Source organism: Chelmon rostratus, chromosome 22 (genome assembly GCF_017976325.1).
Source record: "Chelmon rostratus isolate fCheRos1 chromosome 22, fCheRos1.pri, whole genome shotgun sequence".
NCBI classification, from domain to species: Eukaryota; Metazoa; Chordata; class Actinopteri; order Chaetodontiformes; family Chaetodontidae; genus Chelmon; species Chelmon rostratus.
Window position 1 is genome coordinate 11,601,026 of NC_055679.1, and position 142,645 is coordinate 11,743,670.

Sequence of the window (142,645 nt, forward strand, 5' to 3'; positions counted from 1 at the left end):
TGTGGGTTGAGAAAATTCAACTGCTTCTTGAGATCAATACATTTTAAACCCCCTCTAGGATTAGCTGGAAAATAAATCGTCACAAAGCTGAAAACAGGCTGTTTTTCTGAGCTCCTGAAAAGTTGACTTGTTAGAACTACAGGACAGCGACACTGCAAACATATAATGATCTTACAGAATATGATGCATTGCTGTAGATTAAACTGTCAAACAGTAAATAAAGTAGCTAAAACGTTTAAGTAAATACAAGTTTTAATATTACACAAAAAAAATAAAGCACCAAATTGTTCCTGCTGTTGCTCGTGGTCCACGGGGTCTGTCAGGAGGCCCTGAATTACAAAGAAGAAGGTGTGTCTCACCTGTGAAGACGTGAGAACACAACGTCAACACACCCGCTGTTTCCACGCCCAGTCGGAGCCGCTCGCGCTGCGCCGCTGGCTGCAGCTGCGCCTCCTCACAGGACCTGCGCGCGTCGGCTCGAGTGAAACCAGTAGCTGTCGGGTCGGTAGTTTCGCTCTCTGAGCTTCTTTCATTCGCGCAGGTGGAAGCTCGCTTGCGCAAACTTGGGACAACTTGGATCCCCGTCGCCATGGGAGGAAGACGCAGAGGCGCGCCTGGGTCTGACGAGGACTACAGCTTTGTCAGCCCGGTCGTCAAGTATCTGCTGTTCATATTTAACTTAATATTTTGGGTAAGTGATGTTAAGCTCAAGAGATCACAAACATCTCGCCTTTATTTGCCTTTGAGTGCAGGTTGATCATTCTGTTTTTTGGCCAATCAGATCTCAGAGCTCTGTCAGGGTCCAGCTCTGTCAGACTTACTGTTTAAGCTAAAACATGTGGATTCTGTCTGCTGACAGCCCACTGCTTTATTTGAGTTAGTTGTCCATTAACTTGTGTGTTTTACAAAAAGTGAACCAGTATCCAGGAGCAGTGGGGGAAGGCAACACAAACACACACACACACACACACACACACACACACACACACACACACACACGCACACACAGTATTGCACAAGTTGTATTCTCAGTGTGCAGATCAGGAATGCATGATCAGATTTTGTTCCAGGGGGTTTTAGCGCACGATACTGTTGTGACTGCTTTAAACACCTTCACTGAGTCAACAAACCTGCTGTGGTTTGATTTCAGGCCCGTCCCTCTCATCGCACGCTCAGCTGCCAAGAAACTTTCATTGATTCACACGCTGATGAGGTCGTGCACATTTCTACACAAATCTCAGATTTCACACTAGATGAGATGTTTGGTTTTCCTGGTTCAGAGAGGCTCGGGTGGACACAGCAGGTGATCGCATTGATTAGCTCTGCACCGGCTGACTGGTGTTTTGTCTCCCATGATTGGGTGTTAATAATTGTACTGCTTTCGGCTTTGAAGTGAAGGATACAGTTAACAAGCCAAAGTTCATATCTGCAGGTTTCAGTGTCAGGTGCTCGGGGCCTGGAACGTAAGGAGATTTCTGACTTACAGCATTTTAAAGCAGATCTGTTGTTGCAGATTAAGCTTGCTGTGGTTTAGAGCCGTGTGAGCAGACTTTCTTGCTTCTGGTCGAGCAAAAAAGTTGAAATCTATTAAGGAGAGACAGAGTTTTCAGCAGCGCTTCAGCAGTCTCTTTTAAAACAAGCCTGCATGAGCGTGTCAGCGGTGAACACAACTTCTGGCCGTGTACGAACAGGATGAGGTCGTGCAAAAACTTGAAGCTCTTCGGCGTGGAATGTGTTGTTGTCCTTTCTGTTGCCTCTGGCCACAGTGTGCTCTGCATGAGGCACCAGATATTACTGCAAACCCATTGGTTCTGTCATAGTCTGGGTTGTGTGTAATCTTCAGTGTGATTTATTGCATTTCCTGATTCATCAAGGACACACTCTGCTTCAGGTGTCATGTCTGGGTTAGTCACTGTGAAATCAAGCCTTTACTAAAGGGCGCAGACAAATCGAGCTTCACCCTCCCACCTAAAGAAGGTGCTGGGTCTGTGGTAACTGGATCCATTTCATTCAGGCTGGGAAGAGTGTTTCTGCGAGCTCCCTATTATTCTATTGAGGCTGAGAGAGGACTGCGAGTGAAAGGCTCTTTATGTTTTTAGGGAAAGGTGCAGATTGCTGCCAGGTCGATTTCATCAAATGGAAGCAGAGTGGATGGCAGAATCTCCTTATCTGCATTTCTAATGACACTGTTGTGCCCCCTTGTTAAACACTGCATAAAAAAAGCATAGATTTTCCTAGAGTTTGTTATTTTTGAAAAATATCTTTTATTCTATCAGGAAAGCCTCATCTATGACTCATATGTACTTGATTAAGTGTTTAGGTGAATGGTGCCACTCCCTGAACAAGCATGAGCATACGTAGTGGTTCCTCACACACTGTGATGCGTGGTTTTTCTAATATTTTGTAGCGCACGAATGATAAAGAATTTCTTGGGAAATCTTTTCTTCTTCTCCTCAGATAATCTCCCTGGTGATGGTGTCAATTGGCGTGTACGCCCGCATGATGAAACATGCAGGTAAAGGGCCTTTTCTCTGATGGAGCGTACAGTCTTTCCTCATGCTTTCACCAAGCAAATTTCCTGTTACTGTTTGCAAGGAATAATTTGTCATCTGGAAAAAGCCTTTGAACCCCTCTTCTCTTCTTCCTCTCAGAGGCAGCTCTGGCCTGTCTGTCAGTGGACCCCGCTGTAATGCTGATGGTGGTGGGGGTCCTCATGTTCATCATCACCTTCTGTGGCTGTGTGGGCTCCCTGAGAGAAAACATCTGCCTCCTGCAGACAGTAAGCCGGCCTTTAATGGATTCTGCACAGATGATTTCTGGGACGAGAACTTTATAGATGCGTGTATAAATGCATGCTGGTGTCAGATTTAAGTTCAGTCAACAACAAAGAAAAAACTGTTTTATTTTGAAAAAACTCAAAACTGTGCTGGAGCAGTCTCATTAAACTAAGGAACCTGACTGGATTTTTACTCTTTCTTTCTTTTGTAGAGCCTCGATCTTAGTTTTCTTGCATTTTTCTGCACATTTTCTCCAAGTCGAGGAGGTAACAAGTAACAGCTGAGAAGGAGGAGCTCACAGAATCTGTCCTCTGAAGAATTAACCCCAAACAAATCATTTTTGCTCTGTTGTAACCATCATTCTCTCTCTTCCTCCTCCCTCTCCTCCTCCTCCTCCTCACAGTTCTGTATCTGTTTGACAGTGATCTTCCTGCTCCAGCTGGTGGCTGGGATCCTGGGCTTCATCTTCGCTGATAAGGTAATGAAACAATATGGAGGATCAATCAGAAAAACATGAGTATAAATGAATTTGAAAAAAAGACACTTATGTCAAACTTCAAAAGCAAAATGTGGACACAAATGGTATCTTAATTTATTTATACTGTGATTATTCCAGTGACTGTAGCTGCAAATGCTTCATTTTCTATTTCTATTTCTATATATATATATATATATATATATATATAAAATAATTATATATATATATATATATATATATATATATATATATATATATATATATATATATATATATATATAAAATAATTATATTATATATATATATATATATATATATATATATATATATATATATATATATATATATATATATATATATATATATATATATATATATATTATCATTATATTATATATAAAATAATGATAATACTAATGCTTCATTTGTTTAGTGACTGTTCCTTCCTTCAGGTAAACTTTGCTTTATGCGTCCTTTTGTGGTTGTGAAGAACCTTGAAACGCTGCCCTCTTCTGGGCTTTGTGTGCAACTGCTGCAAACTTCAATTTTTTTTTTTTTATAGATCTTGAGAAGAAGTTATGTTTCTGATGTCAAGCAGCAATTAGAGACCAGACAGTAGAAAGAGTCTCTTGAGGTCATATTTGTCATAGCTTCCAAAAAACTTACCTCACATAAATTGTTTAATGCATCTATCTTGTGATTTCCACTGATGTGAAAACTTACAATTTATGAACCAACATATAACCTGTGTAATCATTTTAAATTGAGTCTTCTTCTGTACTCTGCCAAGGCTCGGAATAAAGTGACTGAGATTATCAATAATGCCATCGTCCACTACCGAGAAGATATTGATCTTCAAAACATCATTGACTTTGGTCAGAAAGAGGTAAGACTTTATGCCATGCACGCTGTACTATCGGTCATCCTCATTTTGTCACTATAAATAGCAGCTTCTGCAGCTACATGCACAGATAACTAACATATCTTCTATTGTACGTGTCCTCAGTTTGGCTGCTGTGGTGGTGTGACGTACACCGACTGGTCCCAGAACATGTACTTTAACTGCAAGAAGGACAACCCCAGCAGAGAACGCTGCTCCGTCCCCTTCTCCTGCTGCATCATGGCCAAAGACGAGGTCGCCGTCCTTCACCTCAAGACTCTGCTGACACCTCTTTGTGTTGTTTGGTGGCCGGTATTTATTTAACTGACTTTTAACTGTCTGTGCACTTGAGCAGATGGTCATCAACACCATGTGTGGACAGGGCATGCAGGAATTAGAGTACATTGAAGCTGGAAACTACATCCACGCCAATGGCTGCATAGACAAACTGGTGAACTGGATCCACAGTAACCTGTTCCTGCTGGGAGGCATCGCCCTGGGACTGGCCATACCACAGGTGAGATACACACACACACACCAACACACACAAAAACACACACTTTGTGCTCAGGCCTTTTAAGATTAGAGACTAACTGTTACAGCCAGCCGGTGAGCCCTCTGTTTTCTCCTCTGCAGCTGGTTGGCATCCTCCTGTCTCAGATTTTGATCAACCAGATCAAAGACCAGATCGAGCTTCAGAAGTACAACCTCAAGCACCGCTTCGACCCGTGGAGCTGACTTAGGCCGGATCAGACCAGAATCTGATGAACGGCACCACAAATGTGGCGGCAACAGCAGGCAGCTCTCTGAAGAAACATCAGTCAACACTGCCTGGGTTGAGCATTGCTCTTGGACTTAAAAGCTCAAGACTCGTGAACAAACCTTTAATGTGCTTCGAAGCACTTGGCGTGGAGGTGGAAGTCAGGACATGCAAGAAAACAGAAGGAGAGCTAGGACTCTGTCGCCACCTACTGGACATGACCATGCTTGAACTTACAAAGCTTTTACAGCGGTTAGGAACTCCCACAGCAGGAGCAGGGGAGGGTATTTTGTTGCTTGGGGTCACACTGACGGGATCATTGACTTTTACTGTAGGACTGCAATGAGCATAATCTGCAAGTCATTTTTTATCCTTCCTTTTTCATCAAAGATGCCAAACAGGAGCGGGAGTTACTGCGTATCTATGGATTTTTAATACCAGCTGTGTTTATGGTGTTGCACATGTAAACTAACTGAAAAGGGAATTGCATTTTTGAACATGCTTGGGTTTTGTACAAATAATAAAAAAAAACAAATAAACAAGAGGGTGTTTGCATGCTCTCCGATGTTGCTTATGGCTGCCAGCAGCTGACATGTATTACAGCTGACATGCTTTAGCAATTTGTACCCTAAAATGTGCCTGTTTTCAGTTTGTAGTTCAAATAGCTCTGTCCACTAGAAAGGTCAGCCTACTTCATACATTCCTGAGGAAGAAGCATGACACACATTATGCCACTGGGTATGTCATTTTGTATACAAGCCTATGTGTTAAAAAAGCATTCACCTCTACGCCTTAGAAATGCCATTTACCTCTGTGATAAAAAAAAATAGTATAATAGCATAATTTAGTGTTTCATTTGATGATTAGCTGTAAAGATAATGTGTGCACCCATGCTCTGACTCTCCATCCTAACATGGCCATGTTGGGCGGCCTGGTTGTCCTCCCAAGACCTCACACTGCACATGATGTCATTTCCTCCTCCCATTTTAGCTGACTGCCTGCATGGCTGCGGAGCTGCTGGGTTTTTGTGTACACGTCAATGTTTGCCAAACCACACAGGCTCTGTGCGCATATTCTGCACATATGTTGCATTTGAATCTCACCTCCTTTTTTTTTTTTTTTTTTTTTTTTTTGCAACGATGTTCATCTCAAATGCAAAAGGAGAGGGGAATTCCCTATTTACCACAGAAGAAAACAGTGTGAATGCCTGAGGTGCTGCTGTGTTGTTTTGTTTATGGGCCGTTTGTATTTTGTGACCAGTCAGTGAGCAGACAGTGGTTGAGGTTCTCAGAGTGAAGGAACAAATTTGATTTACAGTGAACTAAAACATGAAATTAATCTTCCCCTCTCTGCTGGTTGTCTTACAGTACCAATCAAAGTTCTGACAGCAAAGGAAAGTAACTGTTCTTGTTAGGATTCAGCATGGTCATAAATGCTTTTTCTGTCTGTGATAACTGCGATAACTCTGAGGCAGGTCTTCCAGGTTCTTACCTGTAAAGAGATGTCATTTGACAGGACACATTTTCATTCTTCACCTCCCAGCAAAAGGTCTAATGCAACTGTGAAGGAGCATAAACTGACGCGACCTCTCATCTCCACCAGCCTGAAACCTGATGCCTGTAATCTTTGGGAGCAGACGTGGTCCTGCAGCCTTTGACGCAAGTCCACAATCTAAACATGACATTTCTGTGTTAGTGTAAAGCTGGAGTAACTTTCCTTACTGGGACTTTCCCTTTAGCACATAACAGAAAATCTACTGTGTCGCCAGCCTGATGGCACGAAGGGAGGGGTGAGAAAACATTTGGGATGGCAGAGGTGTGACATGTTATCATTTAATAGGCATCTGAGCGGAATGAAAAAGTGACGGCTCTAACAGCAGCTTTCGGCTCTGCAGCAGCCTCTCATGATAGCGGCTGGGTTTTGGTGTGTGAGTGAGTGTGTGTTGGCCCGTGCTCCGGGGCTCTGTGTGTGGTCCCTGGTTTTTGCCTCTGACTCACTCGGACGGCCATGTTGCTGTGGATTTCAAGGAGGCCCAGACACACACACAGAGATACAGAGCGAGAGGAGGGGGCAGAGTTAACCCAGATTTACTCTCAGAACACCAGGGGAGAAACAAAGCATCTGCAGCCATGCAAATACCACAAGTGCACCGTCCAATTAATGCGATAACAACAGCAGCGCGGCTGAGAACTTAACTAGTTTGAAACTCTCTTTGACAAATCATCATAAAATGATGTGACTGTCAGTTTTGTCTGTTATGTGTGTTAATATTTTCTGCTCGGCATGAGAGGAAGTCCAGTCCATTATGGAGGTCCCAAAGGAAACTGATTTAATGCGGTTTTGAGTTATTAACTGTGTCCCTCCTCTCCCCCACTCACACAGACACTCACATCATTCAATCACATGCAACATGCATGCAAATCTTACACGATTATGAATAAAGGCTAAGGCGTTCCCACTATCATGATCTCAAGGCAAACACCCACCAATATTCAGTCGAAGAGGCTTTTTATAAATGCAAACAAATCCTCTTACATCTGTTTCTATCTCGGATAATTGCAGTCCAGGGCAGATTAGACCACATGTACAGTGTCTAAGTTGTATGGCTCTATCATGGTTTTCCCATATAATAAGATTGTATCATTATTGTCGAATGTGTCTTTTTATAGATACTTGCCATATATTTATATAATATGATATACATATATGATATACATTATTTTACCTAATGATATGCAACATGTTTACATACGTCGTTATCATACTTTAATGGTATGATCCAACTCATGTTAGAGCCTATAGAGTGATAATAATTTCATTATCCAATCAGAAAACTGCAGTAACAGTAGAGATATGATAGAGCTCAGTTGTTACAGGAGCCAAAAATAGAGTACTGTAAATATTATCATGGCTTCCTGACTTTGAAAGTGATTAAGAACTATAATTTCTCTGTAAATCCACTTAGAAATAAGGAATTTCCTTCCAGGCGTTTATTTTGCAGGAATTCGATGATAAATCAATTAGAAGTTGGGTCAATTTGTGGGAAGAACTTGTACAGTTCATGAATACAGTCTGAGGTCTTGCAAAGAGCAGAAGAGGGTGGTGGTAATAGATGTGGCGATCCCAGCTGACGCCAACATCAGGAAGAAGGAACACGAGAAAACTGAGAAGTACCAAGGGTTGAAAGAGCAGCTGGAACGGATGTGGAAGGTCAAGGCTAGCGTGGTCCCTGTGGTAGTGGGGGCACTCGGGGCAGTAACCCCCAAACTGGGAGAGTGGCTCCAGCAGATACCAGGAATAACATCTGAAGCCTCACTCCAGAAGAGCGCAGTCCTAGGAACAGCCAAGACACTGCACAGAACCCTCAAACTCCCAGGCCTCTGGGAGAGGCCCAGAGCTTGAGGATGACACAGATACCACCCCACCGGGGTGAGAAGGAGATTTATATGTGTGTGTGTGTGTGTATACACATTACACTGTGTATGTCTCTTGTGCAGCTGTTGCATGTGGATCTTTATCTTATTCAAAGATGATGGAAATCTCATAATGCAACATCACCAACGACGCACTGAAGTGATATTTTAACCATATTTATGTTAATATAATTGTATTATTCTAACTGTATTATAGGTGTTGTTTCGGTAGATCCCTATTCTGAGGACCACCCGGGCTCTTTAGGGGGCTTCATTACACAGAGAAACATCTCAGCTTGTGACATGTTGTCCAACATTGCCCAGGTGTGAGACTCAAACTGCAGAGATGTGAGGGTAACCTGTGGAGATGGGGGTCTGTGTTTTTCTGGGGGTCCCTGAGATGAGAAACTTTGAGAAGGCCTGCCATAAGGCACATTCTTCCACTTGCAGAGGGGGATGGGAGGGGAGGTTTTGTTGCTCTGGCTCTCCCCCACCATGTGCATACCAGAGACAAAAAAACAACCCAGACTCTGAGCTGCAACTCTGGCGCACAGCAGCCTCAGAGGGCTCCCGTCCGACGCTTCACCGGGAGAAAATCCGCTTCATGGGACACATACGGATCGATGAGGCTAATTGATCATCTTTATTTTTCTGCCAGCAAAAAGAGGGAGGGGGGGGCTGTGGAAAAAAGGGGGTGGTGCATCCGAGCTAGAGATCCTATTACAGAGATCCAGACTTTTTCATGGCAAGTTTTTTTGGAAGTGGGGGGAGGGCGAACCTACAACTTTCTCGGCCTGATGTCTTTTTCAGCCTGAGCGCTTCAAACGAACACTTTATATGGTTTTAAGTCGACGGCGCGTTTTGGCCCCAGCTGAGCGCAGTTTTCCTGGGAGCTGTTGGTATTTGGATAATGAAGGAATTCAGGAGGATCCAGCGAGGATCGGACGAGACGTGCAGGATACATAAAGTTTGGGAGGACTGCGAGAAAAGTGTGAAGCGCCCCGCAGATTTTTCGCACCATGCCGCGTTTGGAAACGTCCTCCAAATCTGACGAAGAAAACTTCATCCGTGGGTTTAATGGGAAAAGGGACGACTGAAGCGCCGGAATTCAAAGTAGTCTCAGTTTTGCACAGTTGAGCCTCTCTCCCAAGATGTCTTCCCTGGGTCGGAGCCCCATTGTTGGATTTTACGGGATGCTTTGCGTCTGGGCTGCCTGGCTTGCGGGCTCCGGGGCGGTGTTGTCTCCGAACGGGACGATATTTGAGGACAACTGCAAGAAAACCACAACCTGCGAGGCCCTTAAATACAACACATGTCTCGGATCGCCTTTGCCGTACACGCATACTTCTCTGATCCTGGCCGAGGACTCCAGCACCCAGGAGGAGGCTTATGAGAAGCTGACCATGTGGTCTGGTGAGTTTTAATGGGTCCAGGTAACAACTGAGAAATGATCCATCTCATGTTAGAGCCTGTGGAGTGATACTCATTTAACAATCCAACCAGAGAACTGCTGTAACAGTGCAGATATGATCAATCCGAGTGATCAGAAGGTCTAAAATAGAGTGCTGTAAATACCAATAGGGTTATTATGATTGTTAATGATTTCCTAATTTTGAAATTGATAATTAAGAACTACATGTTTACTGTATATCCAATTAGCAATAGGAATTCGCTTTCGTGCTTTTATTTTGTAGGAGTTCAATATTGGATTCATAAGCAGTGGGATCAGTTCGTTAAATGATGCAGGTTTTTTTTTTTAATCGCCATACAGACATATTGATTGCTCATTTCCTGTGATAATAATGTTAATTGGTGGCACAGTGAGAGGTCTCAAATTCTCAGGGACCTCTGCAGGAAATGAAGGGTTAAAAGACATTAAAGGCAACAAAGGGAATCACTCATAGGTGTTAGCCAGCAAACAATAGGAAGGTCTCACTGTTAAGAGGTTTGTTGATGTTCTGCAAGGGGACTGTCACATTCAGGAGAGCCCACTAATGACCTGTCAGGCCCAGGTCGCTGCCTCACAGGTGTCAGGGGCTCCCAAATAACCCAGGTGTGATCACCTGTGGTGCTAAGGAGCCTCATCAGACTCGGGGAAAGAGCTCTATCACCTGCTTATGCTCCAACAGAGAAATGCGTGCATGCTAGTCTTTATTATCCAGGAGATGAAATAGCAAAGTACACAGCTGGATTATGCAGAGGTGCATTTTTAGTTGTTCATATTTTAAGCATTTCACAAATAATCTTCAGATAAGGTAATATATAAAGTGACGCCTTCAAATTGCTTGTTTTGCCTGAACAAGAGTCAAAACCTGTAAAACACTCAGTTTGCTACCATATATGATGAGAAACAGTAGCACTTCATCACATCTGAGTGTCTGGAAACGATCAGTGTCGATCAGTTTGCTGTTGGTAGACTGATCGGTTAATCAGCTAATCTACTTTAAAAACACGGGCTCGCCTCTGTCATAGCTTCTATTTATGCGTACTTGTACGTCAGCTAATTGATTATCATGCTGATCACCATCAGTTTGATATTTGCCCTGTTCTCTCAAACTTGGACACTTCAGGATGGTCTCAGACTGTTTCTTCTGTCCCAGGTCTGCGGAACGCTCCTCGCTGTTGGTCAGTCATCCAGCCCCTGCTCTGCGGCGTCTACATGCCCAAATGTGAGAACGGTCGAGTCGAGCTGCCCAGCCAGAGCCTGTGTTTGGCGACACGTCAGCCATGTAGCATCGTGGACCAGGAGAGAGGCTGGCCAAACTTCCTGAAATGTGACCAGTTCCCTGTGGGCTGTTCGGTAAGCTTCGCTGATCCATAATGTGGTGCGACACTTCATTGATCACAGGGTCAGCTGAAGGGGAGCCGCCTTGGATTTTCTAGTAGTGCTGAAAATTGTCCATTAATTGATAATTTCATCAGCAGAAAATAATCAGGACTAATTCTACTAGTGCGTGTGTCAGTGCATCAAATACCAAACGTTTGGTTGCAGCTTCACAAACTGTGTTGAAGTTGCATTAGAAGCTCATCTCTCCGCTCCGTGTGCAGAATGAAGTGCAGAAGCTGAAGTTCAACACGTCTGGCCAGTGTGAGGCTCCCCTGGTGAAGACAGACATTCAGTCCAGCTGGTACAAGGACGTGGAGGGCTGCGGCATCCAGTGCGACAACCCTCTGTTCACCGAGGAGGAGCACAACGACATGCACGCCTACATCGCTTACTTCGGCACCATCACCCTCCTCTGCACCTTCTTCACCCTGGTATGCATTCAGGGAAAACTTGATTTTCCACAGACGCTTCTCTTTTCAACCCTCTTCTGACTCTCGTAATTTCCCCTCTTGCAGGCCACGTTTCTTGCCGACTGGAAGAACTCCAACCGCTACCCGGCCGTCATTCTCTTCTACATCAACGCCTGCTTCTTTGTGGGCAGTATCGGCTGGCTGGCCCAGTTCCTGGACGGAGCGCGCGACGAGATTGTGTGCAAGAGCGACAAAACCATGCGACTTGGGGAGCCCTCGTAAGTGAATCAGTCATGAGATCAGGGTTTGGTGCTGGACCTCGTGTCCTGGAGGATTTCAGTGTCCTGGAAGAATGGGAGACATTATCTGTGTGCATGGAGCCTATATTTTATAGTCTAAGTGACGAATGGGGACAGTCTTTGAAACTGGTCTACATACGTCCACTAAAAGTGTTTGTTTTTGCCACTGACAGGCTCAGATTGTTATTCTAAGTGTCTGACAACATTATGGAAAATATCTCCACAGAGAGCAACGTTTTTGTTAAAAAGTAAAATCCTCTTTGTTTAACCAGAAACAGCCGTTATATCGCTCTCGCCAAAGCCACCAGACTCCATTTACAAAAACAGTAATTTTATCATCGTAAAAAAACTCACCAAAAATCTTCTTGATTTGTCTTTCCACTGTCCCAACAATCACCACGAACTCTGGTTTGGTCGAAATAAACCCTTAATTCACAGAGTTTCATGTGAAAGTATTGGGAGAGGGCGGACATCAGAGGAGCAGTCAGGGGAAACGGCGTGTAGAGCCAGAATATTTTCACATGGAACTCGTATATTCTGACCGATTCGATGAAATCAGAGTCACGCACACAAAAAGCCTAAAAATCACATGAATGTTGCGTTTGTCCCTACAGGTCATCAGAGACGCTGTCCTGCGTCACCATCTTCATCATCGTGTACTACTCCCTCATGTCGGGTGTGATTTGGTTCGTCATGCTGACGTATGCCTGGCACACGTCCTTCAAAGCCCTGGGCACCACCCACCAGCCGCTGTCTGGCAGAACCTCCTACTTCCACATGGTCACCTGGTCCATCCCCTTCGTCCTCACTGTGGCCATCCTGGCTATCGCTGAGGTAGAATCCGACCCTCTGACACTGAAAAATGTTGAGCTTTTTATCAGTTCTCTCACTCGCTGTGGCTCTGTCGTGTGGTGCTCCGCAGGTGGATGGAGACTCTGTGAGTGGGATCTGTTTTGTGGGCTACAAAAACTACAGATACCGTGCCGGGTTTGTGCTGGCTCCCATTGGAGTGGTGCTAGTTGTCGGCGGCTACTTCCTCATTCGGGGTGAGTGGCTTGCATAGTGGCGACACATTTATAGCAACAGCTCAGTGAGCATTCTCAAGAAAGCAGTTTATCCAAATCTTCAAGGCTTTGTGATACTCGAGAAGTGCTCCTCAGATTCATCCCTGCAGCCGGTCTTGCAGGCACTGACTGATTTGGTGCAATTTCTTTTTTTATAGGTGTCATGACTTTGTTTTCCATCAAGAGCAACCACCCGGGACTTCTGAGTGAGAAAGCGGCCAGCAAAATCAACGAGACGATGCTGAGGCTTGGTACGTTCTCTCATCCGGGGCCATTTCACACCACACTGGTGACCCGACAAACAGTGTGAACCCCAAGATCAGAATTGAGACCTGGCTCGAGCCAAGCGTCATTGTAGACTTTTGGAAGCCATGACACAGACCCCCACATTCGGGGATCGTTTTAGTTTAAAAACCCTGGTTTAAATTGAAAACCTATTAGTGTGGAGGCAGCATGTCAGTTAGCACACTAAGCCAACATTGCAAACACTTCGTCATTCTGGACTAATGTCTCTTAAAAATGAGGAAAATAAGCAGGAAAATAAGAATTTCTACTGTTCTTTTGCAAAAATTTTACCCATTATTCCACATCGTCATCTGAAGTGCATCTTCCTCCCTGTGTGAAGGCTACTGGCCGTGAATTGTCAGCTGTCTCTCGCCTGATTTGCTGCCCTCTTTCTCCTTCTCAGGCATATTCGGATTCCTCGCTTTTGGTTTTGTTTTCATCACCTTCGGCTGCCACTTCTACGACTTCTTCAACCAGGCCGAATGGGAGAGGAGCTTCAGAGAATATGTGCTGTGAGTTTTTCCCGACTTTCCTCCACACCCTGTTGTTTTTTTAAAATTTACTACACAGCGCAGTAGCAAAGGCGTACACCTGCCTGCATCAGAGCTACTTCACAGCTAAACCCTCCACACAAAAATCCACAAAATGATGCTGCAGAGACTCCAAACCGCTGCACCACCGCTGAGCTCACGGCGGTGAATGCAGCCCTATTTCCCCACACTGTTGATACTGGCTGGATGGGAATTAATTTAGCCTCAAATATGTAAACCGCTCTCTCCTGCCCTAACATGTAAAAGACTTGCTTATTTACCAGATGCAGCCTTTGAATGTACCTCAGTTATATGTCTAGAAGGTGTGGGAGGCACATGCAGTGGAGACATACACTGATCATCTCTGTGACGTGTTCGACAGGTGCGAAGCCAACGTGACGATCGCCTCTCAGACCAACAAGCCGATCCCAGAGTGCACCATTAAGAACCGGCCCAGCCTGATGGTGGAGAAAATCAACCTGTTCTCCATGTTTGGGACGGGAATCGCTATGAGCACCTGGGTCTGGACCAAGGCCACCATCCTGATCTGGAAACGGACCTGGTGCAAGTAAGCAGCACTCTGGAGGTTGTGTTTTATGTTGGCTGTTATGTTTAAGAGATATGGCGAGTGTGGGAAAAGCCTAATTCCATGCACCTGGGCATCTACGAACATAGCAGAGTTTCCCTGCCAAATGTTTTTTAAAACTTGACATTTTCACTCGATAACTTTAAAAGTATTGAGGCTTGCAGGGAGTCAAAAGTCCTGCAGTGCGTTTCAGTGTTTGCATTTAGGTCTGTTAATCCCTGGTTTTGTAACAGCACTCACAAGGGCTCACTGTGACTTGGATTTTACTCGCAGGAATTTGTTTCCCTCCAGCTTTGATGAAGACTTGGCATCATTGTTTTCAGTTTAAGCTTAAGACCGTCTCCTCCAGAGTGACGTAAAACGATGCTGGCATTAAAAACATGATCTGACCATCTGATTGGTTTTCCTTGAGGAAATGCTGCCTCTCTTTCTACCAGGTGTTGTTATTACCTGTGGTCTTTCTCTCTGTCTCTCTCTCTCACAACCTGCCCTGTGCTCCTGTGTCAGGATTATTGGCCGTAGTGACAACGAACCGAAGAGGATCAAGAAGAGCAAGATGATTGCCAAGGCGTTCGCCATGAGGAAGGAGCTTCACAAGGACCCAGAGAAGGAAATGTCCTTCAGCATGCACACCGTGTCCCATGATGGACCAGTGGGTGAGGATTTCAGTGGAGTCATTAAAAATAATGCAGATTGACATTCTGGGGAAAACTAAACTGACCATTAGGATAAATTTGAGTGAAGTAAGAACAGAAATATTGACTTAATACCTAATAATATAATATTGACTTAAATCTGCATGAATGTTTGCTAAATTGTCCTCTCTTTGGAGTGAAAAACAGTGGAAGCTGTGTCTGGTGAAGTTTGGCTCCACCTTGTGGCAAATATCTGAAACTGCAGGGTGTCTTGTTTAGATTATTTATACTGGAGCTCATGTTAGTATGGTTATTGTACGCATATTATTCATAGAACGCGCCCTGTTTCACCCTCATAAAGAGATATTAGCCATGCAGATTTTTTTTTGTTTCCTAGTTGGGAGTATTTCTTTTTTCTTTTTTCAATTTTTCAATTTAATTTCTTTAATGCAAACAAATTGCCCAACACGTCCACTGTCCTGTTCTGGCTTGTCTGATTGGTTGATCTCAAAATGTGGGCACATGATAAGTATCTGCATGGATAGATGCCACAAGAGGTAAGCGTGTGTTTTTTGTAATTTGGGTGAACCAGCCTTGAAGCTTTGTTGTGTTTGGTGGCGCAGTAGAAAAATGGCACCATGTGTGCTGATGTAATGATGCACTCCTCCGTGAACCACTGTGTTATTTTTCTTTTAAATTTGGCCTGAAAATTTTTTTTCCAGTTGCTTTTTTGTGGCGTGCAGGCTACACGGTCGGGGACGACTGTTATGTCTGTAGCGAAGAAGTGAATGACACGTTCCTGCTCGTGTAAGCTGTGAGGCTGCTGTGGCCGCCGTGCTTGTTTAGCTTGGAGCGCTTCAGAGCTGCAGAGGCACCGCGGAGGAGCCATTAAGAGTGTGTTGGATTTGAAGCGGCCCTTAGTTGTGCCTAAACCGAGAGTTTGTGGTTTGTCTTTTCTTATTCGTAGCTGGAATCAACTTTGACCTAAATGAGCCATCTAATGACATGTCATCAGCTTGGGCGCAACATGTGACGAAGATGGTGGCGAGGCGAGGTGCCATCCTGCCTCAGGACATCTCTGTTACTCCTACTGGTACACCTGGTGAGACATTAACGCCTACAGCTCTACATATTTCCGCTCTCCAGTTCCTTCATTCCTCCGCTCCTTCTGTCTTTTTCCTCTGTTCTCCTTTTCTTTATCAGTTGACTGCCATCTTATTTTCTTTCTTTCTTTTTTTTTCTCAGTGCCACCTCCAGAGGAGCGTAACAGGCTGTGGATGGTGGAGGCTGAGATTTCACCAGAGATGATAAAGAGGAAAAAGAAGAAGAAGAAGAGGAAGAAGGAGGTGCGTCCAGCGGAGGAGGCGGCGGACCCACAGGCTTATCGCCAGCGTGAGTTCGGTCGCAGCTCAGTGCCTCGCCTGCCCAAACTGCCGTGCCACCCCAGCCTGGTCGCTAACCTGCGGGAACAGCAGAGGCAGCAGCAGAAGCTGGAGGAGGAAGTCCTGCCAGGGTCCTACCCAGATTTCCAACCCTCCCACCCGCTGTCCTGTGAGGAGAGGTGTGCCTACCCGCAGTACCAGAGCAGGTGGAACGGCTATGGCCGCAACCTGCTCTCTGACCCTCTGACCCTCAGTGACCGCCCAGAGGATCTGGGTCTCAGCCCGCGCTGCATCCCCTCAGCCTCCACCTGGCAGCCCAGTGGATCTTCCCGCTACCCCGGGGAGATGGATCTCACAGAGGGGCTGTCAGAGAGGTTGGCGCATGTGGCTCGGGTGCCGGCAGGCCGACGGGCCGGCTATGGACCCATTCACTCCCGGACCAATTTAATGGAGGCGGAGCTCATGGATGCTGACTCTGACTTCTAAGAGCATAGCTCCAACATATCGCTTCGTGGTACACAGACAGTAAGCTGCAAAAAGTGCTGGATACTTTCAAAATTCTTACTAAAGTGCCCAGAGGTCAAGGTGGAACTAAGATGGTCAGTTTTTTTTTTTACTTTCTTTTTCTCTTGACTATTTTTTTAGGTAGAAAAAGCAAAGGGATAAAGTGAAAAAGTATGTTGTGAATAAGTTAATGAAAAGATATTTTTTATACTTTATTTGTGTCCAATAAAATTTCAAAGGCAACTTAGTGATGACAAGACAAATGAGGCAGCTAAACTTTATATGGCTTGAAACAGATATGTTTTATTCTGAACCCCCTATGCATTCATCAGCTGGTATCAGCTCAGCCCTGTTTGTGACAGCGTTAAACCCTAAACGTGGCACGATAAGTCAAGGTGTCATGGATGAATCGCTAATAAGCACATCAGCTTGGATTTGGAAAAAACAGTCAGGACATTTGAAGATGTAGGCTGCTTGGGTCGTAATTATTTGAACTGTCCCATTAAAACCTGACTCACACAGAGACCACACAGGTGGAAAAATGTTGCAAGCTACTTGCAAATAGTATTTAACCCAGGTCTTATTTTATGTTGCATTTTAATGTTCTTATGACTCCATTCCTGTCTTCTCACTACTATTTAGCTGTTAATTACTTGTGTTTATGTAGTTAATGAGGTACTAACCTTGCCCTATTACGAATATCACACAGATGATTGCTAATTAACTGAGAGATTTCTTCAAGAATTTGTGATACAGGAAGTATTAAAATGTTTAAATTTGTATAATCCCGGTCATTTTGTCCGCAGGTGTTGAAGTTCATACAAATTAGTCTCACACCTTCACATTGTGATCATTGACTACAGATTTAAACAAAATAACCCAAATGATGATCTTGTTCTTACTTCTCTTCATCTGCAAAGTAGCAGTCTTGTGATTTTGTTGCAGAGTAATTTAACGGCAGGCTGAAAAGCGCCGTTTTACTGCCCTTTCTGGTCACCTGTTTCACCTGTAGCCACACCCAACAGTGAGGTCACCGGGTTGTGAAGCACACTTGTACTGCACTGCGGCAAGGTGACAAGTTCAACCACTAGGGGTCAGCAAACGCAATACTTTCAGGGGTTGTTAAGTTACTCTTTAATCAGCTACTATAGAAAAAAGTACTGAGCTAAAATGCATGCTAATCATTTGGTGCAGTGAATCAACACTTAGCTTATTGTTTGCCTGGAGAAAAGTCCAGAAATTAATGAAATGGCTTTATCTCAGTGAGTTCTCCCTGTATATTTCAGAACATTTTCTCCATATAGTTATTTTAAAAGTTTTTTTTTTACAGCAGTATTTCTACTTTTGTTTATCTGATGTACATATTCAATCCAAACTGGGCTTCATATGTGTTTCCTCTTCTCCTCAGTCCAGTTGAAAATCTTTTGTATGACTGCGTGTAAGTCTTTTTCCTAAATACGTCTATTTTTCAGTCTCTCTCTTTCTAAATGTGTGTACTGTATATAGGTTGTTCATAGATTTGTCAGTAAGGGTTTTATTTGTACAGATTTCTATATCAAATCACTTGATGATATGACAAATAAAAAGGGAAGAGTCAACTGTGCTATAAAAAGTTGTCCACGTACTTGTGCTGTAACCAAAATGTCGCCCAGCGTTGTTGTGCTACACTCGATATGGATAAATGATGCTGAAGTAGACTGTGATCCACTGCTTCTTAGCCAATGCAAATTAGTTTGTCTCATGTAAGTGTCTAGTTAATCATGTGAAATGTGTATGATAGAGAATTATTTATGCTATTACTAGTTACCACACTGCTATGAACTCAGTACAGTCAGTCTGGCAACAAAAATACAGAAGTCCACCCAAAAGGTTTATATTCAAAGACTATAAAGAAGTTAAATGAAGATTACTTTGGATATTATGTTTTTACTTTTTATGCTTTGAAAAGTCAAATTCTGTTTTATGAGCTGTCTTAAGGATTAAGCTGACCAGCAGTTTTTGTGTTGCTTTCTTTGTTTTAGTCTCCCAACTGTGTAAGAAGAAAAAAGATTACTGTCATTTTGACTGTGCAGCTGTACGTTTTTGTTTTTATATGTAAATAAAAGTAACCCTACACTTTTCCGTGTGATTTGTTTTGTTTTTGTTTTATTGTCCCACAGTTGCATGAAAGCCACTGCTTGTGCCTCTTCAGGCCATTACTATTATTGATTAATCTACTGACAGAAAGTCTTCACATGTAAGAAGCTGGAATCGGAGAAAATTGACTGTTTAAAAAAACGATTCTAACAGATTATTTGATGATCAAAAAAGTTAATGATTAATTTAATAGTTGTCAAAATAACAATCACATTTTGTTCATGTTTTACAAAAAGAGCATGCATCTGAAAACATCTGCAACTTGGCAAACGGATTTAAAGCTTTTTTATTATGCAACAGATGAAGTTTTTTCATCCAGTTGGTTGTAAGAGTCTTAGAGAAGACTGCTTCTTACAGCGTTACACTGTCTTTACTGATTCTACCACTGGGGGGCGCTGACTTTGGAAATTTTCACTACGCGCATGACATCACGCGGGCAAAACGAAAAACGGGGCAGAATCCCTTTTTTCCCTTTTTTTGTGGGCATCAAAAAAGGAAAATAACAATTTTCTCCTGTTTTCACGTTGAAAAACTAAATAATATAAAAACAGAAAAAATAGTGTAGTTTGTTTTTTTTTAGATTTCTTTTCCACATTCGTGGACTTTTCTTCCGGTGCGCACGCGCTGAAAGTGACCGCTACACGCGCCTCCCGGGAGCGCGCACAGCCAAAAGAGTTGGGTAGGATCAATCATTTTAATTATTTCTGGGGAGATTCGGCGTTAATGACAGATATTGACCTTCTCTATCCTACCACCAGTTGACAGACGACCTGTAGCCTGCGTGAAAACCATATAAGTATTATTAGACCAGAGTTATGAGGCGGTATCGGCCGAGGTAGGGCTTAAAGTACATTTTAACCGTTTGTTTTTTCAGCTAAAACGTACCTTAGCGAAAACACAGACCAAGTCTATAGGGTTAAACCAGGAGTCTATAGTCCTCCCTTCGTCTCCTTTCTCCACCCCTCCCCGTTCTGTCCCTGCCTGGAGTCAGACAGCCGTGGTGAGCAGGCAGTCACTGCGCGGTAAACTTCATAAAGAGGCGGACAGATGAAACAGGAGCCACATTGGTGGAGTAAACAGACAAAATGCCCCACGAGAAGTCCTCGCAGGTGCCACCTGATGCGGAGAACCAGCGTAGAAGATCCGCGGCTGACTCCTCAGGTGAGACGGAGCTGCCGTCTTTCTCCTGCCAGGACCTGAATTCAACGTTTGTGGCTTTGTAGCCAGTTTAAGAACTCTTTGCGCTCATTTCTTTGCTCTTTTTTTTTTTTTTTTTTTACTTCGTCTTGAGCGCGTTCATCAAAATCACCTGCGGCCAGACTCTCCTCCAATCTGAGCTGAACTCTGAAACTTAGCACTTGTTAAGACTTTCTGCTTAGTTCAAGAATAATTCAGGCAAGGTAGGTAAAGGTAGATTTGAGGGTTGCAGCATGGGGGTCTTTTCTTGCACTTTTAATGGTAGTCGCCTCATGGTGATCATAATTTTATAACGTTGATGTTTATGTGGTTAATCATCTTCCACATATCCTGTTAGTTTGCTGCTTTGTCTCATCAGGAAAAAGCTTCAAGACGCAAAAATGAGCAACCATTGGCTGTTCCTGACCATCATTCTTCAGCCAAGGCTTAAGCTTACCAAAATATGTCCATTGCACCTTTAATTCATTATTTTTTACTTTACAACTCTTGTCAGACATGGCGAGTGACAGATAACAAGCCAGTGAAAGTCAGATTCACATGAACAGGCAGGACTATGTACAGTATACCCGTCATGCTTCAGTTTTTAATTTCAAAGCAAAAGTTTTCTTATCTCTCTGTGTTGCAATGCATTGATAATGCATCAGTCTTTGCAGCTGACACCATGTCCGGAGAGGGGACACCCTGTGTGACTCTCAGGAGGTTTTTGTTAGTCACACACATTTCCACGGGGCAGCCAGTGGGCGTTAGTCGTAGATGTCCATCAACCTCCACAGCTCTGGTGGGAATGAAGTGATGTGTAGATGCATCATTCTCCCCTCTTTATTCATCTTTTCCCCCGGCTAATCTGGCAGATCATGTCAATGTACTGTGTCATGTACATTGCCTTTTAAAAAATCTGTCCTCTTTGACATTTCCTTTATTCAGAGAATTATGTAGATCCTGAGCAGCATCACCAGTTTCCCCGACAACGCTCCCAAGCAGATTGGCTCTGTGTTGGTCCCCAGCATCCAGAGCTAGGCACAGCGGGGACGCCCTCTCCAGATGCTTCTGCCCACAACTTCTGCCACTACACGCCGAAATGTTTCCTCACTGTCCACAGAGGTGAGTGCTACGTTTCTGTAAGAATCCGTGGAGACTGAAAGTATGAGAGCAGGGATCATTGTGTTTTTCTGAGGGCTGATCATGCAGATCCCTCCTATCACCATGTAAAAGCATTTTCTCACAATTGTGATCTGCACAGGAGGACACGGCAACTCAGCAAGGTCTTCGTCGTCGCGAGGTGTCCGGTCTACGCCATCACGGTATGGAGAGGAGGGGTGGCAGGAAGGCACCACGAAGACCACAATCAGAGCTGAGAATGAGGTGGAGGCACACAGGGAAGCCAACAACTACAAGGTGAGCCATAATGAAGTCAATGCAACACTTTAACTCCAAATACTCCCCGGCAAATCATCAGTATCGACTTTCTTTTCTTTCTTTTTTTTCGGTTTTATTCAAAAAAGGATTTAAGATGCAGATGTGGAAAGGATGTGTTAGTGTTACTTTGATTAAATTCCCGCACTGAGGGCACAGAGATATTGCAATGGGTACCTGCATAACTGGAGGGGAAAATGTGGAGTTTAAATTTGAATATAGGAACAATAAAAGACTCTTGTCGCAAGAATTCTGCATTTGGTGAAGAGAAGGAAATACAGTTGATGCTCATCAACAAACAGTCAAAAGTTTTAAAAGTTTTCAGGTTTCTCGGGTTCATCTTGTAGCTTTCCTGCCTATAAACTACAGCAGTTTGGGCAAAGTTCAACTAGCTGTTTTTGTTTGTTATACCTGGGTGGCATGGGAGTTTTTCACCTTGCTGCAGATGTTTACTGCTTTATTGCATTTATCTCTATTAAGTCAAAGCAGTCATGATAAAAGATAGTGTGCTAGTTCCATGTAGCATTGTGTGTTTGTGTGACGCATTTTTAAAGGAAACTTGCACCCTTTTTTTTTCCAGTTTGGCTTCAGGAAGTGGAAGGGCAACGTAACGGAGAGGCCCATTGAAGACCGATCAGACGTCATCAAAGAGCTCTACTCTGATCTTAGCATTGTTAAGCCTCGAGAAGGTCTTTTTTTGCTCACTCTTTGCACTTTAATTGTGTTTAACAGGACCTACATACTCATGCAGATAACTGGGGGGAGTTGGCAATAACCAGCTTGTATTATTTCTCCTCTCTTTCAGGCTCAGTGATCACCTTTGGAAACATAATTTATGTGTTTTTATTTGGATGGTGGATATCTTTAATCTACTTACTCATTTGTCCTGTAATGTTTCTAACAATCCTCCTTGCCCCTTATGGTATGTATCCTATAAAGCAGCTGCATCACTCAGAGCATTGTAGTTTCTCTCGAAATCTGGAACATGGTGTCATTTTGTGCCTTTTTTTTGTTTGTTTAGGCAAGCTCTGTTTAAAGATGGCATGGTACTTCATTTGGCCGTTTGGGAAGTCGTTAGAAAAGGTTATATGATATACAGCATCCTTACTTCTCAGTTAACTTTTTGTGTCTTTGGATTCCAGTACTTGAGTGCCATTGCAAACGTAACTGCAACATGTTCTTTAGATGATACTAGTAGTTTTCACCGTATCCTGTTGTCATCTCAGGCTGGTGATGTAGTTAAGAGATCCATTCTGAAGCCTCCAGCCATTGAGGTCATTCCTGAAGAGAGGGACAGTGAAGACAGTAAGGACCTTGTCAGGGACAAGGACTCTGCACCCCTTCTGGTGTCTTCCCCAATCCCAGTTGAGATCCCTGTCCCAATACCGCCCGCTAAAAAAACTTCAAATCACTGGGTAAGCAAGACAAAATGACCTTAATCATTTGGTGCAAGGGAAGTTTACAAATCTTTCTCTGATTTGAAGTGTTCTTTGTTCTTCTCTACAGTGTCGCGTCAGTACTTATGTTTGGTTGTTACTGTGTTACCCTCTCCTGGCTGTGGTCCACTCCCTGGCCTGTGTGCTCTCCTGGCTGCTGGTCTTTACTATACCTGTAGCCAAGATGAATGCTCGCACACTGACCACCACCCTCCTCATGGCACCAGAGGACGTTCAGATTCACAGACTGGAGAAGGTACATTGTGATTTTCTGAAATGCCAGTCAAGAGAAATATTTCAAGGCAAGAAAAATTATGAATTTTCCTCCTTTTTCTGTACTGGTTGTACTGTTCATGCTTTTTTATACTATCAGGCTTTTTATAGTCGCTCCTTATTAGCTGTGGTATGATGTAACTGAAGTGCTCCACATGATAGCACTAGCTGTTGCAGTGCATAAATGACTAATCCAACTAGTGCATCCTCTCTGGTGTTTTCTCCTTAAAGGGTCAGTTCAACCAAATCACAAAGAACTTGGTTCTCACTAAAGTCTAAACGGTGTGTGACACATACTGTACATAGTTTTCATTTCATTTGCAAAGCTTTTGCAATATCTGCCTCTAACACTGTGCACACTTTTCAATGGGAATATGAACACTGACACTGGTGGATTCAGTGTAATTTCTCTGCGCGTTTAGCACCATAAGTGAAATTTGGGAGGCAGCCAAAATAACAGGCGAATATCTCAAAACTTTAGCAAAGCCAAACTGTTCCAATGGCTGGATACAGCTGCAGGGTATTGTTTCTTTTATGTGTGAAGTGGCCCTTTAAAACTAATGTTAATTGATGTTTATGTCTAATAAATTATTTTGTAACTGGCTGTGTCTTGCAGGCACCTGTGTGCCAGACCAGAGTCCTCTTATGCTGTTATCAAGCTTTCAATGTCTATTACTACAAATACACTGTCCAAGGAATCAACATTTTCGCCCTCAGTATCCTTTTTGGGGTTGTGGGATTTAACTTAGTGTGAATCAATGTCTTTTCTGGAACTGAGACTTGAAAACATCCATCAGTCCCTTTCACCTAATATGTATTTTCCATCCACAATGAATTATTATTTTGAACAAAGTAGGTACCACTGTGTACTTCAGCTGGTAATTACAGAACAGGTATGTCCTCAGTCTGTCCATTTGTTCTCCTTAAGTCTGTGTTCCCTGCAGACCTGCTTCCCCTGGTATTAATCACTCTAATTATTGGCTACACTGACCGTGAAGACAATTACTTCAGCGCCGAGACCAAGTTTGCCACAGCCATCACTTCAATTATTCCTCTTTCCTATTATATTGGCATGGGTATAGCCAGGTATGCTGGGTGGTGCAGTATACTCCCCCTAATTCCTCATGAATTCTCATGTTTTATTGGTGACTGTGTGTTTTTTTCCACAGCATTTCTGCACAGAGTAACTTTGCAGTGGGTGCGGTGGTGAATGCCACCTTTGGCTCCATCACGGAGATGACGTTCTACATCACAGCACTGCTGCAGGGACACCGTGCTGCCACCAAATGTTACGAAGAGATCGTGAAAGCAGCCCTCACCGGGACCTTGCTTGGGTGTATACTGTTCATACCTGTGAGTGCCTAACAAGAGCAAATGAGCATGTCACGTGTGCATGTTAGTGAAGATGCAGCATTCTGATTCTGTCTGAAGTTTGCATGCACCAACCTCCTGCTGTGTGTATGTTTTTGTGTTGTGTCAACTGCACAGGGCATCTGTATGATCATTGGGGGCATAAAACACAGGGAACAGCGATTTAACAGTCGTTCAGCTGGAGTGAGTTCAGCTTTGCTCTTCATATCCATAGGAGGTATGTACGGCAGCTGCACATCTAATTCATTTTCTAAACAATATGTCCTCCACCAGCCGATTCATAAAGCTCATTAATTTGACCCTCTTGCTGTAATATCGGCCCCAGGTGTGTTTGCTCCCACGCTCTTCTCAAAAACCTTCGGTAATCTGGTGTGTGAAAGCTGCACCAATATTCCAGGCAATGCCAGTGTACCCTTCATCTGCAAGGACTGTCACTACGACACGGTCAGCTGCTTCACTTAACCTTCATACTGTGTACATTCATGCTTTTAGCAAGTGTGACAACATGTTTTAATTCCAGTTTGGCCAATTGTACTTGCACTTGGAAATGACAAGGGGAGCAGCAGCGTGAATCTTCATGGGTCTCCACAGCATAAATATATTAAAAAGACTTTTAAGAAATTATTGTTTTTAATTTTTTACCTTAATTGCATTTTAACAGAGTCTAACTGACCCACATTTGATCCTGTCCCAAATTGAGTAAGTCCAGCTGCTACACACAGATTTTATTTTGCAACAGTTTTTCACAGTAATCAACTCAATAGGGATTCAACTAATTATTAAATTGTTTTCCAGGCCCTTGGTGTACACAATTTCTGTGCTGCTGCCTGCTGCGTACCTGATCGGCCTCATCTTCACACTGAAGACCCACTCCCACATCTATGATATCCATATCAGCGATGGCCACACAGGCCACGCACACGGTCAGTACGCACAGGAGGGCACCAGCACCTCCCGCCCCACTGGTGAGGTCACCACTGGCCATCTACTTGCAGCCAACTCGTGTATTAATGCCAGCATTATTGCCACCAGCCAGGTGGTTGCAACAGGTGTGTGTGTGTGTCGTGTGCATGGAATCTTTTAGGTTAAGCAACATGAAATTGCAATGCACTGACTGCCTGCTGCCTCCTACAGTATATTAACCTCTTTGTGCATGTAAGGAAAGCATTTGCCTTGCAGTTGGGTTGAAGTTGTACCTGTGCATGCCAAAGCTCTTAAGCATGTGAGGGTGAAGAACCTAAGTACGGGAGAAAGTTCAGACTTTGATTGGATGCATGTGGAAGCGGAGAAAAGCTTCTCAACAGTGAGGTAAGTCAAATGTTCAACGCCTGTAAGCTGATAGTGTGTATGCCACCAGCAGGCCATCATGTAGTCCACTGGTCCCGCTGGAGGGCTCTTGCAGTGCTGATTGTTGCCACAGTGTTGATGGCCTGCTGCGCTGACCTCAGCACAGAGAACATCGAGCCCATGCTGACCCATTCCTCCATCTCCCAGGTATGCAAAATACTTAATTTATAAAGAGGACGAGAACAAGCCTCTTGGATTCAAAAATTTGTTGGTCCTTGGTTGATAAGACCATATTAGTATACGGCAAACTTTCAGTTCAAGTTGAAAATCACAATCTGGAATACGTTTTCATCAATTGCATGAATTGAATCCAACTTTCTTTTTTCAACAAGAGAAAAAAACATGCAGTTTTTATAGCCCCTCAATGTACCTGGTATGTTTAGATAGATAGAAAATGAACTGTCCACCTCAGTGTGTCTCTTTGTACTGGATGCAGTACTTCATAGGCGTCACAGTGCTGGCTATGGTGCCAGAGCTCCCTGAGATCGTCAATGGGATCCAGTTTGCACTTCAGAACAACATCAGTCTGAGGTACAAGAGCACTGTGCTGTCGTAGTTTAATGTTTACTGACCTTGTGAATGTTTCCACCTATAAAGCCCATACTTCAATTCTGAGCAATGGGAGATCTAGTAAGATAGCACAATATTTAATGCACAAATAACAAAAATGTGATGTATGTGTTAAAATGTTATGCATATTTTAACTGTTATAAATGTGTGTCTACAGCCTTGAAGTGGGCAGTTGCATTGCTGTGCAGGTCTGCATGATACAGATTCCACTGCTCATACTCTTCAATGCCTTCTATGTAAGCACCCAGCTTTTGTAATGTATTCACACGATGCTGTAATTTCATAGTTTCAGTCACGACTTGGCTTGATCCATTTTCTTCTCCAGGATGTTGGATTTGTGCTTGTGTTCAGTGACATTCATCTCTGGGCCAGCATCTTCAGTGTCATTCTGGTCAACTACATCTTCATGGATGGAAAATGTGACTACTTTCAGGGTAAGACATGATGCACAAATTTCAAGTCAACAGAGATTATTATATATATTATCAGAAAAAACGTTTTTTGTTTTGTTTTGTTTTGTTTTTTAAGACATGGACATGTGGATTTTAATCACCTGTTGTGTTTGCAGGCACCGCTCTTGTGGTGGTCTACCTCATCCTTTTGGCCCTTTACTTCTTTGCTCCTTCTCCACGCTCATGTTGATCTGCTTGCCAAAAAAACTTGTATGGCTCCAAACCTTTAAGCCACTATAAAAAAAATACACTAATCCTTTATCTTGTGTACGGTGGCACGGAAGGTGGAAAAAGTACTGGGTTTTGAAATTTCACAGCAAATAGCTGTCTGCTTTTGTCAGTATATGACACTGACATTTGCCCAGTTCTGTCTGTCATAGAAATCTGTGACTATGTTTTGCTCTTGCGTGTAAATGTAAAAGTATTTGTTTCATTGTAATATGTGGTTTATGTTGGACATAATAAATGCATCAATTTATAAAACTTTTTTTTCAACCAGTGCTTCACTACCTACATGTGATTTCTTTTGGAAAATGTATTTCACTAGTGTATAGTGTGTTTTCATTTCTTACAGTTCATTTTGACATTTTGGCACATTCAGTATGCTCAGCTTGCAGGACAAATAGCATGCATGTTATCACTTTGATCTAGCACATTGTTAGAAACAGCTGTTCATGCAAAAATAGTCTAAACAACAAATCTGGCTTTATGTGTATCATGCTAATTATTAGTCAAGCAAAGGAAATGGGGAGGGAACAGTGGGCAATTTACATAACACTTTTATTGACAGTACTCCAATACAACATTCACACAAGCCTACTGTACATCATTTTAGTGGTCACCTTTAAAACTATGTCCAAAAGTAAAGGTTTGATGATGTTAATAGGAAAAGCAGGAAATCACATCATGCACAAAGTCATTTTGTTATGCAGAACAGAAACAAAGGGCAAGAAGTGCAGGCTGATCACACTGATCCGGCAACATCCCAGCATGGGTCTCAACTAACCTCTCATTCCTCATTATAATCACACTTCATTCAAGATGCAACATTATTTTGGCAGCAGTTGAATTCATTGATTGAACATAGGAACTATAGTGAACACGCTGATTTGACACGTTCAGTAAGTGCATCTAGGATTAAATTCCCAAAAGGCTCATTATGCTGCATCCTGTCCTGAAGTGCACTCTGTCTGAACCTTAACAGGAACACAACAAATGCTTCTGCATCCTTGACACAGGATACAAAACAGCTGTTTTTGCCACAGACATGTTCAATGATTATACTGTAAGTAATGGCTTGTTGAAAAAAATGGTTAAAATATTCACCTACTTGAAAACAATTTTCAACATGAACCCTTTTTAGACATGCAAAGATCTTATACTGCCTGTATTTGTGATATTTCAACCCTATTAACAGTTTGAAAAAGGCACTGCAGTATAAACAAGTGTTTGTAAAAGCCTGCTACTGAAGCGACTCCCTGTGCAAAACCTTTTATATGTCATCAACAGAGGGAGTAGAAGTCCGAACAGAATTAAGTCTTTATTCGAATAAAAGCATTTTCAATTAATTTTAAAGAGCACCAAATTCACAGTGATGTGTTGCATGGTTTGGTTTACAAATGAGAGCTGCGAGCAAACAGGATGGAAATTAAATCATTTTGAAGATACCCACCTTCCTTTTTTTGTTGTGCAGATATTCTCCACACTAGGCTGTAACATAATATATAATGGGAAATACAATACATCGAACCCCTTCTCCACACACTAACAAAGAGCATACAGTGTTTCTACATGTTTTAGCTAATTTATTGCAAAAAACAGGTTTTTTTTAAATGTTTTTCCTTACCTCCAGGCAGACACTGGTTACTGTTCTTATAGTATAAAATAAACTCGGAAAGGTTTGTAATCTAAGACAGGAAATCCCTCACAGTGAACACTATGTCTGCTTTTATGCTAAGATAACATAACTTAAATGATAAAAACACATGAAAATTAGTGTGATTGATTATTTAAGTTTCATTTTCATACCATAGGGAGAAAACTGAGATAAAAACGCTGCTGGAAGGTGGCAAAAACATTTAAAATCTAAAACACGACAGCATGTCGGCAGCAGTCATGAACATATATTTGAGATTTGCATTAAATTGGCTAAAATGTGCAGAAACACTGGCATGGTCCTATGGCAAACCCACTGTCTGCCACTTTTTAGACTGAAATGATTACTTTGCTTATAGGATCTATTTTTTAAAAAAAAAGTAAATGTCCACAAATATGCAAGACAGTGTGCAAAGAGCAATATCAGGTGATGAGAATACCTCCAGAAACATGGATTTAGTCCTTCAAATAAATATACATGCATTCGTCCTTTGCACAGAATTCTAAAAGTACTAGAGAAGGCAGATTTTTCTTCTAAAAAATGGGAGCGGACAGTCTTTAAAAGCATGACATGGCAAAATAAAGGATTTCCGGCTGTCACAGTAATGCAAGAAATCATCAGGCATCATGTAAGGAATGGTGGTGGCGGGGTGGGGTTGAGTAATATCCAGAAAACATTCCATATTTATCTTCTTTATCATCACTGAAACTGCAGAAAATGAGAACAGGAAAAAAAAAAAGGCATCCCATTGTTTTTGGTTTTAAGGCGGGGCTACGTCAGGAGGTGGAGGGGGAGGGCATTTTCCCGAGGATTTTGCTGTGAATTCAATTCTGTGCTCTGTCATCTCCTCCCGGTCCAGCCCAGCCCGTCCCATCCATTCATGTGTCCATCCTACAGCGTGCGGCCTATTTCAAGCGTTCAATGAGTTCCTGTGTGAGGCCCAGGTTGAGCAGCTGCATGGTGGGGAGTGAAGTCAGGTGAGGGAAGGCCTTGAGGAGCTTCTCCCAGCATAGCTCCAGCAGGCTGGGCACAGCCAGCCAGATTTTAAACAGAGAGCCAGTTCTCTTGTTCTCATGGATGTTCACCACGCCACCGTGGATGTACATGCAGCCAGCCTGAGGACGGCGTGAAGGAAAGAAAGAAGATGTCAATTTTATACGCAGTGTGGAGTTTATGACAGAAATTAACCAGGGCGTGAGGCTCTAAGCCCCTACATGGGCCATCATTGGTGATTTATGGAAAAATGTGACTGATTCTTTTTCTGGGAAAATGTGTTCTGGGCAATGAAAAAGATGCAGTTTCTAAATCAGCCTGCAGCTTTGCAGATTTTATAAATAAAATTCCAAACCCAACAAACTCTGTCAAAAAAAATCTGCAAAAATGGCCCAAAAAAAGGCCCAAAATACCATCTGATAAGAAGTAAATCAGCAGGAAAAGTCTTCTCCTGTCACTCACAACGCAAAGGCACTTGGTGGCCTAGATGACTAGATTAGAAGACCGTTACCACTGACATGAAACTCCAGTTGCTATTCCAAACTACAGTTAATGAATTAAATGTATATACACAGTGACGAGGAAGGGATGTGGTGTACTGACTGGGGTGACGGCGGCACAGTGGAAGTAGGCCGGCTCAGGCATCACAGCTGGTAGCTTACTCCACTGAAAGGTCTGCAGGTTGATCTTCCACAGATCAGCTAATATCAATTCCCCGTTGTAGCCTCCACAGATAAATACATCTACAACAGAGAAACATGGACGATCAGACACTGTTTGTGTAGGTGTGCACATGTTAGCTGGCAGGGAGGTACTTTCACCTTAACACTGAAGGGTCAACATATGTGAGGTCAAATGCTAGGAGCACTGGTTTATCTTTAAAGCAGAATAACAGAAGTAGGACTTTTATCAGGCGGTACTGGTATAGGGTTGAAAACATCTCACCATTTCGTATTTGTACACAGCTATGGCACCTCCTAGGAGCAGGATACCCTGTCAAAAGCACAGACTTTTTTTAGAATGGTTCGAATGAGAGCTAAACAGGTTTAGTTAACGATGGAGTGCAGACCACAGACCTATTTTGTCATGAGGTTTAGTCGTAATCTCCTCCCAGGAATTGGTCTCCAGATTGTAAGCATGTATCTATTAAAAAGGGACAATATTTACTGCGAATCTGAGTGCTAAGACAGAGTAGATGATCTTTTTTCAATCAAATATATTTGCAAAACCCCTGCTCTCTTTAAAAGAAATATCTTTTATCTTCCTCAGCTCACAAACACATTTGCTATTGAGTGAAAATACCATATTCTATATCGATCATACATTGCTTGAGGTGTGATGAAAATAAACTAGCTCAGAGATTTGCTCTTGACATATTTTTATCTGGTACACAGTTTTGATAGCAAATCAAATATTTTTGACAAGTCTACCCTACGTGGTGTCGTACCTTGTCCAGAGGGTAAGATGTCCAAGACGTTCCTCCTCCCAGAATGTAGATCCTCTGTCCATCATGTGCTATTTCATGCCTGTACCTGTGACACACACAACAGAACGTCATCTCAAGTAGTTTAACACTATTGGAAAGATCTCTAGCTTGGTTTGATCCAAAAGCCCATTTCAGGTGCCGTAAAGGTGTACCGTTCCTCAGGTAGGTCGTCAGGAGGGTTGTTGGGCTTGAGGTGGATCCACTCCCTCGTGGTCAGGTCCAGCCTGTGCAAGTCTGTGCTGTAGATGTAACCCGTCGTCCCTCCGAACACGTACAGGAAACCGTTTATAATAACCATTGCCTGAGGGAGGAAAGATGTGAAATAAAAGTCTAGGATGAAGCAAGTCTAAAAAAATAAATCAGAGTTTCCGATATCCTTTGGATCCAAATGGATTTTGGAAAAATCTAAAATTAAAACCAGCCTGTGCAATATTTCAAATCCAGAAGTTGTATGTGGCCCAGGCGACCTATCGATTGGCAGGGAGATTAATGCAGCTACCTGTCCGTAGATTCTGTTGGGCTTCTTCCCCCGACAGTTGAGCAGTGACCACCGCTTGTACTTCACGTTACAAACATGTACGTCATTGCCGTTATTTTCACCGAAGGGGATCCCCGTGCCGCCAAACACCAGGAGGTTGTTGCCATGCAAAACAGCTGAAGAAACACAGCAACGGCAAACTCAATTTACATATTTTACATACATTTCTTACAAAACACTGGATTTTTTGTTTTGTGTGTAACATACTACTGACTACGTGTACAGTATCAAAATGTGAAATGCTATTAGGTATACAATGTTTCACCTGACATGGACGCCAGCTCTGTGGGCATATAACCCTCTGTTCGAATCTGCTGCCAGCAGCCTGTGGCAAAGTGGTACCTCCAAAGCTCTCTGAACAGTGGATAGTCTTCATTCTCTGAGCCTCCTGACTCATCATAGTCTGGGTTGTACCCTCCAAACACATACAGGTTAGTGTTGTCAGCAACACAGCGATGCCCACTGCGGGCAGGGGGAGTACGATGACCTGGGGAGGGAAGAGCAAAGTTTCGTAGGATGAGGAGAGGAGGATTGTGCAAACAGAGATATCAGACAGGTATAAACCTGGGCTGGTAAGTCTTCCTTTATGGAAGGTAGCAATGCTACCTTCACTTTCAGCCATGTTTGATGTTGCTGTGCATAACTGTACGACATCATGTCAACAAATCAGAATATTGCCATTATCACAATATGATTTTTTTTTTTTTGCCATATTAAAAGTTAGACTGATATTATTTTGAACAATAGGATGTTGCATTCCACTACTCTGCAGTAGCATTTCTTTGTGCACTGTGTTAGCACCCAGTTGAATATTAACTTGATACATGTGCCGGAGACAATAAGCTGCAAAAACTCTCAATGCTACTTAAACTACAAGCTCGTCCTCCTCATTATACACTGTGACACTAAAGCAGACAGCGTAAGGAGTCTATTCATACTGAACACTGCTGTAGCTAAAATAAAGAATCAAGACATTTATGGCAAAAACACATCAATATTTGAGACAATAAGATGCTTGGGCCTGAGGGATTAGTAGGTTTCTATCATCAGGCATATGACAACAGAATACAGAGCACATTAAGCCAAATCTAATAACGTACCTCTGTTTAATGTACTAAGAATAGAACTGAGACCTATCTACAGCCTGAGACTGACGTTCCAGCCAAATAATGCATTTTTAATAATCAGGGTTTGTTATGGACTGGGAAAGCACAGCAATTAAAGGGGACAAAGCAGTGGAATTAAGGGGGGCATGTCCAAATATCCACGCTGATACAACTGTGATGCCGGAAAAACACAACAAACATCCAAGTTCATCACTTTGGCTGTTTTACATCATCGTCATACCTGATCACAGTGCTACAGAATGTTAGCAGATCACTTTTATCCAGGTGCTCCTATCAAGACACTACATTCATTTGGCAAATCCCTGTGTCCAAAAGTGCATTCAAACAAGAGATACAAGACTTAAATGTTATCAACCCTTCTATAGAAACAGCTAGAAGTGTGTTCAGAAAGCTACACGACTACGCGCTCAAAATAAATGTTACATTCATTTCTGACATGTGAGACAGGCCCTAACGACTTCCAACGTGGCACTGTGACAAAATATTATTGTTTCTTTAGTTTACACATCTTTATGTTTTTAAATCATTCTTGATGAATTTTCTGTGGAATCTGTTACAACTAGTTATTTCTACTGAGCTGCAATAAAAACATTGTAAAAACCTTCAATAACATCTCACAGCACGAGCTTGGGCTTTTAGAGGAATTGGCCTCAGGTTTCTTTTAGCATTTGTTGGAAATGTCAGTGCAGTTAACATTATATGAGACCATTTAGGCTAATTAAGGTGTCATTTAAGGAGCTAGCTACAACATAATAGCATTATCCACAGTAAGCAATATAAATGTTGTTTGTACTTGTATGTAATGACTATCAGTCATCCAGGTCACTGGATATTTTTGCAGCTGCATGTCAATATCAGTCAGAGTGACCTCAGTTGGACTGTGCACTATACAGTTCTGGGCCCCATGTGTGCCTGGCCATGTCAACTGTAAGACTGTACAGTGACAAACAAAAATAAAAACAGACCAGGAACAGGATCTGTAATTGAGACTTTACATAACACTGCAATCTCTACTTAAAAATGTCGGAAATGAAAGAGGAATCAGTACTTCTTGGCTTTATCCACACATCATAGATCATCTCAATATTGAGTACTGTATTCTACAAGTTATGCCTATCAATTTGAATTAAAAATATGCTATTTACAGCCCCGGATCTCTCTTAAAAACACAGCCTTAAATTTGGAATTAAAGTGTCTGCAGGCCAGCAAAACCTTGTAATCAACGATTGTGTGTCAGGGTATGTTCTAAGTTGGCTGTTCAGATAAAAAACAGGATTTTACAAAAGGCGAAACAGTATGACAACCACTATTCATTTTATAATACATATCATCTTGCAAATGATTGCTTACAAGCTTTTGAAAGATAAAACAAGCAGAATTACTGGATGTTGCTAGCTTGAATGTTACACTTAGCAACGTCACCAGTAAGCGAACCGTTTAAACTCTGAACATGCAACGATATCATTATGTGTGGAGCATCTGATCTCACTGAGAGTGTTTGTTCGACTGGCAAAAATGTGTCGACATTAAGTTAAATCTAACGTTAGCATCTCTTGCTAATGTTGTTGACCGACCTGCTAACGTCTCACCGTGCGGCGGCCTGCCTGTCAGTTTCTCGAATTTATTCAGCTGGTCTGGACTGCGAGCACCTTCAGCGTCCGACATCGTTTCCCGTTACAATCCAGTCCCGAAGAAGCTCACATCGAATAAAATCAACATCTGCTAAAGTGCTGATAAAACATTATAAATCATCCCACATTTCGCTCACTGTGAAGCCATTCACAAATGTTAACCCCCGGCCGTGAGAGCCTTGGCCAATCAGAAGGCTTGTTATTAGGACGTGCGTCATGAGGCATGGGCGGACTGCGCGTGGCCCCAAAACAACAACAGGTTTTTTCTGCCTGCGTGCGGTCAAGGGACATCCAGGTGTGGGAAATCAGTCATGCGGTCAAGTAGACGGTTTAAGTTTCCTACTATGAACTGCTAACAGTAGCAGGACTGTAGCCAGAATTCATAAATAAAGTATCGAGGTCACGAGTACAAATTCCCCCAGCAGAACACTACTACTCATCAACTAAATGATGGTTTGTATAGCCACCAACCACACTCAATGTATTGACTATTTCAAAAAACATTTTACGTATGTGCAAACAATTAAGTAATATTTTCTGTAAAATTTGCTTTTGCCTTCATTTTGCTTTATGTGGTTTAGTGTTACCTAGTATGCAATTTTGTTGCAGAATAATACTTTTTTTTAGGTCTCTATTCTGGGCTAAAAATAGTATGAGAGCCAACCTTAAAAAAATTATATTTCTGTAATCATCATCAGAAATTAACTACGTGACCTCAGTTGTAGATGCATTCATGATTTTTTTAAATGCAAAAACTTAAAAAACAAAAAAGAAAATATGTAAGGCTTATTTAAAAAAGAAATTATGCATTGCTTCAGTATGGTATCCCTGACAAAATACTTAGATTAATTAAATTTAGATTAATTAACATTAAACAAAACATGTTTCTTTTCAATTGGGATCTTTGATGTTTAGGACCCTGTGAGCTTTCAGTTGCAGTTGGTTTTGTGTCTGGTTGTTGCGTTCAAGAAGACTAAATACTGCCCTCTACAGGATATGTGTCCATATTAAAGGATGAAATACTGTACCTGCAGTGGTCGGATGTACCAGTACCAGCACCAGATTACCAACTGGTCAAAGGGGGCTGCACCTGATTTTTGCCCTCGGGTCCTTTAGAGAGTTCATTCGGAACTGCTTAACACATACTCAGGTATTTAATTTATGGGCGTGAATTTAATGCCAGCCTAACCAGCACTTAAATTTTAACAGCAAATCCCGAAAGCGATGACACAGGGAAGAGTGAAGGGATGAGGAATTAGGAAACTGATCTAAGAGCTGTTCATCAACATTCACAATGTGCTAACAATACGCCTGTACTTCTTTTAAGTATTTTTCACATTACTTCTTTAATTTGAAGTATCTCAATAATCCCTCCATTGTACCAGTGTAATGACATCGCTTTAAAATTAGGTATTTCATCTCACTGCTTATAAATATATATCAGAATGGACAACTAAAATTGCATAAAAACAAAGTGAGGTATCTTATTCCATGTAAAAGGAATATTTTAAATAATGAAAATCATTGTGTAAAATGAAAAAATAGAAACCAAAAAAATTAGTGGCCTCATTGTAAAGTATCTTTGTGGCTCTGGTTTTCTACTGTGATAAATAATTCCTACTTGATAAATACTTAAAAATTACATTCTGACGGGAATGTCCTACCAGATATAGAACACTAGGGGTCTTTCAAAGCGGAACGATTGGTGTCAGGGTTTATTTTCCGGGGGACATCAGAGTCGATCATGGCGACTCTCGGCGGCAGTCGCGGGGATCGTCTCGGCAACTCAAATCATCAAAAGTCCTCATTTGCATCTCCAGAGAAAGTTCGTGAGCTTCTTAACGATGGAGTGTCCTCAGCAGATATCGGAACCAACAGGTGCATTTTTTGCGCAGCCGAGCGCTGTTTGTTTGATTTGCCGGGGCCGATGAACAAGTTGAGCTAGCTAGTTTTAGCCACTTAGCTGCTAACTTACTTTAGCTGCCTTCACTCAGCCAGCTTTAAAGGGGGGGAAGTCTCCAGCGTTTTGGGAACTTGTAGGCCAGGAACGGGAGTGTGCACGACATTGGTATTTCTTGTGCGTATTATTTAGTCCATTTATCTAACAGGTCTGTGAGTGAAGTCGTCGTGCTATCGCTCCCGTGCACAGTTACAGATAAGGGGGTGGGGACCTGAAGTTCTGCTGTGACACGGTGGTCCACTAGTTTGCTATTCATTTTTCGAGTATTCTCCACTTGCTACACAGCCATGAAGGCCAGGTTAAACAGACTAAGTTAGATTTTCTGGTTTACGATCAATTAACAACAACAAATGTTGGTAAGCAGCAAGAAAGATATGAGCTACTTTCCTTTTTTTTCCTCTGTCGTAACGCGCCTTTGATTCGTGTGAAATGTTGGATAACTGCATGTCATGTTTGCTGTCTATTCCCACCGATAAGCTACCCCCTTATTCATTACTTGTTTAATTCATTTTGTTAGGCCTGCACCAAGCCTTCTTTCTGCCTATGCAAGTTTATTAAATGTACACAGTTTTGAATCAATTGCATGTTTTTTGCTGTTCAGAAAATAAGCAAGAGTTTGGAGAGTAAAGATCTGTTTTTCCCTTTTGTGTCGATTTCAGTGGAGAAGGAGATTTGAAAGTTCTGGAAGTAAAAAGCAACACTCAAGCACCTTGCGAGGCAACGAACAAAGAAGCTTTTTTCTCAAGAGTCGAATCCTATTCAATATCCTTTCACCCATTTTGTTCCAGTATGAGGCATCAAGTTGTTTTTTTTTAATGTGTGATCACCAATAAAGAGTAATGATGAATATGACAATACTTCATTATTTCCTTAGCATAGCACTGCTTGAAATGGGCAGGCAAACCCCGTGTGCTGTCCCCCCTGATGTGTGCCAGATATGGCTGGATCAATGTTGGCTGTGATATGCTCAAGTGCTCCAGCTGCCAGGCTTTCCTTTGTGCATCACTGCAACCAACTTTAGACTTTGAAAAATGTGAGCCAAACTTTTAAACAATGTCACACTTTATTTTGGGCAAGTTAGGCTGATTATGCCAGTCTGCCAAAAATGAAAGGTCAAGCAACTTTCCTTCTGTCTTTAATAGATGAATCCCGCATTGCAGAGATATCAAGGCAGCTTCAGACGCAGCATGAGAAGTTTTGCCCCTGGCCTGACTTCCCATGCCCAGGTAGGAGTAACCATTTTATCTTGCATGTGTATACAAACAAAACAAGCTTTAATGTGACTGTGTCTTTCTAGCTGAATTGACCTGGAATTATCCACATTATGGTCAAGGTGAATGTTGATGTCATTTCAGAGCGGTTCTGGCTCGTCCCAGCCTGTGAACCATCAGCACTTCTCACTGCCTTCTTGGAGCGCTTCCAGAGCGCCTGTCTCCTTGCACAGCAGCTGCCAGCCATGAAGCCAGAGCAGCTGAAGTCCATGGTGAGGCAGGAGAGGAGTCTTTTTAGATACTGAAAAAAATCACTTTGAAACATTATTAACATTGTTCATAATTACTTAAAGAACTTAAAAGAATGATTCTAGGAGATTATGGAAAGGATTGTCTGATTCATGAAAAATGTGAACTGCAGGTTTATTAAAAATGCAGCATTTTCAGTTGTTCTAAAGTAACTAATGTCCATTGTTTCCTTGCAGTCACTGACTGAGGATGTTGTCAGTGTTATACTGCAGCTGATCGAGGAAGAACAAAAAAGAAAGGGAGGGGCTCCAAGCGCTGAACCTTTGGCTGTGCAGGTGGCTGCATGCATTGTTTCTCTCTGTGGCTGGGCTGCCAGGTGAGATGAAACTCCCCTTTTGCTATGTTTGTCTCCTCAATACACTTTTGAATGCCACAGACTAGAGTAAGAACACATAGAAGCTAATTTCCAACGTTAAATAAGTCCTCTGTACTAACTGTATGGGAGAAAATACAGTGGAAGGACACTGGATGCAATTTAGAAACCAAGAGAAGCATAGCATAAAATGTATTAGCACTCCTCATGATGAAGATGTCTGAGCCATGGGTTTCTCTATCTTAGCCCATCTCTGCACGCCATGAACCTGCCCATCCTCACCTGCTCGTACTGTATGCGCAAGGTGGGCTTGTGGAACTTCCACCAGATGGAGGGAACGGGAGGTGATGGCGATGCCTCACCAAGCACTGTAGGCCCGTCTATTCAAGCAACAGGTCCTGCCTCAGTCGCCCCGCATGAGGGCCAGGGGGACCAGCCCGCTTCTGCCGCATCCACTCCTGCTACAACTCCATGTCGCATGAAGCTGAGGAGCCAGGACTCCACCCGCTCTGACCAGGCAAGCTTTAAGAAAATGAATGTTGACTAGCTAAATAATCTAGACGTACATAACTGCACATATACATTTTAAGCAAAAATGTATGTACAAGAAATGGCAACTGAAATCTATGAAATGCAAGTCTGCCATTTCCTATGCTTTGGTGTGTGTTACAGGGTGAGGGAACCTCCTCCCCCCTGGCTTTGCGTGCCCGAAGCAGAGATTCACCAAGCCCCTGTGAAGAGCTTCCAAGTCCTTTGACCAGGGGCAAAAGGACAGCAACTCGCGGTCGAGGTCAAGGGGACAACTCTGGGTCTGATGGCACTGCCAACCTACAACACCCTCCTAAACGCCTGTGCCTGTCATCAGTTTGTGGTCCAGTAAGAACTAACATTACTGCTGATTTCACACTCTGTTTTTTGTGTAATTTTATTAATGCACACTTGTGTTCAAGATGGGCCTGCACAATTTGTTTGTACCTCCATTGCAATCTAATTCTTGCATTATATATTATGCCACATTTACATTAGCAAGGGGATCTGTCACGTTGAAGTCAGTGTTCCCAGTTTCTTTATAAATAGCCTCAGCAAATGACAACGATGGTGATGAATTGTGCACAGGAAGAGGGGACAGAAAATTTAAAAAGCACCCAGTTTGCAAGCAATGTTTTATCATAGTCACCGCATAGGAAGTTAACACTACACATTTTTTTCAAACACCTGAAATGTTGTCACATGATAATGTCACCATACCTGACAAGCTCTCATAGTCACAAGGAGATCACGGGTGCTATGTTTCTTTCCTAATGACTAATGAGACAAAATGTTAATCTCAATTTTGAGTTTCTCATTTATCCAGTATTTTACCTAATTCAAGACAAGATCCTTATTTAGCTTATATAGCTTCTCTGAACATCTTTTCTTTTTTTAACCTACCTCTGTGTTATTTCAGGATGGGCTCCTGCATAAGAATGCATTTGACCCCCTCGCACAGCACAGAGACTGGTGTCCCTGGATCTCTGTCGGAAAGGAGAATATGGATCCGGGGGCAATCCCCTTTGTGGATGGAGGCGTAGCACTTCATCAGCAGGGCTGGAAGGCTGCTCTCGATCTCCTCATGCCCATGAAGAAGAACTCTAATACAGCAGGAGGCAGTCCAGCACAGGCAAGTCGCAACTTTGCATTTCACAACTAAGCATTCGAAACAGAAGATGCTCACACATGCTCTGCGACATTACTCTGTTCTGTTTCCTCCCAGGGCCCTCGTGACAAGTCGAAAAGGGTGTTTGCTATATTCCGTCAGTGGCAGGTATCCTCCTCTCCATCTCAGTAGACTGTTTCCATCCAAACAGCATTGCAACACTGAGCTGATGAACTGACCTGCCCTCTGTTTGTGGTACAGAGTCCGTAGTACCAATGACAGGAGTGTCATATCATATCAATGTATGCCATCCCGTAACGTCGCGTTTACATTCAAAGTGTTTCTGGAGGGAAAGGAAGCTGATCGTGTCTTTAGGCAAATGAATGAGTGTCTTCTCTGTGAACAGTGAAATATGTGAATGGTGCCCATGTAGCATTAAGACATTTGAATTCTGTGTCATGAAAATCGGGATGTGCAGCTATTGGGGGCCTTGTATCACATGTGCACAGAAGTAGTCATCAAGTAATAGAACACATCTCTGCGTATACATTTGCCACAGGCAAGCCATCTACAATTAACGTCACAAGAAGACTGCTTCGGTAGTCCTTCATGACATTGTGATGGTCTGGATTTCTGTGGGATATAAGTGACAAGGAGTCCCTGATCGTGAGAAAGGTCCAAATGGCTTGACACTGGAAAGGCAATGTTTACCTTCAAAGTATGGTGAGTCAAGTGAGGGAGTGGTAAACATTAACCTCATCTTAGCAAAACGAAAAAAGAAAAGAAAAAACTGAGGAAGTTATTTGTGTGTGTTTACTGTTGTGGATTTGAGTTTTCTTAGAAAAGAACAGAATCCTTTTGGTAGTGATTTTTTTGTCATTTAGTCAGTGCTAAAATCCTGCTGATTGCAGGCAGGTAGAACCATGTGCCATGAACTTCCAACCTATTTTTAATTAGATTCAGGATGCCTGTACTTCCTATTTGCCTTTCTGTGAATTGTCATTGCTAATTCAGTCCTCTCTATTCTGCATGTGCTTTTACTGCTATCGAATTTCCTAAAAGTGTTTAATAAAATGCTGTTCTGAATGTTTGTTTCATTGCATGACGTCTGACAATTTAATTAAGCAATAGATGAATTATAAATGAATTACATCATTGTAAATACCGGGGGAAAGCATTCATTGCATTCAGGTATGACAAATATTTGACTACCCACAGTTGCATCTTACACTGACTGACTTATGAAAGGTTTCTCAGTGTTTCCATGTGGATGTGATTTGGGATTATTAGCTCTACTATATTTGCTGCCATATGTTGCCTGTCAGTACTTACTCACTGGCAGCCATTTTGTTGCCTGTAAAAACCTCTGGCTTGGAGGCTGACAGACAAACTATATGTTGCTTGGAATTTCCTGTTTTACACAAATTACTTTTGTGTTTATTTTATTCAAAGATAGCCTTGTGATTTTCATTATTTGTGCTGTGCTGGAAAGAAGTGCTGTTATCATAGCAGGTATGAGGCTGTCCTTGGAGCAATGGCATATTTTTAGCCCTGGTTGTACTCTTGAAAACACTCTCTTGATTAGGTCTCTTGTGTAGCCCTGTAATGCTGTATATTTGGATTTAGCAGAAAAGGCAGATTTAATGACTGATTTAATTCTTGTCCTCCTCTGAAAATACGAAGATCTATGTGCAGCAAAAGTTCTCCCACTGTTTGTAATGTTTTCCTCCAAGGATTGTCAGCCATGGCCAAACATTTTGAGGTATATATTCTGGCAACCAGCATTTGGGTGTGTCGCTTACCTCTGGTGGAGAACATGGAAGAAAACCACAGACCCAGAGCCACAGCAACAAGAGCAGCCTTCTGAATTGCAAAACCTTGTAGAATATCTTAATAGTAATGTCTTGTCTATGTGCTGATGTTTCTGTACTAACTTCTTAGAAAATAACAATATGAGTGGTGTCAAATGGCATTTTAATTTAATACAAATCAAGCTAATAAACTAAAGGGGTTCAAAAATAAAACTACAACGACAGCCATTTATAGTGACGTTTGGTCGCACGCATATGACGTAGTCCGCGGAGTGATCCTGGCTTGTCAGAACCATGGTCAGAACGCTGAGAAGCAGTGAACAGCATAGGTCTAACGTTAGCACGGCTAGTCATTAGGACAGGGAGACATTGAACTGTGAAGACGTTTTGCGGTGAACATTTCTGAAAGCAAATGTTAACTTTCGGATAGTACAGTTTGCTAGACTGTCTAGCGTTTCGGGGGCTAGCTTTCAGTTTACTTACTGTTGCTTTGCGGTGGAAATAGCAAAAATGTCGTCTCCAAGTCCGGGTAAAAGGCGAATGGATACCGATGTGGTGAAACTGTATCCTTTCTGAACATAAACAACAGCCTCTCAATCGCTGTTTAGTCAGCTATGTCCTGATGTATGTGGAAATGTGATAATGACCAAACCCTAATTGTTGATGCTGCTTGTTTGTCTTGATAACCCAAAGCAGAAAGAGACTTCATTGTGAATGACTAGTGTTTTTTGTGTAAACAACATTTTGCTAGCAAAGCCAAGTGTTAGCTATTTCTGTCCTGCGAACCTTCAGTCGCTTATCGGGACACCAGCTAATCAGATCGGTCCCATGTCCTGCTACCATTTTTCCAACTCTGTATATTTGTATTTTTAGCGATAGCTGTCTCGCTTGCTGTCTGTAATAACGTTATTTGAAAATTATTGCCACAGCCGAACAGACGCTAACGTTGTTCTCATTTTCCAGGAATGGCTTTCATCTTGTTGCACCACCAATAGACCTGGCAACGGTAGACTTTATAAACACCTTATGGCAATTTGGTTTCTTTGTCCAGCCTGTTGTTGTCAGGGGGGTTAAGTCAAACTGCCCCTTTACACGTTGACACAGGAGCTTGTTTACATAACGTAAGGCTAACGTCAACTGAAAATGCTGCTGTCTTTTGTTCTGCTCTCGTAAAAACGTTGGCGTTATTGCAGCATGTGTAGCATTCTGGGTCTTATTAGCTTTGCTTTGTAATGCTACTAAGGGGTTTCCAATTGTGTTATTGCATCTGCCACTTGAAATGCTACCTTGTAACGCCACAGAGCTGGCTGGCTAGTCTGCTGGGTTAATTTCAACATCAAAATGGCCACCTGATCTGTGTGTCTCACTGTACTTAAGTGTCTGCAGGCAAATCTGTGGAAGCCCAACTTGTATCATTCCAGAGTGGTTGTTGTTTGCATGTTGTTTTTCGAAATATTCGAATTGGAAGTGAGCATGGCGGCTGTTTTAAGTGGTACAGCAGGTGTCATGAGCCTGCAGTCATTTTCACTGAGGAATGCTTGAACTTTTAGGCTGTCACCATGTTTACTTTTGTACTGCTGATTTGTGGGTACAGCTTCGCTTTAGGGCTGATAGTGGGAGCTCCAAAAATGAACCAGAACTAAATGTTTCCAGTCCATGCAATGTTCTAGAAGAACCGTATGAATAAGTAGTTTTGTTTTTGTCCCAACACAGTGGAACCCAGCTTAATGATTGGGTCGCCTGTTACTAGCCGGAAACCACAAGAGGGAGGGACTTAGAACAGCTGATGGGATGGCAGTACAGCTTAGTCAAATATGGGGTTAGAACTGGGCTGGTCAAAACAAACCAAAAACAAGGGAAGTAAACTTGTCTCAGCAGGGTCGACATGATGGTTAAAAAGTAAAAGTTTGAAAGGCCTGGGAGTTTGATCTTTTGATTTTTTAATTAAATTGAAGAATTTCTGTACTCTAGTTATTTTTGCCGATGTAGATGTATCTTATATGAGTTGTGCAATACTGATTCTGCATTTCATAATACACACAGCCTCATTTCATTACATTAGTGATGTATTATCAGTGGCCTATACATTTGAAACTGTGGCTGCTATAAGTGAATACATCACTGCCAGCTAGCTGAATTTCTTGTGTTATTTTGTCCGGTTGCCTCGGGCATTTTGTTACGGCTTCCAGCTATCAACAGTGCTTGTTTGAGCAAGTTTATACCACCACCACCCCCCACTTGACTCCACTCATGTGTAGGCTATTGCAGCCGTGACAGAGTGGTGAAGCAGACAGAACAAGAGTTTTTAAGGATTGCACCACACATGCTGCCCTGCAGTCGCAGCACACCCCCTCTCTTTCTTGAGCTACGTGACTGACAGGCAAGAGCAGGTTTGCTGTATGCCACCTGCTCAATTCCATACAATGACCTGTGTGTGTTTTACGATACTGTGGGTGTGCAGTGGTCAGCAGGTGTTAAGGGAGACAGCCATGTGTGTTTAAACGCAGATCTACCGAACTGAGATTTACTGGCTTACATGGCACATGGGTTCACTGCTGACTAGGCCGTCTTGTTGGGTTAAAATAGGGAGGGCTCCAGGTTACTGGTATGGGAAACAGTTCCCTCCTTCTGTTTGTGTCCCCAGAGCAAAACTAGCAGTAACAACCACCTCTCTGTGCTCCCTATCCCTGCGTCTCCCCCTGGTGTAACCAAAACCCGAAACTCACACCGCCTTTTAGACAGGAGCAGCTTCTTTCTTATGGGCTGACACTGAGAGCCCTCACGCATTAATTTGCTGCGGCCACCGGAGAGCTGAGAATCTAGAGCGGAGGCCATTAGGGAATTCATGAAAATGAATGTCAGAATGACCTCAGCATGTAGTATCTCTGGCTTTTAGCTTTGTTCTAAGCCAGCCGGTGGATGGCAGCTCGCTTGTAGCACCAAATGTACAGCATTTGTGTTGGCATGCAAGTAGCCTGAACTCTGTACTATTTAGTAATGTCTAGTCATGGAGAAGATGACTTTACATTGAGTTTTTCTGTGTCCTATACTCTTTCACACCCCTTCCTTTGTCAACTTATAGTCCTGAGTGGCAAGAGACAATTTGTTTATTGTCCAGTTCTTTCCAAATTGTAGTCCTCAACCTTAAATTAGTGTTCTCCAATGACCTGTATAACCCTTGGTCACTGGCTATTCAGCCCTGCTCTTGGACATGTTGCTTTAATTTTGGAACATTGTGTTCTTGAAGCAGAGTCTAAGAGCGTGTCATTTCAAAGTGCTTTACATTCAGCCTGTTGTGTGGGGTTGACTGCACACACTGTGTAGGTAGTTGTGCTATTATTTGCATGTGCTCATCGTTGGTCTACTCGCTTTACAAATGCTTTCAAGCAGTAAGCTGCTGGAATTTGAGCACAGGTAGTTTACAAAGGGCTAAGCCTTTTTTGAATGCTAACACAAGCTCTTGTGGTGTCTGGCAGATGGATGCCAATGCAGAGAATGGGATGGGAATGGAAGTGTGTAAAATTATCTGTACAACAGTTTAGATTTGGTCCAGAATGACCTGAAGAAGATGAGACATGTTTAAACAAATTTGTATTTTTCAGGTTTTTCATGGAAATATGTTGATTTTTGCCTCTTAACAAGGGTATTACTTATCATTAAGCTTCTCTTGCTTGTCATGTAATAGATTAGACTAAGTAGTTACTGGATGCTGGATGTGTAATCGATCATCACTTTTTTTTCACATGGCTTCAGGTAAACAAACATATTGCCCAATTTATGTAATATGAAAGCAATGGAATTCTCAAATCAGTAAAGCTCACCATGTTCAGCTCTTTGAAAGTGCACTTCCTGAGCCACTGCTGCATTGTCCTCATGAGGTGTTTATCTTTATGATAACATGGGCCTGAAGACCTGAGGTGTATATTTGTCCACTTATGAAATCTTATTCCATCAGAGTGGATGCTTGGACATTTTCATGTAAACAAAACTGCGGCTCCGCTGTACCTTTCAACCTTTCAATTGCTGCTGGAAGGTCTGAAAGTGATTGGATAGCAGTTCTGCGAAGCATGGCCACCAGTGAATTATATTTGAGACTGTGGGGAGTTGTTGGGAGGGGTGTTGCATGCTTCACCTGCCCCAGTATCCATCATGATACCTGGCATCAGCACCGGTGTGTACAGGTCTTCATCATTTCAGTCCAAATCATCTGTTGTGTTGTGTTTCATCTTTCACCTTTCAAGGTGAGTTTGCATTTCCAGTTTTACTTGACAGATTCCTTTTTTCCCCTGAAGTGACTGTTGAAGCAGCACTTGGCCTTCAGTAATCCTCATTTATTCACTCGTCCACAGTCAGGGGGTAGGCTTTGAGGGGCAGTGTCCACTTCCTCCTCCTCCTCATTTTTTTATTTTAATGTCCTCCCCCACTCCCTTGCCCACCACATCCCTCCACCCTCCCTGAGTGGAATACCAATCCTGAGCTTTATCTGCTCTCCGCTTGGTGTTTCGGCCCTATTGTGCCCTTGTAACATGACATCCGGACAGCATCAGCAGCGGAGTCTTTTGTGTTTTCCCGTTTATAGAAGTTCCTGTGACCTCCACCTCCCGCTGCTGTGTCAGACCATGTCACACAGTCACGGGCAGCTAATCTGCACCCAGCGCTATTATTGCGGCACTGAACCAACTAGACGCAGTTTACCATAAGGAAGGAGCCAGCAGTTTTCTGCCTGTTCCTGACTGAGAGATTGACTGAATGAACAGAAGAATTATGAACCCATGATGAGAATGGGGAAAGCTCTGGCGTGGCAATGAAGTTGCAGGAAGAACATGATTTTGTAATTAGGGTTTAATAGAAATAACTTTACAATAGTGCACACAAAGAAGCAAAGAAGGTTACAGAAATCGTGGAAGCAGTAGTACCATTTTGCTTTATGCTGACAACAAAATTGGCATGTACTCTAGATGTAAAAGCACATGACTAACAAAAACACAAAACATATGTTGCAATCTATACACAGTCAAATTATATGTTGTTTGGATGGGAATGTATAGTATGTTTGGTGATGTGAGTTAACCGCAGCCATGATTTTTCCTCTGCTTTCCCTTGCTTCAGTAGGCAATGACCATACTGTTAACCTCTAAGCCCAGTTATCACTTTGAAGACCATGTTTATCGTGGCTCCAGGTTAATATTTAATCTTTAGTATGAAGCTCAACACTGACAAAGACTGTGTAGGGAATGGCCCATCCACTGTAGTACTCAGCCTGTGATGGTATGGAATTAAATGGGCTGAACTTATGGTGTCCTGGGAAAGCTGATAATATAACTTCAAATGCTGTTGTTTTGTATACAGTCAAATATAGTGTATGAGTTTTATGTTGTGGTTCTTGGGCTGAGAGCTTGTGGAAGTTCAGGAAGAGAATGTAATTGTATAGGACAAAAACATTTTTCTTCTACTCCCCTTTGCTTTTTGTGTTGATCATCTCTTTCTGTCAGTCTGAAAGCTCAGAAATACCACTTATTTTCTGCTTCTCTCTCTCTATCTTTTTGTGATTGCTGAGTGTACACCTGTGTCTGCATCCATGCAGGTATTCTTATAAATAGACTCCATCATCCAGCCCTAACTATGCCCCAGCTTTTTGTTCCTTTTTTTTTCGTCATGAGTGAACATAAGGTAGCCTAGTACATTGTGGATGAGGCCCCCTCTAGCCTGGTGGCCCCCACCTTGATTGACAGTCCTGTTTTGGGGGTCCAGGAGCAAGGCATCTCCAACAGTAGGAGATTTGAGGCCCTCACTGTTAATCCGACAGTGCAAACAGTAACGCTTCCTGCACGCATGGCTGAGTTCCCTTAGAAAAACAGATGGACTGAAGTTCCTCTCTTTGTTTCGCATGATTTTTTTTTTCTGGCACTGGGAAGCTCAGTCTGCCTCTGCCACTCGCGTGCACTGCTGCTTTAATGTGGAAAATCGAAGGAGTGGCGATAGGCTAGCTACATGTTTGGTCGTATGCTGGCATATGGGCCAGTGACTCTGAACCCAGTTGTGCTCCATATATGAAGCAAAATAGCCTTATCAAAAAGTGCCACCTACAGTATCCACACCCTGTACTTGTCTCTATCTGGTAATCTGCCCCTGTGCGTCTGTATCAAGTTGATAAAATTAGCCATGTTTCTGTCTCTCACTACGATGAAATTCAGGTTTGGTAGCAGTTTCCTCAACATGTCAGTGTTGAAATTCAGGCTTTTTTGCCTTTACAACAGACAGCAAATCTTGTCTTTTAGTAGATTTGCTCATTAAACAGTTGCCTCAGATTCAGGCCATTGTTACTCCTGCCCCAGCTCAGTTTTGTGATCATTAATAATCATTTTGTTTGTGTGTACATGCACGGAGCTCACACGCATGCATACACACGGCGGCACTGTGTTATTCCTGTAAATAGACTGTTGATTTAGTCAAGGGCTGAGAGGAGGAGCAGCTGAAGGATTCACGTTTGATTGCAGTGGGTGGGCTCTCATCTCTCACCAGAGAAGACAAAGAACTTAGCCTGTGCAATGCTGTGCCGCTCTAGCTCTCACACAGGGAGATATCCACCGGCTAACATAATTTACCCCGGCCTGTATTTAATGGAAACTAAACGTGCGTTGCAAAATTATTGTAATATTTTGTGCTAGCTCTTGAGTATTGAGCTGGATATTTTTTTATTTTATTTTATTTTATTTTTTGTCGCTGAAATAAAAAAACTAGGTCTTTATCTTGTTTCACTGCATGTGCAAATTGTGGATTATGAAAACAGCGTGTACATTTACGTGAAAGTTGTTATTATTGGTTGAATAGGTTAATTCCAAAGTGCATTGGCCTCAGGGGTGGATGGTTTTTTTACACACCTTGCTGAGCTGAGAAAACATTATTAACACTTATATGCATGAGACCAGGTAAAATGTAAGCAGGTTCAACATGTTGGTCAACCTGTTATGCAATCGCACATCAAGTTTTGGTGGCCTTTTTAGTTTACTTCAAAGTAACCGTCATAATTACAGTTGGAGCTGTGATCCCTTGTTTTATCATACGTTAAATGTGTTAAAATTCTACATGTTGACTCTTTAATTTTCAAAGCAGAAATGAAACTGAGGTATTCAGAGTTCATTTATTTTTCATCCGTCACCCAGTGAGTGAAGCACTTCACAGCTACCATGCATTTACATGTGGATTTCAGTGAGTCCGGCCTTTGGGGCCAGATGTCCATTGATATGTAAAACCTGCTGCAAGGTTTTCTTTAACACAGACCGCACATGCTGGCTCCAAGTGCTCCATCAGTATTTAAATACTTTATGTGTTAGAATGAGCCAAGTGCTCCGAGAGCACAGTTGAAGGCGAGCTTTGCTGATAGCACCCTGCTTGAGATGTTGAAAGGATCGTTGTCAATTTTGATTCAGTGTTTAGAGCCAGATTTCAGTTCAGTACTGAAGAATGCTTCTTTGTTTTTCTGTAACACAACAAAACCTGTGACCCATCCAAAGTACAGCATGTTAACACACATTTTTTTGCAGTGTTTGGCTCTTCAAAGTTGGAAAGGTGCAGATAAACAGATATGATAAAGGCAGGAAGCTATCCTACTTGATTCCCTATAACTGACCTAGTTGTCAGTAGTTCCATAAACATAACCACAAGAAAACACACTGTAACCTGTGAAAGTGGCTGGTAGGGAGAAAAAGAGTATCAGGAGCATGGCTGTACCAAAGCATAAGCGTTTTTTACTCATCGTTTAGGTTCCCATGTCCTGTGTGTTCTGGAGTAATTGTCAATGAAGTGAGTTACAGTGCTGTAGCACGCTTCTCATTATTAGCTTAAGCCTTATGACTGACCAGCAGAATTTGAAAATTGACCATCAGACTCAATTTTTTCAGTTGATTTAGCTGCTGTCTATTTCATTTCCTAAGATAATTTGTGAAGCATCAGTAGTTGGCAAGGTGAAGAATAAATGTGAGGATAACAGGGCTGTTTTGTTCAGGGTTAAAGTTTATCAGATATGTGACCAACCTCCTGTCAGAGATCAGTGAAGTGTGTTGTTTTTTAAGTGATATGCGCAGGTTGAAGTAAGTTGGTGTGCCTCATGTCATGGTTTTAAAATCTTGACCTAAAGAAAGCTGATTGTCTCACACCACCGTTCCCTTCATAAGTTTGTCTATGGACAGCATTGTTGACAACAGAATATATTGTGTTCTATAATGTGATCTACACAGCTCTGGTTAAGTCTTAGTAAATGTGAGCTTTATCACAGTTATTTAAGTCTAGCCTTTGAAGGCACTTCTTGTGGCTAATTCATTAGTTATGCTTTCATATAGAACAACAGCCACATGTGTAATGGGTTTATAAGTATGTTGTAGTACAGGTTATTAAGCTTAGTTCCCCACAGCAGATCTACACAGCTAGAAGGGAGATCTCTTTATATCTTGTGGGACATGGGAAGGAAAAGGGGGAAGTGAGAGTAGCTGGCATGACTGCACGGCTGTCGCTTTCATACCAGTACACCTCTGATCAGTTATCAGAGCTAGCCGGGTCAGCTAGGACCCCCTCGCCTCATAGGAGAGCTGAGAACAACCAGACCATACATTTACCTCGAACAAACAAGGCTAAGGAGCCGTGGTTGTTGCAAAGCTCATCTAAATCAGATTTGGGACCATGAATAACTGGCAGTATGCACAGCATTAGCTTGTATGAGGCCCTTACAGTGGTGGGCACCACAATTTACAAATCAGCCAAGCAAACATGCAAACGCTTGGTGACTCCTTATTGCTGTTGCACCTTTTGTTCTACCGTCAGCCACCATGATGTAAAGAACCATAAGCCAGTGTTTGTGACCTTTTGAGTTCTGTCAAGCTGGCTTGTTGATTAGCAACGTTTCAGCTTTACCCAAATTAATACACCCTTTATGAAAATGAGTATCAAAGCGTCTGTTGCTGCAGTCTTTTTTTTTTCTCCCACAGTACTCCTTTTTAGCATTCTGTCAAATATAGCCAGCTGAACTTATTGAGCTGATTGTTTGTTGGCTTCACTTAGGGATTCTTACCTAAACCAAATCAAGGGTGCAACAGGCAAGTTGCATATTGATTGATAATTAACAGCTTTGTAGATATAAAAATCTGCAATAACAGATTGGCATAGGATGATCTTGTCCTAGTATCAGTGTTGCAAATGAAATACTTGTACTGCGCCATCTGTAGTCTGGTTCATTCTCATTCTCATCCCGTTTTAGCTCACCACGTATTCACAGTATTATCTATGTTCTCAGTCAAGGAGCTGGGGTTTCGTGGGGTTTCTGATGATTGAAATGGTTAGTCTCCAAATCTGCATTCAAATTGAGTCGAGAGAATTCGACTTAATGAGCAATAAAAGAAAGTAAACAGCAGGGGGAAAACGTTCGCCCAGTGTGAGCGATGGAGAGGGAGAGAGCAGAGGAGTGGGTCAGTGGGTTTGGCTGGCGACGGCTGTAGGGGAGAACTGTGTTTGTTTGGTGTTGAACTGATTAAATCACACTCTCACAGCAGCACCGTGCCCATCACTCGCTCTGCCTGCTGTGGCAGGATGGCTGCTGTGCTACAGTAGCTGCCTCTGTTTTCAGGCCGCTGAGTGTCGTGGAGGTCATGCAGTAATCCTGCTTTGCTGGGTGCAGTGCACTAATACATACTAGAAAGTTTAATGCACGAACACAGGCACATTTACACGCTGGCTAGGATTTATGTAGAAACAATGTACATGCATAGATAAAGGCATACCTTTTTACACTCAGTCTCTCACTTACACATGCAAAATTCATTCTCCTCTGGGTCTCTTTGAGTAGGCCTCATATCAGAGAGTGGGCATTGAGCCCATATTTTGAGGAAGAAGAAGGAACAGCTTTGTTGTTTGTGTAATGTTGCTATTGACTTTGTTGCCTGTTTCATTATTGTTCTTCAGTGGTACAATGCTGCTTTCTGTTCATACTGCAAAATGCAGCTTGTTATAAGAAAGCCTTCTTTCCTTCTGTCTTTTGTAGCTAATGAATATTAGCTTGTACATATCTTTTGGTAGTCGATATTTGTATCTCTTTTGGTGGAGGAAGCCTACACATTGCTTACACCCTGAGGACAGCAGCTATGTTTCCTGCCTTTCATCTGCAAGGCCTTTGATTGTACATTGTCGCTACAAACTCTGTGTGAGGGAGAGAAAACAAGAGTTCCTCATCTCTGAAGGAAGATGTGCTCTCAAACAGGTTACTCTCTGTGAAGGTTAGAGCATTTCTTCTACCGTTTAAAACAAACGAATTGACATCATCCAATCCCTATGTATGTTCTCTCTTTTCAAGGCAATACTAACTGTCCAGAGCAAAGAAAAACTAACTAGCATGAACTTCATCTTGTGCAGATATGCAGCAAGGCATTTCACTTGTCTTAAACTGAAACTGAAGCTGTTTTCCCTAGTGGCAGGACATGACAAAAGAATTTGACTTGCTTCTGATGCAGTGTAATTTATGGCCTTGATCCTCTGAATATACTTGGTATATTTGTTGAATGTGGCTAAAAGTATTTTGGAGTTATTACATGCCAAGATACACAGTCCTGCCAAATTCTAGTTTACTTAAATACTTCATCAGCCGTGTACGTCAAAACCTCCATTTCCTGCTCTTTGCCTCTTTCAAAATCTGTCCTTAAACAATCTGGAAAGAAAAAAGATTTAAAACAAGATTAAAATCCAAATAGGACTGAAAATGAGGTATAGGCCTACATGTATTTTGGAAGGAGTAACCGGTCCCATTATGTAGGATAATTAATGAAGGTAATGTGGTTCATTCTCAAAGTTTGACAAAGGGTAGTGTCAAGCAAGGACATTTACATACATATGTACAGACAGACTCACATTATGAGGCGGCAAGTAGCATAGGTGGCTTTCCTGTGACAAAAAAAAACAGCTGAGCTTGTGTTGCAGTATGAAGTGTCGAGATAACGTTAGCTCTGGCTGTGTGAGACGACACAAAACAGTTTCCCACATCTAACCTGCTACTCTGCTTATTTAATTGGCATCTGCTTGTAATTAATTACCTCTGACATCTTCGTGTTACCACAGTGGGCGTTGTAGCGAGGAAAATAATAGATAAATAGTAGTTAATGAGTGTAAATCCAGTTCTATGAGTAAGTGTGTAGCCTTCTACCTGCATTTCATAGCAGCCAGAGTGAAGCACATCAATTTTAATATGCTAAAACATGATGATGATGAAACCAGCATACCACCCACCCCTAATTCTTACTGGAAACATCAACATAAAAAGCTGTCTTCTTAGTCACAAGTTATCAATACAGGTGGTCCACAGGGCTCTTAACTTGGCCCCACTGTGTTCTCTATCTTTGTTAATAATGTCCCTTGTTATATTTCTGATGTGTTGTCTTTATACGGAGGACACAGACTCTGTCAACTCTTTAGTTTAGCTTTTACCAGGTTCCAAGTGAAACCTCCATAGTAATGCTTAAGTATTTGTGCTTTTCCAATGAAAATTCTCCTGCCAATATTGACCTGTCAATGAGATGGGAATCTGATTTGTATCTTAACTATTGACAATTATAGCATACATTTTCCTTGTGAAGTCCAGACACCGGTTTTGCTCATTTTCTGTATACACACAGGCAAAATCATCATCATCATCATCATCATCGGCCTGAAGTCCACAGCAATGATGTCATTCACATCCACAGATCTGCCTGCCAGGCTAGATCAGCATTCACCGGGCTGAACTCTTTTCTCTTATTATCTCTGCATCACTATCCCCCGGCCTCTCCTTTGGCATCACTCTTTCCATATTCCTTTCATTTTATTCTTCAGCAGCTCCCTGTATCATCTTCTCTTGCTCTTTTCAGCCCTCTGCTCTGTTGGCTGACCTTATTCTACCTTCTCCTTTTATGTTACTCTTCCCCGCTGTCTTTCGGGGGTTTACAGACTATTAGTGTCTCTCGGGCAGACGTCTTCGCTTTGCTTTCCCAGTCTGAAACACAAGCACTGCTTCTTATGTTCAGCCTGTTCAGACAGTCTTCCACTCTGGTCAGGGCCTTTAATAACTGGAAATTCTGCATGGTGTCCCCTCTGTTATTCAGTAACCTAGCTCTCTCCCCATGCCTTTGGGATTATTTGATTTGCTGCCTTTCCTGTTATTTCGGTATCGTCTGCCCAGAGGCTTCAAGTAAAGGGATTATTTGAAGTTGTGGGTGTCAGCAGGTGGTCGGAGTATTGTATGCTGAAATGTAAATAGTCTAAACCGGCGGAGTCAGTGTGGTCTTTTTGCTTTTGACTGTGCATGCCTGTCTTGTACAAGACATACAGATATACAATATTTGAAGGGATGCGTTGTTCTTTTTGTGCAGATTTTGTTATTGTGAAGCATTTTGGCACTTGATTGTTGTGTTTTTTCAAAATGTGAACTAAAGACAAGAATGAAAATAAGATGTTAATGCATTCTTTAGTTTAATTACATCGCCCGGTTGATGAAAGGATAGCGCAAGCTTTTCCTTCCCTTCCACTCCTCAAAAGAAAGATGAGAAAGGAGCGTCTTTGCTTTTAGCCAGTGCCTCCCTTTTACCAGATCAACAACTTCTGTCTCCAAAGAGGGAAATATTCGAGCACACTTGAAGCCGCATTGTTTGACAGAGTGCTGTTTATGATTCCCCATCATGTTTGTTTTCCATACTTAGAAAGAGGTTGGTCAGGATGAGATATTTTGATCTAGGGTCACACAGGGATAGTGGCCTGAGTGGACCAGAAAGAAAACAAGGCATGTCTAGACCACAACCGTAAATGCTATTCACTACATATTTTTACACTTGAGCCTTTGAATGTGCTTTAAAGGTTCATAATCATGATAGCATTGAATTTAGTGTTTGGATAGACATTGAAACATTTTAAAGAGGCTAATTGGTAGACTGAAAGTAGTTCTTTTCAAGCTTTTCTTTGTACACAGTGTTTTTGAGTGTGAGTGTTTTCAAGCCACTATGTTATTATATGAAGAAAGTCTTGCAGTGAAATGATATTAACGCAGGAGAGCGTGTTGCTGTCACAGTTCAGAGCTTTCAGGGTTGTCAGAGATGCGGCAATGAGGATGCGTGTGTCTGTTCTTCTGGATTGATTGGGCTCTGTGTATCAGATTAGAAGTGTGTGTAAAAGGATATTGACCTGGTGCTATCCACAGATTATGACTTATCTATACTAATCCAAGGTGGGGGGATGGACGGATAGACGTCATGCTGGGAATGAGGAAGAAGTAAATGCATAACCTTGATCAAAACGCTGTTGTTTGGAGTTAATTGTCCTAAAAATGAGATGAAAACGTTTAATCCTGGTTAGGTGACAATGAGTATGTTTTAATGTACATACTTTTACTTGATTTTACCAAATCGAACAGTAAGTGTGATGCAACGTTTACACACCTGAACATTATAGCAGTAAATACCAGCTTTTTCAGGCGAGCATATGCATGTATACGTTTTTTTTTTATATTCAGGTAATTCTCAGCTGCTTTGTTTACAGCGTCCATGTAACTTAATGACTTCACTGGACACATGTACATGTAAAATATTTTAAATGCCCCAAACATAAATGTAATATTAACATGCATATAAACACTCCTTACAACCCAATTTTTGTCTGACTTTCTTGTCAGCGATTTAGATTAAATCAATTTTCCTTCCTTTTGCAGTGCAATGTATCATTTCACCTCTGTTTATAAACCCCAAACAAAAAAACACTGCAGCACATGTAGGTAATTGGTGTCTTCTGTACATCCTGCCTGTCTAGTTTTGTGTACATCTACTTATCCTCTTCTCTCTGTGTGGCTGGCTGAGTGACTTCACTCTCAATACATCTTCTACCCAGTCAAACAGAATTTGCAAGCTCTACCAGGAACTCCCTTCTGTTTTAACAGACCTGCCAAACTCCTTCATAAGGGGGAGGGAGCTGTTGTTAACAGTGACTTGCAGTTATTTACTAGGTGGAAGGAATGAGTGCTTGGAGCTTTGGGTCTCACGGTATTAAACAAAAGACCACTGGATCAGTCCATTGTGTCATGATGACATGGAAGATGGCCAGCATCCCATCAAAGAGAATTCATAGTTTTGGGATTGACCTTGTTTAAGACACAGATGAGAGGACATGGTGAGAGTGTTGACGTCAAAGACGGAGATTGTTCACAAGATTATAGCTGTGACTAATGTGTGTGCATGTTGCTGCTGTGGTTTTTAACCAGACACATCAACAAACACCACACTCGTGTTAAGATGAATAACCGAGGTTTTTTTTTAATGGGGCGGGGTTGGTGGGTGATTGTATTTGTGATGGCGGGGATAGATGGTGGCCGTGTAGTTATTTGTGACTTGACTTGACTGCACTTAAATGAACTTAAGAGTGATTTTTTTCAGTGTGTAAGTAGCTTCTGCTCACATCATTATCCGATAAGTGCAACAGAATGTGAGAAGTCAGTCGGTGCAATATGAGCTACTCCCTTTCCTTACCTCATCCCTCTCTCACATGGTCTCACTATGGTTACACGAATATTCAGAGATCACTAAGTCCCTGAGCTTTGCATTTCTGCTTGCAAAGTCTTGTAAAGTGAACTCATGCTACACAGTACCCCATTAACCTGTACCTATTAGTGTCAACTGAATGTCTAAAAGGTAAATGTAAAAAACAAGTTTTGCACAGTGAAACCAGATCTTCTCTGGCTTCTCAGTAAATATGGCCAATGTCAATTAGCTGGCAGCATAATCAGTGTTGATTCAACCCCATTAATAGCCTATCCCCCACCCTGCCTCACTGCCCTCTTCTGTAGCATAACATACACAGTCCAGTACCATCCCCCTCCTCAGCGTTGCTTCCCTCTCTCATGTGATGGTACACACCAGTAGTTTCGCTTAGATCGATGTCCTTACATGAAGGGCAGAGCTTGGTCAGCTGCAGAATGTAAACATAATGCTCGCACAGTAGTCTGACGTGTCTCCTTGTTGCATATGACTAGTTGCTGCTAGCATGCTTTAGATTAGCATTGTCCTCCTGGTTTGAGTGGTCATTTATTCTTCCCCAGACTTTGCATCAAAGAGCCTCTTCGACTCCAGCAGTCAGAACAGAGAGGTTCCTCTTCTGTCTGACAATGACACATTTCCTTGCCGAAGCCAGGGATTCAGTGTGCTCTTCGCAGACTCAACTAGAGCTTAAAATAACCTCCAGTTTGATTTAACCCTTTGGGGGTCAGCGTTACTGCTAATGGGATACGCACTCAATCAGGATTGACAAGCCAGCTGCTACTGTGTGGCATGGAAAACTTGATTTTTAGCCCATCCCTTGTAACCTACATCTCCAGTGTGTTCTGTCGGCCTATCACTCTCATTCTCTGATCGTTTTTCTTTCTTTCTTTTACACTTGTTTATTTTCCCTCTAAGTGTGTTTCTCTCTTCAGTTTTATTTCCTGTGCTTCTTCCCTCTCCTCACATGAAAGGGAAATCATTTCTCTGTGACAATTTTGTGTCTGCTTGGAAATAAAAAATGATCAGAGCGTGCATATATTGTGTAGCTGTAATGCTGGATTTGCCATATGATGCTCTGAATGCTAACGTTCTTTGGTTTGTTATTTTTGTAATAATATCTGTAACTGGATATGCAGAGGAAAACACACTGTGATTATTTCCTCCATTAACCATAATGAACTTCTCCTGTGGTAGATGATGTGGGTATATACAGTTTTTCTACATCTCAGAATCTCAGCCTGTTACTAGATTTGGAGGTGAAAAGCATTACAGTAGTCATGACTAGTTAAACAGGTCGAGCAGCTTTTTTGAGCACCAAAATTCTTGCATTGCATTAGAATGTACAGTAGGCCATGAGCGAGCACAGTATTGGTATTATTAGTATTCATCTCTCACACTGTAGTTGACATCTGAGCATCTGTGCACCTGAATGTTTACAGAATCTACATTATCTGCAGTCTGTTGCATGGAGAATGTCAGATTCACATCATTTTTAGAGGTTCTGCTTTTCTGGAAACTGTCAAAAATTAATAACCACAGTAATGAATATTAGGCTCTTCAAAGAAACCTTGCACTAGTACTAAATACGAAAAGGGTTGTAACCTTATGCTCGGCTACTTTAAGGCTCAACAAATGCACCTCTCAGTTATTTGCATGTTTGTTGATGTGCCTTGTGAGAGTGCTTCTCTCTGATTATTTGTGTATTTGGACTAATGGAGCAAGTTACTTACTATATCTCCAAAAATGTAACAAAGTTGTTTTTTTATACATCCTTTTTTAGTTTAGTGTCCAAACGTGGCCAGCATAGTAAGTATATTGGATGTGATCAGCAGTATAGGTGGTAACATACACGGCCCTCGGTAGTGTGTTTCGCTTGTGCTGTATGTCCAGGAAGTTAATTAGAGAGTGACAGGTGGAAGGAGGCCTGCATGGTCCTGAAGCATGGGTGAATATGATCCACTGGTGGCTAGTGTGAGTGTGCAAGATTTTTTTTTGTTGTTGCTGTGGAACCACTGACCCGCATACTTCACATTCAGTTTGGGGATATTAAATCAACGTGCAGAATGACAAATTGGCACAAAGCTATCAATTGTCATTGAAAGTGAGTCTCCAGGGCTCGGGGTCAGAACAGAATCCAAGTGCAATTTTCCTGCATTGATTTGTTTTCATTATCTGTCAGAAGCTATCATTTCTCCCTTTAGTTTTCATAGCTCTGTATGATATGAAAGACTGCCGCAGAGAGGAAAAAGGTCAGACTCTTCTCATGTCTCCCATATAAACAAAGCATGTGATGATGTGGTACACTGGACACAACAGGCACTGAATTACCATTTCACAGAGGCCAGGTTGTTAGTGATCCTGCGTATTACTGAAGAATTGTTCATCATTGTAGTCCCTCAGGTGGTGTTTGTTTGTTTGTTTGTGTATGCAGTCACATGAAAACTTTGTCCTTAACAGCCTTACAGCATTGAGAGTAAGCATGAAGTCACCATCCTCAGTGGACTCAATGAATTTGTAGTGAAGTTTTTCGGACCACAAGGAAGTAAGTCTTCTTTTCAAGTTTCCTCATTTGCTGCTGAATCCTCACTCAGGCTAATTGTTCTGGAAAGAGACCATATGATTTATGGTGTTTTTTTTTCATCCAGATTACAAGAGATATGAAACAAGTTAAGACACATTTATTTGTGTGTCTGCCACTTGGGATCTTGAATGTTACTCCATCATTCACCTCTGACCAAATGTTTGAAATGTTTAAAGCTGGTTGTAAAACCAGATTAACATTGCTGTTAAAAACCGATAATCTGAGCACATCTCATGTTTAGTGAAACTCTAAACAGAGCATGAAGTGGCAACGAATGTTGTCCTGGGGGCAGCCAGCACAGGAATCTCAGTCATTCTCTCGTTAGCAACATAAAGAGAGGTTCATCACAGCAGGCCAGGAACGTAAAATGGATTGAAACCAGGCCTGAGGCCGCAAAGTGTTAAAGAGAGGAGCCAGGCTTGAGGGAAATTTGGATGAGGAGAGTGGCCTCATCAGCAGGAAATACTCCTTTCATATGCTGTTCGCAACATCTGTCACACTAAAACCACTGCCACTTACGTATCAGTAAAGAGAGGATGTGGGTGTTTGACCCTATTTATGATGCCTTGAGACTGTGCCAAATGAAACAGCACTGTTGTATGTCCACATACATATGTGCACGCTCGCAGAACATTCATCCCCAGCAAGTGTGCTTTCAGTCATCTGTGGCGCTGTTCAGTTTCAGTACGGCACATAAGGTTCCTGTTACACACTGCTATTCTGGGAGAACATCACACACTCACACAATCTCTTCCTCTTTGATGTCAGTGTATTATATGAAGTGATTTGGAAGTAGAGAATTCTCCAGGGCTGAAATACATTACTGCATAAAATAAAAGAAAATGGCGAAGGGAAAAGTGGTTTGTGTAGCTCATTTCTCAAGTGGCCCTGGCTCTGTTGTGTGTCTGTGCAGAGGAGAAAGGAGTGCAGGAAATTGATATAACCCTACAGTGTGTAAATCCATTGGAGTGCATGAAGGATGGAATGTGATGTTCAATGGAATGAAAGTATCTCCTCTCTCCTCTGTCATTATTTCTTGTGTCCCCTCCTCATGTACAGCACCGTATGAGGGAGGCGTGTGGAAGGTGCGAGTAGATCTTCCTGACAAATACCCTTTCAAATCACCGTCAATAGGTATGTGCTCGACTTTATCATGACGGATTATAAAACCGCATCTTCTGGGTTCCACTTCACTTTTTCATTTTTTGCCCTGTGCTCATCTCTACCTTTGCTTTTTTAGGATTCATGAACAAGATTTTTCATCCCAACATTGACGAAGCGTAAGTCGATTTCAGTCATTTGAAGTGTCATTGTTTTTGATTGGTCTCTGCAGTGGCAGTGTAGCCTGTTGGATTATTGGTCCGTAACACTCATATAAAGCTCATCTAAATATCTTTCCCTGTTATGTTGTCAACAGCTGGCCTGTCATCTTCTAATCTAAAAACAATGGCTGAATTTATTAATATTTCCTTTTAAGTTAAATAGGTTTTCTATAGTGTTTCTTGTTTTATGGCAACTCCTTTATGGCAGGCCATTAAAAAAAAAAAAAGATCTTCACTTTTTACTTTTGTTTGAGCGATAGCAAATCACACAAATATTGAACCTGGCCAAGCTCTTTGTTTCTCTTGGCCTGTTAATCCGCTGCTTAGAGGCCAGATCCTCTGAAGGACATGGGCCCTGAAGGTTGGCCTCTGGGAGGACCTGATGGACAGGCTGAACCTGTGCCTCCTCCCCAAATAGGGCACTCATGACTCACAAAGGATGGTGCATTCTAGTGGTTTTAATCAGAAAGTTTTATATTTATCACCAGGAAATGTCTGACTAAACATAAATACCACTGGGGCAAGTTCCACACTACTCATTTTTACAGTATAAATTGTGACCTTTCAATTGAACACACAGTGGCCAACCATATATGGTAAACTGCAAATTTATTGGTTTATCGTTGAAGATCTGTCATTAAACAACAGATCCTTCTGTTATTTAAACCTTGCTTTGTCGTTAGTCTACTTTATTTTTCAGTGATTTTATTTATGTTTAGCAGTGACTGTGAACCTTTAGAATTTAACCACCTGGTATGTCTGACCCGGTGTCACATTATTTCACAGCTCGCCAAGAATCTCCTGAACTAAAACAATTGACTGCCACACCAGTGATATAGGATATTAAGAGCTGTAAGGGATATATCAGCATTGTACTCCAGTGGGCAAAAGAAGGCTGCATTTCTCTGCTTCATTTGCAAAGCGATGTGCCTTGTTCCAGCAGTTGATATCGCCAGTTTAGGAAAGTGCACTGGAGCTGGGACACGCATTGCACACAGAGTGCAGTCCCTTTGGCCTTCCCCCTCTAACTTTTCTTCTCGGTTTTCCCCAGGTCAGGGACAGTGTGCTTAGATGTCATCAACCAGACATGGACAGCCCTTTATGGTGAGTAGCCCCACTGCCCACGTGCCCATATTAAGTTTCCTCACTGGGGTCTCTGCGATTATGTGCGAAGAACTTGTCACAGGGCCATCAACACCAAAAAGTTGACTGCGGGCCCCTCGCTAGCAAGCGTGGGCACACTTGGCTGTGGCGCACAATTGTCCCTAATCTACTTAGTGAGGGGAGAAGTGAAGACTAACGAGGTAATGTCCTCACCCAGCAAGGTCAGAAACATTGACCTTTGAGAGGAATGATTTACTGTCTGTCAGCTGTGAGAGACAGAGACATGCTCACATACTCCCGATGGCAGCGATTGTACTCGCCGTTTCTCACGCGGTCGCTCGTCTCACTGTCACTCTGTCTCCTTATACTACTCTCCATGCCCCTGTGCCCTTCTCCTTATTTCCCCATTAATTTCTCATTGCAACCCCTCCACCGGGCTTAGATAGCTGTTGAGCTATATAAATGGCTTTACAGTAATACCCCTAGCAGATGTTTGAGCATCCGTCCCTGTTTATTTTCACTGGTGTTCTGGATATGACTCCAAGTAGAATTTTTAAAACTCTGCATGGTTTAAACAAGTTGATTCAGAATTAACTCACATTCCAGTCTTTTGATAGAAAGAGGAAAGGATTTGCTAATTGATGCTAATGCAATGAATGTGACCAAGTGAGGTAGATTGGCCTGTTTTTCTCTGGCATCAACTGAACCCCTTGTGAGAATCACATTTGTGTTATTTTGCCTTTGTTAGTGCGCTTGTGAAACGCTGCACATTCAGTTGTGTCGAGTGTTTGAGGAAAGAAAATCAGATCGGACAAAACGTGGGAAGAATGGGCCAATCAACCAAGCATTGTCTCTAAAGAGTCCCTACAAAGCAAGAGGGAACAAAAGCAGCTGATTAAATTGGCTGAACATGATAATGCTGTACAATGGACTGTTGGGAAGTGTTTTCCCAACTTGAGTGGACTCAACAGTGACACCTAGGAGACGAGAGCAGAATTGCAGGCTTTTCCACCAGGCCTCAGCTGTGAGAGAAAGCTGAGGCCTGCTAGCAGGGAGCTAGTGAAAGGGATTAGTGTGGTTCTAGTCTCTGTGGGCCAGGCTGAGGATTTTACAGTTATGGCCTGTTGCTAGCATATACACCATACATCTGTAATCCTTTTGTGCGGTCGCCACTGACTGACATGTGTGTAAAATGATTATGAGCTTTCCCATGGCCAATTAACAGAGGCAGCAGTTTTATATTAGACGTGTAATTGGTGGAACATTTGGTCGAGCATTTCTTCCCTCAGATTAATATTTACATTTCGGAGAAGCCTGATGTTAATTGCCATTCACTCATTTCTGTCAGATGGTAAAGTGGTAATTTGTCGTGTTCTTCCCCAGATCTGACCAACATCTTTGAGTCGTTCCTGCCCCAGCTGCTGGCTTACCCAAACCCCATCGACCCCCTGAATGGAGATGCAGCTGCCATGTACCTTCACCGGCCAGAGGAGTACAAGCAGAAAATCAAAGGTTCAAGATAATCAAAATTTGTTTGGTGTAGATCCCTGTAGGTTCTTAGATTATTGCACACCTGGAAAAACAGAAATCTAAGTAATTCTTTGTGTTTATTCTCAGTTTTCCCTGTCTGACCATGCCCTCTGCCTTTCCCTCCGCAGAGTACATCCAGAAATATGCAACAGAGGAGGCTCTGAAGGAGCAGGAAGAGGGGGCAGGCGACTCTTCGTCTGAAAGCTCCATGTCTGATTTCTCAGAAGACGAGGCCCAGGACATGGAGTTGTAGTGATAGGAGGGCTCCCCCATCCCGCCCCCACCTTTAACCCCCACAGAGACTATATTTGATTTCCTAACCATGAGAAAGCAGACTTATAATATTCATATTTAAACAAGTTGATTTTTTTATTATTATTATTACTACTAAACAAGGATTTTTATGGATATCTAGCCTTTGGTGTGTTTGACACCCCTCCCGTTCTGTAGCTGTTTCTCCCTACACAGATGTCGCGATTGCTTTCACGTTCTCTCCCTGCCATCACCGCATTTTGAAGGTGTGTCATGTAGTCGTAGGCAGGAAATGTCCCCGTGAACATCTCATTTCTTTACTCAAATTTCACTTTTTAAAATATATACTATAATATATGCTTTCTAGTTTGACCTGAATCCTAAGTTCCTTTCTTTTTCCACAATGCTAATTGATTCTGACCAACATTTAGTTTAGTCGCTCCACTACAGAGCTGATTAGGTCTTATCTTTCCTGGTTGCACAGCTCTATAATATTATCCTGTAGTCAAGACAGTATTTTTAAGGCGCACAATCACACATGAGCACACTTAAAGAATAATATAAGAAAAGTGCAGTGCCAATCGACACTCATAAATCAACCCTGAATGCTTCCTCAGCATGTCTTTTTCAACATATTGATTGAGACATGTCAGTAAAAAAAAAATGCCTTTCTTTATCGTTCAGTTTGGATGCTATGTTGACATGTTACTTAACTTTTTGTTACTTTTTGTTGACCTGCTGCAGCTGCCTACACGAGCCGCTGTGCAGTGCAAAATAAATGCTTAATGAGGTCAAGTCTCAGAAAACAAATTAATTAAACACGTCTCAGCACAGGGTCAGTGGCAATGTGGTGAAAAAGACTCGCTGGGCGCTTTTGGTGTTGATTTGTTGAATGTACACAAGCTGCATAATCTGCACAGCGAAGGCGGTGACGCCGAAAGCGGCTTTGCTCTGATGCAGTGGTGGAGATTCTGGTCAGACTCACTTGGTATGATGGGAACTGAAATTAAACCAGAGCTACCCTTTAACCATCTGACCATACATGAATTTCACGTTTCATGCAGCTTGCACAAGTTTTGCTCTCAGGAGGCTCTTCAATCACATGAGCGCCAAACATTCTCACTGTGCAGGATGCCAGTGTACTTCTGCAAATTTATATTGGTATTAATGGTCAAAGAGCAACCTTCCAGGTAAAGAAAGAATGTAGTAATCACCTATTCTGGTGAATTTAGAAAAACAGCACCAAAGTGTGTTTTGATTTTAGTGAAAAGCAACAAAAATGGTCAAATGGTTATGGAGTGGATCTGAGGGGAAAAAAAAGTGTGATTTATTGAAGATTCAGGCTTGTGTAGTATCGGTCCTCCTCACATTCCACTGTTACCTGGCGTTTGCTCCAGTGCATGCCCTTCATATTGGTCTGACCTGTGGTATGTAACCCGACTGCATCAACTGGACTCCCACACTTTTTGTCTGTCCACCAGGATCTCTATTTGGATCACTAGTTCGAAGCAGATTACAAAATAAGAGCTGAAAGTAAGAGTTCGTTGAGGGGATTTAATTAAACGTGTACAGATTTGGCTTCTTATCGAAAGGAAAAAAGAAAACTATTCATTGTTGATTCAATGTGGCGAGTTGAGATGTAAATCCATTATGTGTGGAGAGAGATTGCAACTGCAGCTTTGATTTTTGGCTGTTTTTTTTCTTCTTTTATTTCTTGTACATTTTTTTGCCCGATGGGGGGGTCAAGACGTTGGATTTTTTTTTTTTTTTTTTAATGTACAGCATCTACCTTGTACAGTGGTAAGGCACCTCTCTGTAGCCTCCTGAAAACCCAGTGTTGAACCCAAAAACACTGGCCGAGTGTCGCTTGTCGAGGCTAGCGTGGCAGTCAAACTACCTAGATGACCCTGCAGTAAGAATCACTGGTTGCTTTGTGGCAGATTGTGGATCCTGAGCGGGAGATTCGAGGCTGAATCCTACTCAGGAGATCACCTTGTCACCTCCGATCTCGACTTCTGTGCCTCATCACAAAAGGAAAGGTGATCATCGAAGAAACCCCAAAAAAACACGTTTCCAAAAAGCCGTGGAGGTCAAAAGTAACTTGAGAAGCACTATTTTTTTTTTTTTACTCATCCTATTTATATTCTCCTCCTGCAATTTGAACCTGTGCAGTTTGCGATTTGACATCCACATTTTCACCCTGTGTTGCAGTTGAGGGGAATGAGCCAGGGCTGTGCGGCGGCGGCGGCGATGGGTTTATTTGAGCTAACGTGGGATTGTTAGACTTTTACGGCTCAGGTTTGAAATATAGTTTGGGCGTATCTTACATTGTGATTCACATTTTCACCCAGGACGCACTGAAAGGATGGAAATCATGCAAATATATGTTAAACTGTATTTTAGACATGTCAGGATAGTTAGCTTTGCTGGGTGTTGACTTCAACTAAACAACATATGCTATATGGCTGTATTACAGATAGACTTAGCTAGTTTGGTATACTTACCTGATGAAGCATTCAATGCTCACCTGATTTTTAGTTAGTGTCTGTTGTGTGGTTATATGTAAGATACTCCATAGACATGCCTGCTTGTCCTCTTCTTGCAGATGCAGAGTTGTACAGATGAGTGTGAGTGATTTCAAACTAGGGTGACATTTGACCTGTAGCGAGCCTGATAGATCCAACTGTACAGAAGTGAAAAGTGTGGTTCAGCCCCGTTCAGGAGATCGGATTCTCTCCAAAACGCGATTTAAAACACAATTGTACGCTCATAATTATCACAGCATTTGAACGCTGATACACAACAGAGACATTTGTTTTTAATTTCCAATATTCATCCGAAGAGTTTAAAGCTGTGGGATAATCGTTTCTCTCATCCAGCCCCTGGGGAAGTTTTGAATGTTAGCTCGGGGTTAGCTTCCCGCAGGATGCAGCCGTTTTAACTGTCGAAGAGCCAACCTTTTGGGATATTCAACATGTTGAAGGCAGTATGAAGCTATGTGAATGTTTTACATGTGTTGAGAGTGTTTGTGGTGAAGTCTGTGATCCACATCCACTCAAACTGAACAAACCTGCAAATTGTATCCCCACTCTCACAGTCGGCTTGTGTTTCCTCCCTAAGCTACCCATTAATGTGTATTTATTCATTAAAGAGACCTCCTTTTTTTTGTTGTTGTTGTTGTTTTTAATCTTGGTCATCAGACGCCACTGTTGTAAGTTCTAAGTAACTAAATGATCACACTGATGACAGCTTGACCTTCAGTTTTGTTTTTTTTTGTTTTAAGTCATCCAGATAGGAATTCTTGTTTTACTTTACATTTGTGCAGTATTGTACTTGAGTGCTGAAAATACAGTATATCCGAGTTGAGAATTGTAATAAAATAGCACATTATGGTGCAGTGGTGCAACAGGGAACTATTGATATTTTTGTCTTTTTCGAGAAACAAGACTTGTAAAAATCATAGGTTTGGTTTTCAGCATTATTTGCATCTGCTGGGCAATAAATTGATGATACACTCAGCTGTGGTGTTGCTCTGATGAACATGACAAGCATTTGATCTTCTCAGCGGCCTCCACTCTTTTCTCTCTTTTTCTTTTTTCTCTAAGAAAAATGATGACTGCCTTTATGTTCCAGGTTGTCTTCATCTCAAGTCAAGAACTAAAGAAATTTCCAAACCAGTGACCGCTCACGCTTCCCATTGCAACTTTTTTTTTTTTCCAAGTTTATTGTGCTTTTATTAATTTCCTTTTGGCTTTCTCCCCTCCACTTCTTCTGCTGTAAGACCACAGGTGTACAGATAACAATGTTCTATTTTTAAACGGCGACTCCAGACAACCCCATTAACTGGATGGTGGTGGTGGTGGGAGAGAGCGGGGCTCAAAATTGCAAAACTGCAGAGACAGTTCAGTCAAACTCCCCCACACCCTGCCAGATACAATAAGGATGGAGGGCCTCAGCTAAGCAAACGGACCGTTCTATCATTAACCCGTAGACAGGACGTCCAGGGCCCAGCACAGCTGCAGAGAGCCAGCACCCTGATCCTGTAATATCACCTCCCCCTCCCATGTGTTGACCGTGTCTGCTTGTGCACTTGCATGCTTCTGGTGTGGAGTCGAGGCTCGCTTGGTGCACACCTCCCGTTCTGTCTTGTGCTTGTGCGGATCTGTGCCCTGCGCTGGCCTACTGCTGCCATCAGGGGATTTAGCAGGCACACACAGCATGGAAAATGGCAGTTTTTTTATAGAAACTATGTATTTGTTACCTAGTGTGTGATACTTGAGGATTAAAAAGTCAAAAGGTTTTTTTTGTTTTGTTATGTTTGTTTTGAAACGTCCATCCTTGGTCTTATTTTTATCACCCTCTCTGCCCTCCTTCTCTTGTTTTTTCTTTGCATTGTGAAGTGGGCATGCTTGTCAAAAAGACAAAAATGCTCTCTATTAATAGGCTTATAACCTCATAAATAGTTGTGTATAAAATAAACTGTTATAACTTCTTTTTTAATAAAACATTCAATGTGTAAATGTTCTTTGTCTGCGGCTCATGATTGTCGTCTGCTGTCAACCTCAGGATGTCGTTGCAGAAAACACGAGCACGTCTAATGCTCATTTTCATCACGGTGGTGATCTCGAGCTCTTGCAGGTTGGAGCCTGTGGATTCGTGTCATCTGATAAGAGTATGTCTAAATCTCCCCTTGTGACTCTGTGGTGAACTTTGTCTGTGAATGTGGAGCAAAACAATCACACACTCCTTACAGAATCCATCACCAGATTCATGCGAACACTGAGTATATCTCAGAAAAAGACATTTGATCTAATACCACATATATGACACCGTGAAAAACTACAGTCTCCTACAAAGGACAAAACAAGTGAGTAATTCCTATATCCTATAAAACATTTTACCTGTGGGATCTCCCTCCAAATTTCTTGAGGGCAAATTAATTAAGTTGTTATCCAGACTGATAACAAGCTGCCTAATTTGGCGTCCATACTGAGAAGAAAACCTCCACACTTTTGATCGATTAAAAAAGGACTTATGTTTTCTTCAGGACGCTGGCCTGTGATCGCAGCACTTCCACAAGGTGTCAGTGTGGCGCTACGCTCCTGTGTCACGCCTCCACGCCACCATGTATCAGTCAGCTTGTACAGTGTCAGCCACTGTCTGCCTGTCTGTGCTTCCAGTCTGAAATGGGGTGATGATCAATGTCTGCAGCCATTCAAACGCACCACACCGGCTGCTGAGTTTTCCTGCAAGGCCAACAGTGTTTTTGGTAGTATTTCTATCATTTGTAGCAGGTGACATTGACTAACAGGTGTCTTCAAAGTGCAGGTTGGGTTTATAATAGGTATGAGACTTGCATACTGAAGTGATCTGTGCCAAATCTGCTCAGCATCTGACTGGGGCTTCATTTTGAAGGGGACATTGAACTGCGACAGAAGAACCTTGCTGTGAGTTTGGCCTCCACACACCATGACGGAGGCCGTTTCACAAGAGAGCCAGACGAGGGCGCCGCCTCATCCACCCTCCTCCATCCTCAGCTGAACCCCCCCTCCCTCAGTATAATCACAGCAGGGGAAAATAAATGCTGTGACATAAGGCTGTTTAATCCCCTCTCCTCTGAAAAATGTATTCTGTCACGCAGCAATCTGCTCTCTCTCACTTCCTGTCTGTCTTTGTTTCTGTAGCGGTGCTGAGACATGAAATTACTCTCCAGGTTTGATGTTTCTTGGCTTTTTGGATGACTGATCACAGTGTTTTGGTTGCTTTTTGTTTGGTTGTATAATTGCGATAAGATGATGAAATTGAGGTTCAGTATGCCTGGTCTGTGTTGCATCCTCTTCCTTTCTCTCTGCCATGTAGCTTATACACAAAAAGGGTAGACAAAATACCAAGAACACCCCTAGAATAAACACAAATTGTGTGAAAACTTTTTTTTAGGCTGTATTAAGGCACTGGATAGAGCTGATTCACAGTATACCATAAAGCAATCAGTACTCTTCCTGTATGCACACCTCTTTCTCTGTGCTGTTCATCCTGTGCCACGCAGGCCACAAGCTCCAGCGTGTCAGCATCAGACCCCCAGAGGGTCTTCGCCCGCCCAGGAATGTCAGCCAGGTGATCGACACGTGTCTGTTTGCCAACAAAAGGCCTGCAGAACAAGCAAATGATTCTGCAGATTAGAAATGGCTGTTATAAGAGCAGACGTGTTACTGAATCACCAGACTGTGGCCAAACATTAAAGGAGCAATGTTTTTTGTCCAAAATAAAATTGATGATAGGCTCTATCATCCAAAATTTCAGAGCCACAGAACGACACTATACAGCTGTTTTTACAGGCAGTGCTATGACAGGTAAACTGACATCTACATGTACTTTTTTTTTTTTTGCAGGAGCTCTCCTTTAACTGAGGCATGCAAATGCCTCCTGCAACACCTGCCATCATGCCGCAGCAGTTTTGCATCCCTTCTGATGTTTAATAAAAATCATGCAAGGAGGCACAGGTCATTGCAGCATGTTCAAATTGTAGGTGTGCTTCATTTCAAGCCCCACGGTATAGGACTTATGTTCGCAGCAGACTCTTTGAGCTGCAAAACAAACCAAAAAAAAAAAACAACCCTCTGTCTCTGCAAAGCCTTCTCCTGCATCAAAAGCAGAGGAGGAGGTGAAGGAGGAAGAGGAGGGAGGAGAGGACGAGGCTATCTGTCTCTTCACAGTCCTGACCTCCAGAAGTCCAGCAACCTGAGAATTTCAATGAAATATTTAAAGCTTCTGTTTTATCCGCAGTGCGTTGGTCAAGACAACCGGTGGGCCTCCATGACGTAATGCCAGGCGTCTGATTGGTCCTCGCCGAGCAGGGCGGTCAGCTGACCCGCACCGGCTGTGGCCTTTTAAGGCATTACGACGGCCTGAGGCTCCACATTAGGCTCGCGGGCTGTCTGCCGCAGGTTATGATCAATCACTGCTGGCGGCGGTAATTTCCACAGCAAAGCTTTTAGCAGTCGATCCACCGCGTGCGTGAATTCTTCAGCGAAACTCATGTTTGATAAGAGAAGAGTCAGCACGTCTGCTGTCTTACTCCATCAAGCCTTGATCCAGCAGGCCTCGAGCAAACATGCCCAGAAAATGTGGCTTTATATCTTTATGGGTTTTTTTGGTGGTGCCTCGCCGACTTGCAGGCGGTGTGTTGGGTTTCTCGAGCCGGGGCTGGGTGACAGGCGACGGCCTCTCTCAGGTTACAGGCTCTGTTTCACCGGCAAAGTGGGGGTGGGTGGGTGGGTGAGGCGGTGGTGGCGCACCAGCAGCACGCAAGCAATACAATAATCCTCGAGTCTTTACTAATAGATGACCCACTGACTAACACGCCTCCACCCACCAGCGCTGCCATCCACCCCTTTGCCGCTGCTGCAAGGAGATGGTGCAAGTGGTCGCAGCGGTGGAGGAGACCCTGACTTCTCAACATCAATGAAACACATGAATATAAACCAATTCTTTTTAATCACATGTGCTCTTTCAGCTGGTCGCGCGATGCTTGGTCTTATTTCATGACCTTACTTTCATCTTCGCAGTGTTTCTACTCTCCTGAGCGATGATGCTGCATGTGCTGGGGGCCAGTAAATAATCCCCTCTCCAGTAATCCCCTGCAGAAGTAACGCCACTTGGAGAAAAAAAAAGAAAAAATAAGCATGATTTTTTATCAGGAGAGTTATGAATTAGCATTTTTATTGGCCACAGACATGAGTATCCACCACGTGTGTCCGGTTTGATTTGATGTTATTGAAAACTTCATTGATTTTCTTTAGGATTTTTTAAAAACTGACAAAAATAAAAAACAACTGGCGCAATAATTACTGAGTGTTTTGATGAAACTATCCTATATAATTCGGCATGTTCTCTTATGACAATTATCCTAACATAAGATCATTAATTTCTGCTCTTTTTAAGCATTTTTCTGATTTTTTCTTTATTATGTGGGATTAATGATGAAGCATGGTCCCTGCGTCTTCATCCAGAGCACTGTCTCGCATCCTCAGTAAAGTGATCCCTATTGTTGCCATTTATTCTTTCATTTGGAGCAGCAGACTGAATCTTGCCGCATTATTATTTCATCCGGCGTCCTATCATATGATCATGGATCCCTCCACTGGAGCGGCGGCGCAAACGCGCTGCGTCCACCCGATCCCTCCGCTGGCACCTGTCTTCATCTGGCCCCGGGAACGGCAGCGCAGAACCGAGATGAGTGTTTTAAATATTCATGGTAGGCTGCTCGTCTCCTGTGCGCGCCGGCCTCCCGCACAGATGATCCGCGGCTCCGGTTTCAGCTTCTCCAGGTGGGAAACACGTCAAGGCTCGGGGAGGCTTCGGGCTCCGGCTCGTCAACGCTGAGCGGCGGCGACGAGCCACCGAGGATTGATTTCACAGTCGCTGTCCACCCTGAAAGGAGTGTAACCAGACCCGGTGCCATCACCTCTAAATATTAGACGACTTTTGTCCACCTGGTTATCTGCCTAATTATCAACAGCAGGTAAATGGACTCTGGTTGACCATGGGGTAGAGCTCGCCCTCATATATTAGGCATCCTGAGATCAACCAGGGACTCACCTCGGGGTCTCACTTCAGCAAGGGCCCCCTCTGATGGTGTGCAGGTCTGCGTAAAGGAGGAGGATGAGGAGCAACAAGGAGGCCCCTGAAGGCCCAGCAGAGCTGCTGCTGCCTGCGAGGACTCCAGGCCTCCATCAGGCCAACACCAGGTTGTATGGTTTTGACTAGAAGAGCTTTGGTGACAGATTGATGATAAAATAGACAGAAAATAACCAGAATATATGTGATAACCAATGTGGGAGACAGCAAAATATTCCCACTTTGGTGTTCCAGCAAAGGTATTTTTTCCTGCTTTCTCCGGACAGGAAGTGTTACGCAATGTGCGCGCAGTAGCCACTAGTGCGGGCTTTAAATGCAGTATTTGATAATCATTAGCCATCTGGACGCGGTCATTTGATCCTGCAGCATCTCGACCCAAGAACTGCAGCCTCAACAGCATCGGCCGACTAAAACTAATCCCCGGAGTGGGGGGCTGGGAAAAGATGCGCCACACAGTCTATGTGATGTGTGCTCGGTTTAATATCTGGAAATGCAGCGCGAGCCACGTCTGTAGCCTGCTGGACATTCATGAGCTCTCTAATCTTCTGTTTACTCCGGCAATTAGACAGCAGTCAGTTTCTTGTTTGTTCTGCCCATTTTCCAGCAGAATCCAGGCGGGTGTTGATAGAGTGAACCGTAAACTATTGACCTGCACACTAACCACAGGCCTGCAGGCCTCCTTTTTACTGCCTGCAAAGGCCTTTTAGGATTTAAAAGAGACACAGAGAGAAAAAACATGCCCGTGTGAGACATTGCAATAGAAAATATTAAATTACATCTGGATATTATGATGATTTTCAGCATGCAGTAAACGCCTGAGGAGGAATGTTAGATCTTATCCAAAATGTAGATTAAAGTATAAAAAATTCAACAGAGATCTCTAAAATCCACAAATGGTTAAATGTGTGTATCAGCATTAAAAAGCTCTGAAAGTGTGAAATTCTTAGAGGTTATTCTCTCATCTATTGGCTAATTTAAAGGTGCAATTCCTCTTTTATTTTTCTTATTTAATTGACCAAACATAAATTACTGTCCAAAAAAAAAAAAGAAAAAGAAAAAGAAAAAAAAAGAAGAAGAAATCAGTTAAAACAGAGTGATCTGGAGAAAAGTGACTGTCAGTCTAAACAGGGGGCTGGTCCAAATTATTCGTCAGGAAATCGTTTAATCCGGAGAGACAAAACCAACCCTCATCCGCTCAGACTGCAGCAGTCCCCGGGTTAAAACAGCACCGCTTTTAAGGTCTCCTCGCCCCCGGAGAGATCCACCTTAAGTAGACCGCATTTTCTGGTTCCTCGGGCCCTGAACGCCGCAGAGCAGGACAGACAGTTTGGATTATTGCTTTGGTGCGGGGTGAGATGCTTGAAAAAGTCTTTTTTTCTACCGGGCAAATCCCTGGACTCGCAGCCTGAATCAGGTGGAGGGAGACCGGATGGAAGCTGTTTGTGTCCCGCGTTCCAGAAAAACGTCCAGTTATGATCGCAGGTACACACCGGTGCGGCTTGTACCCTTAGAGGCTTTGCAGTTTTAAAGCAGTGGTGTATAGTTGTTGGGTTTTTTGTACAGAGAGAACATGGCATTTAAAATTTAGAAACACTGTCTCAGATTGAAAATATAGAGCGCAGGTTCTCATTTTTGGCCTGATTTAAAAGTGCGCACAAATGCAAGATGTCACGAAAAAGATTAAGTCTGTTAAACACGTAGTCTGTGCATCAGCCACAGCAGCTGCATTTTATACTCTCTAAAGTCTAAAGCAGTCGCGCATTTTTAAGGGATGTCTTTTATTCCCGCACCAGGCTGTAACCTGCCGCTGCTCCTCTTCGCGTCTGCGCCTTTAAAAAGGTGCGCGGCGCACCTTCCTGTCTGCCAGTGTGCAGCCGGGACGCGCAGGTAAAAGGGAGGGAGTTCGGAGGGAGAGAGAGAGAGAGAGAGGCAGCCGATGGGAGAGGAGAGGAGCGCAGGGCTGAAGCTGACATTTGATACTCAGGAAGTTCAGACCGCCGCTTGGATTTCTTTTGTTTCATTGTAATTCTGCAGTCCTGCTGCGGGCAACGCGGACCGGAGGCTTGTGTTGCCTCGGCGCTGCTTTACTAGTGGAACTCTTTAACAGATAATAATAGTTTAAAGGACGAAAACGTCTGATGGGTCCGACTGCAGGGCAGTTTGTGGCGGCAGGTATGGCGCACAACGACGGGCTCGGAGGAAGGTATGGACTACATTTTCTATTTTACACCTTTTCTCCAGTTTGACTCTTAATTCTAGGGGTTTTCTTATAAATAAAGCCAAGGGGAGCTACGCATCAAACGGAGCCAAACTGTTTGTCGTAAAAAGTGATCATGTAACTTCCAAAAATAAAGAGATGCTACTTAGACTAAAACTCGATGCCAAAGCTCATTAATCCTGAAAAATAACCCATAGTTCTGTGTTTTTTGTGGATTTAGATAATTTAAAACCAGATAACAAATGCAATTGCAGTGCGCTAAATCTAATGCAGCCTTTTGTTTTTTATCCATCTTCTGGTTTGACCCACGGACAGGTGGGATTTAGTCGGAATAAAAACAAATACAGTGTTACAAAATGTGCACCATCAATGCTTTTAAATTGAATCACTTCGCAGCTGTTTTAATGTTATATTTCCGATCATGCTGGAGGTTGTCGGTATTTTTCACATTGCACCTGCTTTTTTTTTTCTTCCAACTGCGGTAAATACCCAGGGAATACAGTACCACGGTTTAGCAGCCTAATCCTGTGGATTAACACTGATTTGGTATCTTGTAAATTTTTACTCGACAAATGATCAACAGGAAATAGAATATATAAGAATTAAATGTAAAATAAATAAATGTGCAGGCTCTTACGATCAGAATATTGCCAGAGCTAAAAACGTCATTATAAACTTGTTTTTAAGGCCTCTTTCTCCAGCAGCACATGCCAGGCTGCACGGCGGACAGGGCACTGACATCGTGCTGCGGGACTTAGAGGAGGTGATAAATCCTCCTGAAATAACCGTGAAGTTGAGGACTTGTAGGCTCCCCATTCAGACAAATGCGATTAAGTGAAGGGGCTTTGGAGCTGCTCTGAGTTAACGATGGCAGAGACAAAAGGCAGCCCGGCCCGCGCAGTGTTCACCTTAAAGCAGAATAAAGCCTGTTAGTAAAGTCACATGCATCTTAATGAAGAGAAGGGAAATGATGAATACTCTCTAAACATCACTATAGATGTGTATGCGTCCGCTGCCATCAGCATCTTTTTTAAGAGTAACATATTTATACAAAACTCCTTTAATTTTTTTTTTTTTAGATTATTAGTATTGTTCATTAAGGAGTAAAGCAGGAAATTCCTGACAGTCGGAATAGAAGCTGAATAATTCCTGGAAATCTGCAAAATAACAGTTTTTCACATGAATTACATCAGGTGATTTCTTCATGAAAAAAAGGGTGGGTCCAGTTTATATAGGCTTTTATTTTGACAGTTTGCCTTGATGACACATCTAAGCAAGATGACTTTGTGTGTCATCTCCTGACCAGATAACCATCCAAATAAAATGACAGTTTACAGAAAGCTAAAATAAAATATTAAAGTCTACATGCAGAAATATGCTTTGAAGTAATAATAATAATATAAGAATGTTTTAGAATTAATCTGTTCCTGTGGGCTACAAATGGGAGTTTATTCTGTGCTGCAGCCACAGCTCATAGAGACTCTTCTGTAAAAACATGCTCGAAAAATCCAAAATGAAGCTCCAGTCTTAACTAATTGAGATGGAAAAACAAGACATGGGCAAACCTTCAAAGCACACAGGTTCTTTTTCGACTCGGCTTTTTAGTGGTATTGATTTCTCCAGGAAATGGCAATGGGAGTCCTGCTCAGGGAGCCATTTGGGCGTCTGAGGAATCACTTAGTACATGGTTTGATCGCTGGAATCAATGGGAGCTCCGTGCACTGCAGGGCCCAGGGTGAGGGAGCTAATGGCTGAACCAAGGGTGGGGCGTCTGAGGACGGCTGGCCTCTCTGATTCGGATTATCCGCAGCGCCGAGATGCTTTTGACAGCACACCCAAGGTCAGGAGATGGACTGGAGGTCGGCTGCAGTGTTTGTGTGTCGTAACTTGCGTGGACTTCGTCGCAAGCTGTTAGTGCTGAGCTGAATTAAACGAGAGAAGGTGGCAGGGTTATAGAATTTTTGTGGTTTTTGGATGGAGGGCCTTGCATTGTCTGACTTTGAAGGCAGCCATTTTTTGGGATTTGTGTTTTGAGTTGAGAGAAAAAAAATGCAAAGGGCTGGTTGCACATCCTAAAACATCACGACCAATCACAACCCAGCCTCGATGGTGCTTAATGATTCTGTTAGCCGGCAGTTAGTTGACTTTTAGAGGGAGATACTGACTTTCAAAAGCTTGCTATAGATTAAACTTAGATTGGTGTGTGAATCTGTCCTGGACATTCTTTGATTAAAAAGGAAATAATTATATATATATTATATAATAGCATATTTCCATTATAATCTTCAACGAGTGCAGAGGAGGTGGTTTCCATCATGCAGCTGCAAAGAACATCGACGGGAAAATTGAACAGCACTAATCTACAGGGCGAAACAAGGGGTCAAGTTTAGGGTGTCACCCTTTGGACAAGTCGGGGGTGAAGGGATGAGGACACAGCCAGGAAACCATAAGGGCCCAACCTTCAGACACTGATGGGTTTAACTTGAAAACTGGAAAGTGCCTTATCAAAATAGAAATAGCTAATGTAGATTTAAGTATTTCACCAGTTACATTTAGTGTTTGCCTGCTGGAATCCAATTTAAGTTTAAGATCTTAAGTTTTTAAGATTTGTTTTATCATGTTTTTACTGCGGGATGGTGTTTGGCCTTCAGCCCCAAATTTGCAAAATCTGAAAGGTAGCAAAAATCATCAAGTGATGCAGGATCTTGCTGTTTTTCAGGGTTTGTACTCACCTGCGCTGTAGTTTCAGTCTTCTTTCCTAGAAATCTAAAGGCGGCGGTTCAGGTGATTAGCGTTGAACAATTAGACGAGGATGTTTTCCTCACTCCTTGGATTGACTGGGCTTATATTTAGTTGCCCACTTTGAGACGCGGTCGCCTTTGACCTGTTACTTAATGCGAGGATGCATCCTCTGCAGTGCAGTTAAGCTGCGTCACTGCAACCCTGTGGGTTGTGGATGCTCCCCTTCCTGTTTCACATCGTTTCTGCCCTTGCTCTCACATCTCTGTCCCTTCCTCTCTCTCTCTCTCTCTCCAGGCTGTTGTTTCTTCTCTCCTCACGAGGGTCGCTTTTTGCATAGTTTTGCTTCTCTGCGCCGACTGTCCTCACAGGCTGCCTGGCTGGCCTAGCTGTTGGGTTGATAATGACTCCTGTTCTGTGTATGGCACTGGTAGAATTCACTGTGAGAGCTCACTATCAGTGAATTACCATAGGGCCATAAACAGAGCAGAGAAAGAACCACTTGATGATGCCCGTCCTTGCTGCCTCTGGCTCTCCTCTCCTGTGCTTGTGGGTGGGGTGATTGTGATGTAATGACTCTGGTGCGGTTGCATGAGCTGAGTCTCTCTGGATACTCCGACATGTGCTTCTATAACAACAGCTGCTTGCATTTGGATGCCCCTGCCGTTCCTCTTCTTTGCCCATTTTGGCACTAGCACATTTTTGCTTCTGTATATATACTTTGAGCAATTATGTGTAGTGCCAATATAGGACGAGACAGACTTCCATCGCTTTCGCATATTTCGTGGATATGTAATCTTGTCTGTGTTAGCACATTTTTTGGTGTCTCTCAGTTATAAATTGCTGATGATTGACCCCTGAATTCTCCTCACTGTCCCCTGTATTTCCTTGAATGTATGTTGGTCTTCATTACCCGACTGTACAAGAACTTTCAGTGAAGGTGGACCCAAATTTTATATAAGCCAGTTTATCTCAAACCACGACCCAGAGGGGTCAGAATACAGCCATAAAGCAATCTTTTGATTTTCCCCGATCTTCTTCTCCCTGTCTGTTTATTAAAGTTAACTTCCTCTTGCTGAGCCTTTCAAAGTCAGATTCATGCCATCTCATCGTAGCGGCCTCCTCCTATCAATATGAATCGCTCTACGTCCCGAGAACCCACGTTTGTGTTCGCTCACGTGGGTCTGAAGAGGCCCGGCAGCTCTCTGGTGGTGTTTGGCAATGGTAGAACTCACACTGGTGAGGTAGATGGATCCGGTGGTTCTAGACTTGCCAACTACTGCTTGAGAGCGTCCACCAGCTGAAGCCGATGCAGAGACAAAGCCAGCGTTCCAGGCCCAAGTGGAGAAACAGCTTGAGGGCATTTTGGTCAATGAGTCAGTGGCTGACGGTGGTGAAGGGTGGGGTGAAACTCTGTTCCTCCCCTGCGCACCCCAGCCTCAAAGCTCCAGTGACTCTATGAAGGACAGGTTGTTCATATTGGACAGGGCAAAGAAGGTACCAGACCTGAGACAAAAGTTTTTTCAATTTTAGGGAAAACTCAAGACTGATGAGATGAATCCAGGTGAAAACAATTAGCTGTTTGCCTTCTTGAATTTACAAAAAGAGGGGATGCAGGAGGCAATATATGGAGCTATACATGAAGATATATGGACGCAAAGGACGGCAACTCAACACCAACAATAAGAACAATAAGATATGTCAATTATATTGAATCAGTCTGTGGTGTCTGTAACGTATTGTAAAAAAAAATGTCCAGAAGATGGATAATGCCCCTAAAGTCAAGAAAGGAAACGAAACCTGGACTAAAAATCAATCTACGTGTTTCCTGAAACACGAGTTTCAATTACAATCAATGCAGAAACGTCTATCAGCACATGCCAAAAAAATTCCCTTGTATCGCTTTCTCAGATGATGCTGCTTCTTTACCGTCTTCTGCCCCAAGCCCAAAGATATCGTAACATGCCAGTGTTCAAGCTCTTCATGCTCAAACGAGCACTCGGTACTCAATCAGGCTCTCACGTGTGAGGATTTGCTATGATTTTATTTCTTTATTATTATATTTCTGTGACTTCAGCATCTTTGGGATTTGGACAGACTGACAAAACAAGCAATTTGACTCATCAGCTTGGGCTCCGGGAACCTTTGAAGGACATTTTACCACAATCCAAGTTTTGTAGACTAGAATAATGTTTTATTTGAAAAAAACTGATACTCATTAGTTGCATCCCTGCATGCATTTAATTCCCTCCATGATGGTACTGGATTCCTCTGCTCATCAGTCTTGTCTTCAGGTTTGACCAGCACAGGTAGATCAAGTGAGCGCGGCTCTGCAGCATGAGGGACTCGCTGGCCGTATAAAGGTTCAGCTATTCTGCCTTCAGCCAACCATCAGGGGGTTCCTGTCTTAGCTCCGTGGCATAATTGGCAAACCGTGCGGTGTCATCTTACCCCTCTCTTTCAATGCGGCCTTTTTCCCCTCCTCCCTTCCCAAGCGAAAAGGGTGGAGAGTGAGGGAGTCTTTCTCCGATGTTGGTCGGGTTTTTTGCTGCGACAGTCCATTGAACGGCGCGGCTCGAAAAAGCTGCTGCACACTGAGCTCCGTATATCTGGGTCAGGGGCTGCTAATGTAGGTGACAGGGGGATCTGGGGATTAAAACCTCTTTATCTGCCTTTGCATAAATCCTGCTTTATAGCCTACACTTCAGCTTTGGCTAATATGATTTGTATTGTTACCAGTTTGCCTGCAGGCTAGCTATATTTGATCTGCATGGACGTCGTCATCGGACCTGTGCGGAGGCTCTGTTGCTTTTGTGCGAGTCAGCCATTAAAACAGACAGAGAAGGGGTAAGTGTGGTGGTTGTGTTGATGCACAGACCGGTTGACATAAAAGGGCTCAGCTCAGGCTCTTATTCACTGGACAACTGAGTCAGGTTAACTGTGCTTGTGTCTCATGTTACAGAACATATCACGCACATATGATATGTATAGGGTGTGTGTTTAACCACAGTCTTAGTCAACATGTTCTCACTTTGTTATGCACCTGCTGACTTTTCCCCTGTTTTTTTTTTAAATCATACCAGCTCCCTCATTGTATGTGATGCAAATAAACACTTTCAAAAGACTGATCCGTGTGTCAGACTCCCTCTAACGATCTTCTCTGCAGCAAAGTGCATTGTTGGATAACCCTTGTCAATGCGAGGCCTTCTCCAGATGGGCCGAGCAGCTCAGGTTACGCCGCATTTTTCAGTGCCCCCTCTATCCCACAGCCCCCCTGGCCCCTTTCACCATCTCTCTCTCTCTCTCTCTCTCTCACACACACACACACACAGAGTTTCCTGGGTGGGTAGAGTCAAGCTGAGACAGTGCTTCGCCTGTGTTCTAATGCAGGCTGCAGAGCATTAGTGAAATGAGATTATCATCGTTCTTACGCAGTGTCTGGGCTGGAGGTGGACAGAGGTGTGAGCTGAGAAGGTGAGGATGCCATTATTAGACTATTAGACTACATTACGGGGGAAGACACTTCATCAGCAACATGTCTGCTGATGCTCAGGCTTCAGCGTAAACTCTGCATGAGGCCCAGATGTGAGCAGAGATCGATTTTGGTTGTTTTTTGCTTAAAGAATGGATTTATGTTACAGTTTTTCCCGACAGATGAGAAAACTGTTTCCATCTCAGGCCAGTGGGTCAGACATGGGGATTTATTTTTCCGAATGATTCGGCACCAACAGATATACAAGTATTCATCATTAAGGAGCAGAATTTCAAATTTGCAGGTCACAGAGTCCACTCCCTTGTATGAGAAGGATGTTTTTTTTTAAGTTGTGACCCAACCCTATGCTCAGGATGAGGGGTAGGAGATTATCTCTTGTTAGAGCAAGCGGGGGCTTGGACCGCGAGCAGTTTGTATGTACGAGTGCGTGTCTGTGTGGGAGTGCGTGTGTGCATTTGTGCGGGGGCGTAGGGCCCGGGATGCACGTATTAAGAAACGATTAGTGGAGATTAAAGCTCTGCCCTAGAGTCTGCCTGCACGACTCCAGGCAACAAGAATGACCAACCCCTCCCTTCTTGCCCTGCAGTGACCCCTGTGGAGCCGGGCCACTGAAGCCCTGGCAGCACCCTTGTCCACCAGCTGCGGAGAATCAATCGCGCCGCCTTCCCTCTGCACCAGTGATCTTCCACCACTAAACATTATTGCCCCCAGGATGGAGCGCAAGCACTCACGCCGCAGTTGACTGCTTAGATTGGATGGTTTTAATGGCATCCAATCAGGTTCAAAGTCAGTCAGATGGATGTGATGATTGGAAGAGTGCACTGCGGTGTGGTGCACGGTGATGTAACTTGTAACAGTGTCACGCAATGCAGCAGCACAGGCTCCTAGCAAAACCTGGCTCTGAGGCCGAGGCCTAGGTGGGCCTCGAATATATGTTCACCCAGAACATTTAAAAAGTTTTGGGACATATTTGAGCCAAATTCTGTAATTTTCATAATGCCATTCTTAAAGAATATATATATTTTATATATATTTGCCATTGAATGATGATAAAATGACATGGATCACCAGCATTTATGGAACAAGGAGAGAATAAATTGATTTTAGTTTGGCCGAAAGCACAAAATGTGTGAACAATAGCTTCTTTCATTTGATAATATTTATTTTTCATTGTGTCAGGACAATGAAAATGGTTTTCACAGTGCTGGATCTTAGGAAGTAGGTCCTGCTCCAATTAAATCCCCAAATACAATACTACAGAAACAAATACCTTTTCTTATTTTGTACATCATTTTGCAAATAAACTACAACTAAAATACACAAACAACTGGGATTTTAGAAATGTAAACATTTATAATAATTGAGCTGAAGGTATCTTAAAACTGGAGTTGGATGGAGTTAACAGCATCACTTTGAGATGCTCTGTCCTTGCTGACCCTGTGCCATTTCATAACTCAGCCGGGTTCAGCTTTAATGATACAGTTGAAAGGTTTCAGTGCACTTTGTGTAAGTGTGGCTGAGTGGATGGATGGTGCAGAGGCAGAGAGAGGCAAGAGATGGAGGAGGGAGAGGCTTAGGTAGCATGAGGTGTAGGCCTTTTTCCAAGAAAGCATGCTACAACTAATAAGGCCTTCTTAATCCGCAGTGACAGTTTGATGCGCATGCGTGCCACACGCCTGCAATGACTCGAACATTACACAAAGTTTCCTCTTTTCCTACAGTGACCCACAACACGCTCCGGAGCGTTTTCCAATCTAAACACGACAGGAGGGGGAAGAAAACATAAAACAAGAAGGCAAATGGGATCTTTTCATCTGTGTGAATGCAACCTGGTTCAGCTTTAATCTGGAGGAAGAGCGGGATATACACTGACGCCTGATAGATTAAGGCCTGAACGCTTCTCTCTCTGTTCCACTCGGCAACAGAAGGGCCCGGCTAGCAAATCCCAGGCTTTAAAGCAAGAGGAGGTTCAGGCAGCTTATGATGTAATCATGGCCCTGTCTGTCACGGCAGGGAAGGTGGGGGTGCTGCGGAGGAGAGTGTGGTTATCGGGTTTGGCGGCAACTAGATCATTAATGGACAAAATGCAGAGAAATGTGGCTTTCCACAAAAAAAGGGAACGGCTGTAAAATCTTTAACTGTGAATAACATAAACTCTGACATAAATCTTCCTGGATGTGTATTTTTGGAAGATGTGGGACAAGATTATTGTTTTGCAATACGCAGGTACGTTTCAAGCCAAGACAGACAAGGCCAAGTCCCCCCCCCACAAAAGCAGTCTCTTTCACACACATAAATTCTGCCTCTCTTGCTGCAGGTGCTGTGATGATAGTGTATTTAGCTTTTAGCAAGATTGGGTCCTAGCTGGCTAACTACTGCTTCAGCTTCAACGCATTGTGCAGCAGCAAACGGACTGCAGCTCTAAGTATTTGCATCTTTATCTGTGATTGCCCTCCATATTTTCTATACTATCTGACACATAGAGCTGATATGCTGTAACCATCTAATTTGGGATCAGACATTATGTACAATGTCATATCTGCTCTGAAGACAGAAGGAGCCTCAATGCTGCATTATTCATTTGTTGGCTAACATCATCCAAAACAGCTCAGTGAGCTCAACCTCAACCAACCTCAAACCAGTAAATATAGTTTATGATCTTATAGGCTTATGTTTGCAAGCATTGACTTGTAGTGTTTCTGGCCATTGGGCGAATGCAGGCCCAGCACAGTGTGCTAATAATCATGAGGGAAACAGAATGAAGGGTGAACAGCAGCCAGTTTATTGGACTTTACTTCTTAAACAGTGGTGAGAGTTGAACCAAATGTTAAAGCTGCGTCAAACAATGTCGATTTCTGGCAATTTTATTTTGTTGCAAGATCCAAAGAATTGCCTTTTTGATGCAAAAATACTGCAGGGCCGGTCCAAGCACGACTAACTTCCTGTGATTTACGAAGTGATGCACATATCGTCCATTTAAAAATCATTTCAAAGTCATGGTTAAAAGACGGTCGACTGCGTGACCACACCCGATCACCCGAAGCGTGCTTTGTTTATGTCTTGTTGTTTGTGTTTTACGCGTTCTTATGAAGTGTGCTCGGCCATATGTTCTGTATTGCTGTTCCTGTTTGAATGACTTTCATGTCTCGCTGTCATTACACCTGTCCAGGGACTGCAGCTGATAATTAGCCAGGATGGCTGAAGTGGCACATTTACACGAATGTCAATTAAAGGACCAGTGTGTAAGATTTAAGGGAAAATAATATTCACAAGTGTGTTTTCATTAGTGTATAATCACCCAAAAATAAGAATCATTCATCATCATTATGTTTCTGGTACCTTAGAATGAGCTCTTTATATGTGTTAAGGGAGCAGGTCCTCTTTTGAGGAGTCCGCCATGTTGCACCACCATATTTCTACAGTAGCGAGGTTTGTTTTGTGGCCACCGCAGGTTCTCCTACATGCTCGACAAGGAAAGGGTGAGGCAAGGTGCATTCGCTTGGTTGCAACCTCGCTACTAGATGCCACTAAATCCTACACCCTGGTCCTGTAATGCGCACTGTCCCTGCAACGTTAAGATGTATAAATAAATAAAGACCACCAAGTCCAAAGTGACATACAAAGGAGTACATGTAAAAAACAAACAACAAACCAAGGGGTGCTCCTATCCGTACACTGTAAATAAAAGGATTTGGTAGACAAAATGGCTGCTTCAGGAAGTCAGCTCAGCAGTCCAGCAGTAAAAAACACCTTGATGTATATCCTGAGTCTTCACAAATCTTGGCATGTGCGTGGACTGCAGTTAAACAACACAGGGGGAAGCACACGACGAGACGCAACATTTCAACATCTAACGCGAGAAATGTCTGGGAGTGCCTACGCTGACGCTGTTCTGTACACTAGCAGAGTTTTAGGTGAGCTGAGGCGGGAAGAGTAAAATTCAGAAGGGCGATATGTGGAAAACGGAGAGGAGTGATTTCTGACTATGGCACCGAATTTGTAAATGCATCCTAAAAACAAAACAGTCGAGCACATAAACGACAATGAAAATCCGGAACAGTGATAGTTACACACTCTGGGTGAAGCAGTGGCGGCTTTCCTCCCAGGCTTTTTGGTTCATCTTTGTTTTAAGTAAAGGTTAATTGTAAAGAAATAAATACTAAATACTCAACATCACAGAGCTAAAAAAAAAAACAAACAAAAAAAAACAAACAAACCCATGAAGCTAAAAAAAACACCAACAAAAGCAATATCTTTACATAATAAACACAATGCATTGATAGCTCACTTTACTTCCCCTGCAGATGTACATTTAAAAATATATTTGACATTGTACACAGTATGATGTCTTGGAAAACAGTAGGATAAACAAATCTCCACGGTGGCCGTTCAGTGCCTTCTACTCTTTCCGGGGTGGTAAATGTCACTGCTCCAGGGTCACAACCTCCACCGCCTGGCCGTCCAGCGTGACAGTGTTATCTATGCGTGTGGCCACAGGCGCCATTGCAACCTGGACGGGCCGGTTGCCCTGGGCGAGGCTGGTCACGACCGTCTGGTACATGCTGACCGGGATCTGGACCAGACCTGAGGCAAAGATATTTGGCATTAGACACACAATGCAGGAAATTATTGGTTAATCTGTTAGCGTTCGAAAACTTACTAGCAATAATTCTGATAATTGACTATAAGCTATTAGGTAAATTACAAGCCAGTCTGGGTGGTGCAAGCATTTTCTCTTTTTATATCATTTGAAATAGTTTTATTCAGTTAGAAACTGGTTTTGGGCTGTGGTTTGGATGAAAAAAAACCAAGTGAACGCATCGCTTAACCCTAAGCCTTAATTATGAACTGAAAAAGTGATCATGCTAATTGATTTAATCATGAGCTGCAGCCATGCCGGCAAACAGTCGTTCAGTCTTTGGCGGCGGGGATCTCGTCACTGGAGTTTCTGTTTGACACGGTGCTCGGGAGGCGGTCGAGTCCAGGTAGCTGTGTGTGACAGGAGGCGGCCATGTTACAGAGACGGCATTTCCGAACAATGGTCCAATTGAACGCTCTCATCTCGCCTCCCCCATGCCCAGCTGTGTGTGTGTGTGTGTGTGTGTGTGTGTGTCTCTGCCTGCAGGGATTATTGCTGCAGTCACGTGGGCCTCTGCCCCACCCTGCAAGCTGTCACAGTGTCACAGGCAGGCAAGAAGGTCAGTGTAGGGGATGGCAGTGGCTCATGCCCGCACCCATTAATGGGAGCTAAGACACTGGACATTAAACGCACCGAACACACACTACCCATAAACCCCTTTCAAACACATAACTGAGATGATACAGGGCGGCAATTCAAATCTTTCAAGTCGCCAAACAAACTCCAGCCCCTTTTGTCGGGTTAGCTTGTAATTGCTGGCCCTCTAATGTGGGCCCTTCTAAGCCCACTCACCAGTGATTTGTGACAGGGTTAAGTTTTGCTGATGCAGGTAATTGTGCTGCCAGTGATTATGGTGGAGGGCTTAGCAAACAGGGCACCGGCTTGGCACGGTGATGTACGGACACAGCGCTGAGTGAAGTGCCTAATTCAGCCACTCAAACATAGTTACTTAGACGTTAAGGGCCGTGTCTGGTGTGGCCGTGTGTGTGCATTAGTGTGTGTGAGCGTCTGCATGCCTGTGTCAGTGAAGGGTCGCTACGCAAGCCAATCAGCGGCGTCTGGGCCGGCGCACTTCAAACGGCGCACTGCACTCTTGTGTAGCACTACAGTGATTAGCTAAGGTCAATAGTCGGGAGAAGGACTGGCTTTGGCAGCTCCATTAGCTGTTTGAGTGAGCCTCTGCAGCCAAACGAGTCCTTATGGTTTCAGAAGCAAGACGTCAAACAATACAAAGGCTGCACATATTAGATTTGAATAACCTGAATTTACAAATATACACTACAGCTGTGCTGTCCATATTTTTGCACATTGTTTTAGCATGTGCATTCTGTTAAGACTATTCTCTGAATCTAAAAGTGGGAATCTAAAAGTGGGACTTATGACACTTTCACTGATGAAATTTAATTCCTGATTTCATTAAAAAAAAGTCAATCTCAAAGGAAGAGTCAATGGAAACATCCAAGGGATGCTCATTTTGGATACCCATTGTTTTTTTCTGCTAGTTTCTGCCATCTTCATACCCTATATTTGACTTTCTTTTAACTGTAACATACAGCTACAGCAAAGAAACAATGTTTTCCAACTTTGCCTGCAACAATCTGTCCTGTCCACATACACTGAGTTGTCTAAAGCGGATTTACAGCTGGAAGGAGACAAAATAACAGTGTGCGGTACATACACCTGTCTGAATTTAGAAAAGGCCTGTATTCATGGAACCTGTGTGTGTGTGCATGCATGTAGCCACGCAGGAGAACCTGGGACTGAGTGCTGACAGCTGGCCCAGTGATTAGACCATGGACTGATAATGGAGTGGATCGGCCCTCTTAAGGAGGGACGAGTGTACATTGCGTGAATGTGCGTGTATGTGTGTTTATCCCACTGCAGGATGGTTCTGATTAGAAGAAACTGCGAATGAAAAAAAAAAAAAAAAAGAAGACTGACAGCTTGCCAAGATGTGTGTGTGACAGAGACAGAGAGTGTCTGGGTCGAACTTCTTTCATACTGTCATTCATAGGTTGTATCATTGCATTGACTGACCATGATTCAAGGCATCGATCTGAATTAAATTCGCTGAAGTAATAATCAATACAAAATGATAATAACGCCAATAATAAATACATATTTAATAAATATAAACAACAATGTATCAAATCATGGTTTCCAAAATGGAGCTGACAGAGAGAGAGAGATACCTTTAGCTCTTGAATCGAACTCAAAACTTGAACAATCAAAGTGCTACTAAGCCAGTAATCGACACACCTAATTACAAAGGCATTAAGTCTTCACTAAAATTGAACGATGAGAAAGCCAAGAGTCACGTTTAGCACCAGGACAGGCTTGAAAAGCGCCTGCGTAGTTTCACTTGTATATCTGCCATAGGCCACTGACATTTCTCGACTACATTCGGTCGTCAATATCAGATTAGCAGCGTGTCTCCCCGATGTTAATCATTGACAGGGAGCAGCATACGTTCCACCCTCAGGACACCGGAACATATGCTAAAAAAGATTGTTAATGCTATCCAACGAGGATGTGAGGACGTCATTACAAACTGGTCCAACCCCCAGCAGACACACACTGGCACCGCAGTGCATTCATGTAAGGACACTGACGATAGGGTCACTGAGCTAACGTATAATTAAAAGGGTTAGGGTTAGCCCTAACCTTAACCCTATTGCTACAAGACAGACACACACACACACGCACACAACGCCCACGCACATGCACACACACCATCTGTCACATCAGCATAGAGTAGATTAGAGTGTAGGAGCTCAGAGGTCTCACCGTAGTGCTACTGAAGGGAAGCTTACACTTAGTAAGACTAATTAGAAAGGCCATTGGCTGGGGAACACACACACACACACACACACACACACACACACACACACACACACACACACACACACACACACACACACACACACACACACACACACACACACACACACCAATTAGTCAAGATGTGATGCCAAAAATGCCTCAATAAAAGAATTCAGTTTTCTGTTATTGTATTTCCATTCGTCACAGCAGAGCTCCCGTTGCTCCCTGTTTCCCGTACACTGCCGTCTTTACTGTCTGCCTTTCTATTGAAGGTCCGACCCCCGCAGTGTCTGCTCTCGGCCCTTGGATGAACACAGGTGCCGCCTTGCGTTATAAACAGGCTACAATAGGTTATGAACTCAATACATTTTCTGTCAATCGATAAACTGTTAGCGACGTTGACTATGCAGTGTAGCTGGAGATCATTCACAGCCACCCTGTTCCCAGAAGAATGTTCTTTTAATGTGCTCTGAATCACAAAAACTGAACATATCTCCTTTTCTCTAGTACATAATAACTACCCTGCCTTATACTATAATACATACTATATGACTCTATGTAAATTCTGTCATTTGAAGTGTATTCTGCGTGATGTGTCGGCCATGTTGATGATAACATCATGGATGAATATGTACCTGTGGCATCTTGAACCCCTGCCAGCGCCCCAACAGCAGCTGCGGTCTCTGCCAGCACAATCTGCCCTCCGCCTTGTAGAGTGGCCTCAGCCAACGTCGCCACAGCATGGGCTGCTGCCTCACTGCAACACACACGCACACACGGCAGATTTAGTGAACAATATGTAAAAAAAAACTGGGCAAATAAACATGTATTTTTTGTGCACACAATTTGAAAAACACATTCACATATTAGGCTTTCACATAGAATCATTGGTACAAAGCTGAAAAGGACACACACACACACATGCACACACACACACACGGCCTGCTCACAAAGACAAGGGTTATTAGAGAGATGTGGGGTGAAGAGGTAGGAGTGTATGAGCTATAAGAGGCTTTTCTAGTCTGGACTTATGGGGAATCTGTCACATCTCCCTAAAGGCCAGGTGCTGCGGGTCTAACAAAGCAGTTTTATTAACCAGATCTGTCCAGTGGAATTACCACGAGCCTATTACCACAGCAGCTTCGTTATGAACTAATGGAACTGTTCGCAGCTTGATTGATAATCACATCTGAGATTGAACTACAGATGGACCGATAGGGAGGAGGAGGAGGAGCTGGGAGAGTACAGACTGAGAGTGCAAGCGGCGATGATGCATTCACACTGCTGCTGTATGCGGATGACTCTAGTTAGGCGGTGGCAGCAAAGTCTGGCAACACTGGTATTAAAATGCTTCTTATCAAGTCTCGGTGACAGATATTGATCATTTTTGCTGTCAATAGTAAGTTCTGGTCAGCTGTAAACATTTTATACCATCAATACAGCTTACATGTTCAAAGCCCAGCAATGAGAGGGGCTTTACTAATTGTGTCTTACACTTTACCATGGCTGATAAATTTTGTGCCACAATATTCTCCCACTGGAGCTGGAAAACAGAGACAAAATGTTCCAGAGCCTGTGGAGCAGAGAGCCCAGAGTAGCTTAGCTCAGGTAAACAGGGGAGGGGAGGGGAGAGGAAGGAGGACACAGGTGGGTGCAGGTAACAAGCCCCAATGGGACATACCCATACACATCTGAAATTACTGCCTTGACACTACCGCAGTGAAAAAACAGCAAACATGTCAGCATCTCAGCGAGCCTGACTGGTGAATATTCCGGTGAAGTTTAAGACCTTTAAGAAAGATCAGAAAAACTAACGCTGTAGATCGGGACGTCGGCTAAAGCTCTGCAGGTTTTAGCCGCAACCAAAGACTGCGAACTCGTTTAGTTCACGAGCACACTTTCAACCTGCTGTGTTCTTGTGCTGTAACAAGATCCTGCAGACACTTCCACTGGACATGATTTAAGATCCTGTCGTAGATCCCATCTGAATACAATTGTGTGTGGCTTAGTTCCCTCCAGAAAAACATTACAACAGCCACTCTTGGACATGTTTTACTACTAGAGGGGCTGTTGCCAGAATGTGCAGACAGCCTTTTACAAAGGGTCACTACTGTATCCTCAACGCTCACAAATTTAACTGCAGGTTCTAAATGCTATGATATGTGTGATTTTTTATTTCAGACCTTTACTGACTTTACTGACGCCTGCACAAATGTTTATACAATAAACAAAATTCTACTGGGCTGTTAGCACATGGAAATATGCAGCTAACAACCCAGTTAATGGTTGTGTATCATGCACGCGGCCTCTATAAAAGCTACGGGCTAATTAAAGTTGATGCTGAACGAGGATGAGAGGCAGTTGACTCTCATCTCCGGGGGACCCCGGAGTTGTCTTGTACTCATCCAGCTGTTAGAGCTGCCAGAGTAATTATTGGTGCTTCTAAGGCTCTGCAGTGTTTGTTGGCTCCAACACCTCCATCTCCATCTTTTATACTTAAATGGAAGCATGGCTTTCTGGTCTAATTCTATAATTTAATATTTCTTTCTCATGTTGCCTTCATTTCCCACAAGCCACCCAAGTCACATCAAAACGCTATTTACTTGTGACTTGAAAAGCCTTGTTACACCTTGCAAAATAACTTACTGACGTCTCCCATCCTCACCTGTTCAGAGCCATTGTGACGGTGGCTCCGGGCTGAATCTCCTGACTGGCAGCGACGGCGGCCTCAGCCAGGGACGCCACCGCCTGCGTGGCCTCTGAGGCCTGAGTGGTTTGGATTGTCATCTCGCCGCCCTGGAGCGTGGCCCAGTTCTGCTCCACCTGGAGAGGAACACAAGAAGGCAATTTTATCCACAAAGCAAATGAGGATCAGCAGTGCAGCAATGACAGCTCCAAAAAAAACCCTTTCTGTTTTCCTTTAAGGGTTATTGTGACTGATAATAATAATGATGAAACTAAGAACTGTGACCATGAAAATCTCATACTGTTGCAATCCTGATCTATCGTAGTATAAAAAAGGGAATTTTGAGGTAGATATTGTGCACATGTGGGCGTTACCTCTCCATCAGTCACAGTGGAGTAGTTGACCTGCGCCACCGTCACACCGGGCAGCTCTGAAGCATCCGCCAGGGTGGCAACCGTGTGTCCCGTGCCAACCTGAGGGAAAGGGGTGCAGTCACAATAAAACAAACAATATTCAACTTTAAAATTCACTTACTGAGAATTCTGATCGCAACGGAGCAGCCGCTAAATCGTACCTGGATGAGCGAGACTGTCCCGTCGGGGTTGTTGATGGTCTGTACCACCGTTTGTGAGGGCACAAGATGAGCGATACTCTGCGCGGTGGTCAGGTGGTGCTGGGTGGGGGTTGTTGTGGTTATCTGTTGGTCCTCAAAAGCATACAACAGATCCTCGCGGCCGTGCTGCTTGTAGCAGTTCTTAACGATGGTCCGCAACGCCTGCGTCCAAGACACCTTGGGAAACATGAATCGAAGTTAATATGGCAAACAATTCTACAGACTGATTCAGGGACTACTGACAATGAATACCACATTACATGGCTGAGATTTAGAGAGCTCTGTCATCAGACACCATTTATGGCTGAACAATGCCAATTTGGGAGCTAATGTATGAAAAGAGATGTGCAGTCTTTTGGAATATCTGTTAAGCATTTTGCACCATCTATATAGTGCAGAAAATGAGGCTTAACAAGAGCAACTGTCATTGGAAGGAGGGGCAAAATCAAAGTACAACATCATTACAAGAGTAACTCTCTCACCCTCTGCTTCTGCTCCTCTGTGCGGACGTCGCTGCGGACGTTGGCCCAAGGGATGTCCTCAGGCCACCACAGCGGCTTGCAGCTCTCCTTACCCCAGCCAGGCTTCCCTCGGCCCGTTGAGTACTTCAGCATCTCTGGGATGAACGCTCGCAGCTGGGCCTGAAGCAAAAGGGCAGATGCATGCAGTCAAGAGATGATACAGGCACCGAAACTCTCAAGTGGAGACATGCAGAGTCTCTCTCTCTCTCTCACACACACACACACACATAAGCAAACACGCCCTTGAGCAGGCAGCAGGAGGCGCGTATTGATCGGGTACCTGCTGCCGGGTGCTGAGGTGGTCAAGGCCTGCAAATAGAAACAGGCTTTCTAAAAAGGAGAACAATGCGATCATGTTTATTAACAGACCAATCTATGGCTGTGGCTCCAGCCTGATGGAACATCAGGGGTGATCCAACACAGTTCAGCAGTCAACCTGTCCTAGCAAAGGATCCAGTACACTCAGCGTAGGTGTGAACAAGGACAAGCTGCTTGACATTGTTAAAAAAGACACTCAATGTCAAACAGAAACATCAGATTAACTTTGAACACTCGTGGTGTGTTATTTTATGAACTTGTGCAGAGACTCATTATTTCATTACCCTCAGACCCCCGTTTCTAAAACCAATTAGCAACTGGCTACTTGAATTAATCCAGTGGTTGACAAACGTTTTTAACATTAACAATAGGGGAAGCAACTAATAAAAAGAGATCCAAGTTTAATTATAGCAAAATAAAGGTCACCACGATAGCATCAGCAAACTCTTCTTTATTTTCCCGACATAAATCATATTAATTGGATTTAGATGTGTGTGCTTGTTTTCCTATACTGACTGCTTCGTCTGCCGTGTTGCATGAGAGGCCTGCAGAGGTTTGCACTGTGCCCCAAAGCAGGCAGAGTGAGGGTCTTAATCTAATCTCATTTGTGTGCTATTGATCATCAATCAACGCACACACTTCACATGCCGCAGCGAGCAGCGTGCGTTCTCGCTCACCGTCACGTCAACACTTCCAGAACAAGCGTACACTCACACTCACTGACAGGCTGGGGTGGGGTTTTAGTGCCAATGTCCTCAGTGTCCTGGTAATATGCAAGCATCACCGGGGGATTATATTGCACAATGAGGCACTGCAGCGTCTGCCTGCCTTGACATCACGAGCTAAATTTGGTTCCGGGAGAAATAAATCCCTCCCTCCTCCCCCCCTCAGACCCCCGTTTCTAACTCACAACCACAAACCACCTATACTTGGTTCCTCAGTGCATCACGCAAAGAGATATGACAAAATGGATCTGGGTAGAAAATGGATGGCGACAGCAGCTTTGGAAAAAGCTGGTGTGACCGTGCGAGTGGTTGCAGGAAAGGGGCTTCACTTCAGCCAACACTCGCCGTACTGACAGAACAAATTGGATTAATCCCAGAAAAAAAGGACTTAGTAGCAAAAAGATGTCTGTCTTTCCACCTGTAGCTGGTTAATGTGTGGATATATGTGGATGCATGTGTGCTAGGCCAGATGGCCTAATTACAGTGGCTAGTGAGTTAAGTGGCATGTTGTCCTTGCACCCACCCCCCCCCAATCCTAATCCCCAAAGCAATGGTCCAATCAGCATTTAAGAAGGCGGCTATGTTGCCGTGTCCCTGGCCCTAACAAGGCTGGGGGGTAATTATAGGCTCAGGCTAGACCCGGGATCACCTGCTACAGATGCTCCATATATCAGACGGGCCAGGGCGTCTGCCTACGTCACTAAACCCTGCTTCAGATTTCTTCAGCGGCGCAAAACCAACTGCAGATGTCTGCATAGAAGACAATAAGGCCTTCACGATATGGATCAGGAGAGCTAAATCTGAATTAGCTCCCTTTCATCACATGGTTCTCATTTTCATACTTGCCCTCTCTAAGGTTAATCGACCTTTCCTGGAGGGATTTGACAGCATCCCGTCTCCAACACTTGGCGCACAGACATACCTCTAAAAACACCAACCCCCACACCTTTCCACCTGGCTTGGCCAAGATGAGTGAGGCAACAGGTTACTCATGATAATCTCATCCTACAACCTCCAGAAAAACAAGCACCAACTAACACCTGCCCTCCGAGGACACATCTGGCCCTGCGATTGGCTACCGTGCTCCCAGGGTTGAGGACGGTCTCTGAGGGCCACTGACATGCCGGCTACTCTGACGATGAGCCAGAGAGCGCGTCAGCAGCACTGGGATGGCAGAGTAAACAAGCCGGATTCCCTCGGGTGAGGAGAGGACTCAGGCTGCCAATGGCGCTAATGCACTGAAAGGCCCACTCATAGTCTACTCTGCTCTTCCTCTCACTGGTGCCACAGCCTGTCTAGCAAAGGTAGGTTTGTCTTCAGATGGGGACACTACCTATGCATCATGTGCATGCCTGAATTACGGTGCCAAAGTTCCACTTTACCATGAAAATGAATGCAAATAATTTTTACAACCAACTGCTGGCTAAAAATGCACGAATCAAACTCATCACTGACATGTGAGAACAGCTAAAATTGAGGCTTTGACCTTGATACATATAATGGCTAAGCTCTTGCTCACAATACACATAAAAAAAACAATCTGTAACTATGATTTGTTGCCAACTGGCGCCCCCTGCTGGGAACGCCGACATTGTGTTTTGGACATCAAAAGGGAATTTGGAACTTGTCAGTTTACACAAAAAAACCAAACAACTGTCTAATGCTGGATACACACTTCCTTTTTACTTGGGAGGTTTGGCCCATAATAGATAAGCAGACAGAGAATTGAGCCTGACCTGGGTCATCTTGTCGACAGAGACGGGGATGCCGTCAATCGTGAGAGGGGGCAGCTCTGACGCCAGCTCTCCACCAGCGGGGGCATGTTCAGCCAGAGCGTTCTCCAGATCCTCCAGCATCATGCCCTTATACTTTCTCACCTGGAGAATAGAAAGACAATGTTTTAGTTTAGAGGGTATAAAGAAAGAGCAGGCACCATATCAAATGCAGTTCAATGAAGACACATGGTTCAATGTACCTCTAAGGTTCAAAGCGCACACCTATGAAGGATGCACAGGAGCATCTTTGGCAAGAATGCAGTAGCATGTTGGAGTAATTAATAGGTTGGAAGGTTGGGAAGTTTCATTGTGCACCAAACAATGCGTTCAACCAGCTGACTGTAGCACTCACCACATTCTCCAGAGGAGCAGCACCAAACACCTTGAACACCGGGTTGGGTTTGGAAGGAGAGATACACAGCACGATGGCCTGTTGGCCCACTCTGGTCGTGTACTCATCCAGGGTGGCTCGCAGTTTCCTGTAAACAAACACCACCCTTTACCTCCAGGTTCAGAATAAAACCAAAAAGCACAACGCCAGCGCTGTCTGAGAGTGAGCAATGACTTCAGGTGCTGGAAGTAACACTTGTAATTGGAACTGCTGAGGGAAAACACATGGTAGAGAAAGCTGGCCTTTTGTTTTATAAGGCTCACCTGAGCAGACGAGTCTGCTGCCTCTTCCGGATGGAGGGGTTGGATTCAAAGATATGAGGCCTCTTTCTTTTCTTACCAGTTGCCACGGCAGCAGCCGCCGCCATGCCTACTGGGCCTGAGAGAGAGAGAGAGAGAGAAAGATCAAGTTTGACTGTCAAAAAAGTGTGACAGAAGACGACAGCAATCAATATAGAGAACATTCAGTAGATTGTGTCTGAACGCTGTTATGTCCTCTCCGATTTGATCGATCTTGAATGTTTAGTCTACATGGTTGTTGGTACTCAATCTTCTTTTTTGATTTGATTTTTAAAAAAGCAGAAGAGAAGAGAAAGGTGCGGATCTCTGGCACTGTTTGGTACATCAACGACTTAAAAGGGAAAAGACAAAAAGGTGTCATCGGGAGCTTGACAGGAGGCTGTATTTTGCAGTGGCCCTAAATACAACAGTCCACTGGCACCACCTGTTGTTCAGTTAGAAGCATTACACTGAACTCTATCAACTATGGATGTTTTACTGGATTAGCAGAATTCATCGGAAATGCCGGATAAAGAAAAAAACATCTGCAAAATAAAAAACAAACAAAAAGAGGATGCAGCTTCACCAACTCCGTGTAAATGATAAATAACACCAACACAGTCTAAACCTCACAGAATATTAAGGTACTGCCAGACATTGGTTGGATGCTTCTTGTCGACTAAATCTCAGTTTCTGAGTTTCAGACATACCTGCAGCAGCCAGGTGGGCGGTGACCTCATCAGTGCCAGCCGAGTTGAGGATGTCCGTGTCGTCATAAGGATCGTCATCCGGTGAGGACGTTGAGTCTTCCTCTGCGCTCATCATGGATGCTTCAGTAAAGGTTGCCACGTGTACCTACACACAGTAATCCAAGCAGAATGGGTTGAAGCCTCTACACAAAACATCATGGTACTCATATCTGACTGAGGTGCTACTGTTCCTGTTGTAGTCTGAAATCCTAACTGGCTGGTAAAATAATGGGGCTGTCTACTCATCGTTCCACGTTTCCACTGTTTAGGTATTATGTTTTTACACACACCTGCTGGACCTGCTGGCTGACGGCGCTGGCCTCGATGGTGGTCATGTGTTCTGTCTGGTGAACGACGTGCTCGTCCATTATCGGCCACCTGGTCTACACAGCTGGATCCACGGTACGATGACTGAGGAGACAGAGAGGTAAAGAAGAGATGCAGCATAAGATAATGACAGGGATGGTTTTACACTGCGCATGGCGCCTGAGTAAATTCCATCTTTTCATTACAATAACACAGAGCTCGTATGGGAGTTGACTATAGATATACAGCTTAGCAGATGTACATTACAGCAGATATACAATTATGTCACATGTATTACAAGCTGTCCTACAGCATTTATACTGCAAGATGTGCTTATAATCATGTGACAGCATAACTACAACATAATGCTGATCAGAAACAAACTCAGGTTTATTACGGTAAAAACGACTGGACTGAAAGGTAATACAAACTAATCTGAAATACTGCCTGACATATAAGACACTACATGTATTTAGTATATTTATGTGAAGTCATGTGCACAATAAATGTTCATGGAACTGTAAAGACCTTCAAACTCAAGCAACTGACGACAAACTGTTACTGTGCACAGCTGCCATAGTCCTCATATATTTTCGCTGTAAAAAACAAGCAATGTTTGCACCATTGTTAATCAGCCTCTAGGGGGCTTTACACTGTATCAATAGAGTTTCATTTGGAATAACACCACTGTGATCAAAGCATGGAAATGTTTTATTTTCCCGATTTATTATGTGTTAAATCATAGGTCTTACAAGAGATAGATTTTCAAGATATGCATTCAACACATATATAAATATCCCTTGGCACTATTTAGATGCATCCCATAGTTTCATATGCAAATAACTGAAAGGAAATTTCTGACGGTAAAAAAGTAAGAAAGTTTAAATGCATTACAGTTTAAGGCAGTGAGTGTCTGCATATTCATTGGTGAACTGCATGTGTGTGTATGTGGACTGGAGTGATATTATTGTCTGACAGAGGGGTGAAAATCACTCACAATAAGGCTCAACTAAATCTCACACACACAACGTGCTTTTGTTCACTTAGAAACTAAACATATGCATGTAGAAAAGCTGCAAAGCTTTTTGGGTGAAATCACCCACTGAGGCAGTTTAATGGGGATAACCTGCTCACTTGATTCATGCTGGGCAGCTGATATGTGGAACATGTGTTTGAACAGGTCTTTCCAATGCACACTTGTTTTCTTTTTGAAAGAGACGTGATCGGGACTGTTGTTACCAACCAACAAAAAATTTCAAAGGAATGAGACACATTTCTGTCATGAAGTGTAGCCAGAGATGTTTATTTGCATCCATCACCTCCTGTACCAACTACACGAACTGTAGCTGCTGACAGGATCTATGGGATGATGAACGAACCGGTGCACGACTAGACAACAACACTGATGTTTAATCACAACCACGGCCTGTAATAAGGCTGATTTCCACAACACATAGTAAGAAGGCTTAACTAAATGTACTAAACAGGTAACGTAATTGCTCAAGCGTTACAGTGCTGTAATGTTAGCCGACTTGCCGGGTCGGTTGACAGCGACTGCCAAACAGAGCTAAGCTAGCAATGTCCTACATCTGGCTAATAAGCTAGCTAGCTAACCATTTGGCGGCGTAGCTTCGGCCATCTGAATGAAAATTGGCTACGATCGAGAATAGCAACGGTTTTGTTGACGTTAGAACACTCAGCGTGAATAAATTCTGTGTGCAGTGAAAGGCAGACCTTAGTAACGCTACAGCTAGCATGAAACCCGCGCAATATGAAACAAAACAGCGCTACAACAGGCCCAGCGGCCTGCGTCTCATCCACAGCTATTCTAGTCTATCAGAGCTTGTTGTCGATACGCGCCTAGAACACGATTCCCCACAAAAAGCCATATATGCATCCTAACACAGCTCCAGTCAGCATCTAAACAATCTGCATCTTTCACCCCAACGCTGCCGGGTTCGATGATGCGGCTGCGCCGGGGCTGAAATAAATGGAGATTGCGCGGTAGGGCACTAACCTCAGAGCGGCTGCGCTACTTCGGGCCTGCGCCGTACAGCGGGGATGGAGCCGAGCTCTAATGGAGGACAGAGGGGAGCCAGCAGCAAACACAGCAAACACGGCGAGCAGACCGCACACAACACTGATCTGCACTAGCGATGCCTTCAGGTGCCCCTCCTGAGCTTCCACTCTCAGAGTCACAATTCGTACGATTTTTTTCGGTCAAAAGACGGGCCCAAAAGCACCTCTTTCGGTGGTTGTTATTTGTTGGATTGTTTATCGGTACTGCTTATATATGATGACGTGCCAGCAAATGTAAACCGTTTTCTAACCACCTTTTTTTTTTTAAACAACGGTTGCAAATTGTTAGGGACAATATGAAAAAAAAACCCTCTAGCTTATGAAGTATTTGCAAATGTTGCAAAACCAGCTCAATATTCATAAAGTAAAGATAAAGAAAATCTATTTAGACAAGCAACATCGAAAATATGAACCATAAATATGTTTTTGTTCTGGTATATTTTATTTTTACACTTAAAACATTTAAAAAAGGAAAGGCTACACATAAGACTAAAATAATTTACATTGACAACATTTTCTAACACGGTTCCCACGTTTCCATTGTCTGCTCTTCACTTTCACAAATCACAAACTGTAAAACCGGATCTGTCATTCATACTCTTGATATTTCCGATAGTCATTGAACGCCACATTAGACTTGGCAAACCACGCCCCTCTCCAGTCAATCTGAACTCTGCTGCTGCAGACAGGCCCACCGTTGCTAAGGTAAGGATATCTGATGCTCGGGTTACGAAAGCAAAGCCGAAAAAAAGACAAATAATTAGCAGAGTTTAGTTATGTGGTGTTAGAAAGGTTCGTATCTTCATTTGGGAAACCTCACTGTCAACAAAAACAGCTGGCGCTAGACCAAAATAAGCTACTCCAATTAGCAACACCTGTGTCATTCATGCTAACAGGGCTAACTTCTAAATTAAACTTGCTTCTCCCAAGAGGTTTGTCGAATACGTCTAATTTTTATATTTTTGTTCAGAAACATAATTTAAACAATTAGTTGGACACATTTAAATCTGTACAACCTTTTCTTTCTTATGGGGCCCATGCCTGCACAAACACATTTATTGTTAAAAGAGGAAAGGGCCAGTAAATACACGTACATCAAATCATGGAAACACCTGTCAGTCTATTGCAATACATTTCAACAAAAGGCTCAGACCTCCAAAATGATAACAAAGTTGAAAAACACCTCTCTGAACAGTTTCAACCCAAACTGAACATTAGTTTAGTTTGGGTAGTTTAGTGCAGACTTTTGCATTAGACTGCTTTAACTAGGTGTACTTAATAAACTGGCAACTGAGTGTATAGTAAACTTACAGAGGCTAACATTAGCTTTTTTAGCTGTCCTGATTTTCTCTTCACTTACAGATGAACATGTTTGAGCTCCAAATATGTTGCTGCCATGAAAGGGATCTCAAAGATATTTGAAAGGTAAAAATCTCTCAGTTTTATTGGCCACCAACCTCTTCTCTATTCTGCATAATATTACTGGAAAGTAATGTGTCTCTGAGTCAGTATCCACACAGGCAGTTTTACTCTGTATTGGTTGCAGCACTATAAGTTTAAAGTTTGCTTGACTGCCTGGATGCTTTAAACATCACCTGTTTTGTGCTCCAAAAAGGCACAAGGTGTTCTGGACAACTTTCGGTGATGCTACAAGGAGACAAAGTCCATGGAAAAGCTGACTGAAAGGATAGAAAGGTAGGTTTCTGATGATTTCATAGCTTTCCTTCACATTGGATTCATACTGTAGACTAAATGCTCCAATGATGCATCACACACCAGCAGCCACAATTTAAAACACACCTCAAGGGGGCAGCGTTGCATTACAAATCGCACTTGGGGCTCAGCCTTTCAAGTTCGTTGTAACAGGAGATGGCAGTGAGGCGTCGTTGATGCGGCTCTCTGCAGGTGCCCTGGCGTGTGTTCAAGATGATGGATGTTTTACATTAGTGTGTGGTGACAGCAGCTTATGTTTGTGTCTCACTAAATGTCAGCAAGTATCATATTCAAAAATCTGGCAGGAGAGACGCAGAGTTTGACTCCACATTTTACAGCTTCCATACTGTGTAACTGACCTTCATATGAGACGGTCTCACTGTAATGCCCCTGTCTCTGCTTGGCATCTGGAGACAGGATGCCATGTCATCAGGACAGTGTCTCCTACATGACTGACAAACTATGATTGAGAGTTGAAGATGTATTTGTTGAGTTCTCTTTGCAAAAATCCATCTTTTGGATTTATTGTTGGTCCTGCCTTTAGGTGCGTCTTTGAGGCTGTGGTGACAATTAAAGCATTAAATGTGTTGGTAACTGATTTGCATTTGCATGCTGGTCTATAGATAATCCAAGCAGAGTCATAGCTACTTCCAAAGAAGTGATTTTGTGTTCGTTTAATTTACTTCTCAAGGGCACTGGAGAACCATGTCTGTTAGGTACGTGATGGCATGACGTAGATGGAGTGAAAAGCTGGAGAGTGGTAATGAACCAAGGTCCCATTATTTGGTCCTATTCTGCTTCCGCCAGACTCCATGGGCTGTGGTTGGGTGTAGATAAGGCTTACAGCCTGAGGGTCTTGAATCAATAATGGTTGTAATTGGTGAGGTGGAAGTGAGGATAATTGAAGGTAATTGTGTGGACCGTCACAAGGCTCGGAGAGAGGTCAAGACAACGAAGAGAAGTAGAAGGTGGTAGGGACGGGGTAGAAAACTATTCTCTGGCCTTCCTGTACCTGCTGTATGTAACATCTCCATGATACCTCCCCCTCTGTCTTGTTGACATGTTCCTCTTTAAACCTGCAACACGACTCTATTTTAGTTAGTATTCAACTTCACTTAGACAACATATTGTACATGTATTGTATTTGCTTGAATGAAGTTCTGGCGTTGTGTATGGTTACTTCTTTAAGTTTAAATTTAACAGAGAAATTGATGGAGATCACAGATATTAAGCTACACCTTTTGCCCTTTTGTCCCATTAGTATAAAGCAGCATAGACCAGCTTGGTTGGTAAACATGAGCATGTCATATACAGCTTACAGATGTCTCATGTCATGATTTCTGTATTTCAAAGTTTTACATTTTCACACGAGTTGCTACCATTTGAAGCTGCAGGTGTTTCTTTGCAATGCATTCATTTTAAAGCTTGTCCACTGTTTGTAATTCCATCTGTGTTAGGTCTCCTGGGCACCAAGTTAAGTTTCACCCCAATGTAACTGTTGAATGTTCTGTGTATCAGCTTCATTTTTAAAAAAGTTTTTGCCTGATAGTAAAGTATGTGGCAGTTGAATTTATGCATCCTATCTTTCTTTCTCATGAGTACAACCATGGTATTGTGCTGCTGGTCACCATGGAGTTGCATTGCAGCAGTGGTTGGATTACCTGCCTTCCTTCAAGGTACCTCAGCAGTTGTACATATGGGAGCATGCAGTTCAATGCATTCACTCGTTTGTCCAAATCATTTCAGCTAGAGAACATTAAAAAAGGCACCAGATTAAATCTACAGCCACTAGGGTACAACAGCTTAAAGTCAAAGTGTATATGTTAACAGTACCTGGCATACTCAGTGTTCCTTTGGTAATGTGTACCTGCCTTAGATCGATGCTGTGTGTGCAGTCCAGAGAGCACAAAGAATACTGATGGAGTACATTTCTTTGAATATCAAATGTATTCCTTTCACCAAGGTTGTTGGACTCGCCAGGAGTACATACAAAAGGTGAAATATTCTGCATGATCAGCAGGGGGCACTGCAGGACCATGCATTGAACCAAAACTGAACTGCTGGAGAAACTTTCCTGCTGCTCTGCAGAGTCATGCCCACTGAATGATATGACACATTCATTCATATTTCACTCGAGAACATTCAGAGATTACTTCCATCCAGTAGCTTGGAGCAAAATTAATCCGAGATCTATGCGCTGTTATCTTTTTGTACTCGATATCGAACTTAGGGCGCATTTTGCAGTTGAATGTACTTTCAGTTGTGGAAAATAAATGTATTTTATGTAAGCAATAAATAGATGAAAGGATGTATCTAGTGTAACCTTGAAAATGCATTGCTGTTTTTTACACAGTGTAAGAGTAACAACATTGCAACAACAGTACAGCTTTCTTTGACTTTACAGTGCTCAGTACGGACTAAACATTTGGACTCAGGAAGTCAAATTCGACTAAAGAGCTGAGCGCTCCCTGTATACTAAAGTGTTTTTAGAGTTTGGAGAAATATTGTCCTTCCTTTTATTTGCTCAAATGTGTACTAGAGGCAAAATATTTTGCAGTTGAAAAGTACATTTTGTATTTTCAACTATGCACCACCATCTGCTTACCTGTAAAACATTACTTTACCAACTTACTGCGAAGTTGCACAAAAGAACGTCTGCTACACAAACTATGTTGTGATGAAAACTGTTAATTGACTGTTTTGTTGTTGTTTTTTTTAATTTTATTTAGTTGTAGCATATGGGCCAGAATATAATGACAGTCAATATCAGCAACTTAATACCACACTTTGTTTTTTTATTTTAGTCTTACCAAATGTTGTATAGTCTGCAAAGACCATGTCGAGGCAACACAAGGACTCCGTGGATGAATGGGAGCACTGGTGGGACTGACAAACTAAGCATGAGAAATTTTAGGTGATAGCTGTGAATGCATTGATACAACATCAATCACCCGCTTTGATGTCGCAGCCAAAGGTTTCCAGGTGATCGCCCAACTTCACAGCTTCCCTGTCATTGGCAGGCTCAGAAGTAGCCGCCCCTGCGTTCCTCCTTGTAGATCCCACGCCCTGGAGGATTCGCTGAAGGATGTTGTCAGTGATAAATGCTTCTTGCAATTTAACTGGATATTAGTGCTCCTGTTATGTTTCTCTGTAAGTTACCATTCAGCTGGAAGGGAATGTGAATAGATGGAGAGCATGTAAAGTAGCTCACATACTTGGAAACCACTGAGACTCTTCGTATTGATTCCATATTTTGGCTCAAGTTTTTCTGTGTTTACCTGCTGCTGGACGTGCGTGTTTCATCATGTTTCAGTCTCACTCCCACCATCTGCTCTCCCACTCTCCTCCATCCTCCCTCTATCTTTTTTTTGCCACATATTAGCTCTCCTTTAACTAGCAGTGGAATTTGAGTGAATGAAAGATGAATACAGTGGTTCAAAACAGAATAGATGTAAGTTTTAACAGAAGGGAGTATGCTACTATATAGGAGTTGGGAAGAGAGGAAGGAGAATAGTGTTTTCATTACAGATAATCAAGTCAAGACTGTGCCTTTATTCTCCAAGCACAGCCAATTGTCAGAAGAAACAAGAATGTAGAGGGGTGATAATACAGGCTAAGGAAAACAAGATAAAGTGGAAAGCAAGCAGAAATTGTAAAAGGACGACAGAGTGAAACAACTATCAGCGAGCTGTCTCTCTGTCAAGTGTCTGTGTCTTTCCTCCTTCACGATATGTTCCTCTGCCTTGCAGGAAATGAAGTGTAGGTAATGAACCTGTTTATAGACTCATTACTATATTATTCAGCATTAGCCTAAGTTATGGTGGACATCCAGGAAAAGAGCTGTGGAGAGGATAGAAGGAAACTGACACATGATGAAGGACATTTCATGGAAGGGAAAAATATCACTGTCATGAATCTGCATACTTTGATGTAAGAAGATATATCGCAGGTGTACTTTGATGTCTCTTCACACATGCTGATTGTTGTGACCGTGATAATTGGGCCCCTGTCGACTTGTGTTGTGCCATGATTGCACGTTTCAACACCTGCCCAAGAGGGGAGTGCAGCCTCGTAAAGCCTGGCTACTGTACATTTTGCAAGCTCAGTAATTTACTGCAAGATTAAACACCATGAGCAAAGCAGAAATTGTGAGCTCGTGTTGCTAAGCTAAGGGTGGCAAGATACTTTGTAAAAGCCACCACTAGCTCCTAAGAAAGGTGACATTTTAACTCCCAAGGACTCACAACAAGAGAGAAAATACACATACAATGAGTTTGTCGTCACGCCTCAATCTCCGCTATGCTAAGCTAAGTGCACGCCTGCAGGAAGTGACACGGTCAGATTATCATGATTATGATGTTTTGTCATAATTATTGTTATTCCAGCACCTGTGGTGTTAAAACCCTGACTAGCCAGAGACCCTTGTTGTTAGCAAAGAGGAAGGGGGACAGGAACAATATGCCTCCAACTGAAAAAAGGTTCAGGTTTGTGTCTTTCTCCATATGTTAGGTAGTTATTGTCTCCGCGTGCATAGCCTGGCATCACATCTGCATAATCACAAGAATGTCCCAAGATTCAGCAGTACGCTTCCAACCCTACCAGTTAGGTTTTTCATTTGCTGGTAAGTCGAGCTGAAATTCCATTTACGCAACAAATACTCAGCATGAAATTCTATTAGTGACAAGCTGTGCACTAACACCACGACCTTAATTCTTATCAAGCTGTAATATAAAACATGGTAATAGATTCACCTGTTTAAACTCAAAGAACCCATGGTTAAATGCTTGGCAGAAGTGCACATTTTGACGCCAGTGAGTCACTGTCATACTTAGTGGCACAATGTTTTCTGTTTGGCTTAATGAGCTTCATTAAGTTCTCAATACTGCTCTGAGTTTTTTTTTTTTTTTTAATGGTAATTCAGGGACAGGGACTGCTGCTCTCATGCAGAGTGCTTGTAGAGTAAAACAGTGCCATAAAAACATTGTTAGATTCTCCATGAACATGTGTGGTCTATAGTAAAGAGTGGTTATCTTGTCATGTTCCAGTAGATGTGCCACAATGCAACTCAGCACCTTCTTCCACACGTACTGGAACTACTTTTGCCATCAAAATAGTCTTTCAGGGTTTTACAGTATCTCCCATTTTTCCTCACAGTCAAATCAGCTTCACGCCACAACCAATGGCCTTATCTCAGCCAAGATTCCCTGATGCTGATCCACATTAGGCAGAAGAAAAAGAGCTGACAAGAGGCGAAAAGTAACTCTGTTTTTAAAGGCCAGCCACTTTCACTGTGTGTATATGTGTGTGTGCTTGTGCTGTCCTTTCTCTAATTGCCAGCTGTGGCTACGTGCTCTGCCTCCTTAAAACCCCCATTGATCCCATGGCCGTTTCACAACGGGCCTTATTGCTTTGCTTGTACTCTCCGTTCCAGCCGTCCGTAACACCTCTGAAGAGGAGAGAAGGAAATGGTGGGGACTGTGATTGCAGCGTGAGGGAGGGAAGCGAGTGTAGGAGAGAGTGAGATATAGAAGGAGGCAGAAAGTCAGCTAGGGAATAGATGATCAGGGAAGGCAAAATGGGTGTGTTTTGTCATGTTATGAATCCCAATCCGTTATGAGAACAGCTCACGCTGCAGATTAAATGTGATATTATATAGGCTTGAGGAACCTACTTGATGCAGTGTGCGGGAATCAATAAATCGATCCTACACAAATGAATTCCAAAGATTTTCAATGATAAAAGCAGCGTGCAAAAAAATGGCCCACAGTTTGCAGTTATTATAATGTAAATGTTCCCACATTTCTTCAATGTCAAATTCAGTGACAGTAATATAGGCTAAGTGGAGTACATTAATGTGTCGTCTAAAACACATAATTGTGGGCTTCTTGGGAGTCTGAAATGCAGGCTGCATAACCTCATGGTCTGGATTTGAATCTGGCCCAGAACCTTTTGTCATGTCACCCCTCTTGCTCCTGACTTCTTGTCCCTTAAAAAAAGACAGAATTCTGTCCGTTTTATAGTCGATGCAGCGATGGAAGCCTGCCAAACATCCCACACCTCTGAGTTTCTCTTGCTCTATAAAATTATACGAACTTTGACCTTTCTTCCTCCAGGACTCTTCTTTGGGGTTGTGGGCCAGGGTCAAGGCCATTAAACCTGGCTTAATAAACTGCTGAGACCCCCTGTGCTCACCCCCCACAGGTCCATGGGAGGTCTGAAGGTCCAGAGTCAGCAAAGTCAGAGTCTGGTCCTGTCAGCAACCTTCAGAGATGGCTCGAGCAGGGCTTCCTGTAGCACCTTCATCTATGTCATGAAGGATGCACGCTGATCCCTATTGATGTGCATTTATGTACTTAAAACAACATTAGTTAATTTTGTGTTATTTGTCTGGAATTTAATCTCTGATGGCACAAGACACCGGTTGTCGTTTTGGGGATCGTCCTTGTCTGGATTTCTTAGGACTGGATCCAAACACTTCAGCGTAATTTATGTTTGACCTTTTTGTGCCAATAAAGTGAGCGTTAAGGATGACTGTTAGGTTGGTTTTTGTCAGTTCTGCTCGTCGTTCATTCTCTCCTTTTTACACCAGTCCTTCCTCTTTTTCAGCTGCTGTATGCCAGCAAACAGTGGCCAGATTGGCAGCATTGTACAACCTGCAGCCTAATTGGGTGGATTTTGTAAACCAGGCACCAAAAACAATATCAAGCACAAACCTTGTTGTATTGTTATTGTTGACACAGGTTTTTTTCTGATGTAGTTTTTGAGACATTTGTTTTATCCTCCAGTCTTCCTGTAAGCCAGACGGGTGTGTTGAGGATTGAGAATATTGGTTGGTCAGTTTGCTTTGGTGCAGACTTCGGTGTTCTTTGGGATGTTAATTGTGTTGTGCATACGTCTGTGACAATGTGTCTCATTAGCCTGTGTAGCCTGATGTCTACACCTTGAAGATTTCTGGTGTGAGAGAGTACAGCTTTCTGTTGTGAAATAGATGTAAAAATACACTAAATATGCACATTTCTCAGCCGCTAGATGTGCTTGAATACACACTTACTGTATATTTGCATCTGTAGAAATGTATAGCTGCCGGCATTCATGGACCAGTAACTACCACTTAAAGAAATAATGTGTGGTTTGATACCTCACTCATTCTCTCTTTACGTTAGAATAATTTATCCACCTTATATCCGACTTACGTTTCTTATACACTGTACATGTTACTGTCACCTGTGTTCTGAAAGCACGGGATGGAAATTAGCATTGTGAATGACAAAAACTCTGATGCATTGATCCCCTTCGTACGCGTTAAGCGCTGGAGTTTGCTCTACAGTGTCTTACTCCTGCGAGTCAATGCATTTTTAATGTGGACTTATTTTCAACTGAATAATTTAGTGCATGGTCAGCAGCAGGGGTTGATCCAGAATCTATCTGATGGGCAGAAAGAGTGCAGGGGGTATATCCAGCTCAGGAAGTTTGAGTGAGCATGAAAATGCATATTGTAGCATTATGTGTACTATAGGTCAAGTCTATACAGAGTCTCTGTGAAGCATGAGCTTTGGCAGCGTAGTCATGAGAAATGGACGCTCATCTATTTGCATAATACAAATTTGGTCAAAATAACTGTACTAACTAGTTTCTTAGTCCTGTCATTACAGTTCTGGTTTTAAGGCAAGCATTGCAGCTGCGATATACAAATGGTGTTGGCTGGTTTATTTTGTCCAACCCGGCCCCTCTCCCAGTACACAGACAGGACTGTATTCATTTGTCTTATTGCATTGCAACATTATGTAAATATGTACATTGCCTGTCTCTGGAGGGAGAGTGCGCCGATGGGGCTGAATGGAGCATCCAAAGAGGTCAATTTAACAGCCAGCGATGAATGCCTGGCAACATATGTCAGCTTGTCACACACACAAGTGGACATCAGCATCATCATGCAGGAGAGCGAGTAGACCCATCTGCACCAGGGGTAGACCCGGGCATCCGGGGGGCTCCGTCTCTTTCATTTATCCATGGCCGGGTGCTGAGCATGAACGCGAGGTTTGTGAATGGCCTGTTATTAATGAGGGCTCATTCGGTGCGAGCGGACACCCAGGGCTGCTGCTTAGTGGCGTGCCCTCAGCCAACGTGAATAACAAAAGGCAGAGTGGGATCATTAGGCCCCCGGACGCCTGAGGGGTCTGCCACTTTAATCACGTTTGTGTAATGAATGCAGCTGCTGTGAATCACTGCTTATTCATAATGTCTCCAAAATGCAGTTGTAATGTGGTATTAATGTTGCTACTGCCAGAGGTGGTGCGTGTCTGTGTTTGCGTAATTGCAGAAATTGAGATGGTGTCAGCTTTTATTATTTGTGGACAGTAGTCCTTGTGCTGGTTGGTTAATGTGACAATGTTATGACAAGGCCTAAGGTCATGTTAGATTGATCAGCACCCTGGGATTTTCTCATTCTGCCTTATGAAAATTCACAAAACTCCTGAGCATCTGTGATATTAAAATGTTAGAATAGGCTGTGACATATTAGTAAATGACTGTGGGCTCACAGAATAAGATCTAATAGTTAAGCGACTTAAAGATGTGGATGTGGATGTTCTGTAGAAAGAAATAGCAGGCTCCTACTTGAACCTTACTTCACAATCCTGTGAGTTTTTAGGGGCTTATTTTCAGAATAATTTCTTATTCCAGATGTAAAGTTCCCATGCTTCTGCTGAGAGGGCAAAAGTGTGTTTGAATAAATCCTGTCATTTGAAAGTGTGATAAATTGTACAGGACTCCAGCAGACTGATGATTAGTTTGTTGATTTTGCTTAGGTTCACTAGAAATTGAATGTTGTACGCCTCAGAATACCACCCCATTTCTTCTTCTGGCCATCGTTCCACCCTCTGGGGTCTGTGTACCTACCTACACTACACCTCCTGTCAAATACCAAGATTTGTATCCTAATGTTTAGAGTTGATAACTGTTTTTGTGTGCTTTCATGTAACCTCCCTAAAACATGTGTGATCAGGTGCCAAATGAGTGACCTTTTCCCATTTGTCTTCCTCAGAGGGGGCTGTGCCAGCTCCAAGTGTTTTCCCCAGCTGTTGGGCTTAATAAAGCGCCACTGGAAAACAGCATGTCACTCTCTCATCTTTTTGATGTTCTCACTATGCCTTTGTACTAGTCGGCGCGACAGCGGGCATCTCTACATGCCAACAAGTCTCGAATAATCTAAATTAAAATGGCTAATCTTGTGATTAGGCCAGCCCTATTGGGCCACGTGCACTTCAACACATCTGTGCCTCAGGCTCTCCTTTTCATTCTTTTTATGGCTATCAGTGGAGCCAAATGGTGCCAAAGGGATTTGGAGCAATTGTGTGCTGCCCTTGAACAATGTACATTAGTTTTGAGAGTATAGTGTTGATCACTGTCTCCTTTGAGGCCATTGTAAATCAGCTTTCTGTTCGTGCCAAGGCATCTGCCTTCTCACTATTGCAAGTTACAATTAATCAACAGAAGGAGGCCCAGTCTTAGACAAATCTGGGTTGTGTTTGGTTTGAGTCCTCAAGTACATCTGGACTGTTTAAAGGATGGAGAGCAAAGGCCAATGTCCCAAATCCCACCATTTGTAAACCCCGGTCTGTTTCATGCAATCACAGGGTGCGAGTATAAAGATGCCTGCTGCATTTTATCTAGATTTCTGTCTGTTTGCATATGCATAGGATGAATCATTGTTGTCATTTTAATGAAGGGGGAAAACTCCCTCACAGGCAAATACCACAAAAAGAGACCATTTTGATGGCAGACATGCCTTCATGATCAGCTTTAATAGGCTATTTTACCGGGGAGCCGCATCGAAGTGGGGCACATTAAGAAACAGCTTAAAGTGGCTCATAAACTGCTTGGATCCTCCAACACTCACTGTCATCATCATCATCATCCCAGACAGACAAAAAGCATTCAATTTTGAGCATTTTCTGCCCTCATCCCCTCCCCTCCCCACACAGTCATTTTAGACCTCTGAAGCTGGTTGTGATGCTGATCTGGTTAGTGTGTTTATAGATCTTGATGTTTTTTTTGTCTTGTTTTTCTTTAAAGAAAAGGGCCTTTGGGAAACAAGCGGATATGGTCCATCTACACCAGACTCTGACCAGTGAGACTCATACTTTTGTATGAGTTTTGTATGTGTTATCTTTTCATCCTAACCTTATTAATATAAATCCGGCTGCAGAAAAACTCAAACTTGTTTGTTATTGTACCTTGCTTGTTAAGTCCTATGTTCCCCTGAGTCTCACTGTGATTGGAAGGTACTTCAACATATAAAAGACACACCGTGCCTTTGCAAAATAATCCTCTGCTGTGTTCTGCTAGAACAACTAACTTTGTTCAAAGATGGCGTGCCTTTTTTTTTCACAGAGCACTGCAAATTGCAGCATGCAGTGCTTGTGCTAAAAATGTAAAGAGTTTCTATAGTAACTCAAACCTGAAAACGGCTGACCTTTAACAGCCTGTAGTCAAATGTTAGACAAAGCATAGTGGCACCAACCTGATCGAGGCCTGCATGCCAAAAATCCAAGACCTTTTTTATGCCAACTCACTTCATCATCCGCTGCTTTCCACAGAATGCAGATTCTGTGGAAAACAGTCGTCTCTTGGTCTTTCTCAAACATTTGTGTTGAGCAGTCCTCACCAATCTGTCCTCAGCTTATTCGGAAGCACAAAAAGCAGCAATGTGAGTAACAAATAATGAAGCATTACCATTTGTCAGGTCAGAGGTGGGAGAAAGCTGAGAGACATAGCTCCTTGGCAGCGCTGGAGGAGCAGATTAAGTTTGAAGACAAGAGTAACCGTGGGGGTGGAAGGGGAGTATTCAGGGGCTTCCACTGAGACCAATAAAATATATTGGTACCGTGGACAGTGCTAGTAGGCAAAACCTCCATCCATCCTATTGAAAATGCCATTTATTAGAGAGTGAATGCCATAAGGCTCAAGTTATTTGTTAATCGCAATGTTTCATTTATAAAAATGTATGTAGGTGGAGAACAAAATGGACATGTTGTGAATGTTGTATTCTTTTCCATGGTGCATATAGCCTGCTTATTATATTCTCATGCTATTTCCTTACTACAACAACACATTTGCACATATAAATGGCTCAGATTTTTGCAGTGATTCAAGGGGATAGCTTGTTCTTTTTTTTTAAATAAGCCATGAAGTGAAACAAAAGAGCAATTCAGTCTGATAATCAGGATAAAACACAGAGTGGTGAACATAAAACCTGTTGTTGAGAAGACAGATTTCAGGTTGCACTCCAACCGTATCCAATGTTGTGAAAACAGGAACCATTACTGCTGTTAATGTTTCTTACTGGTTTAATGAGTTCTGTGATCAATTCTTTGCTAAGTGGCGAATGATGCCGGCAGTTTGTGTATAAATTGCAAGTGCCAGTTAGTGTGATTCAAGTCTGGTAGAGGTGGCAGACTGATTTGGGTGGCAATTGAATCTTTTTTTTTTTTTATGATTTACCAGAGAAGGTCACCAAAACATGAAGGGCGAGCTGTTCACTGGTTTGCATAGAGCATGCTGCTACATCCTTTGATGTGCAGCTGATTTAATTTGACTGATTAAATCCTGTATTGATGCATACAGGTGTGTTTTTGCACTATTAAAGGTTAGTGTGGTTTCCACTGTTCGCAGGCCAACACGCCTCTGTGTTCCTAATCTGTGGTTGATGACAACCACATCTCTTATTTCCACCTCTGAGAGATGGAGACATTGGAGAAGCTGCATATGTGTTAATTCCTCACTTACTCGTAGTTGTTGTTCTGAAAGCAGACTTTTCAAGTTTATGTTGCAAGAATACAGTTTAGATATTAAGGCATGTTCAATCATTTATATTTTGTATCTTTGGGGAAAGCTTTGATTTTCTTCAGGGGATTCATTATTTTTACTTTGGGCCTGGCAGCACCTAGTTTATGCAATAGCATTAGAGCATCTATGAACCGACAAAGGGAAAACAATAACACAGAGACAGTAAGCCTTGGGACATATAATTAATTTTGTGCCTCAGGAATGAACAGAGTGTGCACAACTAAGTGTTTGCAAATCTGAACAAATGGGATAATTTGAGGTTCTGCTATCCAACAGTTGGGCCATTAGGTAGGTGCATGATCTGGGTTTGTTTGTTTGTTTGTTTGTTTTTTGCAGGAAAATTTCCATACAGATAGCCAAATCTGTTTTCTTTGATAAAAACGAAGCATAATTTGAAGGAAAAGCATGTCTTGTTGTGCACTTAGTAAGAGATAGAGAGACAGTGAAGAAATACGAATGTAACAATGCACTTGACATCGCAGACAGACTTAGCACTCTCTTGCAGACATTAACTAATGTGTTTCCCAACCCAGATTATCAACCGTTGTTGCACTTTTCTGAAAATTGTGTTTATAAAGTCAATCTTATAATGTCCCTGGACTCATTTGCATGTTCGTTTGCATTTTATAGATGCCACATTTTCATTTTCACACTGTACTTAGAAGTTAATCTCCACCGGGCTGGGAAAGAGATAGCGACATCAGGCATGCTTCAAAGACGGCAGCATGTAAGTGTGACTACCTGAATAAGAAGATGCAACTTGCAGGTGTGTTAAATATTCACAAAACTCTGTGACTTTCCAGGTTAAACAAATACACAACATTATGAAGATACATAATGAAGGCACATCTGAAGCTTTAATGTCTTAATTTGGTTATCAGCAGTAGCAATTACAATTATGTGCCAGGTAAAAGGCTAATAGTATGTATGCTATGATACGCAGCGTGTGCAAAGGAAATGATCAGCAGACAGAGACAATTATACATTATTCAATCTTTTCCTCTAAAAATAGACCCCACCATCTGCTGGGCCCTTGGAATGAATCCCCATGTACAGTATTTTGTAGATAAGTATCATCAGCCAGGAGAAGGCACTTTGTTCATTTTCTAATCCAACTGTTGTTAATTGGTAGCTAAACGAGAGACTTGACCTTTGTTTAAACCCCATGTGTTCGTACAGTTACCTGCATGCATGCTGGTGCCCGTGTCTATGAACGAGGAAGGGAAAGAGATGTGAGAAAGTGAATGACGCCAAGGTATAGAAGAGGCTGAGATGAGGAGAAATGGAGGGAGAGGGCAACTTTTCACTTGGCCCCCGTCCAGTTTGTTGAGCTTTTTCAAAGGCAATTTATTTTTAGATATTTCAAAAACTCATTTGAAGGCGATTTTCACTCTATGGCTGCAGCCCTCGCCTTCAGCCTCCTCCCTCTGCGCCAGTCTTACTCCCCTCTCATGTGGCACCCGAGGTGTCGCAGAGCCCATTCCTTGGCAGTCAGCACAGTTTTGATTTAATTCTGAGGGCCATCTGTAATCCCCTGCAGGACACAGAGGCCCGTAGCCCTGCACACCACACCTCTCTATCTCACTCTCTATCTGCGTTTCTTTCCCCTCTGCTCTCTCTGGACCTTACCTTTTTCTTTCTTCTTTACTATCAGCAGACCCCCCCAAACACCCACCTGCCCCTCGGCTCTGTTGACTCGCTCTGGGACTGTCAGCACATCTCATACATGCAGGGATGATAACGTTGCAGAGCACCATAAGCTCACTGCAGGTATTAATGGGAAAAAAAGATGTTAGACTGTGAAACATGGTGACAACTATAATGCGTTAATGTTCGTAATTGTTGATTTTATTTAAGTCATGTTCCATTGAACACTCCAAGGAGCCCTCATCCTCTAATGCGAATGCAAATCATCGTTGAGCTGTGTCATCATTAAAGCACTGTTTTCAGATATTGAATTTATTTTGGCAATCCACCCAAATGGATTTCTTGACATTTTTGTACTTTATCTCTTCGATTAAAAAGTCTGGCTTGGATGTGTAGTTAAAAGTGTGGATTGATTGAAAAGTCTGCCAGAATGTTGGATTCATGCGCAGATGTGTAGACTGAAATGATGCTGTATGATGTTAGATGTCTGTCTGCTATGGAATGTTTTTAATGTTTAAGCACCATAAGTGAGTCGTCAGAACCTGGTCTATCCAGCCAGTAGCTCTACAGAAGTTCAGAAGCAGAGAAAGCACTGCTAATGGAAGATCTGGCCAGTAACAAGTGAGAAATTGACATGTTCATAAGTCTAACTTTGGTCTGTGAACTCCCGATTGTGTATTTTCTACCATCGCTTTGAATCAAAAAGCATCAACAGTACCTATAGGATGTGAGCCTTGCACTTATACTGCTGCACAGCACCGTAATACCGAAAATACCGCTGCACCAGTTAAACAGTTTAAGTGATTTCCGGTGTTCGGAGTGCACATGTGGACTGGGCCACTGCTCGTTCTTTTTGCACACACACAGATGGCTTCGCTTTACTCAGTTTGACTTGGCCTAACAGCCTGGCACGGCAGCGATTTGCATCTCCATTACGACGGGGCTGTCCTGAGTTGATATTTAAAAGCAGTACCCTCTTTAGCACCATTTACTACTGGGTTGGTCAACGGTTGTTGTTAGCCAGATACTTATCATCATGATGAAGTATCTGCTGTGTTTGGCAATCAGTCGCTGAATCGTCCCTCAGTGATGACGAAATCCATCTGATGTCACCCAGTCTCCTTTTAGTCAGACACTTTTTGGATATGATCCAACTCTGCAAGTTTAAAGTGGTAATGGTGCCAGTGGGAAAGCCCTAAACCTCTCTTTCTGCTTCCACTAGCCCTCATACTTTTGATGTGAGTGAAGATGCTGTGGCTCTCCATAGCCTAGTCCTAGAACTACACCTTTGTGATCCATCTACCTATGATGTTTTATAACCAGTGTGACATCGTTTTGCCATCTAGCACGATTGGTACCCAAGCAAAATGTTCAAATAGGGGTTCCTGGTGCTTGAAACATAAATGTCAGTGTTCTGAAGTCGCACAGAAGTTTAGAAGCCACATATCTGCTACTGAAAAGTTACACTAGCTTGGTGGAAATATCTTTCCTGGACATTGCTCTTCACAGGCTGATTGGAACTTACCCTGTGAGTGTCTGGCTGTCAGGGTAAAGCAGTTTGGCGGTCGGTTGACTCTGTAAGCTCTGGTCAGAGATAAGCACCTGGCTGGAGAGCTTTTCCATTTCCTCCCAAAGCACCCAATCAAGTAGTGGCTGCAACTCAGCACTAAAGAGACCTAAATACTCCTAGCTCTTCCTGTCTCCCTCTCCCTCGTGGAAGTTTTTCCGACTCCCGCCTTCGCTCTGTCTTTCCAGTTCTTTCAATCTCTCTTCAAACTCTGTCTCATTCTTGCCCCGAAGAGCTTCACTTCGCCTTAATCCATCCAGTGCTTTTTAGAGGTCACGTTGTCACTGTCAAATATTTTATCATTCCGCCCATACTCAACCTTCCAGCACCTTTTAGTGGTCAGAGAATATCGAGTTTATGACAAGACAGACCAATTTAATCCCACTTGTGGAGATTGTGGATATCTGCCCAGCTTTGGCTGACGGTTGAAGTGGTAGCGAGGGGTTGTGACACCACTGTGTGTGTTAATTAGAATGATCAAGGGGCCACAGAGCCTGTAATCCTTCATACCCTGATTCAGGCAGGAATGTCTGCCTTATGCTTATCGGTTCCTGCATAGTGGTTTTTTTTTATAAGGATGTTCTTTTTGTTTGATAAATGGACAAATTTGTCGCATGCACAAGTTCACTGATACTGATCTATTTGGCCATGAGAGTTACCAACCAACAATAACTTCTATAAATAAAAAAAAGTAAGCGAGTTAGAAGAGGATTTTGGGGCTTTGAGATAATTGAGATATGGATTATACAGAAGCTGCTCCAGCTCAATATCAGTCAGATGGCTTTGTTTTTTTTTTGGTAAATTGAGTATGAAATGCCATCTGATTGTTTTCTAGGTATGTTTGTCCTTTACATATAATTGACAGGGACGTCTTTTAAATACCTACCTTAAAACACACTTTTGTTGTGGAGCTTTTCCTGATTTTACTTGATTTTTATTGACTGGCCTTTTGCTGGTTTTATTGGTTTTATATGCCTTGATGTTATTGCCTGTCCTTTTGCTGGTTTTATTGGTTTTGTTTGTTTTATGTGTTTACTACCGTGCAAAATTGTTTTTATGATCGGCTTGTTATGAAGTTGTGGCTCTGTGTGAAGCACTTTGTAACTTTCTTTGTTTGTGGGTTTGGAAAAGTGCTCTATAAATAAAGTTTAGCACTGTTTAAGCTACAGATGTTAAGATGTGAGGCCCTAGACTTGCTGACATTTTCAAACTTACAAAAAGTGCAACTTCTGTCATCCAATAACAAACAAATTACCTGTTACCCAAAATGGAAATTAAGTCCCATGATATTTAGCGCTCTCTGCCTTCATTTAAAAGACAGACGTAGTTCTTCTCTGTCTCATGGTCACTCTGTCCTGGTCCCTTTTCTCTCTTTTTCTTTCTCTTTCTTTTGTCAACATCGGCAGGTGATCTCTTTGAAAGTGCTGAATCAGCAGTGCCTATGATAGGTTGGCTGGATACTCTGTCTTGCTTGTGACCTTCGCTGCTCCTCTGATGTCCATAACAAATTGCCCCAGGGTATCAGCATGATCATGCAGTGGCGACGCAGCATAGGAATAACAACAAGCTTAACCATGCTGCATTGTGTGTGTGTGTGTGTGTGTGTGTGTGTGTGTGTGTGTGTGTGTGTGTGTGTGTGTGTGTGTGTGTGTGTGTGTGTGTGTGTGTGTGTTGCTACTGCAGCTAAACACTTTTTAATTAAAGTCCAGTGCCTTTGTTTAGTGGAAAATCAACATTGTTTTGCACATTGTCTTTCAATTCATGCCTGTGAGACCCAGCAAACTGCTTCTAAATACCTTCTGCATGTGTCGACATTGCGGTGTCCAATAACAGTTATTAATTAGTGAAAAGCCTCCAGAAGCTAACATGTTTGCCTTTCTGCGGTTGTAGGCACAGTTTTAAATTACAGGTGTGTGCACATTCATGATTGCCTGTCGCCTCACCTGTTTTTGTTTCCCCCTGTACAGTAGCCAGTGGCCTTCGTTATTAATGTGTTTAAATATGTGATTCATTGAGTGCAAGTGGCCTATTGGTCAAGCTGTAAGTGGCTGTGTCATCCACGAGTGCTGCAAGGGTTGTAATTCTCTCTCTCTGTTCAATACACGCTCCTGATGAACAAGCTGGTCCGGGCGATTTGCTGCAGAAGCACGATTTTATAGTGCGTGTGTGTGTGTGTGTACATGTGCAAGTGCAGGCACATTTAGTAGTTAACACAAGTATGTGCATGGGAGAACGACTGCACATTGAAACATTGATGGGATCTCTCTCTATGTTTGGAATCATTAACCCACCATTTAAAATTGCTTACACATACAGTAGTGAAGCACTCAAACACTGCTAGCCCTCTATCCAGATTTGATAGGCTTTTTCATAGTCAGGGTCACTCACATGGACCTATGAGGCCCCATCACACTCTGAGCTCAGCATGATAGATGAGGGCCCTTATTGTTGAGCCAAGCTGGATAGCACCCCTGCACCCACCCCACCCCCAAAATGTGAGCCACACACACACACACACACACACACACACACTATGCTGCTGTCGCAGCATTGCATTGGCACACACTCTCATAAAGTTCCAAGGGCATCGATTCAACTCTGCTTCATTAATATGTATTGGAAATTATTTTCCACTTTGTTAAGGCAAGTCTTGCTTCCCTGAAGGTTAGGTCCAGTGGGAGTGTGTGCACGTGTGTATAGTTTGAGCAGTGCCAAATACAGTAGATTTGTCGTAATCAATGTACCATGGATGCTCAATTCTTGCTCAGCAGAAAAGGGAAATGAATTATGTTTCTTGCTACCCTATAGTATGTTAGTCAGGTTATGTTCTCCATTGTTAGGAACCCAAGAGGTTTTGTAATTACATTAGCATTCCCTTAAGATTGATATTTCAGGAGAAGCTTCTGGGTCATAAACGACTCCACTGCCAGTGAACTTCAGCTCAGACTTAAGATTAGCTCTCAGAAATATACTCAAAACTCTGGAAATGAATTAGGGATGTCTTCATCACTTTTTTTGACTCCAGTCCCAACTTGAGCCTTTTTAAAAATTAGTCCTTGCCATCATTAATTCAAACTGCTGTCTGCTTTGTGCTGTGCAGCTCACTGGCTGACAACATTGTGTGTTAAGTGACCTTCCAGTGTTTTAACAGAGCTCAAAGGGACATTTTTTGACAGCTGGAGTAGCCAGAGCAAATTAACAAAGGATTGAAAATGGATTTGGCTTTGTACAGCCAATGTTGAGCCATCAAAAATTGCTTAGATCAGCCCCAGCCCCAGTCGAGTGGATTGGCTTCCAGTTGATGATACCCCTCCCAAATATGGGTGGGTTCTGATACTTGGTTCCATTGTTAATGTGCTCTCTCCAAGCTGCCGCCTGCACTCTGCCAACGATTGTTTGCAAGTGGAAAGACAGATCACTCTGTTGAACTACAAAAACAGTTCACTCTCCTGTGAGAAGTTACAGAGCCGTTTCTTTAGAGAAAAGATCTACCTGATCTGCCACAGGAGAGTCCCAGTTAATGAAGAGCCCCCGTTATTTAGATCAAGTAGTTTGATGTTAGAGCTATATCGGTCAACAATCAGCGTTTCATATCTGCTGCTACTCATCTCATTTTCAGGTTGTGAAAATTAATTAGGCTAATGTTGATTAATTTAGCAGCTATCACTAAAAACGATACAGATCTGAACTCGAAAGGATTTGGATTTGATGAAATGTTATCAAACCCCAGCCCTGCTTCTAAAGAACTATAAATGCTTTTTGGAAAACAAACTCTTTGACTATTTGTTGTCAAGGATTCTAATGCATTTCTGTCAGTGCCGCAGTAGCACAATAGCAAGTTCAATTAACAGGTTAAACTTTTATTTAGTGCCACAGTATTTAAATCCAATCCAAACAAAACCCCCAAACCACCACAGGTGTTCATTGTGACACATCGCATGTCTAATAGCATAAATCACTTTGCCTCTCTTCTATTAATACACGTATGATGTAGGTGCAGAGCTCCCCGGCGCTCTTAATTCTTTGTCTCATTAGTGCTAATCAGTGTGTGTGTGTTTCTGGGTGTGTTTGCTGGCCATTGTTTCCTAATGGGGCATAATATTGGCAGCCCTGGCACAAAGCAGGCCTCGTTTTGGAGGCGGTGACATCCGCGGCTGATTTGATTAAAGCCAGTAGATCCCTTTCTAAGGCTGCTTATTACACCAGGCAAGTAGGGAGCCAGTGACAAGACCACTTAGCATATATAATAGCCAGGTAGAGGGAGATTTAGGTAAAGATTAATGAGAGGGTGGGAGTGCACTGAAAAGTTTGAAAGGGAGATAAAAACTTTCTCATAAAAGATTCCATAAGAAGATTGAGCTCATGTTCAAGACTTAGCAACTATTAATGTAATATTTCATCTTTACATATAGTTCGCCCTAAAGGTATTATGGACCTCTTGTTGATGAAATGTCAAGTGTAATTTTAATGTGGCCCACGTTTAAAATATGGACCTTGGATAGATTAATAGAGACCCACCCCCAAATCGCAGTTTTCACTCCCTGGAGCAAATGAAAACACAGCAACCTGCATTAGCATTATGAATATACTCCCAGATGTCTAAAATTAATCCTCAGAAAACGGCACTTAATTTTTCAAAAGAGCAGGAAATGTTTGCCCCTCTTTAAATTGAAAATATCATAATGAAAGATTTTTACTGCAAAGGCATCACACACATTTATACCCCCCCTCCCCCATGTGCAGGCTCATACGTAGCGAAGATGATTCTCCCTCCACATCCTTTAAAAATAAGAGATTTAAATGGAGGTGTCAGCACTGGGAAGATGGATAGGTCTCAGTTAATGTGTTTTTTCTCACTCGGTAGGAATTAACTCCTCTTCTCAACTCTGGCTCACCCGGGACGGCAGAGTAATGAACCCTAAAAGGAAAGCGCTGAGCATGTTTATCTTTTTTCCAGTGTCTCTGCTGCCACAAACCCAAATTCCTTGACTCAACCCATGACTTATTGAGGGGCTCAAAGCTCAAAGCCAATTTCACAAACATGTCCTCCATCTCCTATTTACTCATAGGTGTGTGCACTGAAGGGGGAAAGAAGGCTTTAGTGTATATAGGTTAAGATTTGTGTATAGGGTCTGCATGATTGTGCAGCCGGGCTGTGGGGGGGAGTGTGTTTACACTATGTGCACCTGGGGAGCTTTACTCAGCGTACATAAAAGGAGAAAATCAAGTGTGTTTTGTTAGTATTGAGTCTAGTAGCTGATCAGTCTGTGAAGCTGGGTCATATGACTAAAAAGGCTTGACTCTCCTTTTTCCAGGCTTCGGGCTCATGATTTTAATGGCACAGATGCAAAGAGACGGAGACATGATTGAAACAGTAAGGATCCTGGCTATCTTATATAGTGATGGGGAGTGTCACGATCAGATGCTTCACTGAAGTAGAGCCCACACATACAGTTTTTGTTTTAGAAAGTATGCTCACTAATTCATCTGCTCCATCTGCTGATTGTGTTGCATGGCAAGACATCAGCCTAAAATCTCCAGTTTGTGTTGTGTAATGTCATAAAGAGAGACCAAGTAAGTTATAATCTGCACACTGACATAAAAATGCGTTTTCCATAAATTATATTAACTGATTCATTTTATCGATCAAATGAAATCAGCTTGTGTTTGAAATGTAGGGATATTATGTGTTAATGTCTCGGTCCATATGATCCATAATACCCCTCTTCTAAAAACAGGGGGCCTCTCCCCATCATGTCTGGAGGAGAAGGGTCCCGTTATAGTCAACACAACCCTCCAAGGCAGCGCCTGACTGGGCTTTTGTCCTCTATGCCCTGCCTGGATATGGTCCTCCGCTTCTCTGCTTTGTTTCTCTCGTAGCTTGACATCCGTGACAATTACTTCAGGCCTGAGGGAGAGGATGCAAAGGACATGTGCAAGGGCACAAGTGAAGTTCAGAATATATGCATAAAGGCTCAAGCTCCACATACATACATACAGCGCACGTACAGTAGTGTCAAACTAAAGTTTCACTACCAGGACGTTTGTACATCATTTATTAAATTATGATACAAATCTTTAGTTAAAAATGACAATTTGCATCAGTATTCAAATTAACATCATAAGGTCAAAATCCTCTGTGTTGTACGGTACAGATTGTACTGTGATTATACCATCATAAGATATTATCCTGTAATGTTTCAGAATGTTTGTCTTTTTTCCTTCAACACATGTTTAGTATCCATCTTTTTCCTCTTCAGCGCAATTATGAGATAGAAAAGATGGCATGCCTCCACAAACTGAACCAAAATGAACACCCCTCCCTCCTCACTCAACACACAATCCCACACCTTTCCTCAGTTTGCGGACACATCAGATGGATATTGATGTTAATTAGGAGCTTCTCGCTAACAAGTCAGGTGCTCAGCACTATCTAACCATCCATTAAAATTGTGTAATGTGCCCATTGAATAAATCTTTCTTCAAACGAGATATCTATCCATCAGTCTGTGTCAGCTATTGAAAGGTGAGTAATGAATAGCTTCTACAGGTAACTACTGTATAAATAATGCAACACACCAGGGTTTAACTCAGTGAAGCTGCCTGCTGTGTAACCATACTGATTGATCCACAGCTCAGATTATCTGCATGTCTGTCCAATGTTTGGATAAAGCATTTTGCTCAGCTCTGTCATCACTGGTGGACAACACGGTACATTTGTGTGTGTGTGTGTGTAAAACAATGCTGCTGTTGTTTAGAAAACTGTCATACAATCACAGTGTGAGCCACAGATAATTCATTTTTAAAAGCTTGTCTAAATTCTGTATTCGTTCAAAGAAAATCAATCCAGCACTCGAGATTTCTCCCAGGAAAGTAAATACCTTCACAACTTCTCCCCACAAAGCCTCAGTATTTTGACGTAGAGTCTTTGTGGTCACAAACCTCCTCATCTAATCGCTATCACTTTTGCTTTTCCCACCGTCTGGCATTACTGGGAGTTGTAATCCCCAGAATGTTGTCTGCCCATATTCTCTCTTCCCTCTCTTGAAAATTGTGCCTGCCAACAGCACAAAAGCAATCCTAAAAAAGTGAAACATTCATGCACACACAAAAAAACCCTTTTCACATTAGTGATATTGTTCTTTCATTACACTCCTATGGTCTGTGGATGTGCCTCAGCCATAGTTAATTCCACAGGATGATAGCCAGAGATGCTGAGCCTCTATTTGATTATAATCCATCTCCCTCATCAAAGATCAGCCCCTCTGATTGCTTTGTGCTGTGTTTGACAAGATTAAGCCCCCTCTTTCCCTGTTAGACATGAAGATTGTGTTAGATATGGTGCTTCCTACTGGAGATTTTTTTAAACCGCTGCACTGCGAGCCACCTTGATCTGGACAAATAAAGTCAGGCCAGGCCTCATATATTTCTGTTTCATACATTGTGGCTGTATGTAAAAGCAGTGCCTGTGTAGTGTGTGATTAATCCACATTAGAGCAAAATCGTGTTCCTAAAATGAGGCAGTTTGATTTTGAGTGTGCCCCGAGATGCCAGCGAGCAACCTCTCCAGTAAAAAGTTTGCATTTGTCTGAACCTGCGTTAAAACAACTGTGTTAGCCCCTCCTAACTCCACATGTTTACAGTTAACTGAAGCTGCATTACATGATTAAAGCCTCCAACAGCTGCAACGTGAGATACTGCCAAGTCATTGACGCATTTCACCCATAAACTCAATTAAACTAAAACTGGTGAATCAGCTTATTCAGTGTGGACATTAGCTGCGAGTCAGATGAGCCCAACCAGATACACACCAGGCCAATCAGCAACATGGGGGGAGGTGACTGATGATTACATGGCTCGCTGACGCTCAGAACTCCCTCGCTTCCTCAACATCTGTTTTAGTGTCGTTGATATAAAGTAAAGCATGCTTCTACAACTGCATGGCTTCTCTCTTACCTCACAGTTTTCCAGAAACTCATTATTGTTGTTTGGCTGAAGTTTGATATTTATTGGCCATGTTTTTCACTTAAAGATCTGAATCAACCACCAATGACAGCTCTGCAGAGATGCATTAAGGTTCATGCTGACGTCCAAGTAAAGCGGAAACTACTACAACTGTACAACTGACGTGACACTATGTCTGTCTGAAGCAAATCTAGCTATGGCCTTCAGCGGCTGTTGTTAGAATTATTCACAATGTTAAAGGAGTACAACTGACAGTATTATTAGGTCTTTGTAAAGGAGCATTGGCTATGTAATGTTCTCTCCACTGTGGACCGTCAAAGACTTATTCTTGCTCATTATTATTGCGTGTAATGAGAAAAAAAAATATGCACCAGGCATGTTTTAGAGATAAATAAGCAATTTAATTAGATCTTCATCCAAAACGGTTTGTTAAGAGAATTTATCACAGTGCACAATAATAGTAATCCATTGCTTTTTATGTTGGAGAAAGAAACGTGCTGTTTGCACAGTAATCAGTGCAATCATTGAATTAATAGTATTGAGCAGCAACCTTATCAAACCCCTGCTGGTATATTACTGTCATTTTGTTCTATGGGACAGTGCGAGGCCTTCCAGCACAAATTAATGTAGCTGCGTAATGCCTCATACAGACAGGGAATTTTACTTACTTTCATCAAAAGTAAATATGTAGAGGCTGTTGAGAGCAGGTAGTTTAGCAGGAGAATAAATATTCAGGCAGACAAAAACAGAAACATTTAGTTTGGCAAGCGGCACCCAGAGCCTGAACTTCTGTCCTTCAAGCTCTAACAAGATAACAGTTTTGTAGTTATTTGCATACTAGCTGACCTGCATTATGTATGTTTCACAAATGCAAGCAGGTGGCTACGTGTTTGTGCACGCACACAAATTCACGTACACCGAAACCCTAACCTTAACTTAAAGGAACATTGACTATGATACATGCCATGTCATGTCATGTTCTAAAAAAACACTGAAATCCTGTTAACTAGGTTACCCAAAAGTTGGGTAGTTCTTGTTCTTGTTCTTGTTCTTGTTCTTGTTCTTTTGCGGTAACAAACACAAACGTATTGGCCACAGCCTTCAGCCTGCACACTGAGGAAAGCATCAGCTGAAACATTTGCTCTTATTAATCTTTTGCATTACAGAAGTATAATAATATAGCAAATATGCACTTCAAAAAAAACATTTTTTGACACAGTGCAAACCGGCCTCCCTCATCTATTAGTTTTGGTTTGTGGAGTTCCAAATGTGACTGCAGTCCACTTCTCATTTCATCCTCTGCTTCCATCCCTTTATTCTAATCAGGCGAAGCATCATATTGGATTTTTGACCATGACTGGAACTTCACATACCTGGTTTGCATTCTGTGTGTTTGTCAAACAGTTTGGGCCACACTGAGGGATAGAAAGCACATAAATGCAAACTAAGATAAGTCCCTTCTGTGAAAACTTTACCACACATCTGTTTATACCCTATATACTAGCTAGCTGTTAGCAAGTTATTCCACAATTCCAGTATATTTTGCAGGTCCCATTGGTGTTCATACATCCTCAGAGTTGAGACAGCGCAATATGAAATCATGTAAACAAACATGAAAAAAGTTGCCTTTACATGGCAGGAATATAAAAAGGTCTTTTGTGATACAATCAGGTGAACTTTGCAATGATGAACTTGAATGGAAACAGTAGTTTTCAGCGGTTTGCTGCATATTTGTAGCCACAGGCTATGACTGCAGTTGCCTGGCGACTTTCTCCTCATACCACTCCCCTCATCTCTGACCCAGAGGCCCCAGCAGTCACGCAAAAGGATTGGCTGAGATTACTGTGCTCCACTGCATCAAAAACGACCTGCCCAGGGGCAAATTTGATTGGTTAAAACACGGCATCCGTGGCTATTTTCAATGTGGAAGAATGGAAGCCCACAGCTATGCACCAGCGGAGCAGGTTCATAATACATATTTATACCTGCAGTCTGTGGAACATTTATACCTTTACACTTTTCATTTATGTGTTGCTTCTTATCTACTCACCCCTGGCTGTGTTTCTCATTTATGTAGCCAGATTTGCCTTTTGTGTATTTTTACTATTATCATATTCATTTTTTGCTGCTCACCTTGTGGAGAAAAGCTCCAGGGAATTAATGATGGAAGCAGGTGGCACAGAAAAAGAAAGTGACAGCCCTAATAGCAAACTTTTGAAAGACTTTTGCTTATTTAATTAATTTATTTTTTTGTTGCTTTACTGCTCACAGAGACGGAGATGGTATTTTACTTGCACAGTAACACTGATATTGCATTGCAGTATGGCGTTGACAAACAAAAGATGAGATTTAATGTTCAGTTAACAATCTTGCATCACCTCGACTTCTTTATGATTTTATCTGTGGCCACTTTGTCTTAACACATATTGATTGCGTGTCTGTGACAGTGACTTGAATCACGTTCACCCTGAACAGTGGCTGTGGAGTAAATTACAACTTGGTGAAGAGAAGCCTCCATGCTGAGATACACTGTCACAAGATGGATCAAAGTCTTGAATAAAGTCCCTATAAAAAAACAGGGGTCATTATGGGCCCTTTTTTGAATGCATTGTAATCAGACACTGATAAGATCACTGTAATTTCCTGTTGGTTCATGACCTGTAAAATGATCCCTCTCTGGGTGTAATTCCATTACTAATTGGCAAGGGTTGAGGCAGGAACAATTATCAACTGTGCAATTATTAGTCAAATTGGATCTACTGTAGAGAAATAATGCATCTTTTTTGTTGCCAAGAGAATCTCTGAGGCACAGGCGGAGTGATTTGCAGCGCTATAGCTTTTTGACTGACATCAAATCCCACAATGGCGAACAATGCTGTAATGGCAATGGAAATCTTTGCAGATACAATTGCTTGCTGCCATTATGCACCAGGGCCTCTTTTGCTTTTGTGGAGAAGACACAAAATTGCTATGTTATTATCTAACCATTCCCCTCCTCCTCTCATCATCTCTTCTTGAATAAAGTTGCCCTGAGAGCGAGATAAGCAGGGAGTGGAGAACTACTGAGTTTTTTTTCCCTTTCTTTTTAAGATAGGCAAACCTGTGCTGGTTGTCAGGAGGACTGATGAGGGCAGTGTGTGTGTGATGTGTGTGTGTTGTCTTTCTGCAGACTGGGGGGGCAGAGACCCGTATTGGGCTGGTTCTTGAGCCAGTGATCCAGCGGAGATTGAAGGGATTTCCTGTTCTGTACGTCGCCTACACAGTCAACCCCTCCCTCCATCTCTGCTGTCGTTTACCTTCGTTCTTGACCCTCAACCTATCCAAATCCTCTCCCACTCCTCTTTTCACCATTTGCAGTCTCTTTCCCTCCCACACCGTCGCTATTTTTGCCATCCATTTCTCCCTCCCATCATCATCCGTCTGCTTTCCTGACTCCTTTTTCCCCCTACTCTTTACTCCCTTGATTTCACTTGTCTGTTTCCTCCTTCCAATCAACCCTCTTCCCTCCCTTCATCCCTTCTTCTTTTCTTCTTTAAGTCAGTCTGTCCACACCCCAAGGGAGAAGTGTGGGTCTGATGAACATGGAGAGCCCGGAACAAATCAGTCTATCGATTTGTCGATGTATCCCTCGCTCTGCTCCTCTGATCGTCAGCAGAAAACAAAGTGTTTATTAAGCGAAACCTTCCCAATCTCCTTCGACCCCCTCCCCAGCCCTCTCCTTCCCACTATCCTCCTCACTTGGTAATGGAGAGCCTGTTTCTGGGACCTGTCCACCCAGCTGAGACTTGTCCTGTCTTCCAATTACATTTCTTTAGCAAAGTGCACCTGTCAGGGTTCCTAACTTCTGCATTTCTTCACCTTCTGCCTTACCCTGTCCACCTCTACTGCCAATTTAAAGTTGCCCTATACTGTTCCCAAAGAGAGAGCACAGAGCTAGCTTTTATTTGTGACGATGCACTGCAGCAAAGTGGAGCCACAAGAAGGAGAGTGACGTGTAGTGGAGTGGAGTGTTTATCAGTCATCTGCAGTCTATAGGGCTTAAATTGGGCCTGAATTTTGTACGGAACGATTGCATTATGGGTTCCTCTGAAAGGCCTGAATTTGATTGAAATGGAAAGCAGTGCCTTCTTGCTCTGAAAATACATCACTGCTGATTAGATTATGAAGGTGGAAGGGAGGGTGTTTCGGAGTGGTGGCAGATATAAGGGTGAAATGCAAGCAAAAGGCACTGTGCTAACAGTCAAGTGGGAAGAGAGAGGAAGCGGGAGGAATAAATAACAGGGAGAGTGCAAACAAAAGAAATTCCTGGATCTCTTGATCTTTGTCTCTCTGGTTGAAGTAACCTCATATCGATACGGTGTTAGCTGGAGTCAGAGGTTCTGCAGCAGAGCAGCCGGCCTTTACTTTGACAGACAGACAGAATAGATCCATGCCATTCCCAGCCGCGGGGCTCCCAAGCCTCGCATAATCAATCACCCATTAATGGAGTAAGTGGCTGTGGAAGGATATTAAATGTTAATTGCTGTAAGGTATTGATAACACTCATTGATCTCCTAGATAATTGCAATCAGTGAAAACAAAGATACATTATATGAGACTAAGCCCCTTTTACCAGAAACCTGGGCTAAATAATGATGAATGGACATATGGATGAGATGTGCTTTTGTTGTGCACATCTTTTGACTGTGCGTCCTCACGGGAATATTTTATAGCAACTCCAACTTAGTAGCCTTCACCTGCAAGGATGAGCTGCGTGGTATTATCTTGTAGATTTAGATTGACAAGCTTTTTAGAATTTTGCCCATCAGATTCCTTTAATTAATTTTCTCCTGACTGAATCCTGTTTGATGAGAGCAACATTTTCATTATTGCCTTTGCCTTTTACAGCAGTAAAGACAGATATTGTAACTGCATTTTTTAATTGTACTGAGAGTCAAGCCTGCTATGCTGGAGTCAAAAGGAGGAACAAAAACACACGCACACAAAAAAAGTTCCTGTTTTAAAAAGCTGCAAAAGATAAACGAAACCTTGAACTGCATGATTGTACTGCAGAATGTAATTTCAGACTATATATATATATATATACACAGCACAGTATACGAAAACTCACTCACTAACTTGACTGAAGTTCAGGACTGTCTCTTTTTGAGTCCCTCTCTTTTTCTCTTTATTTGATCTCATTTGCTCCCTCGTCGCTTCCTGCACGACCCCTGTTCTCAGTTGCAGTCTGCAGTGGGTTTGCTGGGAAAGGCTGATGTCCATAAATGACTTGTTGGGAATAGAAGGGGACAGCAGCATCAGTCAGTTCATTATAGATTAACCCCTCAGTGGAGTGTGAGGTCGATTAGGGAGCAGAACAACAATCTACAACCTCCAGTCAGAGGGGAAGAGCTGAGACTCTGTGTTTTCACTGTGTGTGTTTGAGTGTGTGTGTGCGTGCATGTACTTGTAGCTTATATGTTTGAGCATTCGCGTGAGGGATGCATATGCCCCTGCATGTGTGTGCGATGAGGCTGAGGCAGGGCAGGGTGGTTAGAGAGTTGCGGCTACTCCCAGGCCACCTGAGAGGAATTGGCAAGCCCTGGCGAGGCGTCGTGTCAGGATGCGTGTTGAATAATGCATGGCCTCAGAGCAGTTGGGCTCTCTAATACCACATGACTCTGAGACACCCCTCCTAAGATCAATAACACTTAGAAGCTGCTTTATAATGAAGGAGACACTAAAATTCCATCATCAGGCAATTAGTTGAACTCTGCCTCCCATTCCTTACCCCTCCTCTCCCATTTCTCTCTGGCCACGGCACAGCATCGGGCCCATCATTTGTTAAAAGAGAGTAAAGCGGAGACAGGTTTGCCTTTGATGGAGTGTTTCTCGGGGTTTGATGAGGAAATTTGTCAGAGTAGTTTGCTGTTTTTTGAGCAACAGAGTTTAAGAGCGAGCGTTGGGATTCCTCTCCAGAGTTTTTTTTGTTTTTTTGCTATGTGAGTCAGAGAGACGCCGGGAAAGAGAGCGAGAGTGAGTGCCCACTACCTGATGTTTGTGCCTTCGTCTTTGACATTTCCTTCCCTCTTTTCCCTGCTGCTATTAAGGCCTGGGTAACATGCATTAGCACTTCACCCCAAACTCTGGCTACATATCAAAAACATCACACTCAGCTATGAATGGAGGTCCTCATAACAGTATAGAGGCCAACAACTAACTGTGGTAGTGGGTTAGAGGCAGGGTCGGCAGGATGTATTGGCCATTCACACACACCTGCACACACTCCATTATGTATATAATGCCCCCTCTTCTAGCACCATGCTATGCGGTCTGTGTGAATGCATATATAATGACTGAATGAGCTCTGCAGAAAGGAGCGAATGGCGCTCTACTCCACAGGGAGGTCAGGGGTCAGGAAGCGATAATGCAGTGTAAATGTAGTGGCATGGGATTTGGAGTTCATTAGAGGTCCATTATAGTCTTTGAGTGACACCACTCTCTCAGGGAGCAGGAAGAAAGAAGGAAATGTGCGATTTATCATGAATGGCCTGTGTTCTCTTTGATTGTAGCACTTTTTGATTGATTGATGAAGGTATGTTGTACAAAAAAACAAAATGTTTTTGTCTAGTATTGTCAGTGAAGCAGCTTTAAACACATTCATTCAAAACCAATGAATCTGTCTTGAGTTGAGAATGGTTTACATCTGTCTAATCACACAGCTGAAACTTTAGGGCCAATCCTTTATACTGCAGGGCCAGCACTTCTCTTGTCTAAGACTTGGAAGAGACTATAAACCCCTTCTTTGCCCCCTCCACAACCTCTTCAACACCATCTTCATTCATATTCACAGTCAGCATCTGCAAAACCCTCCGCTGTCGTGTGCAAGTAACCAAATTTATTAGGCATGAGCCAGGAGGGGAAATTACCAGTGTGGACAGTGTACTGGCTTAATTTGAACCAGGGCCAACATCTCATTATTCATCTTCTTCAGTGTTTATTGGTGATAGCGGTAGGAGAAGAGGTGGAGAGGGAGCAGTCAGGGAGTCATGGAGTGATCCAGGGCTGCCTGGTTCTACAGGGGATCTCTTCTCTTCGCTCTCTGGGTCTTGGAGGTCAAGCTGAGCTTCGGTCCCCTCTGTCAGTCTGGAATAATAGAATAATGGCATAATTAACTGCCAAGAAGATTTAGCCCTGGGGACAAGCTCTGCTGCTCCATTAGAAGAAGCTGGAGTCTTGGTCCTGGCTGTAATTAGGTCTCCATGGGTTCTAATTGTCCTGCAGTTGTAGAGTTTAAATGGTAGCAGCATGGCAGAATGGGATCTGCAATGGCGAAAGCAGGACAACTTTCACACAAAGACACACTGAAGGTGCTCTCCTCTCCAATTAAGGCTGTTACAGATAAGACGTGGATGGGGCCGAATGTTTTTGTGCAGAACAAATGGATGTGGACTTGAAGTCAACTATTAGTGATCTAGCATTTCTGTGGATAAGTGTTTAAACAAAGAAGATTTTGAAATAAAGATTTTGTTATTCAATTAGTTGTTCATTTATCAAACGAAAATAGGATTTCTGTTCAGTGTCATTGTGATTGTAATATTTTGGTTTGGTTTGGATTGCTCAAGCACGTAAGGGATTTCTGGCAAATACGTGTATAATTATTGGGCACGCATATGTCTGAGAATGTGATTGGCCTGAAGCCACATGACCATATACTCAGCTCCTCTATGTATAGCTGCACCATTGGCTGATATATATTTATGTATGTGATTAATTATCTTTTATTTTAAGTTTTTTTGCGTCACGTCATCTTATTTAAATGTTCTTTGATCTGTGTTTCATGATGACCCCGATGAAGGCCACAAGCTTGAAGCGAATCGATCTGACAGTAAAGTTGTTCTGTGTGCTGACCGCATATTGACCTCGTCAGACCTTCTGGATTGTTCAGCTGACAAAACAAGTAATTTCAGATATGTCTACGTGGGCTCTTTGAAATTGTGATGAGTATTTTTCATTATTTTATACTATATAACAAGGCTTCATATATACAACAGTGCCATATGGAAAAATTGAGCCCCCGCATTTATTTAAATGCACTATATTTCTTCTGGTTACCTTGCAATTGTCAGGATGTAAGATAAAATGATTGCAATTGTGATAACTTTCCAGAGTTGTGCAGTCCTGATAGTATTATAACCTCCTTCCAGGGCTCGAGACTAACGTCATCCCATCGTCCTGGGGATGATACAAATGTGTTTGGGATGATAAAATCTTTCCCGGGCCGCCTCTGGCACAAAGGAGTATTTGTATGTATGTAGACTGTGGATGTATAACCATGACAAACTGAACAGAACACTGACTACAACAGAACACATCTTCTCGTGCTGTTATTATAGCTACTATCACATATTATTGTGGTCTTTTTTGTTAGGCAGCCTTGGTTGATTGTGATGTTTTGGTTCCTGCATCCTGCATCTCTGACGTGTTAAAAATTCAAAAAGATGCAGTAAACTCACTTTCAATGGGGACCTATTTTCCCCTGATAATGCTACATTGCTAACAACAAATCTGTGTTGAAATCAGCAGCAGAGCTAGTTAGCAGATAGCTGTTAGCAGTGGGTGCGCAGCAGAGTCCTGCAGTGTGTTTGGCTAATAGAGCTAACAGAGATGATAGAGCAAACAGCTAATAGAGCTAAAAGCTAACAGAGCTACACACACATCAGGTGTGCTGTTCAGAGGAACATGAAGTGTTAAATAGTGAACTGCAGTTTAATGTGTTCACATTACATTGGGTGTCTGTTCAGCCTTCAAACTCATGGATCTGTTCCTCAAAGCAGCCTCCCTGAATTGTATTACAGAGTCTCACAGAAAACATAAACAACACGTCCCAACAAACGCAGCCAACAGATACTTAATTGAAAAAACAAAGTTGTCGACACATGTGGGCACTCCGCATGCTACACTAAAACATATGAGTGCATTTGGTAGGTTTAAACCTTCCGGTGCCTGAACAGAACAGATGCTGAGCGCCTCCCCTGCAGCCTGTTACCTCTCCATCACTCTCCACCACATGTGGACACCTTATCTGGTTCTAGCAGCGTCTTAGCACAGTATAATATGGGCCTGTAATAGTCTATTGACTCTCTGACGCTTTAACATAAGCCAGCAAGGTGCGGCTCCTCCACCTCACACACAGCCCTAACTGATCTCCCATTGAAAGAGATAGCAGTACATATTGGTTTTTCATACGGCCGCTTGCACTGGTGCTCCACTGGATACAGAGCAGCGCTCTGCTTCATCCCTGTTTCTGATTTATTTGAATTTTCATCACCTCAATTGATCGAGACCCTTTACTCAAGGGACAAAGATACAGACTAAATGACTATTGACCACCAAATGTTTGAAAAATGCATTTGTCAGACCACCAGTGCTATTGATGAGGGTGTATTAAAAAATGTATCTAAAGAATCAATGAAGAGCAAGGAGAAAGTCTGTAGCAGTAGACTACCAGCGTGTGTCTTACTCTATTATTTGTGCTCTCTCTCTCTCTAGCTCTATTTCCCTCTTTTTCTTTCTGTCTTTCTTTTGTCTCCTAGTGCTTATGTGCTAACCACTACTGGCGCATTGCAGTAAACTAGGGGAGGTAGAGTAGTAGTGTGTGTGTGTGTGTGTGTGTGTGTGTGTGTGTGTGTGTGTGTGTGTGTGTGTGTGTGTGTGTGTGTGTGTGTGTGTGTGTGTGTGTGTGTGTGTGTGTGTGTGTGTGTTGCAGCATCGACAAGCATCCATGGGTTTACTGTCTCCATAAATCCCACTTACCCACTGCACACGTGCACAGATGCACACGCTCCACATCCAAAGACAGTGACCTTTTCTTACAAGTTCCTCTTTTTTACCTCAGTGCAAAACAGTGAAGATGAATCACACTGGAATGCACATGTCACATTCATCCCTCTGGGTTATTAATGAAGTTTGGGATACCAGAACATTAACAGAATGGCTTAAATGAAACACTGAAGAACTTTTTTTTATTACTTGAAAATGTGTGCTTTCGGTGTTGACACCTTCTCTTCGATGAAGCCTAGAAAGTAATGAATACTTAAAAGATGAAAAGAATATGGATTAGTTTGTCCTCAAACAAAATCAATCTCTTTTTAAGGGCTGTGTCTAATATTCTGCTGCAGCCTGAACACTTAATGTGAGTTCAGGTTCTGTTTCCTGCATGATATAAAAACTGAGAGCTTAATATATTTGCTGTACAATCCTTACAGGATTTGGACAACCTTTCCTCCTCACATTCCTTTTTTTTTAACCGCCGCTATGACAACCTTGTGCGTTATCTCCATTTTTGGAGTATTTGAATTTGCAAATCTTGTTTGAATTGTGGACCAATCAGGGTTTCAGTCATCCGTGCAGGAATGTTAGCTGTCTGGGAGCTAGCTGTACAGTTTGATGGTTGTGTTTGCTGTAGGATTTTAACATCCTCATTTCATGACTGGCTGGACTTTATAGAGGAGATGATGAAAGGTGCAACAGTCTACACCATCTCGTATATCATGTCCTCTTCACACACACCCGCTCGGCCTCTGTCTATCCTCTCCCCCTCTGTCTCTATTTTATCTCCCCCTACGAGCTGGCATACCTTCCAACTAATGCTCTGTCAGGATCATTAGTGAGTGATGGACAGCTTTTGATGTATGTCATCATTCACTGGTAGGATGTGTGTATGTTTATGGACTGAAGTGCATCTCAGTCAAATTGGAGCAGCTCTGTAAAGGTGCAGCATGACCTTTGATGTTAGAAAGCAGAAAAAACAGGAGGCTGGAATGATGATGGGCCTAGATGAGAGGAAATAACGTCGCAGTGGGTTTGATTTTGTTTGGCCTTTATTGCCACGGGAGGAAAATGATGGGAAAGAAATGGTGTTGGGAATATGTTTGTAGTGCTTTGAAGTAATATTGATGTTGTTGTTTATAAGTGAAAAGTACGGTAGATGAAACGACCAACTGGGATGCCAGACCTGAAGAGGAAAGACCCATTTATGTCCAATGTTAGTGATTTGTGCCTGTTTAATTATTTTGTCATTAGAAGTGTTATAAAGCTTTCTAATTTTAGATGAATGCTCATTGAGTGAAGGTGCAAAAAATAGTTGCAAATGCACTTGGGAGCTGAGGTTTGCCATATGGGCTGCTTCTTTGTCTGAGCGTGGTATAATGGTGAAGGCTTTCAAGTGTAAAATCCAGGTCAAGGGGACTTCTGAGAGTTAATTAGGGGACAAAGAGAGGGCTTGAGCCTGAGCTTGCTTATCTCAAGGGTGGGAAGGTGAGGTTCTAAGGTCAAGATGCATCACCCTCTTGAAGTGGAAGGTATGACTGTGTTGGTATGAGTGTGTTTGCATGTGCGTGGACTCCACCTTACGTGCATGTAACTGTTGGTGACACACTGGGTGTAAACGCAACTTGTCTCAGTGATGAATGGCATTGTAAACATTGAGCTGGGCCAAAACAGCACCCGGAGACCATCCGTGTTTGTGTGAGATCAGCAGAAAAAGCTCTTATCGGGCCTATAACGGTCCTTCCCCTCAGTGAGGGGATGGTATGCGCTTTGCATCCTAATGTCCTAATCTATTCTTCATTAAAGCTTAACGCAGCAGTTAACACGCCCTCTGATAGCATCACACTGTGCCCTCGCAGCAGCACAGACGAGGCCTGCATGCCGCTGATAAAGTTTCAAAAATCCAATAGAGATGGCTAAAATACGGCTCGGAGAATGCCACCTCGGGATGCCGGCAGAGGCGGCCACCGCAGCCTGCATAGATACCCGATCTCATTAAGAACGCTGAAGTGTTAATTTTAAGAGAGAGCCCTCCATATTTCACATGCCTCCATAATTCAGAGAGGATGCTGCCGTTTGGAGGGCCCTGTCATGAGGTGCCATGTGTTCCCTGGTGGATGATGCCATCTGGCCTGGTTTACAGCGGGCTGCTAAGGCCACCGTGAGGGCTCAAGCAGCTGATGTTTAACTGGCACCGACTTGAACCCTAAACCAGGCAGAGAGTGTGTGGGCAGGAGCACTCCCACACCTACAGTCTGTTAAGTTGTACTGTCTCACTATGACAGATGTGGCAGTGCGAGTGCCAGCATTTGCTAGAAAATGCAAGACTACAAGGGACATATTCATGAACAGCGTGCCAACACAAAGTCTCAAGTCTGCCGTGAAAATAAATAAATAAAACTGGAACATTTAATTGGAAATGTTCATCAATTTGTCACCCATCTCAAGTGAAAGAGCCTTTGAAAAAAAAGTGGAAACACAAAGAGGAGTGCGATGTAAATCTCCGAACAAATGAATAATGGATTATGGAGTGGAAGAAAAAGATAATGGGGGAAAAATGAAGAGAAAAGGGAGACACATGATTGACAATGACAAGTAAGATAATAGAGAGAGTGATCAAAATTCACCGGGCTCTCCTCTGCATTCAGGCAACAAGCCCATTATGCACAAACTGATGAAGACTGGGCTGTTGATCGCCTACAGGCCCTGAAGTATTGCTGTCTGCACAATAACACCTCAAGGAGCTCGGTGGCCATTTTTAGTCGGAATAGGGGATGAGTTTTTCATCTGTTATTATTATTATTTTTCACTCTGCATGCTCCCTCTGATGCTTGCTTCATTCATTCAAATTCATCCAACTTTCAAAAACATGCTGCTGTCAGGACAAATACTTGACTCAAGTCTGATCCCTCTCTCACTGTCTCTCTGTAAATGAGCTGCCTCTCCGCTGCTTTTTGCTCCTCACAACATTCAGACTGGTGACTCAATGTGTGATTGATGCCACCTCCGAGATAATAAGCACCACTAGAGCATTAAACACAAGTGCTTGCCTCACTCACTTGCTGTCTCTACCTTGTAATATAACATAGGTGCATAAAGTAAATAAGTAAAAGCTCAAGTTATTGTATAATACATATATATGGATTGAAAAAACATGCTTTGTAGAGACCCATAAGCGGAAATACTGTTTGAAACTCAGCTTGTTCTTCTTCACATTGAGGTCAGAGGTCAGAGCAGCAACACTGAGGCTGTTTGGGATTCACTGGCTTGTTCTTCTTCTCATGCGGTCAGAGTCAAAATGAAAATTCAGATCACTCAGTCAGGTATGAGACACTCTGTTACCCGCTGACACTTTCTGCTTAGTCCATCTCTCTCTGGATACAGAACTCATTTCACTGCTGTTTAGGAAACACTTCTGTATTTCACTTATGAGTTTTATTTTTGTTTGTTTATTTTATTTTATTCTTTTTTACATATTTCTATATAAACACATTTTTTATAGACAGGGTTGTGTCAGAAGCCACCAAAAGCACTATTTGTGGGGGCAGTTAAGGTTAATTTATGGTTTTAAGTTAGGGGCTATGGGCCACAATTCTCTCCTCCATTCCCACTTTGTTTACCCCAATGAGGCAGATTCTACATTTTTTCAAACCTTACCGAATGCAAAGAAGTAAATGTATTTCATAGTGAGAATGAAATTGAAGTATGAATCACAATAGCTGTAAATATTTGGTTATATGTGTGTTGTTGAAGCTGCATATCCATCTACTCTTTCATTGAGAACCGAATCAAACATCATTTGTTGGAGCCAGAAGAATGTGTTACTCACTGAACACTTACAGTACAGTAATTTGGATTGAAGTGCCTTGCTCAAGTGCACCTCGGTAGAAGTTGAGGGAGAGTGTTAATCATTCGCTCTCTGATCAGATTTAGTCCCCGTCAAACTCTCCTAACTTTATCAGCCGAGGGGGAGAATCCATCACACTGTCATGTTCCCATTCAGCCTCAGTATCATTGATTAATGTAACCAGAGATGCAGCATCTCGCCCCTAAATGAGTTTGAGATTGACACTCCAGTTTATTAGGCTGCATGCTGCAAACTGTGCGACTGTTGGAGTGTAATTAAAGCTCTCGCCCTGGCAGCCATCATAATGCAAGCAGCCACCCTGTTGTTGTGCTGAGCAGAGCGTTATGTTTCACACACGTTCATGTATGTGCACAAAGAAGCGCTTTGTATTCTGCTGGTGTAAATTGGGCTCTTAAAGCGCAAAATGTGTAATTTTGTCTGTTCGGCAGTGACACTGCAACCTCACACTCACATGTGAGGCATGTGGTGCGCATGTAATCCTCTGCCTGCTTTGTTCAAAATGAGGGAATGAGGAACATTTCCCAGAGGTGTTGAAAGATCTTTCTTTTGTGATTTCAGTGTGGCTCGACCTTTTGAACCACATCTCACCCTGGAGACCAAAACTTTGTGTTTTTAATACCTCATTTTTCTCTCAGCTTTCTTACTGCTTTGACAGAAAATAATATATAAAAATGTACCATGTACCCACTCTAATTTTAACAATATTAAACACAGGAGCCAAACGTATGAAATAAATTGGGGGTTTGCAGACTGTTTTAGAATGGTAAGAAATCTTAATTTCAGGGATATTTTACACACTGCACAGTTATAGTTTTCTTTATGTTTAAAACTGTTCAACACATGATAGAGCATAGATCCGCTTTAGTTATGTAATGCAGATGAACTATACTGTTTACAACAATTACAACCTTTTTCATGCAGCAATTATTAAAGTAAGTCACAAGTCACGAAAAACAGAAACAGAGTATCACTATAAAATAGTATGATAATACAGAAAAGATTTTTAGCTGATGCTGATAACGATATGTATGGAGTTTTAAAAATCTGATAATGATTTGTCAGTTTTTTAAAAACAAACACATAATGTAAACAAACAGCCTTAATATGGATGCATATCATTTTTTAGGTTGATAATAAGGATTCATGAATGGATGAATAAAGACTCATGGGAGACAAGGTGACAAAGGTATATGACTGTAGTCTAACATGAAGTAGTAACATTAAGTATCTGCTGTGTTCCTTATGTACTGCATTTTGACTGAGCCACAAATTACACCTGTTGCTGCCTGCTCATCATTATTTTGCGAGCTGAGTCCTTGGCCCTGTTCCAAAACCTCATAGCTAATATAACATTCACTGTTTGCATAAGGTATAATGACCGAACACTGAGCTTGATTGAAGTGAATAGAGTCAACAATTTAGTAGCGTAGTACTTCTCACAAAACTCCTTATCGCTGAATGAATGAGCGCTGAACTGCCATTTTATGTTCAATTACCTCCTTCCTAAGTGGCTGTTATGACATGCTGCTGAGCACCTGTGGATTTCCTTCCTCTGAGCTTTGAGCCGTTGAGCCTTGACTCTAAATCAGACTCTATAGAAGTCAGCAATTGAATCAGTTATTAAAGAAGAAAGTTCCAGGACTTCTTGAAGCCGTGTATTGAAAGATGATGCAGATTTGTGTTGCTGAAAAGTCACCAGCCTCCTCTTCATTTTTTCCTATATGCTTCCAAGAACCTAAAGCGTTTCACACGAGAGAATGCTGTGATGTATGTGCACTGATGGCGAGAAACAGATCCACAGTATTACAGCACTTAGGTGTGATTCCTTTAGCAGAGGGTACCTCTAACAATGCCTCGAGGCTCCGTGTGCTTGAAAGTTGATTTCACAGTTGTTAAATTGCGTCACAGCACTCCAAGCTGAGAATATCTTGCAGCAATGGAGCCAACGCACTTATCCCTCCGCTTGAAAAAACATCCCATCTTCCAATTCTAAATCGCTTCAATCTCTCCAACTTTGTGAAGAACTCGGCCGTCTCGCTCTTGTTTGTGATAAATTACCGGTGTTCTGTCTCCAGATTTATGACCCGCTGTCTCGCTGTGTGGCATTATGAAGTTGGAACGAGTGACACAATCTAATATTCTGTACTTAAATGATGAATAATGTCGCACACCACCCACACGCTGCCCATAGGTATCAAAGCAGTGGAATATTAAGCATGCCCAAACTCAATTTGAAACCCACCGGTGGGAAAATGGCGTTTCTAATGGAGGAGGGAGGCCATCAGATTTGAGGTTGAGAGTGGGCTGATCCGAGCTGTTTTTCCGTGCCACTGCCGACGCTATCAATTTGAGGTGGTGATTTGGATGGCAACGCGTTGGCCTCGACAGGTAATCTGGTACAGCCATTAGTGCCTGTTAAGTGGCTGGGTCTTAGTGTCACACCTTGTCCATCAGTCTCTATTTGGTGAAACATGGACTTTCTCTCACAAGTCCAACAGACCCCTCTCCACCTCAGATCCTGTCTCCAGAGCAGGTAACCACATGGTGATAGTCTGGCAGAACTGCTGACACCCCAAATCAACAACAGAGACTAATGTAGTGTAAATGGATGAACTGACCTGCCACATCAACCACCACCCACCCCCAGCCCTCTGCTAAGCAACCCCCCTCCTTCAATCCCTCCATCCAAGCACTCAGCCGCTCTGATAAGGGGCCACGACCCTGGAGGGGCCCCTGATTGCAAGGGGTAATTAATTCTAACAGGGACATGTTCATAAAAGGGGGGTGGAATAATAGAGGACTTTAATATCCTCATCAGATAGGAGAAGATGAGTGTCTGTGCTGGGATAAGGAGTGATAGCTCCTACACAGACGCACACAAAGACAACCTCTTGTAAAAAGAAGACACATAGCATAATTATTTAACCACACGGTGTTTCGAGAAGCCTGCACTCCAGTTTTTTTGCTTGAAAGACCATTCGAGGGTGATTTTCAAACATCCTACATGGCCAGTGGTGGACAACGTATTTAGATCCTTTAATTCAGTAAGAGTAGTAATACCACACTGGTAAACAAGTCCAGCATTCAAAACTGTACTCATGAAAAGTACAATTATGGGCAAAATTTCTGAGAGTATAAAAGTACTCATAGTGCAGTAAAATGCTCCCTGTCAATGTTTTATTATTATATCTGATGTGTTTGGCTTATTATTACTGCTGCATTAATGTGTGTATTGCATTTTACTGCTGTGGATGTTTAAGGTTGAGCACATTTAACTACTTTATACACTGTTGGCTAGTTTAATCTACAGCAATGCATCATCTTCTGCAAGATCATATGTTTGTAGCGTCGCTGTCCTGTTAGAACCACGTATCTCTAACAACTCAACTCATGAGCTCAGAATAACAGCCTGTTTTCGGCTTCGTGACGATTCATTTCCCAGCTAATTCAAGAAGGTTTTTAAATAGTTTATTGATCTGAAGAAGCAGGAGAATTTTCTCAATCCATAAAGAAACACTCAGTATATCAGTTTATCAGAAACAGTAAGATTCAGAGTCACCAAATTTGGAGATTCTTGCTTGTCACTGGACAGGACGGGTATAAATCGGAATCTGTAAAGTAACTAAAGCTGTCAAATAAATGTAGTGGAGTAAATAGTACAATATTTGCCTCTGAGATGTAGTGGAGTAGAAGTATAAAATGGAAATATCGAAGTGAAGTACAAATACCTAAAATTAGTACTTAAGCACAGTGCTTAAGTAAATGTACTGTTATATTCTGCCACTATCCATAGCTTTGTAAATTTTGAACATGCAAGTGCCACGATTTCAAAAATAAAGGTCTTTCCATACCTCTTAGACTTACTGATGCATGAGTGAATGTTAGGCATGTTTGCTCGAAAAGCTTACCGAAGCAATTACATGTTCTGTTTATTTTCTAATCGACTAATTGTTTCCACTTCACAGGGCTTTACTTTTTGTCTAAACTTCAGTTCTTCTTTCTGAAGTAAAGCAGTAAATCACAGCCACGCACAGTAGCACTCCTTTTCAGTCGTGTTGAGAAAATGTGTTTCCCATCATTCACAACCCTGAAAGGCCAAAAGATAAACCAGCATGAGATGAATGTCAGCTACGTAAACTGCAATGAAGGTGAAAGCTAAACTTTGCAGACTTACAGCTTGAAATTTTAGTTATCTTGTTTAAAATGGTGTGCTTCAAAGCCCTTTATAAGAAATGTACAAATATCAAATATCTGAACAAATCAAAATCAAAGCACTGGGAAACAGTCCATAATGATATTAGGGAATGGCCGACATGACCAAAATTCTCTATCATGTTGAAAATGACCTTTAAAGGTTAAAGTGTGGGAGGGTAAATAAATCAAATCCTTATAAAGCCTATTGACTTTGTGCTGCTTTTTGTTTAAACAGTACTTGAAATGGAAAGGTTTCATTCATGCTGCATGCAATGCAATCAATCAGCTGGCAGAAGTATATTAATTTCTCGTTAAAGGCAAACTACCGAGAGAACCCAACAAGTGTGTGGACGGTAGACAAGTTGTCTGCCCCAGGGAACTTGGCCATGTCTGAAGGTTTCTGTCACCTCCAGAGCCTCCAGACTTTTGGAGTTCTGCTTCTCTGTGTGGTATCATTTTATTATCAGCATTATTCATATATATGCCTATTTGGTTTCAGACAAACTTTAGTTTAAAGACAGCAGAAATGAAAATCTTGGAAAGTGTTATTTGTTTGGATTGATAGTGTGATTATATTTAAATGTTCTTTCTTTTTGTCTAACCCTCAGTGGAGTTCTTGGTATTCTGTAGTGTTTTAACAGTTATACTCTGTTTTTAGATATTTGCTCCATATTGGTGAAAAATTCAAGATGAATGCTGCAGCTTGGTGCAGCGCTCTGCAATTTTAGATATTTTGAGTGTTGCTGCTCCACAGAACACCTGCTATAGGTCTGATCTCGTGGCTGTATATTATACCATCTATATTTGTCATTGTTCATGTGTATTGATGAGCGGGATAAAAGGGTGCAATGTATCAGCTTGTCAGACTGCAACCATGACATTGAATGAGATACAAATGTTAAAAGGTGCTTTGTTCTTGGAGAATAAGGGAAGTGATGGCAATCACACCCTTGATGAAACAATTATCCTCCTCTCAGTCTGCTGCCACGGCTGACAGTCTGAGGGCAAGATGGGAGCCTGCGCCCCACTGTTCAACTCTCTCACCACCTCCATCTTTCTCCTGTCCTCACCCACCTCCCTCCCTAATTTTTTGCCCTCTTTTCCACCTAGCCATCACTGTAATTAGTGCTTCTGTCATTTGCCGTGACATGGGTGCACACATGTAAGCCCGTGCATGCGAGTGCAAGAGAGAGTGCGCTGGTGTGATGGGGGATAAAGCGGGGCAGCAATAGGTCGACTTCCAGAGCGATCGATTCCCAATTGCCGTAGAAGCGCTTTCCTCCTGTTTTTTTGCCAATTCAACACATGATTAAAGCCGGCGGGGCAATTACCATTCATCTGGAAGGAGACAGGAAGAACAGGCCCTCAAAGAAATGTGAGAATCAATCCATTATGAGCAGCTCTCCTCCTCCTCTCTCTTTCCTTCTCCCTCTCAGCTCCGTGGCTAATCTTCCTTCCATCTCTTTCTGCTGCTGCTGCTGCTTCTTCTCATTCTCTCCTTCTGTCTCTACCGTTATTCCTCACCTCCTCACTGCTCTGTTTCTTCCCCCATCGCAGTCCAATTTATATCTTTCTGTTCTCCTTTGCATTACTATCCTTCCTCATTGCCCTGTCTGTGTTCTCTATATCCTTGGTCACCATCATTACTTCCTACGGTCTCATTAAGACACTTTTCCGTCTGCCAAGAGTGTTAGTATAATGCTTCCATCGGCCTTGTTTTATCAGCCCTTTATCCACTAAAAGAAGCTATTGATTGTGTGATTTGACATCTCTGTAAAGGAACAGTTTCAACAGAAAAAATACCTTTT

The 142,645-nt window shown here is 42.7% G+C and overlaps 7 protein-coding genes across 8 annotated transcripts; 5 read left to right on the top strand and 2 right to left on the bottom strand.

Annotated features, from left to right (window-relative positions):
- Window positions 1-439: 439 nt before the first annotated feature.
- tspan33a (tetraspanin 33a) lies at window positions 440-5,437 on the top strand. Its single transcript, XM_041963942.1, has 8 exons — window positions 440-691; window positions 2,458-2,515; window positions 2,652-2,779; window positions 3,181-3,255; window positions 4,046-4,141; window positions 4,262-4,390; window positions 4,491-4,652; window positions 4,772-5,437. Exons 1-8 carry the CDS (start codon window positions 590-592, stop codon window positions 4,871-4,873), a joined length of 852 nt encoding a protein of 283 aa, XP_041819876.1. The 5' UTR covers window positions 440-589; the 3' UTR covers window positions 4,874-5,437.
- A 3,638-nt stretch (window positions 5,438-9,075) lies between these two features.
- On the top strand, window positions 9,076-18,958 carry smo (smoothened, frizzled class receptor). Its single transcript, XM_041963827.1, has 12 exons — window positions 9,076-9,721; window positions 10,909-11,108; window positions 11,357-11,566; window positions 11,651-11,823; window positions 12,459-12,678; window positions 12,767-12,890; window positions 13,067-13,159; window positions 13,597-13,705; window positions 14,106-14,291; window positions 14,817-14,965; window positions 15,912-16,046; window positions 16,190-18,958. The coding sequence occupies exons 1-12, from the start codon at window positions 9,460-9,462 to the stop codon at window positions 16,810-16,812; spliced, it is 2,484 nt and encodes an 827-aa protein (XP_041819761.1). The 5' UTR covers window positions 9,076-9,459; the 3' UTR covers window positions 16,813-18,958.
- Window positions 18,959-20,051: 1,093 nt separating this feature from the next.
- cax1 (cation/H+ exchanger protein 1) lies at window positions 20,052-27,215 on the top strand. The gene is made up of 20 exons (XM_041964300.1): window positions 20,052-20,127; window positions 21,100-21,264; window positions 21,404-21,558; window positions 22,157-22,265; window positions 22,382-22,498; window positions 22,598-22,659; window positions 22,803-22,991; window positions 23,083-23,268; window positions 23,902-24,001; window positions 24,230-24,371; window positions 24,455-24,638; window positions 24,774-24,873; window positions 24,982-25,100; window positions 25,318-25,355; window positions 25,452-25,705; window positions 26,014-26,150; window positions 26,440-26,534; window positions 26,731-26,809; window positions 26,899-27,007; window positions 27,142-27,215. Exons 1-20 carry the CDS (start codon window positions 20,052-20,054, stop codon window positions 27,213-27,215), a joined length of 2,490 nt encoding a protein of 829 aa, XP_041820234.1.
- A 579-nt stretch (window positions 27,216-27,794) lies between these two features.
- On the bottom strand, window positions 27,795-34,838 carry klhdc10 (kelch domain containing 10). Of its 2 annotated transcripts, none has more exons than XM_041964006.1 (9): window positions 34,635-34,838; window positions 32,184-32,405; window positions 31,880-32,034; window positions 31,533-31,681; window positions 31,342-31,426; window positions 30,971-31,037; window positions 30,840-30,887; window positions 30,498-30,637; window positions 27,795-30,016 (listed from the first exon to the last, which is right to left on the bottom strand). In XM_041964006.1, exons 1-9 carry the CDS (start codon window positions 34,708-34,710, stop codon window positions 29,807-29,809), a joined length of 1,152 nt encoding a protein of 383 aa, XP_041819940.1. In that variant the 5' UTR covers window positions 34,711-34,838; the 3' UTR covers window positions 27,795-29,806. The 2 variants fall into 2 exon arrangements, with proteins under 2 accessions (XP_041819940.1, XP_041819939.1); XM_041964005.1 differs by having other exon boundaries at window positions 34,620-34,838.
- Window positions 34,839-36,413: 1,575 nt separating this feature from the next.
- zc3hc1 (zinc finger, C3HC-type containing 1) lies at window positions 36,414-41,196 on the top strand. Its single transcript, XM_041964136.1, has 10 exons — window positions 36,414-36,554; window positions 37,296-37,398; window positions 37,519-37,669; window positions 37,779-37,862; window positions 37,992-38,119; window positions 38,333-38,472; window positions 38,716-38,986; window positions 39,142-39,345; window positions 39,917-40,129; window positions 40,223-41,196. Exons 1-10 carry the CDS (start codon window positions 36,421-36,423, stop codon window positions 40,295-40,297), a joined length of 1,503 nt encoding a protein of 500 aa, XP_041820070.1. The 5' UTR covers window positions 36,414-36,420; the 3' UTR covers window positions 40,298-41,196.
- Window positions 41,197-42,232: 1,036 nt separating this feature from the next.
- ube2h (ubiquitin-conjugating enzyme E2H (UBC8 homolog, yeast)) lies at window positions 42,233-66,754 on the top strand. Its single transcript, XM_041964106.1, has 7 exons — window positions 42,233-42,479; window positions 58,913-58,989; window positions 60,088-60,162; window positions 60,269-60,308; window positions 61,402-61,454; window positions 62,838-62,966; window positions 63,113-66,754. Exons 1-7 carry the CDS (start codon window positions 42,427-42,429, stop codon window positions 63,235-63,237), a joined length of 552 nt encoding a protein of 183 aa, XP_041820040.1. The 5' UTR covers window positions 42,233-42,426; the 3' UTR covers window positions 63,238-66,754.
- A 16,334-nt stretch (window positions 66,755-83,088) lies between these two features.
- Window positions 83,089-98,240, bottom strand: nrf1 (nuclear respiratory factor 1). Its single transcript, XM_041963822.1, has 12 exons — window positions 98,165-98,240; window positions 96,132-96,252; window positions 95,803-95,947; window positions 95,078-95,192; window positions 94,776-94,902; window positions 94,385-94,525; window positions 91,567-91,725; window positions 91,046-91,261; window positions 90,846-90,944; window positions 90,451-90,608; window positions 88,421-88,542; window positions 83,089-84,907 (listed from the first exon to the last, which is right to left on the bottom strand). Exons 2-12 carry the CDS (start codon window positions 96,207-96,209, stop codon window positions 84,747-84,749), a joined length of 1,521 nt encoding a protein of 506 aa, XP_041819756.1. The 5' UTR covers window positions 96,210-96,252; window positions 98,165-98,240; the 3' UTR covers window positions 83,089-84,746.
- Window positions 98,241-142,645: the final 44,405 nt, after the last annotated feature.

Excerpts from the sequence above, each read along its gene's own strand:
- klhdc10 (XM_041964005.1), bottom strand. The coding sequence starts at position 34,710 with ATGTCGGACGCTGAAGGTGCTCGCAGTCCAGACCAGCTGAATAAATTC. Across the intron at positions 31,427-31,532 it reads GACGACCTACCTGAGGAACG|GTACAGGCATGAAATAGCAC; the intron begins GTACACCTTTAC and ends TGTGTGTCACAG. Across the intron at positions 30,638-30,839 it reads CTGTGTACAAATACGAAATG|ATGTATTTATCTGTGGAGGC; the intron begins GTGAGATGTTTT and ends TCTCTGTTGTAG.
- cax1 (XM_041964300.1), top strand. The coding sequence starts at position 20,052 with ATGCCCCACGAGAAGTCCTCGCAGGTGCCACCTGATGCGGAGAACCAG. Across the intron at positions 23,269-23,901 it reads AGATTCACAGACTGGAGAAG|GCACCTGTGTGCCAGACCAG; the intron begins GTACATTGTGAT and ends TGTGTCTTGCAG. Across the intron at positions 26,810-26,898 it reads TACTCTTCAATGCCTTCTAT|GATGTTGGATTTGTGCTTGT; the intron begins GTAAGCACCCAG and ends TTTCTTCTCCAG.
- ube2h (XM_041964106.1), top strand. The coding sequence starts at position 42,427 with ATGTCGTCTCCAAGTCCGGGTAAAAGGCGAATGGATACCGATGTGGTG. Across the intron at positions 60,163-60,268 it reads TTTCAAATCACCGTCAATAG|GATTCATGAACAAGATTTTT; the intron begins GTATGTGCTCGA and ends TTGCTTTTTTAG. Across the intron at positions 60,309-61,401 it reads CATCCCAACATTGACGAAGC|GTCAGGGACAGTGTGCTTAG; the intron begins GTAAGTCGATTT and ends GGTTTTCCCCAG.
- nrf1 (XM_041963822.1), bottom strand. The coding sequence starts at position 96,209 with ATGGACGAGCACGTCGTTCACCAGACAGAACACATGACCACCATCGAG. Across the intron at positions 91,726-94,384 it reads CTGTCGACAAGATGACCCAG|GCCCAGCTGCGAGCGTTCAT; the intron begins GTCAGGCTCAAT and ends CTTTTGCTTCAG. Across the intron at positions 84,908-88,420 it reads AGGGGTTCAAGATGCCACAG|GTCTGGTCCAGATCCCGGTC; the intron begins GTACATATTCAT and ends TCTTTGCCTCAG.
- zc3hc1 (XM_041964136.1), top strand. The coding sequence starts at position 36,421 with ATGGCGACTCTCGGCGGCAGTCGCGGGGATCGTCTCGGCAACTCAAAT. Across the intron at positions 36,555-37,295 it reads GCAGATATCGGAACCAACAG|TGGAGAAGGAGATTTGAAAG; the intron begins GTGCATTTTTTG and ends TGTCGATTTCAG. Across the intron at positions 38,987-39,141 it reads ACTCCACCCGCTCTGACCAG|GGTGAGGGAACCTCCTCCCC; the intron begins GCAAGCTTTAAG and ends TGTGTGTTACAG.
- smo (XM_041963827.1), top strand. The coding sequence starts at position 9,460 with ATGTCTTCCCTGGGTCGGAGCCCCATTGTTGGATTTTACGGGATGCTT. Across the intron at positions 11,109-11,356 it reads AGTTCCCTGTGGGCTGTTCG|AATGAAGTGCAGAAGCTGAA; the intron begins GTAAGCTTCGCT and ends CTCCGTGTGCAG. Across the intron at positions 14,292-14,816 it reads TGGAAACGGACCTGGTGCAA|GATTATTGGCCGTAGTGACA; the intron begins GTAAGCAGCACT and ends CTCCTGTGTCAG.
- tspan33a (XM_041963942.1), top strand. The coding sequence starts at position 590 with ATGGGAGGAAGACGCAGAGGCGCGCCTGGGTCTGACGAGGACTACAGC. Across the intron at positions 3,256-4,045 it reads GCTTCATCTTCGCTGATAAG|GCTCGGAATAAAGTGACTGA; the intron begins GTAATGAAACAA and ends TACTCTGCCAAG. Across the intron at positions 4,391-4,490 it reads GCATCATGGCCAAAGACGAG|ATGGTCATCAACACCATGTG; the intron begins GTCGCCGTCCTT and ends GCACTTGAGCAG.